Below are 144,179 nucleotides of genomic sequence, written 5' to 3' on the forward strand. Positions count from 1 at the left end.
ATCTGGAGAGGGAGACAACTAGGCTTAGGAGATAGCTGAGGGATACTGAGCGGGAGAAAGATCAAGCTATCCAGCGCTACACTGAGCCTGAGACAACATTGAGGGCTGGGAGGTAGGCGACAAAGGACACAGGGGCTGGATACGCCTATGTTTTATGCGCGGGGGAGGAGATAGGTTATTGGTGAGACCTATACTACAGGGGCAGTGCCACCAAAGCAGTGGGCTAGGACCTTCCGTATACCATCACGGACAACGACGGCTACGGGAGGGAGTCACAGGAGACAGGCGTCTAGTGGTGGGGTCATGGGTCCTCCACCACCACTAGATAGAGAGGATAGGAGAGATGATCCTAGGGTGGTTCCTTCCAGGGCTCAGACTCCATCGAGGCCAAGCGGCTCCAAGGGAGCGAGTTCATCATAGCCTTAGAGGGCTCCCTATGTATCAATTTTGTACCATTTTGTATTATGATGTAGACACCTTCGGGTGATTGTAGCCATATGATTTTGACATCATTGTATCATAACACTTATGATTATATATATATGAGATGATTCATCTTTGCGGCAACTATATGCATGTGTACCTATGTGATGTATGTTTATATGATGCTTATGATATGGATGCAAATATGTACATGATGAAATGCAATATTTTTGTTCTTTTATGTTTTTAATATGTTATGCCAATGCAAATGTGAATGTATGAAACGCAAATGAATATGATAATGAAAATGTAAAATGTGCTAATATGTGTTGTGTACAGGATGTGATGCAACTGTGATATCTATATGTATGTATGAAATACTTATATATGGTAATGCAGGTGCAACTACATGAAATGCAAATATTTTTGGTGTGTCATTATACTCAATCGTGTGATAGAAGGCTACACGGACTCAAGAAGGACAATGGAAGTCAATCAAGAATGGGGGATGGAAGACATAAGATATGAAAGTGAAAGAGCTTCGTGTGCGTTATCATCATTGAGCTTTATTATGGCAAAATAGGTTATGACAATCGAGACATGTGTTTGACCCAGAAAGTCATTGTACCTGTTTGCATGGAGATAAGACAGTCACAAACAAGGAATGCCCTAGTTCACACTAGACTCACAGTGTCATCATATCCTTGGACAAGTCATAGCATTACTAAGAGACAATCCATAGACAACAAAAGAAAAATAGGTGACGATACCCCATCCTCACCTTTCTAGTCAAAGACATCATGGAGATATAATCTCTAGTCAGAGACATCTTGGAAAAGCTAAAAGACATGTCACCAGAAAATTAAAATCAAAAGAAAAATAAGACTCAACACCAACATCCGTTGTAGTCCTCAATTTTAGTGACCTAGTTCTAACTAACATGAGAGGGAGAGCCTAACTTAGATACAACTTTACTTCCATCTCTTCTACATACACAAGATACCTCACAACAACTAGACAATAATACTAGGGATAGTCTCCAAAAAGAAATAACTAGAGAAAAATCAAAGTAACTAGAAAGGAATGACTACCTTGAGAAGGAATCATAACATGTACCACAAATAAAATGTTGACTTCAATAAGACAACCAACTAGTGACCCTATTCGCAAATTAAGGAATATATGATACAACAAAAAAGTGACTCCAGTAGTTACAACAAGCATAAAAATATTCCTAAGTGATCCTATTTTACCACAAGAAGATATATTTTAAATTTCACCATTTGAAAAGTTAGAGTTAAGAAAAACATTCAACAATAGTGCAAGGCAAGATTTAATGAACAAATAATCTACCTTAAAGAAAGTCATGAATAAGGTGATCGTGTTGAAAAAATAACACCAATCAAAAATTTAAGTGGTTTGCTCTACAACCATGGTAATGCAACTTGAAGGGGAATTATAGAGTGTTAGGATAGATTAATGGTTGGTATTAGGAGAAGAAATATTTGAAAGAAAAAATAATAATGGATTACTAAATTAAAAAAATCCAATCTGTATGCAATAGATATAGAGGATTAGTTAAAAAATTTGGATAGATAATTAAAGAAGCTAGAAGATAGTTGAAATTTAATTCTTCCACATTATACAAATATTTCATGACGTTTCCACAAATCACTACCATTGAAGGTTGAAATAGGTACCCTTAAGAAACTTCAGAAAACTAGATAATTGGAGACAAGGCAAAAGGTTTTTAGACAAGAAGGAAGATTGCAGAAGCTCAAGAAAAAGCCAATTATTGTTTTCTATCAATGACTAAGTTGAAGACTTATAAAGAAGGTAGTAAAGATTAGAGTTGGGTAGAAGCAATGCAAGAAGAACTAAATCAAATATAGAAGAACTAGACTTGGGAACTAGTACCTAGACCGGTGAACAAGAATGTGATAGGAACTAAATGGGTGTTCAAGAATAAGCTAAATGAGAAAGGACAAGTGATAAGGAATAAAGTGAGACTGGTAAGTAAGGGATATTATCAGGTGGAAGGCATAGATTTTGAAGAAACTTTTTCTCTAGTAGAAAGGATGGAAGCTATATGTATGTTTCTTGCATTTTCTGCTTACAAGAACTTTAGAGTTTATCATGTGGATGTCAAATCAGCAGTTTTGAATGGAGATCTATAACAAGAGCTACATATTGAGAAAGCAAATGGATTCAGACTGACAAAAGAATTAGATATGGTGTGTAGACTAAAGAAACAATTGTATGGACTCAAACAAGCACCTAAAGCTTGGTATGCAAGATTAGACAAGTATTTATTTCAACAAAATTACAAGAAAGGTACAACAACCAAGAATCTTTATTTCAAAATTGACGGAGATAAGTTGTTGATTGTTATAGTTTGTGTTGATGACATTATATTTGGAGGAAATGATAACCTATGTAAAGAGTTTGCTAAAGAGATGGAGAAATAATTTGAGATGTTAATGATTGGTGATTTATCCTTCTTTCTTGGGTTGTGAGTTATTCAATCTGAAGATGTAATTTTTATATCACAAAGCAAGTATGTGAAAGAAATGTTGAAAAAGTTTGGTTTTGATGGTTGGAAAGTGGTTACAACCCCTTTAATTATTGGATGCAAGCTAAGAAAAGATGATGAGTCTTTGGAGGTTGAATAAAAGAAGTAAAAGTTGATGATTAGTATATTGTTGTATCTAACTCCAGACCAAATATCATGCAAGCTATTTTTCTAGTAGCTAGGTTTCAAGAAAATCTGAAGGTGACAAATGAGCAAGCTATGAAAAGAATTTTTCAGATATTTGAAAGGTACTATGGATTTTGGACTTTAGTACAAAAAAAGGTGGATATTTTATGTTGAAAGTGTTGGCATATGGACACTCCAATGAGACATTGTATGTGATTGAAGGTTTTGTCATTGATGGAAACCTTGCAATCCTATGGAACCAGCAAGACATCATACTGGCAAAGCATTATACAGGCAAGACAGTGCACCGGCATCAACAAGATCACTCTACACCGGCATCGACACCGGCACAGAAGAAAAGATGTATACCAGCATAGAGGCCGATAGGATTTTTGATATGTAATATTTTGTTTATTATTGTAAGCCGACTTGGCAAATTGTAAAATGACTCTTGTATATAAAGGAGATCATTGTAGACATTTAGTGAGGTAATGTAGCGAGCATAAAGAAAATTATTAGGTAGACCTAATGTGCGAATTATAGGTCAAGGGTATATGTAAAGAATAGAGTTAGAACCGGTACTGAATTTGGCATTGGAGATTCTATTGTAAAGTAGTACAAGTCATTGGATTAGTATAATCCTCATTGTAAGTCAGTGTGACTTCTCATTGAGTAGTGAGCTCTAGGCAGTTGGCCTTCCTACATGTGCAGGCCCCTATTGTAAGTAATATTCTCTTATTGGCCAGTGAGTGAATATTGTGGGTCACAAATCCCACCGAGGTTTTTCCCACACTGGGTTTCCTTGTTAAACATCTTGTGTTATCGTGTTCTTTTCATGTGGATGTTTCTGATTCTGTTTATTGCATTAATTCTTGCATACCGGTATACTGCTATTTTATGTTCTGCATGTTTCAATTTAAGAAATACTCATTACTGGTTAGATACTGATTCACCCCCCCCCCCCTCTCTCTGTATCTGTGGGAATCCTAACAATTGGTATCAAAGCCTGGTCCTCTATTTTCAGAAGCCTAACAGCTTGAGGAAGATCTTGACACCGGTAAAGATGGAAAATCTGATGAAACAACTTGAAGGAGCTCTTACAGACTATGATGCACAGAAGTTGAAAAATATCAAATTAGAAGATGATTTAAGAGCAGTTCAAGATATCATTTAGGCACTTCAAGAAAATCTTACTGTTGCAAGAAATAAGAGAAGAGAACTTTGTGAAAAATTGCAAAATGAGAATGATGAAAAGGAATCTCTTAATGATATGATAAGCAAGCTGAAACAAGAGATCATGACAACAAAAAATGAAATGCAAGATATGACTATGAGATTTTGTAAAGAGATTGAGGATAGAAAGAAGAATGAAGAAGAATTGACCAGAAGGCTAAGTGATGCAGCAAATGAGAACACAAGACTTAGCTATGAAAATGACATGTTGAAGACAGATTTGATGCATACTCAAAATGACTCAAATGAACTAATGAGACAAAAAGAATCTTGGAAAGGGAATTGGAAACTGCAAATCAACATAAAGAAAAATTCAAGAAAAGCTCAGAAGCACTTGGTACCTTATTGAAGAATCAAAAACCTAAAGGTGACACTTCTGGAATTGGCTTTGAAGTAGGTGAAAGCTCCGGTACTGCAAATACTCAGGATCATAGCAAACTGGTAAGACCACCCAATGCGTATAAATTCAATGGAAAATGCTTTAACTGTAATAAGTATGGTCATAGGGAAAATGAATGTAAATCTAGGAATTATCAAAATATCAATACACCCACCGGTCAATGTTCCAAATGCAACAAAGTTGGTCATAACTCTAAAAACTATAGAATGAATGTGAGATGTTATGTTTGTGGAAGATTTGGACATTTATCTAATCAATGCAGAACACAAACCGGCATAGGTTATGGGAAAGTTATTCAAAAAAATAATGTAACTTGTTATGCATGTAACAAGATTGGGCATATTGCTAAATTTTGTAGAAGTAAAGGTACACCGGTAGACAACAAAAGTGCTACCTTGAAAGGAAGAGAAAAAGTTGAAGAGGTTAAGCAAGAATTCTCAAAGCAATGGATTAGAAAAGCTAATCTAAATATTGGGAATACTCCTCCACCAGTAGAACCAACAAATGCTTCACCGATAGGACAGAGTGATGCTTCACCGGTAGGACAAAGCAGTGCTCCACCAACAGGAAGTTCTTCATCTAATTGAAGAAAATTTCCTTGAGGGTTTGGCAATCTAATGATACATATGCTATTATTCCCTCGGTTAGAGATAAGAAGTTGAAAATTACTCATTACTGGCAAACAATGTTAAGTGAATACTTAACCGGCATGCAATTAATGTGGTAGATGGTGAAAAGACATTATAAAATTTAGTTTTGGCTCCATTTCATTTCACTATGATTTCAAACTTTCAGAGAGCGTGAAGATTCCAAGATAAGGCATTTCGAGCAAGAAGCAAGCACACTCCAAGCAATCATCCATCCAAGACAGAAAAAAAGGTATTTAATCATGGCATCCACCTCTACAATTGAATACATAGCAAACCCTACTGTTGTGGAAGTAATTAAAAGACCTAGGCCCGTATTTCAGTTAGTCCTCGAAATAGCAAAGAAGGATGATACCTTAGGTGCATTTTCTCAAATCCCTAAAGGTGTTGTATATGTTGAAGACCCTAGAATGTACATCCACTATAACATTGAAGAGTTAGGAGACGAGCAAATCAAAACCATGTATAAAACCAAGATATGTGATGATACCGGCAATGTTAAAACTGAAGACAAGATTATTGAAACCCTAGGATTCACAGAAATCCTTGGCATCCCTGAATTTCCTAAGGATGTGATTAGGATAGTGTTAAGAAGAGTTCATGGAGAATTTTTTTGGTTAGATGCAATTCATAAGATCACCAAGGAAGCGGTAGAGGTTGTCACAGGGTTACCAGCCACCAGTAAAAGACCAGACAAAAACAAGAAGGTTTCAAATGATTTAGTCATAGACCTAACAGGTGCAACATTTGATAAGAGATCTCGAAGGGTTAACGATGTAAAGGATACAAATGTGAGATTCATAAGCATGATATTAGGTTACAAAGCTACTCATGCTAATAGACTTAACTTAGTTTCAAGTTTATGCATTAAGAGTGCTTATGATATGATAACAGACAATACAAAAATTGACATTTGTGAATGGTTAAAGGATGAACTAATAGACAACCTTGGAAAGATAAAGAAGGATAAGAAAGGAACTTTCAGATTTGGAAATCTGTTAGTATGCCTAATGCTTCATATAACAAAATAGGTTCCCAGTATAGGATATAAAGAACTAGGATATGACATACTGGTAGGAAAGCAATTGACAGAACTGTTTAATTCCATGGGTGAGAACAAGGAAAACAACATTCATGACTTTTTCCAAGCACTGAAGACAAAAATGAAGAAAAGGATAAGGTTATCTCAGAAAATTTTAGATATGCTTTGTTATTAAGAAAGATGAAATATAGATGGAAGTAGTCATCCCAAAGACAATCTGGGTAACCGAAATGGGTTATGAGACAGATGACCACATTGTTGAAACTTATGCCAAAGCACTTCTGGAAGCCCCAAAGAACCTAAGGAAGAAGTATTTGGTAGTGCTGAAACCATAGAAAGCCAAATACAGTCCAAGAAAAGAGTGAAGAAGGTAGAGAAATTTGTGAGGAAAGGATCCAGACAAGCAAAGGCTATTAAGGAAGATGTATTAAAGAAAAGTGGCATAACAAAAGATGAGTTGGCAGCCCCACAACCTGAAGCTCATCTATCACCAGTAGGTACTTCTTCGGAAGGTGACATGCCAACAACCTTTAAAAGAGTTGTTAGGAAAAGAGATCCCTCGCCGGAAACCACTCCTTCACCTAGAAGGACAAGGCAGAAGCAACAAGCTGTGAGATCTCCGGTCAGAAAGGTCACACCTAAAAAGAAGCTAACTCCTAAAAAAAAGAAAAAGACAAAAACTGACTTGGCACCTCTAGACATATTGCTAAATGAGATCACAGAGGAAGGAAAACTGAAAAACATAGGGAAAATTTATGACTCTATCTGCTGATGAGAAAGGGCAAGTTGAGGAAAGTCTAATACTGCATATGAATATGTACAAAAAGTTTTTGATGGAAGTAACAAATGAAATTCCTAATGATTTGTACAAAAGACTTGAGGCCAGAAGGCAAGGAGTGATTGAATTAGACAAGAAAATAAAAATAGAAAAACTACTTGTTGTATATCCGATAAACTCTCCAAACGAAATTGATTATCTGATTGCTCAGGCAAACCGGACAATTTTCTCCACTGCACACCGGCATATTTCACTGATGGCAGGAAGAGTTACAGGAGTTACAGAGGAAACAGAAGATGGTTGGGACATATTCCTAGTTGAAAAGGAAAAACAAGAAGAATACAGGAATCCCAAGCCTATTAAGGTATATCAAAAGGATAAGGGCAAAGGGAAAGGCAAAGTTGGTGGCCCTCCAAGCATAAAGGTTAAAGACAACCTACCTCCACCTATGAAAATTACAACCATTGAAGACCAACTGGCAGCAGAAAGCATGGATGTAGAGGATAGCAATCCAAATCCTGAAGTCCTATACACTATAAATGTTGATACCCAAAAGATCAACATAACAGTTGATAAAGATACAACTAAAAAGTCAGATATGGCTAAAGAGCCTCCGATAACAGGAGATATAGAGAAACTGGTAGAGGATACAAGGAAAAAGATGGAATCTGAGGCACAAATAGAGAAACCAACAAAGCTAAAGGCTCCAGAACAGGCTCACAAGGAAACAATGCCACCAGTAAGCAATGAAGCAGGAAAATCAGTGCTAAAAGAAATGCAAACACAAACTGACTTGCCAGAGGTCAATACAAGTATGATTATTTCCACTGGCACTAAGACTCTTGGATCATCATCAACATTCAAGTCAACTAATGTGACTGAGGTATTACTTGAATCCATTAAGAAAATAACTGACTCCAGTTCAGAGGCTTATAAAGCAATAGATGATTCAATACCAATTTTGAAAATAATTGCTCCTGATTGTAATATAGATAATAAAGATTCTTTAGGACAATTTGATACATTATGTAAATACATTTCTAGAAATATTGAGAAAATAAAGGAAGAATCAGTAAAGGACATGGTAAAAAAGGAGAAACAAAAATTCTTTGATGAAGAAATAAAGAAGTGTAACAGAGACTTTGACACACTTCTACCGGAACTATGTAGTTTGTTGAAAGAGTATAAAAATCTGTATAAAGACACATGCAAAACAAACTTCTTGACTGTAGATATTGACAAGAAAATAAGCAAGACACAGGATGAGATAAATAAATTTCTAGACAATTTTGTCAACTCACCAGATTCACTATTTGTTTTTGAAGATAAGTTAGCAAATTTTGAGGAAGAATTGCTTAAACAGGAAAGAGAGAAAGAGAGAATAATAAACAAGGCAAAACACTTGAGAGCTAAACTGAGTCCAAGATTGGACTATCTAGCATCTCTGCAGAAGGAAATCTTAGAGGCATTAGTACAGGGAAGTAAAACATCGACAGAGCAATTGCAGCATCTCACCGGTACTGTGAAGAGGACTGAAACAACAATAAAAGATAGCAAAAAGTTTATGGATAGTATAAACTTAATTTTGGGCGATCTTTTTCAGATAATAACTACCCAACTACAGGGTTGAGGATATGGACAGATGTAACTACAAACTCTACTAACATCTTGACAACCTTTGTCATTGATGCCAAAGGGGGAGTAGTAGGATGAGAAAGTTCAAAGACAGGAATCATATGCTCAGGGGGAGCCCTTCATATTTTTGGTAAATTGTTTTTTGGACTACACATTTTGGACACTTTTTGAAATTTCCCATGAGTGTTGCCATCAATGCCAAAGGGGGAGATTGTTGGCATATGGACACTCCAATGAGACATTGTATGTGATTGAAGGTTTTGTCATTGATGGAAACCTTGCAATCCTATGGCACCGGCAAGACATCATACCGACAAAGCATTACACAGGCAAGACAGTGCACCGGCATCAACAAAATCACTCTACACCGGCACCGGCACCGGCACAGAAGAAAAGATGTATACCGACATAGAGGCCAATAGGATTTTTGATATGTAATATTTTGTTTATTATTGTAAGCCGACTTGGCAAATTGTAAAATGACTCTTGTATATAAAGGAGATCATTGTAGACATTTAGCGAGGTAATGTAGCGAGCATAAAGAAAATTATTAGGCAGACCTAATGTGTGAATTATAGGTCAAGGGTATATGTAAAGAATAGAGTTAGAACCGGTACTGAATCTGGCATTGGAGATGCTATTGTAAAGCAGTACAAGTCATTGGATTAGTATAATCCTCATTGTAAGTCAGTGTGACTTCTCATTGAGTTGTGAGCTCTAGGCAGTTGGCCTTCCTGCATGTGCAAGCCCCTATTGTAAGTAATATTCTCTTATTGGCCAGTGAGTGAATATTGTGGGTCACAAATCCCACTGAGGTTTTTCCTACACCGGGTTTCCTCGTTAAACATCTTGTGTTATGGTGTTCTTTTCATGTGGATGTTTCTGATTCTATTTATTGCATTAATTCTTGCATACCGGTATACTGCTATTTTATGTTCTGCATGTTTCAATTTAAGAAATACTCATTACTGGTTAGATATTGATTCACCCCCCCCCCCTCTCAGTATGTGTGGGAATCCTAACAGAAAGTTTATACTGATGCAGATTGGGCTAGAAGTGTTGATGCCCGAAAGAGGACTAGTGGTGGTGCTTTATTTTTAGGAGACAGATTGGTCTCCTGATTCTGTAAGAACCAGGATTCAGTTTCCCTATCTAATGTTGAAGTAGAGTATATTGCAACATCTTATTGTACTCAAGTAATGCATAGATGAGACAGACTCTTAAAGATATTAAGGTAACATATGATGAATAAATTCCCATTATGTGTGACAATACAAGTGCAATAAACATTTCAAAGAATTCAATTATGCATTCAAGAACAAAACACATTTCAATCAGATATCGCTACTTAAGGGAGAAGTTTGCTAAGAAGGAAATTTGATTGGAATATATTTATTTAACAGAACAAGTTGCAGATATCTTCACTAAGGCATTGGCCAAGGATACATTTGAGTTTCTTCAGGAGAAGCTTGGGGTTATTGCCCCTCCTTCTAGCTAAGTGCATTATGGAGGTGCATCTTTCCAAGGGGAGCTTTCATGCCTATTTATTTTCCTAGATTGATGTTGTGGCTACTCTAAGGGGGAGTAGTGGAGTGTGTAGTAGTGTCATGGCCTTTGTCGTTGATGGAAAAGGGGGAGATATTAAATAGTTTTGGGGAAAGATTGAGCAGTTTTGGGGAAAGATTGTTAGACCAGTTTTTGTAGTGTTTAAGATAGAGCAGTATTGTTTTGCAAGTTGGTCGAGTGTTGAGTCTAGTCAAGTGTTGCCATCAATGACAAAGGGGCAGATTGTTGGAAGTATGTGTTGTTGTGTTTGTCATTGATGTCAAACTTGTTGTTCCAGATAGTTTTTGGTCCAGAATGTCTATGGTGCAAAGATATCTTTCTATGTTGGTGTTGCAGTTATTCTATTGGTTATTTTGAAAGTGTTTGGGTTTGAAAAGTGTTGTTGTTGTTGTTTAATGTTGTTATCTTCTTTGGTTATGTTTTTGGTATCATGGATGGGTGTGTTTTGTGGTCCAAAATTATATTTGTGATCTTTGAAAGTTGTGGTATATTTCATAGTAGGTTGTGATATTCTATGTTCGACCTATCTTTGGGTGTGGATATGATTTGTGGGAGGCTATTTGATATGTTATGGGTCTCATCGTAACGTGTGGAGATCCAGAGTAGTGAAATTTGCATTGAAGAATATAGTTTGACCATATGGATGCGTTGCATGTTAGTACTTATGTTTTGTTGATTGCAGATCATTGGATTGATCTTTGAGGGATGTGTTTTTGTCCCCTCTTTCTCCTAGACTGGATTAACGTGTTTGTTTTTGTTCTGAAATGTATATTTTGATTCAGTTTGACTTGGTTCAATATTTGATAATCTATCTTGTATATAAAGGATGTATGTGATTAAGTTGTGGTAGAACATGGGATGAGAATGTGTGGAAGAAAGAGAAAGTATGTGATGTGAAGATAGTCAGAGAAATTTCATGAAGAGCAGAGAAGAAGAGTTGTGATTGAATGATTTGCGAGTTGTTTAAGACTGTGGAAGAGGTATGAGACAAAGTGTTAACAACTAAGATTAGAGTTGTGTGAATTAATGTTGATCATTTGATGCAAAGTTCAAGGACAACTTCATGATTAGGAGATCCTTCTTTTCAAATCATTTTTGTATCTTGCCATGTTGTAGTTAGCTTCAGGTTTGCAAGTCCTCTTTTTGTATCTTGCCCCAAGAGTAGTTAACCTTGGTTTCCAAGTTCAGAGCAGTGAGCTCATTCATTGTAATCTGATATACATAGTGGATATATTTTGTGGGCAAGTGCTCACCATGGTTTTTCCCTGTAGAAAGTCTTCGTGTGTGTGTGTGTGTGTGTGTGTACAAAACATTTTTTGCAGGTTGTAGATACCAGGCATTGACTCTACTTGGTTCCACAAGTTTGAGCATGCCTTTAAATCCCAATGGTGGTACAGGAGATAGTACGAGGCCCAACATCTATCTAGCCCTAGTCATTGTCCTAACCAAGGTATAATTATCTAGTCTTTATTTTTGTCCTATCAAATTTGTCATATAGACAATATCTGATCACCTTGTTGTCAGTGAAAAGTCTTGTTTTGATATTGGTATCATTTTATGATTTACTTGTGTGTGGGAATTCATGTTAAATCTAAATTATTGACATTAATTATAGCCTAAGTGTTATAAATTAAACTAATAATTAATGATCAAGTTTATTGTTGCTTTTATTCTGTTTTCAATTTAATGAGTATATTCTTATTATTAGATATTATTTATTAAGTGATTTATTCTTGTGCGTGTTAATATTTTTATTGTGGGAATTATTTTATAGTGAAAATTAGATTTTATTATGGAACTAATTGTTCTATTTTAATTTTAGTTTTGGTGGATAATTATATTTTTAGTTGGAAATAATTATTTATTCTTTGCATGCTTTTTGAGTGAGAGTTAATTATGTTTAGGGTAATTTTAATTGGTGTTTTAATATTTAAATATTATTTTTTAATTATTTTATGAGGATTTTTATTTGGAAATTAATTTAGTATTATTGATCTAATGTTTATAGGTGATATTTTTATGATTTTGTAATTAGGGTTTTGCCTTTTCTTTTGTGCATGATTTTGTAAAGCTTTATTTAGGCTTTCATTGAGTTTTATTTATGATTCTTTATGAGAATTTTATGGGGATGATTTTTTTCGCAAAGTTTGGAGAGAAGAATTATTGTTGCAAATTGTGATGAATTTTGAAGGAGAATTTTGGAGAAGGGTTTGTGGATTTCTTTGTATTGATTAAAGGATTGCTTTCTTAGTTTTCTTGGAGCTTGGATTGGACTTCTTTGGGCTTATTTGTTGAATTTTTTTTGCTGATTTGAAGAAGATTCATGTTCAAAGTTACGTTTGCAAATTCTCTCTTTTTCTCCTATCTTTCTTCACAAGTTTTTAGGTAAGTTTCTATCTCTCAGTTTTGATTTTAGTTTTATTTGCAGTTTTGATTAAAATTTATTATAAGGGAGATTTGGGAATTTTATTTTCATTATGTCTATTGTCTGCAATCAGTTTTCTTATTAATGTTTTGAAAAGATTGCAATATGCTTAATTCGAGTGTGGGGATTGATTGTTTCAACTGATCAGTTTTTCTTTATGCTTGATTCAAAACCTTGTATGAAGCTATATGTATATTTTTTTTGAGTTTTTGGAATTCAATTAGGCTTTTTTCAAATGGATTTTTGTCAGATTTCAGTTTGGAACCTTTATGTTATGTTTATCTATATTTTTCTACATTTCTAAGCAATTGTGCAACTACAAAGCTCAACTGCACTGCTACATAGCTCAATTGCACAACTTTGTAGCTCAATTGTGCAACTTCTAAGCCCAACTATGTAGGTACAATGAGTAATTGTGCAGGTCTTCTAGGTTTGTCCCGGTTTGCAATTTTAGCTCAATTTGGAGTCCTGGTTAGTTCTAGAGGCTATATGTGACTATATACCTTGTAAATTTTGGATTTCCATATCATATTGGACTTAATTTGGCTGAATTGGTGTTCATATACCCTTTCTTGAATTGTCTTTTGAAAAGGAATAGTAATTTTGAGGTTATGATTCAGTTTTAGGACTTGACCTTGTGATTGGTCTTTGTTTGGAAGTCATATTTGCAGATTGTGCAATCTATTCATGTATATGGATTTTTTATGTTCCTATTTGTATATCATAGGATCCATAGAGGATAGTTTATCTAGGTGCATTAAGGGGGAGTGACTCTCTATGGGGGCTAGGGCCCAAAGTGGCAACCAAGATAACCCATAGGAGAGTAGATTAATAAGTGATAACATTAATAAAACTTTGGGTTTGGTATACACACTAATAAGATAATATTTTGTACCCCACTCATGACCTCGTGTGCTCATATAAACAGATGAGGAGATTGAGAAGGCTTGTCCATCTGGACACACGTTTGGAACTTGTATGATTATGTGATACCTTGTCTTCATGAAAGGATTGTACAGTTACACATGAGTCGTAAAATGGGGGCTAGGGTCTGGAGAGTCTGTCAGGATAACCCATGTTGAGGATATGTGATGACACTCTCTCCTTCAAGTATCCTATTGTGCTAGCTTTTATGTGGAAGCCTCTAGAAGATTTTAGTTGTTTCATTACTTTGGAAGTCCTTTTGTTGTTATCTTTACTTTCTTATCTTGTGTAGTGGTGTATTGTGTGTCTTGGTTGTGGTGTATATTCAGTTCTTTTATCTGGGTATGTGCAGGATCATGGTGTGCCAAAACAAGCCCTTAAGTGGCAATGAAATTTCAAAAAATCAGAGTTATGCAATTTGACATGAAAAATTGAATAAGTTATGAAGATTGTTTTTAAAATATGTAAGAAGAGAATCTATAGAAAATTGAATATAGTTTCTAATCCAGTAGTTGTTTTAAAAAAACAAATCCTATTTGATGAAAATTTCAAATTTCAATGCAGTGGTACAAAAATTTCAGGAAAAAGATAAGAAGTGGGTGTATGTCTGACCACCCTAATCACAATAAAATCATAATATTTTTTTATAAGATTTATAATATAAGTATTAGACTCATGTCTCGATGTGACACATATTTTTTTATAATTTTTTATAAAGTAAATAATTATTTATGAATTGTTTACTACAACTTTTCAAAAATTCAGAAACTCCTACGTCTGACCACCTTAACCTGGTCAAAACCTTATGAAATTCAATTTTTTAAATTTTTACCTATACTAGACAAAGCACAGGATGTGATGCATGTTTCAGATTCAAAAAATGTTATGTGGTTTGAAAGTTATGAGTATTTTTCAATCAGTCTATCAATCAGGACTTTTGTCAGAATTCAATTAGAAAATAAATAATAATTATTTATTAAAGTCGAAATAAGACAAGCCTTATATTATTGGAAAGCTGACAACGTCCTTAAAAAACCCTTTTCATTTTGTCAATTTTGGCTATAAAAAAAGTCGTCAGCCACCAATGTAAAGTCTAGAAAATCAAGGAATACTGAAAAACACGTTTTTTCAACTGACCTTCAAGGCTTGTCACTTCCAAGCCAAATCCCAAAGCAAACCCAAACCAAAATATGGAGGGAAAAATTTATGTTTTAAAATCAGATATCCGATAAAAATTGGATATTCGATTAGATTAAATCAGATATCCGATTTTTGAAAAAATAAAAAATATATTTTAATAAATTGGGCATAACTTTTGCGTTTTATATCAAAATTTTGATTTTTTATAGGTGTTGGAAAGGTAATTAAGAGCTCTATGATATGAAATAGGTATATTTTCAATTATTTGTTTTAAAAAATAATTATAATTCATTTGAATTCATCCTTCATTTTTAAAACATAAAAAGCTCATCACTTTTTTCATATGATTTCCCTATTGCATGAATTTTTGTAACAATCATCTCAAAATAAACTAAATAAGTAATTAATTAATAATAGAAAATTTATGAATTTTATTGAGTTCGATAAATTTTGATAAACCATGTTATCTATGTTTGTTCATTTCTCCACCTCTCTCTCCTAAACCTATCACTCCACCTATTTGTTTCTTCCTCCCTCTCTTTTGTCCATATTTATACATCTCTCTCTAGACCTATATCTCTAACTATCAATGAATACCTCATTAAATCTCTCAAGCTCTAAAAGGTGCTTATATTTCTACCTCTTCATAATTTCCTCCTCTATGTCACTCTCTCTTCCCTAAGATCTAGACTAGTCTCTCTGCATTTCCTTTTCATCTCTAGCAACAAAATTAAAAGGGGACAAGGAGAGGGGGAGAGAGGTGAGAAGGAGAGATTAATTGGGAGAAAGAGAGAGTGTGAGAGAGAGAGCTATAGGTAATTAGGTGGAAGGCGAAGAGAGAGAGGGAGGGGGTGATTAGGGTGAAGAGAGAATGAGAGGGAGAGTTTGAGATTGTTAGGGGGTAGGAGGAGAGGGGGAGAGGGGAAAGTATCAACAAAGAGAGAAGAGAGATGGGGACAGAGGTGAAGAGAGACATAGAGAGTAATTAGGGGGTGGGTAGAGGGGAAGAGGGAAGTATCTATAAACCCATAGGAGGAGAGAGGTGATCGAGGGTAATTGAGGAAAAGAAATAATGTGAGAGAGAATATGGTGTCCTAAAGGGTCATATGGTGTCTCATGAATCTTTAGGACACCATATGACACCTTAGGACACCATATGATATTGTTATAAGTCTTATGGTGTCCTAAGGGGACATATGGTGTTCTTTGAGCCTTTAGGACACCATATGGTGTCATTAGGGGCCGTATGGTGTGTTAAGGGGTCATATGGTATCCTATGACCCCTTAGGACACCATATGACCCCTTAGGTATTGTTAGGGGTCATATTATGTCTAAACGGGTCATATGGTGTCATTGGGGGTTGTATGGTGTGCTAAGGGGTCATATTGTGTCCTAAGGGGTCACAAGACATCGTATGACCCCTTAGACACCATATGATCCATTAAGTTTTGTTAGGGCTCATACTATGTCCTAAGAGGTCATATGGTGTCCCATGACCCTTTAAGACACCATATGACCCCTTAGGACATCATATGGTGTCGTTATGGGTCTTATGGTGTCCTAAGGGGTCATATGGTGTTCTATAACCCCTTAGAACACCATATGACCCCTTAGGATATTATATGACCCCTTAGGATACCATATGATACCGTGGGACACCATATGATGTCGCAAGGAGTCATATGGTATCCTAAGGGGTCATATGGTGTCCTATGAACCCTTAGGACACTATATGACCCATTAGGTGTCATCAGTGGTCTTATTGTGTCCTAATGGGTCATATGGTGTCGTATGACCCCTTAGGACACCATATACTTGGGAGACTATATGGTGTTATGGGTCGTATGGTGTCCTATGACACCTTAGGACATCATATGACCCCTTACGATACCATTTGGTGTTGTTATGTGTTGTATGGTGTCCTATGACCCCTTAGGTGTCATTAGGGTTTATTTTATGTCCTAAGGGGTCATATTGTGCCCTAAGGGGTCATACGGTGTCCTATGACCCCTTAGGACACTATATGATGTTGTTAGGGGTCATATTATGTCCTAAGGGGTCATATTGTGTCTTATGACCCCTTAGGACACCACATGGTATCGTTATGGGTTGTATGGTGTTCTAAGGGGTCATATGGTGTTCTATGATCCCTTAGGACACCATTTTTATGTTGTTATGGGTCGTATGGTCTCCTAAGGGGTCATATGGTGTCCTATGACCCATTAGGATACCATATGGTTTCATTATGTGTCGTATGGTTTCCTAAGGGGTCATATGGTGTTCTATGACCCCTTAGGACACCATATGGTCTCATTAAGGGTCGTATGGTGTGCTAAGGGGTCATATGGTGTCCTATGATCCTTTATAACACCATATGGCCCCTTAGGTATTGTTAGGCATCATTTTGTGTTGTTAGGGGTCATATGATGTCCTATGACCCGTTAGGACACAATATGACCCCTTAGGTGTTGTTAGGGGTCATATTGTGTCCTAATAGGTCATATAGTGTCCTATAACCCCTTAAGACACCATATGGTGTCGTTTGGGATTGTATGGTGTGCTAAGGGGTCATATTGTGTCCTAAAGATTGCTAGAACATCATATAACCTCTCAGGACACTATATGACCCCTTAGATATCGTTAGGGGTCATATTGTGTCCTAATGGGTCATATGGTGTCTCATGACACCATATGACCCTGTAGGACACCATATCGTGTCATTATGGGTCTTCTTGTGTTCTAAGGGGTCATATGGTGTTCTAAGGGGTCGCATGGTTTTATATGACCCCTTAGGATACCTTATGACACCTTAGGACACCATATGGTGTTGTAAAGGGCCGTATGGTGTTCTAAGGGGTCATATGGTATTTTATGGGGTCATATGGTTTTGTATGACCCCTTAGGACACTATATAACATCATTAGGGGTCATATTATGTCCTAAGGGGTCATATTGTCTCTTATAACCCCTTAGGACACCACATGGTGTCATTATGGGTTGTATGGTGTTCTAAGGGGTCATATGGTGTTCTGTGACCCTCTAAGACATCATATTATGTTGTTATGGGTCGTATGGTCTCCTAAGGGGTCATATAGTGTCCTATGACCCCTTAAGATAAAATATGGTGCCATTATGTGTCATATGGTGTCCTAAGGGTTCATATGGTATTATATGACCCATTAGGACACCATATGATCCCTTAGGACACCATATGGTGTTGTTAGGGGTCGTATGGAGTGCTAAGGGGTCATATGGTGTCCTATGACCCCTTAGCACACAATATGACCCCATAGTACACCATACAGTGTCCTTAGGGGTCATATGGTGTCCTATGACCCCTTAGTACATAATATGACCCCTTAGGTGTTGTTAGGAGTCATATTATGTCCTAATGGGTTATATGGTGTCCTACAACCCCTTAGGACACCATATGGTGTCGTTAGGGATTGTATGGTGTGCTAAGGGGTCATATTGTGTTCTAAAGGTTCCTAGGACATCATATAACCCCTTAGGACACCATATGACCCCTTAGGTATCGTTAAGGGTCATATTGTGTCCTAAAGAGTCATATGGTGTCTCATGACACCATATGACCCCTTAGGACACCATATCATGTGGTTATGGGTCTTCTTGTGTTCTAAGGGGTCATATGGTGTTATATGACCTGTTAGGATACCATATGACCCCTTAGAAAACCATATGGTGTCATAAAGGGTGGTATGGTGTTGCAAGGGGTTGTATGGTGTCCTAAGGAGTCATATGGTGTCCTATGACCCCTTAGGACACTATATGATGTTGTTAGGGGTCATATTATGTCCTGAGGGGTAATATTGTGTCTTATGACCCCTTAAGACACCACATGATGTCGTTATGGGTCGTATGGTGTTCTAAGGGGTCATATGGTGTTCTATTACCCTCTAAGACACAATATTATGTTTTTATGGGTTGTATAGTCCTCTAAGGGGTCATATAGTGTCCTATGACCCCTTAGGACACTATATAGTGTCATTATGCATTGTATGGTGTCCTAAGGGGTCTTATGGTGTTCTATGACCCCTTAGGACACCATATGACTCCTTAGGACACCATATGGTGTCATTAGGGGTCATATGGTGTGCTAAGGGGTCAAATGGTGTCCTATGACCCCTTAAGACACCACATGGTGTCGTTATGGGTCGCATGGTGTTCTAAGGGGTCATATGGTGTTCTATGAGCCTCTAAGACACCATATTATGTTGTTATGGGTTGTATGGTCCTCTAAGGGGTCATATGGTGTCCTATGACCCCTTATGACACCATATAGTGTCATTATGCATCGTATGGTGTCCTAAGGGGTCATATGGTGTTCTATGACCCCTTAGGACACCATATGACTCCTTGGGACACCATATGGTGTCATTAGGGGTCATATGGTGTGATAAGGGGTCAAATGGTGTCCTATGACCCCTTAGAACTCCATATGACCCCTTAGGTACCGTTAGGTGTCATTTTGTGTCGTTAGGGGTCATATGGTGTCTTATGACCCCTTAGGACACAATATGACCCCTTAAGATACCATATATTGTTTTTAGGGGTCATATAGTGTCCTATGACCCCTTACGACACAATATGACCCCTTAGGTGTTGTTAGGGGTCATATTGTGTCCTAACGGGTCATATGGTGTCCTACGACCCCTTAGGACACCATATGGTGTCGTTAGGGGTTGTATGGTGTGCTAAGGGGTCATATTGTGTCCTAAAGGTTCCTAGGACATCATATAACGCTTTAGGACACCATATGACCCCTTAGGTATCGTTAGGGGTCATATTGTGTCTTAAGGGGTCATATGGTGTCTCCTGACACCATATGACCCCTTGGCCATTTCATGTTGTTATGGGTCTTCTTTTGTTATAAGGGGTCATATGGTATTATATGACCCCTTACGATATGATATGACCCCTTAGGTGTTGTTAGGGGTCATATTATGTCCTAACGGGTTATATGGTGCCCGACGACCCCTTAAGACACCATATGGTGTCATTAGGGGTTGTATGGTGTGCTAAGGGGTCATATTGTGTCCTAAAGGTTCCTAGGACATCATATAACCACTTAGGACACCATATGACCCCTTCGGTATCGTTAGGGGTCATATTATTTCCTAAGCGGTCATATGGTGTCTCATGACACCATATGACCCCTTAGGACACCATATCATGTTGTTATGGGTCTTCTTGTGTTCTAAGGGGTCATATGGTGTTATATGACCCCTTAGGATACCATATGACCCCTTAGGACACCATATGGTGTCGTAAAGGGTGGTATGATGTCGTATGGTGTCCTAAGGGGTCATATGGTGTCCTATGACCCATTGGGACACTATATGACATCATTAGGGGTCATATTATGTCCTAAGGGGTAATATTGTGTCTTATGACCCCTTAAGACACTAGATGGCATCGTTATGGGTCGTATGGTGTTCTAAGGGGTTATATGGTGTTATATGACCCTCTAGGACACCATATTATGTTGTTATGGGTCATATGGTCTCCTCAGGGGTCATATGTGTCCTATGACCCCTTAGAACACCATATAGTATTAGTATGCATCATATGGTGTCCTAAGGGGTCATATGGTGTTCTATGACCCCTTAGGAAACCATATGGTGTCATTAGGGGTCGTATGGTGTGCTAAGGGGTCATATGGTGTCCTATGACCCCTTAGAACACCATATGACCCCTTAGGTATCATTAGGTGTCATTTTGTGTCATTACAAGTCATATGGTCTCCTATGAACCCTTAAGATACAATATGACCCCTTAAGACACTATATAGTGTTGTTAGGGGTCATATGGTGTCCTATGACCCCTTACAACACACTATGACCCCTTAGGTGTTGTTAGGGGTCATATTGTGTCCTAACGGGTCATATGGTGTCCTACGACCCCTTAGGATACCATATGGTGTCATTAGGGGTTGTATAGTGTGCTAAGGGGTCATATTATGTCCTAAAGGTTCCTAGGACATCATATAACCCCTTAGGACACCATATGACCCCTTAGGTATCATTAGGGGTCATATTGTGTCCTAAGGGGTCATATGGTGTCTCCTAACACCATATGACCCCTAAGGACACCATATCGTGTCATTATGGGTCTTCTTGTGTTATAAGGGGTCATATGGTGTTATATGACCCCTTAGGACACCATATGGTGTCGTAAGGGATCGTATGGCATTATAAGGGGTCATATGGTGTCCTATGACCCCTTATGACACTATATGACCCCTTAGGTGTTGTCATGGGTTGTATTGTGTCCTAATTGGTCATATGACGTTCTTTGACCCCTTAAGACACCATATGACCCCTTGGGACACTATATGGTGCTATGGGTCGTATGGTGTCCTAAGGGGTCATATGGTGTCCTATGACCCCTTAAGACACCATATGACCCTTTAGGATGCCACATTGTGTCATTAGGGGTTGTATGGTGTCCTAAGGGGTCATTTGGTTTCTTATGACCCCTTAGGACACCATATGGTGTCATTAGGGGTCTTATTGTATCTTAAGGGGTCATATGGTGTTTTATTATCCCTTATGACACCATATGACCCCGAGACCATATGGTGTCGTTAGGGGTCATATTGTGTCCTAAGGGGTCATATGATGTTCTATGACCCCTTAGGACATGATATAACCCCTTAGGAGACCATATATATTAATTTTCAAATAAGGAGAGATATAAGGGTGAAGAGAGATGAAGAACTAAAGAGAGGGAAAATAACTAAAGGACAAGAACATAAATAGAGATATAGATATTAAGGAGTATGAAGTGAGAAGGAGAAAAATTAAAGGACAAGTATGGATAGAAAGAGTTAGACATGTCTAGATATTGAAAAGGAGAGAGGAAGATAGAGATAAAAAATGAAGATAAAGGGAGAGGGAGGTGAATAGATATAGAAAAAGAGAGAGGTAAAGACAAAGATAAATATATGAAGAGATGGAGAAAAATGGATAGAGGGGGGTAAAGAGAGATAAAAAAAAAAGGAAGAGACAGAGAGATATAAAGGAAGAGAAATATCGATAGATAGAGATATATAGATAGTGCAAGAGAGTGAGAAAGAGAGATAGAGATTATACATAGGGATAGATAGAGAGGGAGAGAGAAAAAGAGGAAGATATAGAGATATATAAAGGCACTATAGAGAAGGATGTGGGGAGAGAGAAAAATATATATAAAGATGGAGTAAATAAAGAGATAAAAGTAGAGATAGGGAAAGATACTTCAAGAGGGCAATAGAGGAAGAGACAAAGAAGTAGATTAATCATGTATAGAGGAATATATATAAAGATAGAGGAATATATAAAAATAGAGATTGATAGGGAAAGAGATGGAGATGTGAAGATGGAGATAGAGATAGATATGGATAGAACATGATAGAGAGAGTAAGAAAAATGGAGGGAGAGATGGAGTGAATAAGTGAGATTTAGAGATAATGAGATATAAATATACATGAAGATAGATCTATAGGGATATAGAAAGAGAGGGGACAAGATAGGGAGAGAAAGGAGGTGATAGAGACAAGTAATATATAAGTATAGGTAGGATAAGGTAAAGGAGGGAGATAAATAGAGAGAAGAGAGATTATTAGTGAGAAATATAGAAATAAGGAGTGACAATGATGGAGTGGGAGAGGGAGAGATATGCATAGAAAGATGGAGATATATGCAGAGATGCATGTAACTTGGGAATTTATTTATCTACATGGAATGAGAAAATAAGTGACATAAGTAGAGAAGAAAGAGATATATAAAATATATTATATAAGTATAGATAGACAAGTGATAGATAAAGGAGGTGATAGGAAAACAAAATGAGACTTTGTATGCAAAATTTGTGAGTATTTAAAGTTTTAAAATTGAATGACTAACTTAAAATGATTATAATTAATTTTTGGTATATAATATCATCAAAATAACTCATCCATTTGATAGGTCTATGAATTACCTTTCCAATGCCTGTAAAAAATCAAAATTTTGATAAAAAACACAAAAGTTATGCCCATTTTACTAAACTATATTTTTTATGTTGAGAAAATCGGATATCCGATTTGAAAAGTATGATATCACAATAGTGACATCACAATCAGATATCTGATATCTGATAATATCGGATATCCGATATTATTGGATATCCGATTTGGCCCCATTGCCATTTTTTGGCCCCCCATGATCTTGCACATACCCATCCCTAGCCTTTTTTCTTGTTGTTTGGGGCCTTGCGTCTATCTCTAGCATGAGGGGTGGACCTCTAGATTCCACATAGCCGAGTGGTAGTGTTTACCATCCATTGAGATTTTGGAGTTCTTGTTCGTGTGCAACTAGATGGATCTTACCTCAAGTATTATAGTGTTTTCACAGTTAGATGCAGATTGTTCTACCATTGTAATGTATTTGTTATTTATATTCCAGAATTGATGTAAAAAAATATGTAATTATATATTTTTACTTGTAATTGAAAGGATATTTGTAATTAGATACTCCAAGTGGGAAGGATTGGAATAGGACATGATAAATGAATTTGTATTAATGGACAACTTGTAAGTGAATGTACTCATGTGGATTATATGTATGTTTTTATTCTTGATGAAGCTTATCATAGGAATATTTCATTTGGTGCTTTCAAATGAACTTGGCATAGGCCTTTATATGATGAGCTAAACGATTAATGATTAGGATTTTATTTGATTAAGTTAAGTCAATGTATCTATTAGATGTTTATGTGTTTTGGAATAATGTAATGGAATAGAGTTATCTTAATGTGATTGACTTAGTGATGTTTAATACATGTTGGTAAGTGTTTTTAAGTAGCGACGCTAGGGATCCCATAGAGAATTATTATGAGATGTGATTAATGTTGGCAAATGCACACTCCAATGAGAAATTGTAGGTGATTGAAGGTTTTGTCATTGATGGTAACCTTGCAATCATATGACACCGACAAGACAAAGATACCGACACCAACACCGATAAACTCTACACTGGCATACAGAACACCGGTAGTGAAAGGAAGGATACCGACACCTTGGCCGACTTCAATTTTGTTTAAAATGTATTTTGTAAATTAATTATAAAATCATTGTAAGCTGACATGGCGAGTTGTAATATGACTCATATATGTATGAGATCATTGTAGATCATTTTGTAAGTGATAAGGAGATAGGATGCAAAATATACAAACCTAATATGCGAAATATTGGTTAAGGGTTTATGTTGTAGCAAGTTTAAACCGGTACTGAATCTGGCATAGCAGATGCTGATCTGAAGTAGTATAAGACATTGGATTAGTATAATCCATTTTTGTAAGTCAGTGAGACTTCTTTTCTAATTGAGCAGTGAACTCTAGGCACTTGGCCTTCCTACATGTGCAGACCCCTATTGTAAGAGTAATATTCCCTTATTGGCCAGTAAGCGAATATTGTGGGTCACAAATCCCACCGAAGTTTTTCCCACACCGGGTTTCCTTGTTAAAATACTATGTTATGATGTGCTTCTCATGTTGTTGTTATTGCTCTTATGTACTGCATTATTTCTGGTTTACCGGTACTCAATTTTAATATGTTTTTCATGTTTTAAATCAAGTAATTTGATATACCGGTTAGATAGATACTGATTTACGCCCCCCCCCCCCCCCCCCCCCCTCTCAGTATCTTTGGGAATCCTAACAATTGGTATCAGAGCTTGGTCCTCTATTCTTAGAAGACTAACAGCTTGAGGAAGATCTTGTCACCAGTAGAGATGGAAAACTTGAGAAAGCAATTGGAAACAACTCTTACAGACTATGATGCAGAAAAAGTGAAGAATATCAAACTTGAAGATGATCTGAAAGCTGCTCGGGATATTATTCAAGCACTTCAAGAGAATTTTACTATTGCAAGGAACAAGAGGAGATAACTTTGTGAAAAGTTGCAGAATGAGGAAAATGAAAAGGAAACTCTTAATGATTTGGTAAACAAGCTAAGACAAGAAATCAGTACAACAAAGAATGAGATGCAGGATATGACTATGAGATTCTATAAAGAAATTGAAGACAGAAAGAAGAATGAAGAAGACTTGGTTAGAAGACTAAATGATGTTGGAAATGAAAACACAAGACTCAGTCATGAAAATGATATGTTGAAGACAGATCTAATGCACACACAAAATGACAGAACTGAACTCATGAGACAGAAAGGAATCTTGGAGAATGAACTGACTGCTGCAAATCAACACAAGGAGAAATTCAAGAAAAAATCAAAAGAACTTGGTGACATGCTGAAGAATCAAAAACCTAATGGTGATACAAATGGCCTTGGCTTTGAAGTTGGTGAAAGCTCCGGTACTACAAACAATCATGATCATAGCAAACCGGTAAGACAACTTACTGCTTACAAATTTAATGGCAAATGCTTTAACTATAACAAGTATTGTCATAGAGAAAATCAGTGTAGATCTAGAAATCATCAGAACACTAATACACCCACCGGTCAATGTTCTAAATGCAACAAAGCTGGTCATAATTCAGAGAATTGCAGAATGAATGTAAGATGTTATATTTGTGGAAGATTTGGACACTTATCTAATCAATGCAAAACACATACCGGCATAGGATATGGGAAAGCTATTCAGAAGAACAATGTGACTTGTTATGCCTGTAACAAAATTGGACATATTGCAAAAAAATTTAGAAGTAAGGCATCACTGACAAATAACAAAGGTCCTATTTTGAAAGGTAAAGAAAGGGTTGAAGAGGTAAAGCAAGAATTCTCAAAACAATGGATCAGAAAGTCAGATCTGAATGTTGATGGGAATACTCCTCCACCAATAAAACAGAGTAACACTCCACCGGCAGGAGACTCTTCATCTAACTGAAGAAAAATCCTTTGGGGGTTTAGCAACAAAAGGAAAAACATGTTATTATTCCCTCGGTTGATGGTGAGAAGTTGAAATTACTTCTAGATCGGCAAATGAGTTAAGTTATGACTTAACTGACAAGCATTAAATATGTTAGTTGGAGAAAATAACATTATAAAGCAAATGTTTTGGCTCGTTTTTCATTCACCAAGCATTCAAATCTTCGAGAGCGCAAAAATTCTCGAGCAAAGGCATTCTAAGCGAAGAAGTGAAGCAATCCATCAAAGCATTCATCCCTAAGGCAAATTGAGGTATTTATAGTTATGGCATCTTCATCCACTCCTAAATTTATTGCAAACCCTACTATTGTTGAGGTTATTAAGTGCCCTAGACCCATTTTCAAACTGGTTCTCGAAATTGCAAAGAAAGATGATAACATAGGTGCATTTTCTCAGATTCCTAAGGGAGTAGTATATGTTGAAGACCCTAGGATGTATATACATTGTCATATTGAGGAATTAGGTGAAGATGAGATTAAAAATATGTATGGACTGTGATTTGTGATGAATCTGGAAATGTCAAACCTGAACATAAGATAGTGGAAACCCTAGGTTTCACTGAAATACTTAGTATCCCAGATTTTGCCAAGGATATCATAAGGATTGTGTTAAGAAGAGTACATGGTGAATTTTTCTGGTTGGATTCAATCCATAAAATCACAAAAGAAACGGTAAAAGTTGTAACAAGGTTACCCTCCACGAGTAACAAACCTGACAAAACAAAGAAGGTCCCAAATGACACAGTGATAAACCTAACCGGTGCAACATTTGATAAAAGATCTTTAAGGGTAAACGATGTAAAAGACATTAATGTCATATTTATCAGTATGATCTTAGGTTATAAGGCTACACATGCAAATAGGTTAAATTCAGTTTCTAGCCTATGTATCAAAAGTGCCTATGATATGGTCAATGATAATGCAAGAATAGATATATGTGAATGGCTTAAAGATGAGTTGATAGACAATTTGGGAAAGATTAAAAGAGATAAGAAAGGAACATTCAGATTTGGAAACTTACTTGTTTGTTTGATGTTGTACATAACCAAACAAGTACTTGGTATTGGTGCTAGAGAGTTTGGCTTTGACATACCGGTAGGAAAACAACTATTAGATTTACTAAACATTATAGGAGAGAACAGGGAGAAAAACCTAAAAGAGTATTTTCAAGCATTAAAGGCTCGAATGAAAGCTAGAGTAAGATTGTCACAAGCTATTATGGATAAGTATCAGAAAGAAATCTATTTTGTGATCAAGAAAGATGAAATCTGGATGGAGGCAGTTATCCTAAGAACTATTTGGGTAAATGAAAAGGGCTATGAAACAAATGACAACATCACAGAAACTTATGCAAAAGCCCTCCTTGAAGCTCCAAAGGAACCAGAAGAGAAAGTGTTTGGTAGTGCTTAAACAATAGAAAGTACTATTCAATCTAGGAAAAGGGTTAAGAAAGTTGAAGCAACTATAAGAAAAGGAACCCGACAGGCAAAGGCAATCAAGGAAGATGTTTTGAGGTAAACTGGCATAAATGAAAGTGAGTTGGAAGCACTGCAACCGGAAACTCATCTTTCACCAGTTGGAACTTCTTCTGAGAGTGATATACCGGCAGTATTTAAAAGGGTTGAAAGGAAAAGAAAACCCTCACCGGTACCCTCTCCTACACCAAAAAGAACTAGACAAAAACAACAAGCAGTAAGGCCTCCAACAAAGAAAATGACTCCTAAGAAGAAGAAGGTGAAACAGACTATTGCTCCTCTAGACAAACTTCTTGGCGAAATTATAGAGGATGGTAAGCTAAAGAACATAAAGAAAATATACAATACACTATTAGCTGATGATAAGGAAAGCATAGAGAATAGTGTAATTCTACAATTAGATATATACAATAAATTTTTGATGCAAATTGTTGATGAAATTCCAAATGATCTGTATAGGAGACTTGAAGCTAGAAGATTAGCCATTGTTGAGCTGGATAAGAAAATTATGATTGAAAAATTACTTGCAGTGCATCTAGTTAACTCACCTGATGAAATAGACAAATTAATCAGTGAGGCTAAATGGACAGCATTCTCCACTACTCAGCGGCATGTGGCGCTAATGGCTGGTAGAGTAAATGAAGTATCTAAGGAAATAATAGATGCATGGGATTTATTCTTTGTGGAAAAAGAAAAAGAGGAAGAATTACTTAGGCCAAAAACTATTAAAGTATACCAAAAGGACAGAGATAAGGGGAAAGGTAAGGTAGGTGGACCACCAAGCCTAAAAATAATTGACAATTTGCCCCCACCTCTTTCAGATACTCCACCGGTAGACACTACTGACAGACAACCGGCCACAGAGAGTATGGAAACTCCGGTAGAGGATACAAATCCTGATTCTGAATTTTGTATATGGTAAATGTAGACACACAAGAAGTAAATATTGTGGTTGACAGAGAAACCACTAAGGATAAGGAGAAAAATGTGACTATTGAGTCACTAGCTGCAGAGGTTGAGATGAACATAGAAAATCCTACACAGGCAAAGCAACTGACAGAGGATACCATTGAGAAACTGGTAGATACAACAGAAAAACCATCTGAAGAACCAGCAAAAGAGAGTTCAGAGGTACAAACTGAGATTACATTTGAGAAACCGACAGTTAAAAGCTCAGAGAAACCTTGTGAGACACAGATAGAAAAACCAAAATAGGTACAGGTTGAAGCACAGGTTCAAACAGAGACAGTGCCACCAGTCAAAACTGAAAAGCAAAAACCTTTGTTTGCGAAAATGCAAACACAGACTGACCTACCAGAGGTCGAATCAAGTAAGTTTATTACCACAACCGGTAGCTTGGCTATTATAAAGACTGTTGGACAAACATCTGGTACATCTATGGCAGAATTCAGACCTTCAAATGTAACAAAGGTCATGTTAGATTCAATAAAGAAGATCATAGAATGCAATGCACAAGCCTATAAGGCTATTGATGATACAATTCCAATTCTTAAATTGATTGCACCAAAGTGCACAGTTGATAAGAAGGATTCTTTAGGACAACTAGACACATTGTCTAAGTTCATAACTGGTAACTTATTGACTATTAATCAAATAAATGAGGATACATTTAAGGAAAGGATGATAAAGGAAAAAGAGAAATTCTTTGAGGATATTGTAAATAAGAACAAGGAGAAAATGGATACCCTTTTATCGGAACTTGGAGAAATATTTCTTAACTCCAAGAAACTGTACAGGGACACTTGTAAAACAAATATTTTAACAGAAGACCTTGACAAGGAGATCAGCAAAGCACAAGATAAGATAAACAATATTGCTGACAATCCGATAGGTGCATCGGATCCATACTATTTGGAATTCAATTTTGAATTACGAAAAATATTAAATAGAATCTATTTAATCAAAACATTAAGTCACAATTTAAAAGATCCAATTCGAACAAATTGGATAAAATTGAATAATGTAACGCAAGATACAATTACCCAGCATTCATCAAGTTGGAGAAAATGTCAGAAAGAATGGTTCAATCGCTCTATTTTTCGAACTGTTGAAAATCAAAATCGGAATTTGAACGCTTTTGTGTTGTCCATTCAGATCGAAATATTTCAAAAAAGATTAGAATATGTTTTGTCCATTTCCAAACAAAACAATTTAAAAAATAGAGTGTTCGATCCAATTGAATTATGGACTACTCAACATTGGGGTTGGTTTGGAAATCCCAATAAAAATTTTGATAATAAAATTTATAAGATTATCTTGGACGAGATTAATATCAATCCAATTGAAAATGAAAAAAAATCTAAATCAATTCCTAATCTTGAATCCTTGATCGATGAACAAACAATATCACCATTAGGTTTGAATGAGAAACCGATAATTGAATCGATTATTGATGTATTCGATAATGGAAAAAATTACATGGAATTATTGAATAACGCGGGTCTTTCGGTAATATTCGATGATCGAGACAATTGGTTGAATCCTTTAAAACTCTCTAATCAAAATTCATTGAGAGCTTCTTTTTACAAAGCAAATACATTTGAATTTTTAGATTATTTACACTGTCCTCCTTTAAATTATAAAAAAAGATTAACTTCTTACATGGAGAGGATTCATATCAAAAATAAGAATGTAACATATGGACAATTATTAATTTTAGTTCCCAATTTAGTTCTGATTCATAACAATCTGTTTTCTTTGTGTATTGGTGAGATGAGAGCTGTGTACTCAGAGAAAGAAACTATCTCACTCATAAAGTCACAAGTAAATCGATTATTGGATCAATATTTACGTGACCAAGCGCTAATCCATGATTTTCATAAATCATCTAATTTACTTAATAAATTGAACTCTATTATTCATAGTAATATAGATTTTTTATCGATTGAAGATATTTATAAAACTCCTTTAATAAGCCCACAAATTGTCAATTTTGACAAAAACTCTTGCTATCCTTTTTTAAATAGTTCAAATTCAGAAGAAAACACCTGTAACCAATATTTTAAAAACTCACTTGGTCAGATAAAGATGAGTGAATTGGCATCGAAGTAATCTTCTAATAAAAAGCAGCAAAGATTGGCATTTCTGCTAAAAACAATGAATTTAATTCGGAGTTCATTAGGCCTATTCTATGAGTTAGGCCTAGCTGAATAAATTCAGCTAAATATCGAAAGTAAAGAAGTCTCGGTTGTTCTCTTTTTTCAAAATATTCATGAAAGAAACCAATAGGGGGAGTTAAGTTCGATTCAAAGTAAGAGATTTGTTCTTGTACTAAAAACAATCTATTTTCTCTCAAAAGGAAATCATCCACTTCAAATTCGTACAAAATTGTTTTTACAATTGAGTGAAATTGACTAGAGTCTTTTAAATGCCATTTAATAATTTTGACATACCAAATTTTCAATAGTAGCAATAATCCTATATCATCAGGATCTGATTCCATCTCGATATAGTCCAAAAATGTAAGCCAAGAACCATACCAATTTAAATTAGAAAAATTTCTAAGCATTCTAAAAGATCTAATCATTTCTTCTACTCCGTTAAAGCAGGAGTAATTATACTGCAAAACTTTGATGAGATAGAAGTTCCTATAAAACTGAACCAACAATAAGGGAATTATGCAAGAAATATAAAAGAAAAATCCAATGAAGATACAAAGAAAAATATCATATTCCCGAACATTGAGTATATATTTCCATGTATCAAATGATATTGACGTATCCTTTCCCTCAACTACTGTTTTATTTATTGATTTCAATAAATTGGAAACATCCAAATGGGATAACAAAAGATTCAATTTCGGGAGAATTTTCTCTCTAAATTCCCACTTTAAAAGTCTCCAAAATTGATGATAAAGTGCCCACAAAATATCCAAATTGTGATCCGAATTTTGCCTAATATTGTGCAGGATTGATACCAACTAATCACTACTATTTATTGGTATTTCCGGAAAAGTAGCTAAAAACATATTTTTAGTATATTTCCAACCTGTGGAAGTAAAAAGCCATAACCATGCCCTATATGTTTGAAACAGACCCCATTTCTCAAAAAGAATATTTATTTGAGGGGTCTTAAAAGAAACTAAGAACTTTAGTTCTGAAAAGAAAAACTTTATTTTTTCTTTATTGAAAAAGTCGCCTATGGTTTTGTCTTCCATTATGTGGTTCAAACTTTCTGTTGAACTATATTTTTCTTTTTCTGCAAATTGATTCATTCGCAAAGATATTGTGAACAGTAGATCATCTTGGTAAGAAGTTTGAATAAGATCTATGTTGGAACTAAAAATTCATTTCGAGAGTTAGAGAAGAAGATTGCAAAGCAAGAAGAGAAAATCAAGAAGTTAGAAAATGACAAACAGGGAATAAAGGATAAAGCAAAGGACTTGAAATGCAGACTTAGTCCAAGACTAGAATACCTTATTTCTTTGAGAAAAGAAATATCTAAGGCTCTGGTTCCCAGACCAAAGACACCGGAAGAGAAAATGCACATACTCACTGGTACAGTGCAAAGAACACAAGAGACAATAAAAGACAGCAAAACATTCAGTAATGGTATAAATTTGATTTTGACATATATCTTTTAGATTGTAACCCACCGGTTACAAGAATCCAGGCAGGACTCCACTGACACCGAATGACAACCTTTGTCATTGATGTCAAAGGGGGAGTAGTGGGATGAGAAAAATGGTCAGAAGAAAGGACATCATCTGCTCAGGGGGAGCATACATTTTTTTGGCACACAATTTTGGTAAGACAATTTTGGCAGACTATTTTTGGATATCACTTTGGACACTTTTGATTTTTCTCATGAGTGTTGCCATCAATGCCAAAGGGGGAGATTGTTGGCAAATGCACACTCCAATGAGAAATTGTAGGTGATTGAAGGTTTTGTCATTGATGGCAACCTTGCAATCATATGACACCGGCAAGACAAAGATACCAACATTGGAACCGACAGACTCTACACCGGCATACAGAACACCGATAGTGAAAGGAAGGATACCGGCACCTTGGCCGACTTCAATTTTGTTTAAAATGTATTTTGTAAATTAATTGTAAAATCATTGTAAGCCGACATGGCGAGTTGTAATATGACTCATATATATATGAGATCATTGTAGATCATTTTGTAAGTGATAAGGAGATAGGATGCGAAATATACAGACATAATATGCGAAATATTGGTTAAGGGTTTATGTTGTAGCAGAGCTCAAACTGGTACTGAATCTGGCATAGCAGATGCTGATCTGAAGCAGTACAAGACATTGGATTAGTATAATCCATTTTTGTAAGTTAGTGGGACTTCTTTTGTAATTGAGCAGTGAGCTCTAGGCACTTGGCCTTCCTGCATGTGCAGGGCCCTATTGTAAGAGTAATATTCCCTTATTGGTCAGTAAGCGAATATTGTGGGTCACAAATCCCACTGAGGTTTTTCCCACATCGGGTTTCCTCGTTAAAATACTATGTTATGGTGTGCTTCTCATGTTGTTGTTATTGTTCTTATTTACTGCATTATTTATGGTTTATCGGTACTCAGTTTTAATATGTTTTTCATCTTTTAAATCAAGTAATTTGATATACCGGTTAGATACTGATTCACGCCCCCCTCTCAGTATCTTTGGGAATCCTAACAATTAAGTCTTTTGCTAAACATTGCTATGATTCATCTATGTTATGCAATAAATTTACTTAGTGTTGTATTGAGTTAAAAGATGGTTGATGTATTATGCTTCCTTTTTAAAAAAATTATTTGCTATATGTTTTGGTTTATTAGTTGTAATTCTTCTAGGGTTCCCTAGGAGTGTGTTAAAAATCAAGATAGTTAGCTAATCAATCAAGTTAGTTGACTAATCAATCAAGCTAGCTGATTGGTCAATTAGCTTACTTGACTAATCAATTGATTGAATCAACTAATCTATCAAACTAATTAGCTCTAAACTAAGTCTCTTGTCCACAAGATTTAGATTTGATTGAATCAATCTTTTTCATTCATGTTTTTACCTTAAAATCTATGAACTTATCAACTCTTCCATATTTTTGGCTGGAGAGAGAGGGGGTTATAGGGGAAAAAAAATGTACTCTATGAACTTTTGAATCACATTGTCATCACATTGCTAGAAGTATTGCACGTCTTACTAAGCTATCATAATCCACTAATGAAGCACGGAAAAATCAAAATCAAGATCCATCAAAGGTTTATAATGATTTTAAGATAAAAGTTTAATATTATGTTAATTTAATTATTTTTATTTTTATTTTTGATAAAAGTGGATAGAACCACTGAACTATATTAAGTTTTAAAAGTTTTTTTACAGTGTCTGATTCAAAAAGCACTGAAGGGAAAGAACCAGCAAGAAAACCCTTTAGTATTGCTTAAGTAACACAAGCCTATTCTACCCAATACCAAATGCCCATTGGCATAGTACATCAAAAAACCCAACCCAATTTCATAAACCGCATTAATGTTTTTTTAAATTTTATTTCGAATTCATGCATACAATAACAACAGATTCTCCAGTATATCAAGAAATAAATTCATTTATATTAATAGAATCAACAACTTCAATCTCTATTAAACGTTCATATTTTGTTAAATTTAAATGTGGATACAACAAATTCAACATATTATGTTAACTTGGGAGCATCCATATGAATAGTTAAGGACTCATAAACATATGCTATCCTAACCAAAGATCTTAACAGAATCCCAAAAAATTTAGAAAGATTTCATATTAAAGAATCTAGTATTAGCGAAATGTAACAATGGAATCCCTTTTTGAATAGAGAGTTGTCTTGACGTCAAGACAATGAATTAGGTCCGAAAAGGATGTTGGTAGAGAAGTAATTACAATCACAATAAGTCTATTGTGATAACACCCAATAATGTGCAATACCTTTTGAAGGATAATAGGTTATGAAGATATCTAGGATGCATCTCTACCTGTTTGGAGGATATATGAAGTGAACAAATGCATCTCTACCGGTTTTGCATGATGTCTCACGCAATTTTTTTTCCATTGACAGTAAACGTGTAGGTGCCATAAAAATTTAATTGCCCACGCACAATATTCATCAAACAAGTCTTCTAAAATATCGTTATGTTCTCTAAAGTCATTTATATTTGCAAGATGGAAGAATTAAATCCTTGCAAAAAAATGGTGATGATTGTTGACTCCTAGAAACTGCAGCAAGCAGAAGACATGGGTTTTCTCATGAGGAACTCTTGTTATTTCACCAAATGCAACAAAGAGGCATTCAAGTCAATCAGCTCATATTTGTCATTGTAGTTCGAGCCTATGTCAAAATGGGAATTATGAAATAGGGTATGAACATCCATCAAAGAATGATAGAAGGGGGATTTTTTCACAGATAATGTAATTGGAATTGCTCTAGTAGAAATGTATGCAAAATTTGGAAGCACAAACAAGGCTCGTAAGTGTTAGACAAGATGGATCAAAGAGATTTGCTCTCATGGAATGCAATGATTGCAAGATATGCACATAATGTAATTGCTAAAAAAGATTTAGAGACTTTCAAGAAAATGCAATTGGCAGGCATAACTCCAAGTTCCACCACCTTTTCCAGCGTTCTCCCTGTTGTGCCAAAATGGGAGCTTTGGAATAGGGCACGACTATCCATCAAAGCATAAAGGAGAGAAGAATTTTATCAGGTGTTGTAGTTGTGCCTTCCCAATATGCATGCACACAAAGTGTGGAAGCATTGATAAGGCACATGAACTGTTTGACAAAATGCCTCAAAATGTGATTTTATGGAATGTCATGATTGTAGGATATGCACCAAAATGGTTTTGGTGAAAAGGCTCTAGAAACTTTCAATAAAATGACATTGACAAGGCCAAATTCCACAACCTGTGCCAACATCCATTGTGCATGTGCCAGAATGGGAGCTTTAGAATAGGGTATTCACATCCATAGAAGTACAAAGGAAAGAGAAATATTGTCAATGTTGCAACTAGCCTGCTTGACATGTATGCAAAATGTGGGAGCATTGACAAGGCAAGTGAATTGTTCCAAAGAATGGTTTTAAAAGAAATGTGGTCGTATGGAATGCCACGATTGAAGGATACATAAAGGATGGATCTGTTGAAAAGGCTTTAGAAACTTTCAAGCAAATGTAATTGGTAGGTGTGAAGTCAAATTCTACAACCTTTGTCAACATCCTTTCTCCCTGTGCCAAAAAAATTCCTGCATTTTTTTCTAATAATATTATTTTTTTAAGAATGACACGATATTTTTTAAGTTCCATGGGCTTTGGAATTAAAATACAATTTTATGGATATAAGAAAAATCAAAATTGATAAAATATTTGCTTGTCAAAAAAAAAAAAAGTAGACAACTTCTACAAATTGTTGCATAGCCATACCAGACTAGAACAAACATTTCATGAATCCCTTCGTGAAAGAAGAGAGAGCAAAAATTAACACATCTGCAACAATTGACAAAAAAACATTTTTTATTGATTGATTAAAACAATTACATTGCCTCTCATTTCTACAGATTTTAACATTATCTATGACATAGAGGACAAAACAAAATGGAACTCTATACATAACAGATTAGAAATGTGGAGGACATATCAGCGTGTTTTGAGTAAATGTGAAAAACAAACTCGAACGGATCTTTGCAGATTTTTAAGGAAACGTGAGAAGACACACTTAACGGCTACATTGAACTGTGGTCCAATTTTATCTCACTGTCTACGTGGAGTGGGAGAAATTAATTCTTCCCAACACTCCTCTTTAATTTCAACCACATATGCTTTAGCATTGATCATTTTCTAATTTTTCTGTTGGTTATCTGCATCACAAGTGGTTTCAAATGACCACAAATTTCACATATAAGTGGTTGTAGATGACCATAAAACTTGATAGACAAGTGGTTTTAAAGGACCAAAAAATCTTTATCTGCATCACAAGTGGTTTCAATTGACCACAAAATTCACATATAAGTGGTTGTAGATGACCATAAAACTTGATAGACAAGTGGTTTTAGAGGACCAAAAAAATCTTTATCTGCATCGCAAGTGGTTTCAATTGACCACAAAATTCACATATAAGTGATTGTAGATGACCATAAAACTTGATAGACAAGTGGTTTTAGAGGACCAAAAAAATCTTTATCTACATCACAAGTGGTTTCAATTCACCACAAAATTCACATATAAGTGATTGTAGATGACCATAAAACTTAATAGACAAATAGTTTTAGAGGACCAAAAAACTAACATGATGGAGAAACATATTTACAATAGACACTTTCAGAAAAAGAAACTTTCATCACCTAAACTATGGTGGCGACTTAACTTCTTTTTCCTAATTGCAATGGCGTCAACCTATGACCTTCTGGTGGTTTTTGTTACAGCAACACAAGCTAGAGATATCTCCTTTTAAACTCCATTTTCAACCTTTGTTATTTTGGTTGTGTTTCAGACATGTGAGATGACCTGTATAGTCAGTGCTCTTTACTCTTGGTTGCAGCCTCTAACAACTTTGACAAAAAGAGTATCAATCATTATTAGCTTTGATAGCTACCAAATCCTTTGAAACTAGACTTTGATAATATTTTTGCCCCTTCTTTATCTTAATCTTGCATCAGCTACAACTTCCTTGTGGCTATGATTTCCTCCAAATTTTTGAAAACTGGAGAGCTGCTCCTTTGGCAATAACTAATATTCTCTTTCTAGTAGCTACTGCTACAACAATTTCTTAACATTACCCACAATCTAATTTGGGTCTTTTACTTTAGCAACAAATTTCTTCTAATCTTTAAGCTCTTCAGACTCTTTTTCAATCTTTAATTTACTCTCTAATCTCTTCTAAACCTTATGCAATGACTAGTAATGCAGGATCCTTCTTCTTAAGCTATAACTTCACCTTCACTTTTGCATTTTTCCTTACACATCTTTCTTGGCCTTACAATCACTCATTATTACAAAGATACATGATTTGAAGGGATTTTAGGGCTTTCGAGGCCATGGGCTTGATCCCCCTTGATTACACCAACTTAAAAAATCTCCTTTGTTAACTGGCTCTAATACTAATTTCAAAGAAGAGAGCACAAATTAACATATCTACAACAACAAACCAAAAACATTTTTTATTGATTGATTAAAAAAATTACACTGCCTCTCATTTATACAGAGTTTAAAGCTAGGACAAAACAAAATAGAACACTATAACATAAAACACTGGAAATGTGGAGGACAAATCAACGTGTTTTGAGTAAATGTGAAAAATAAATTTGAACGGATCTTGCACATTTTCAAGGAAATTTGGGAAGACACGCTTAATAGCTACATTGAACTGCAGTTCAATTTTGTAATTGCCCACTTAGCTTAACCAAAAAATTGCACTAAATTTTTTCTTCCTTATTTACTTATTCTTACTTGTGTTTGATTCAATCGCATACTCAGGTATTTCTATCCAAACGGGATAGGCATCCATCCAATCGATATAAGCATCTAACCATACGAGTCTGACATATGTCCATACGGGACAAGGGGTTTCATCTATCCCATTCAAGATAGGCATCTACCTAAACGAGGTAGGTATCTATTAATAAAGAATAGGAAATGCTTTGGCCAGAGACTTTAGACTCATAAGGACCATTTGAGTCTTGCATCACTTTCTGAAGACTACACTTGCCTACTAGGAGTGCACTGAGGTCATCGATGTTAGGAATATATAAAAATAATTATATAGACAAGCTTGACTTCGGCCTCAGAATCGGCCTACAACCTCGAGAAGTCAAGCGAATCCATACAGGATTCATTTTGAGTATGCATTGAATTAATTTTAATCTTTCAATTAGTATTATCTAGACCCCTCTGATTGAAGGACTAAGGAGCTTAGAAAACCAACAACTCACCCTTAACCAAATCCTAATCCCCATCCCTGAATGCTTGAATACTAGGGACAAGTTCATCCCTAGACTGCCTACATACCCGTTTCGACACGAGATCAAGGCATAAAGTATGCAGTTCTAGTTTCTAACTATGGTTTAATGTAATCTATTTGGTGGGTACGCAAACCTTTCTAGAGTCAATGTCCCAGACAGTTTCTCTACAGTTGTTGCCCACGATGGTAGCTCTATAGCAAAAAGGCTCAAGGTGGCCTTCTACATGTGGCCTAAACAAATAAGTTCTATTTCCTATTATTTACGTTGCCCTTGGTTCGTTATCATTCGTAGAATTTCATCAAGATATATAATACCCAAAATCATCACACACACCCAAACCCTAATGGAATTTTCCAAGATTTAACTAAGCAAATGTTAGTTCATTTAAAATTTATCTTTTTAGATTATCGATCCAAGGGGTTTTACCCGCCCCTTAGATTTTATCTTCCAAATGACCCTTATTTCTCTCTAGTGATTTATAGGGACAATGTCACATACATCATTGTTGCATCTTTATTAGGTGTTAAGTGCAGTAGTTCAACACAACATTACCCATAAACGTGACCCAAAGGCACCATAGATACCAAAGGTTGCTAAGGTTTTTGGTTTCATCTCCTTTTTTTTAGTTGTTTAACTAAGAATTTAACTATAAATTCATGAATCTTAAGTAAAGTAATATACTAATACAACTATGAAAATGAAACTATTATATGCAAGGAATTATTGCTTGAATTTTAACTAAGATTTTAATTTTACGTAATTGAAATGAACATTTACTTAAGAATTATAATAAACAAATCAATTCCTTAAAGGAAAACTATAACAATGATTAAAACTTGAACTAAATACATGAAAGTACTAATTGCTTGAAAACTATGATACTTGAAAGAGTTAGCTTATGAAAATGATTTGAGTTACTTGTAAGATACTAATTGCTTTGAAACAAAAACTATTACACTTTTAAACATGAAACTTAACACTTGAAAGGTACTAAATTTCTTGAAAGAAAATTAAATTATCAAATAACAAGACTTCAGAAATGAATTTAATACTTACTTGTTTGAAGGAGAAAAACTATTTAACAATAAGCTTGAAAAAAACCACATTATTTTTAAAGATTAATCGTTTGAAAATAATATTAGAAGAGAATCTAAATACTTGCTAGTTAAGAAATATAAATAATAATAAGGCTCCTAATAATAATTCTAATCAAACTACTTTTAGTTGCTTTTGGACTAATGCCAAATCATTTGCAAAATTATAGAGAGATAAACTAACTATTCCTTCCACTTGAAGTAACGTTAACTTTATCTTTAGATTTTTCCTACAAATGATAACCTTATCAATTTCAAATTCTTAGAAGAGAACTCATGTTTTCTCATAAAATTTACTTCAATTAAAATTATTATTTAATTTTTTAACTAAGTGATCATGAGATATGTTTCTCGAAAATTGATTTGCTTAATTAAGATAAGAATCCAATAATATAGAACAACAAATTCTAACTTTATTCAACTTCCAAACTAAGTTTCATTACACATTTAAAACCTAAAGATGAGTACTTAATTTGAGAACCGCAAGATAAGTTAAGTTAATAATCTCACGTAAAAAGATTTCTGTTTTTTGCTTCATTTCCATTAGCTAAAACTATTTTGATTTTCATGAATTGGAATTATGGATATTTGTTTTCTCATTAGTTTTCAAATATTTGGTTTAAAATAATCTTTCTTTGCATTCTAATTAATACTAATGTTCTTACAAAATAGATTAAACCATTAAAATTATGAAAATTTAACTATGCAATTAATCTCCAAATTTAAACGTTAATTAAATTCATCTATACTAATTACCTTGCAATATAAATGTAACTCCTCCCTTTACTAGTCTTATGTGCCTTAAAGCTAGAGGATACAACTATACATTTTTAGCTATTAATAGATTGAGAGAATATCTTATCATATAAATCTTTTGTTCTTTAAAATACACAATTTTCTTGAATAAATTTTAAAGAGTTGTCTTTAAAGAAGAATAGACTATAATATTCCTTATAGTATTATTTGTCATGTGTTTGTCTATGTTATCAACTTTCAATCTTTCATTGAGGATAAATTTTATTAGTTGTCTCAAATAGAAATCAAAATAATTTAAATTCTAAATGTAATAAATAATTTATGTTACTCAATAGAATTAAATTTTAAATCTTCTTTATAATGTATAAAAATTTCTCTTGATATAAACAAAGAATATTTTTTTTGATCGGTAAAGGCAGAGCCAGATTATATTAAGAATATATAGAATTTACAGAGCAATAGTTTTAGCAGAGTCCAAAAGTGCATCCAATTCCTTCTTTTAGAAAATAAGGAATACAAGCAAACACTCCATATGAAAGTCTGAGAAAACCCTTAAAAACAAGAGATTAAAGTCTAAATGACAGAAGCTTATTGCCCTATTAACAGAGATTATAATGGAGTAAACAAAACAATGCTCGAGAGACATAAAAAAAACATAAGGTAGCTAGAGGGGCCTAGCTTGCAATTTCTTGTTGAGCTTTAGATGACAGGTGCTCCTTCCTCGCTCGTCCATGGCCTCTGCTCGGAGGGTGACCTCTACCACGGCCAATTCTAGTCCCACGGCGACCCCTGCTAGCCTGTTCCAAATGAGGGTTTTCATCTTCTGGTTTCAGAGGCAGAATACCATTGAGTCTTGCAAACTGAATAAGGTCCTCCTCCCTTCCTAGGTCATCTAGATTCTCTCCCAAAAACCGCCATTTGAGATAGCCAAGACCAACACCCGCAAAAGCTCTATGCCTATCCAGGTCTTTCCCTTTCAGGTCAAGCAGGAAGGGATAATAATTAATCAATTCTCCATGAGCGTTGGAGAGGATTCTATCCCCTGGCCGAGGGGCCCCAGAGTCATGAATTGCTTTGTTTAGAATTTCCTGGAGCTCTTGAGTGACCTCCTCTGGGAAGAGCTTCTTGGTGAGGGACCAGACTGCCTGCTTGGCGAGTTTTAGGTCTAGCAGGGAGGCAACAAACCTTGAGGAAATGTTGGTGTTGTCCCGAGGATATTCATCTCTGTTAAGGTGACCGCTACCCAAGATCATCTTCATTGCCAAAATGAGGGGGAAATTCGAGAAGAGGAGGAGATGCTTGAGCCTTAAGTCTATAATTTTCCTGAAAGAGACTTGGCGCGTAGACGCCAAGAGAGAGATTGGAGTGTCTGCTCCAAAACAGCAAGTGGGTCTGGGATACACACTCATGATGAAACCAAAAGGAGGGTCAGACTCCATGGAGTGCAATGCAGGCTAATCAACAGAGAAGGAAATGGACTCCGAGATGAAAAGCAGAGAGATGGGAATGAACGCAGGATGCAGAAGACAAATGCGAAAAAGAAAGATGGCACATTGTTTAAAGCCGAGTAATGAGGGTCGGGATTGCAATAAATTTGCCAGCGAAGGTGGAGAAGGATGTTTGTCCTTGTCATGCCAACTCTCCCGGATGGGCCACACAAGCCTTAAATTGATTTGACAATTTGTCAGCTATCTCAAGAGGAGAATCGGAGAAGGCATAGGTCATGACTACGGCTTAGATGACGTGCTTAACTGCGGGCCCACCCTCCCAAGAAAGGTAGGATTAAATTTGAATTGATATGACCGTTAAGCTTAGCTGCCAGGGTTAAGTTTAAAGTTAACCGTATAGCAAAACGATAAGAGACTTCTGCAAGATCCTGAAGAGAATCTCACATCTGGTTGAACCTCAAGGACCCTAGCATGTCAATTGCAATGGTATGAATGAAAAACATAAAGATACTCCCGATCCCAACCATGGAGATAAGATCCTTGAGCAGCTAATTTCGAAAGAGCATCTGCCTCTGAGTTTGCTTCTCTGTAGATATGCTTAGCTTCATAATTGTCGATCGTGTCTAGGCTTGCGATTATGCTTTCTAGAATTCCCCGCAGTCTCCAATTTGGAGTGATTTTCCTCTTGATGGCATTTATTGCAATCTCTGAGTCGCCCTCCACTAAGATGTTATTGAAACCATGGTTGATGCAATCTCTTAGTCCAAGTTGTAGAGCTTTGAACTCGGCTATGTTGTTTGTGTCTGGAGGGATGGGCTTTGCCATTTCCCCAAGGATTGCTCCTGTGTGATCCCTGATTACATATCCTATGCCTGAAGGGCCCGGGTTGCCTCTTGAGGTACCATCAAATTTTAGTTTTATCCAACTAGGCTTTGGAGGAGACCAGATAGCAGTCTTTCTCCTATTGTCTTTTTGCCCAAACGAGGGGGGAATCCTAATCCCATGCCAATTTTTCCTTATGCTTTCATCCCAAGATGAGAAAACTTTCGGCAGACCCAAAGAGAAGGCTAACTTGCAGTTAACTGAATCCACAATAATCGATTCAATTGAGTTCAAGATTGTTCACTAACTTATTTCATCATAAGGGGATTTAATCAATAGTTTAATTTAAGGCAACATAGGTTTACTTAATGAGAAAATAAATACTCCGTTGATTAACCATTTGAACCCTAGGTGTATTTGATCATTTTGCCCCTTGCAATATTTATCCATTTAAACTCAAGAACACTCTTTTCCCATCATTAAGGAGATAATAAACTATTTAGAAATAAAATATATGTTGAAGGGTAAGTCCAAATTGCAACTTAAATTTCCATTTTAAAACTCCAATAAAACACGAGTTAGCTTTATTATACTTCTCCCTAAAAGATTAAATACCACTTTAATTTTTCTTTAATATTTCAATAATCAAATTTACTATACATTAAAGTAAATATATTAATTAAATAAATCCCCTTAAATTATAAATAAATTTTAATAATGTAACAAAAGTTATTTTTAATAATTAACTTATTTAATTTTAATCATCAAAATGTACAATTAATTCTAATAATACAATTAATTTTAATTATTTAAACAAATTTTAAAATATAAATAAATTCAACTTTTCAAATAATCTTAAGTATAAATTATTTTTAATAATATAAAATAAATTTTAGTTGTTAATAAACTTCTAATAATAAATTTTAATTATTTAAATAACCTAAAAATATTAAGAAAACTTTATTAATGCATTAAATTTTATTTAAATTAAACATATATAAAATAATTTTTATTTATTTAATTAAAATTCTACATGCAAATGATACATTATATATTTATATATATGAAACCTTTTAGAATATTAAAAAAAGGTTTCCTATAAAGATGAATTTAAAATAATATGCACATTTGTATATACTTTTTGAAAGATAACTACTAACTTATGATAAAAAAGAAAAGTAAGATATACACATATTTTTTATAAAGCATATATATACATATATATTTATTTTTCTAACAAAATCTGAAAACAAGGAAGAAAATTCTTTTGAGAAAGATGAGAAATGAAACTCCTATGCTATTTAGCCCATCCTCTTTTTAGATTTAAAATGAAATATCTATATCCTCTAGATTTTTCCAAAAAAAATATACAACATGCATGCAAATAAACTCCACCCACTCTTCCAATTTGAAGAAATACAAGTAACTATTAAGCATAAAAACAAGGAGAGGATGGGAACCTATGCCTGCCTGAAGATCAAACTCGTGTAGTTGAATCAAGCACTTGTTTCCAGTTGTCTTCCTTCAACTTCTTCTTGAAACGTGATAAAGATCTTCTCCAAGAATCTCTAAAATCCTATCTAATACTATGAAATATGTTTTCAAAATTTCTCCTACACAACTAACATAATTTAAAACAAACTTCTTAAGAAATACAAAGACTAACTTATCACATCATAACCCATTATCATTATATAGAAATTGGAGAGATATTATTCTTTCAAAAAATAATCTTCCTAAATACTATTATTAGTTTCCACTTCTATTACAATTTTCTTGAATATCCTCCACTTATTTAACTCTATGAACTCTAAGAATAGCTTCCATTTTGAAATTTAAAACATGTAATTTTTTTCCAAATAAATATTGAGATTTTCACTTGTCATATAATATGTCTATAATAGATTTATTCTTTTCTTGTAAAATTTCTCATTTTCGAAAATCTAACATCCATTAAATAGGAATAAAGAGTCATTTTATTTTTGAAAAGTAATTATTATTTTAGAGATTCTTTTCCCAAAATATTTCTATGCAAAACTATTATTGTCATATTCTATTACATATTCCTTATGGCTTGTGATGATGGGGTTAACACTTGTCCATTGATTCCTTAAATTTGAATTCGAAATTTATTTTCCCTTGTGTGCCATGTGTCTAGGCTTTTTACATTTTTGCTACACCATGTGCTCAATTAATTTGTTGAATAAATAACTAATTCATCAATTTTATATATGATAGAAGTAACTAGAAACTAATAGTTTTATGTGTGTATCAACAATTAATATTTTTTTAATTTAATTTTCAACTTTGAATGGGAGAAATTAATTCTTCTCAACACTTCAAAGGGAATAATCCCTCAATTGTAATGTCATTTATTAAGATTCATTTCAACTGAGAATGTCTTGAAGCAAGGAAAAGGTGAATAGTCGAATGATCATGTGCACTTGAAGCCAAATTAATCATTAGATATTTTGAATCAAGCATGCCAAGGGTATATAATGGGATAATCATGTGCATAGTTGGCTGTCAGATTAAAACAACCTTAACTTTAGTTTTTTCTACATTCTTTTCCATACACTGAAATGATCGAAATAACTAAATTTCGACTATCCAATAATTTTGAGCTTAATGATCCGATTCATCTTAATGAAATGAGTGAATCTTTATGGGTTAAGATGGACCATCTTTCGAAAAGTTGATAGGTAGTGTGTGGTAATTAACCATTCTTAAAACAAATTAAAAAAATTGATTACCTTTATTAAAAGTTTGTTATTTTAAAATAAATATCTTTTTAAAAAACTTTATTTATTTAAGTACATTATTGTTTTTTGATAAATAAAGCAGTGTTAACTAGGACGCTGACCCTTTACAAAGCCAACAGGCTAACAGATTCAAACAGACCAAGCAGAGGTGTAAACCCCAAACAAATAAAGCTAGACAGGCCAAACAACCCACCTGTCAAACCATCAACAACCCAACCCAACTCAAGAGGGGGGAGAATCCACAACTTGACGAAGGGGGGGCTAGGGAAGGGGGGTACATTTTCCCTTCCGCCTGCGACAAACAACCATCCAAGAAACACTATCATTAGGAATATTCAAAGACAAATCAAGCAGGGGAGACCCTGCAGAGTCACTGCCAGACTATTGCATTACAACCAGCAGATTGTTGTTGCAGAACAACAACAGACTGTTGCTGAAGAAGAACAAAATTGCCAGGAGAAGAGCGAAGCTAAGGATCAGGAGCAACGGATGTAGGAGCCAAGGGGACGGAAGATTCTACAACAGTAGTAACCTCAGCAAAGGCATCATCAGCAGTAAGGGGCACCTCATCTCAAGAGGATTCAACCAAGACAGAGTCAAAAGCATTAATTGTCAATTGATCTTCAATAGCGTCCTTCCACCAAGTAGCAGTGCCTCTGCGGCGAGAGAGAGAGAGAGAGAGAGAGAGAGAGAGAGAGAGAGAGAGAGAGAGAGAGAGAGAGAGAGAGAGAGAGAGAGATCAGTTTGAAGCTAAGTGCCCCATTGAGAAGCACCTTCTACAACGAAAGGGGAGGCCCTCATAATCCTGTGGTTGAGCTCATGGCCTATCCCCAACCATAAGAACCACATCCCTAGGGAGGGATAGAGATATGTCAACATCAATTAATAGGCAAGCAAAGGTAGAATGACCCATGGAGGTCATGGCATCGTCAACCTTCAAGAAGATGCCAATGGAGTTGCAGATGGCCTCAAAGCAAGAAGGCTCCCAGAAATGGAGGGGGAGATTGGGGAGGCGGACCCAAACTGGACGAATAGATAGAGATTCAGTAAGGGGGTTGAAGGAAGAAGACCAAGGCTTAATAGAGAGAGAGTGATCCCCCAAGACCACAACTTTCCCAAAACCGAATCACGGTCAAGAGTAGAGGTAAAAGAAGCAATGAAAAAGATTTTAGCACAAGGCAAAAGCTCAATGCCATAAGCAATTAATGGCTTCCAAGAATCACTCACCCAATGATGAAGGTCTGGAAGGGAAGGCCAAAACCTAGCAAATCTACAAACCAAAGCACTGTGTTGGTAAAAATTGATATTCTCCACAACCACCTAGCCATAGACCACAACAAGGGAAGTCTTGGCACAAGGAAGAGGACGAACCTCCTTGGAAGGATGGGCAGTAGATCTGGCCACACGAGAAAAGCTACGGTTCCCAGCAAAAGAAGGTCTGGGCAGAACATTAGCACCCGTAGGAGGATCGTCAGGAGCACTACCAATTTGAGGAGAGTCCCTATTAACCTGAGCATCAACAACAACAAGGGCATCCAAATCCAAAACCGGATCAGGGACACCAGCCATGAGGGAACCAACACCACCCACCACCAGGGGAGCATCGCGCATAGAACGCTCAACAGAAAGGGGAGGGGAGGCAACAGTAAAGGGCGCAAATCAGCCCCCACCACTACCCACAGCAGCAATGACATCCCTAGCAGTTGCACCATTCACAACGGCGAGGATACGAGAGCCGTTTGGAAATGCCTGGGCAGGAGACATGTCGTTCAACACTCTTTTCATATAATTTTAAGGTTAATTAAGTAAATTATTGTTAAGTGTAAATTAAAAACAAATAGTTTTTTAGAAATGCATATTTATTATTTATTTAAGTATATTATTACTAGATACAAAATATATCTAATTGGTTCAAATAATTTACATCTTATTACCAGATTTCCTGGATCCACTACATGAATTTTTTTGGCCAAATTTTTAGGTACATTAAAATAATATTTCATATGTTTTAATTTGATAATGTAAAAAAATGATAATAAATCTTTTTTTTTTTAATTTTATATTTGTTAGAAGGTAATTACCATGACAATATATTTTGTCTTTATTATTGAAAGTAGGTAAAAATATTTAACAAATATTTTACTTTTTAAGTAATTTATAAATAGCTCTTGATTGTTTAGGTTAGCATTATGCTCATCTAATTTAATACTATTAAATTTTGATAACATAACAAGATTAAAACAATAATAGAATAATGCCATAATATAATATAAAACATTCTTAATATAGTCATAAAAATTATAAAATAGTAATATAATGTTCAAAATATAAATATTCTAATAATCTAAGTATTAATATTGATAATAATATAATAAGTCAACAATATAATATATTAGTAATTAGAATAATAAAAATTAATAATCTAATCATTTTAACATTAATAATATTAAATTAATATTTTTATAATACAAATAAAATATAAGATTGGATTATTCTTCATATTGGAGATCATTTTATTGAATAAATATTAATGTAAGATAATACAAAATAATAATATTCTAAAAAATAATATCAGTGCAAAAATAATATAATGAATATTAATACAATGTAATATTAATATAATGTAATATACATAAAAATTGTTCTCACTTAAATATTTTTAAAAAAAAAATTACTACTATTTACGTATAATTTATGATTTGTTCACTAAAATTATTCTCAAATAAATATTAAATTTTAGAAGAGTTATAGTATTATTGGAAAAAGAAAATATTGTTTACATAAATTTATAAATTAATAGCTTTACTAAGCCTCTCATTTATTTACTACATTTATATGTACTAGTTTGATTGGGTTCTTGTAAGAATTTAATTAGGGTAAAGGTTAGGTATAAAGTTAAATTGGAGTTAGGGTTAAGGATCAATTAGGATTATAGGTAAAACTTTTCATTTAAGGTTAGGATTAAATTATGATTAGTATTCAAAGAGATTAAGAATACAATTCAATTAAGATTTAAAAAATAGGGTTAGGGTAAAGGTTACGATTAGTGTTCAATTTAGGTTAGGGATTATTATCCTTAGATTTAGGATTCAATTAAGTTTATAATTAACCTTAAATTAGTATTCTAGTTAGGGTTCAAATAAGATTACAGCTTAATTAGGGTTAGGATTCAATTAATCTCTTCTATTACTATTACAAATCTAAATGGCAAGTACTAGCCACTACATGGCACTTGCTTCATGTAGTCTCATTTACTTGAGATCCATTTTTTAGCTTTGCATTTTAGGTAATATTAGCAGTTTACCACATATTTTCTAAATATATAAATTCTAATATATGTTTGCTTGGTTGTATAAATATGCAAAATGCACTTCTTTGAACATTGCAACTTACATTTTTTACCTCCCATATGCTGCCCAAACTGTATCTTGCTATTGGTGTAATAATTGCACCTCCTTTTGGTGCAAGTGCTAGTTCTAATATGACTCGTGGTAGTTTTAGTGATGAAAATGTCCTATGAGCATATTTGATGTTGATAATAACTACAAAGACGAGATTCATTGAACATTAAAGTTAAATAAGGGAATGTTCTTACCAATGATTGTAGTCCATCATTTAATATTTAAAATGGTATATGTATTCATAAATATTATTAAATTTGTGTTATAAAATAGTCTATATGTGTTTTGACATATTATATTTTTTAACGTCTACTGTCAAAACGATATCATTTTTATAAATTCAATTTCAGAATATACATACATACATACATACATACATACATACATACATACATACATACATATATATATATATATATATATATATATATATATATATATATATATATATATATATATATATATATATATATATATATATATATAAAATCCAATATCTTTTTAACTAAGAGCCAAGAACTACATATATCTATTCCATCAAAGTCTAAAATTTCATATCTTATGATGTTTAGAACCCCACACTCAAAAATTCAATTCTTAACAATTTCATTCAAAATGATTCAACTGTTGGAAGATATTAATTTCTACCAACAAACAAAGTAGAATTGTCAACCGGGCATTTAAAATGGAACCTTCTCACCCTGTGTTCAAGATACTTCTCTCACCTAACACCACCAACTTATCATTGACCTTGATTTCTCACATTTGTTTACTAGTTCTTGTAAGGAAAGCTATGGTGCAAAAACGCTCTCCTAATGCCAATTCGCAGAGGATGTAAGCCACAATATCTATCTACTTCCTAAATTGCAAAACCTTGAGATGACTTAAACAGAAGAATAGAGAACATATAAAAACCATGCGCATATACACAGAGATTTTTACCATGGGAAACCCTTTCGGGAAAAAACCGACAAACCAAAAAGCCGAGTGTCTCCTTTGTATTACAGTAAACAATATTACATACAATTGACAATGAACTTTTTGCACAGGCTCGGATTGTATTACAATCAACGTGAATTTCTATCACACTCTAATTCTCAATGAAACTTGTAGCAGTTTATACACACTACAATTCGTTATGAAACCTGATACTGCAACTGTCACTTCACAAACGGTCAACCGTACGGATCAACATTGGCAACTACCGTAGCCACCGTACGGGTCAGCATGGAATTACCACGTACTAAAATGTCATATGAATATGTCTTTGTCTGTATAAGTAGGTCTTTGTTCGTACTAGTAGGTCTTTGTCCGTACTAATATGTCTTTGTCCATACTAGCAGGTCTTTGTTCGTACTAATCTATTCGTACTAATGTGTAACATTCTGTACTTGGCAATGCTTCTCATCAATCTGGCAATAATTTTCGTCGATCTGGCAATGATTTCCGTCGATCTGGCAATGATTTTCGTCGATCTAGCAATGCAACTACTGTACGGTATGGGTTAACTCAGTACGTACGAGGCAACAACTGTACGGTACACATGAGGCAACAACCATATGGTCCGTACGTACTTCAACAATCTCCCACTTGCTAAGGTACGTATTGATATCTGCAGAGTTACTCAACAAGACTAATAAGAGTCAGGGGCTTTAAGCCCAATTGATCTTGCACACCATTTAAATTTAACTGTGCTATCACAGATGAATGCCTTTCAGTTGAACCTATTATCCATTTCAACTCAGCACCATCTACATTTCCGTGTTTCCAAGAACACCTGTAGCTGATCAGCCCATGCCAAAACTTCAAATGCAAAACCACATTATCATGAAGTACCAAACAAATGATCAATGTACTCTAAGCACAGAAACAGAACCAAGATCATTGTCAAAATTCCAACTGCAGAATCAAGAACTCAAACATGACAACCATGATCTAAAACATCTCACCTAAAGAGATAACATGCTCCATATGAACATAAACACATTAAGTCAAAACTCTAAATGCATCTCAAGAGTATATCCTGACATAAAAACATCCTAACTAAGGATTACAACATCTCTACCAAAGACCACTTATGAATCTTCAAGATGTTAACATCTCCAGTTACATGAAGAACTTTCACCAATACATGATGAATCTACATCACTGCCAAAGACCCAAGGTACCCAGTCCTAATGGCATCGTGATTGAACCAGACACCGATAGATGTCTGACTTGCCAAAGCAACTCAAAAGGCATCTCCATCCTCATTGTGAGAGGACCCAGAATCAGAAGAACTCTTATTCTTCTTCTTCTCTCTGCAATCCTTTCGGATATGACTAGTCTGCCCACAACTCTAGCACTTCAATTTGGACTTCTTTCCAGGAGCCTTGGAGCTTTCCGCCGACTTGGATTCTGACTTCTTGTTCTCTTTCTTGCCTCTAACAGCAAGAGCATCCTTGACCATCTCAGAATATTTTCTTCGTTTTTCTTTTGACAGCAATGAAGCAACCACACCTTCCATTGTGAGCTTGGTTGTTGTACTCCCAATGGTCATTACCAGATGATCCCATGAGTCAAGCAAAGAACATAACAAAAGCATACATCTATCCTCGTCATCAATCTGGACTCCTACAGAGGTTAGCTGAGCAATGATCATATTGAAAACATTCAAATGATTTGCAACAGATGTACCCTCGTCCATCTTCAGGGAATATAACTTCTTCCTCAGGAACAACTTGTTTACCAGAGACTTTCCTTGATAAATGTCTCCAAGCTTCTTCCACAGAAGATTAGCAGTCTTCTCCTCATGGACATTCAACATAACAGAGTCTGCCAAACAAAGTCTGATTAACCCTCTACCTTTTCTATCTGCAAGATCCTAGTCTTCTTACCTCATGCTTGAAGGCTTAGCGGTTACAATCACAACACTCCAGAGATCTCTATCAACCAACAAGTCTTCCATCTTGAGTTTCCAAAACTCAAAACTCGCACCATTGAATTTCTCGATCTCCACTCGCCCTGAAGCATTTGTCATCTCAATTTCCAGACACAATCGATAACCACTTTGCAAACTCCCACTGAAAACAAATTAACACAAAAAACCAACCCTACCCGACAAGGATAACAACAACTGGCCAGGCTCTGATAACACTTGTAAGGAAAGCTACGGTGTGGAAATGCTCTCCTAATGCCAATTCGCAGAGGATGTAAGCCACAATATCTATCTACTTCCTAAATTGCAAAATCTCGAGATGACTTAAACAAAAGAATAGAGAACATATAAAAACCATGCACATATACACAGAGATTTTTTACCGTGGGAAACCCTTTCGGGAAAAAACCCACACACCAAAAAGTCGAGCGTCTCCTTTGTATTACAGTAAACAATATTACATACAATTGACAACGGACTTTTTGCATAGGCTCGGATTGTATTACAATCAACCTGAATTTCTATCACACTCTAATTCCCAATGAAACTTGTAGCAGTTTATACACACTACAATCCGTTATGAAATCTGATACTGCAACTGTCACTTCACAAACAGTCAACCGTATGGATCAGCATTGGCAACTACAGTCCGTTATGAAATCTATAGACCTCTATAAATAGAGACAGATGTAATCCGTTAAGACATGCAATCAAATTGTGTTTTTGTGCAGCAACACAATGTAATTTATGTGTGAGTTTTCTCCACTCAATTCATCCCAAAAGAGTGGTATCAAAGCCGAAGGTTTGTCAGTCGACTAGAGGATGTAGAAGAGCCAGGTCCTCTGTCGTGTTTGTTGTGGAATTGAGTATCATATATCTGATTTTAGTGTTGGCTGTGTATATTGCTAGTACTGAAAGCCATTTATAGTTTATTATTGGAAGCTAATTGTAGTTGTGCAGGAGTATAGGAGAGAGGTTGGATTTGTATTGTTTGCTGCTTAGATGGTCAACTATTTGTAATGTGTTGTGTTTGTTGTGAACTGATTAATGAACAAAATGTTGATTTGGTTATGATCTAAACTTTTATCTCTGCTTAGTTTAACTATGGCATTGAGTAAGTTTCTCTAAAAGCCAAAGGATAACAGCCAATAGTGTAGAAAAAAAAATTGCTTAGTGAAGTGTCTAGTCTTTAGTCTCTAAGGAAGAGCCAAAGGTAACAACCATGGAAGAGATTAAGGAGGATGAGAGTCGATACGATGGCAGTGGAGTTTGTTGTTGAGCTCGCAAAAGAGGACAAAGAAAGGCTTTGAAAGATCATTGTGATTGTCATACTAATGGCATTCGAAGTAGGCAAGGGTTCGCTGTCACTGCCAAAACAAAGGACTAAGGAGGTCAAATAGAGAAGAAGTCATTGGTAGAGAGGAGCAGATTCAGCTACTACGGTTTGATGGTAAAAGTTGTTTAAAAAGCTGTTTGAAAAGGTAATTTTGAAGTTTCAGATTACAAATGTTTTTGATTAATAAAGTAATGTTAATTAGGGTGCTGACCCTTAACATAGTCAAAGACTATCAACATTACAAAACAGCAAAGAAGGGTGTTGACCCTTTAAAAATACAACCTAAAGGCAGTAAGAAACAACAAGAGTACAAACCTTGGAGGAACCAAGGTCAAACAGGTGAAAAGAACCTATCAAACCTGCAACAACCCAAAACCCTGCTCAAGGAGGGGGAGAATCATCTAAGCCAAGATAGACTTGGGGGAGGGGGGAAGATTTTCCCTTCCGCCTGCGACGAACCATGGTCCAGGCAATACTATCATTACCATCAAAAGATGGATTGGGTGGAGAGGGCCCTATAGAGTTACAGACAACATCGACAGCAGGTTGTTGTAGCAGAAAGGCAACAGGCTAATACAGCAGAACATCACCAAGCTACTGCAACAAAACAACATCAGGAGCACATTCGATAGGAGTGGATCAATGATGTCTAACAAGAGCAGTAGTCATAGGACTAGAGGAGACCAAGTCAGTAGCACCAAGGGGTTCAACAGGAGCTTCAGCAACAGTAAGAGGCACAACCTCAAACAGGGAGAAGTCATCATCCGCCTAAGAGGAGTCATCAATAACAACAACATTGATCGTCAAGTGATCAGCAGTAGCATCCTTCCACAAAGTAGCAGAACCTTTGTGTCGAGAGCGAACAATCTGAAGCCAAGTGACCCGTAGAGAAGCGCCTTCGATAGTGAAAGGGAAGGCCCTCGTAGTTCAATGATTGACTAGTCCACTTGACCGATCTCCAATCATAATAACCACATCCCTAGGGAGAGGCTTGGAAATGTTAATATCGATTAAAATACGGGCAAAGGTAGAATGACCCATAGAAGACGTGGCATCATCAACCTTAAAAAATCGGCCAATAGAGTTACCAATGGCCTCATAACAGGAGTGCTCCCAAGATGGAGGAAGATAAGGTAGGCAAACCCAAACTAGGCGCACATTAAGTGGTTTGGTGCGGGGGTTAAAGGAAGTTGTCCAGGGTTTGGTAGAGAGAGAGTGATCTCCCCAATCCCACAAATTGCCCAACACCAAATCGCAAACATGGGAAGAAGCAAAAGAAACAATGAAAAAGCCTTTAGCACAAGGGAAAAGCTCAATACTAGAGGCAACCAAAGGTTTCCAAGAGACACATACCTAGCAATGGAGATCCATGAGAGAAGGCTAGAAACCTGTAAATCTGCAAACCAATGTTGTGTGTTGGTAGTAATCAATATTCTCAGCAACTTTCAGACCACAGACCACCACAGGAGAGGTCTTGGCACATGGAAAAGTGTGGATCCCCTTGGCAGGATGAGCAACAGATCTAGCCACACGAGCACAACTGCGCCCACCAGCAGAAGGCTTGGAAACCTTAGAACCCACAACATTGGTATTAGCAGTAGTACCAGACAGAGAAGCTCCAATACCCACAACAACACCCTCAACAGAATGGGAGGGGACACTGCCCACAGCATTAGGGGCATCAAACCCAAGGAGAACCACGACGTCCCCAGCAGTGGTGAGGGCAGTAGTGAGAACAACCACTACAATAAGGTAGCTCAAAGTAGAGCCATTGAAAACACCAACATGGGGGGCACACAAGCCACCCCAATCACCATGCGTGTTGGGGAGGAGGAGAGCAGTGGAACCCAACGTAGAGCTGTTGCAACCAATAACTGGGGCATTATTCAAAATTACTGCATGAGCGGAAGAAGCAACGGGAACAACCATGGTTATTAAGCAACGAGAGTTTGGATTCTTGATGTTGACTGTTGATTTGTTATCAATATTAATGTTTATTCAAATTACATATATTTTTTATTAATAAAGCAGTGTTAACTAGGGCACTAACCCTTAACATAGCCAAAGACTATCAACATTACAAAAATAGTAGACAAGGGCGCTAACCCTTAAAAAACACAGCCTAAAGGCAATAAGAAACAACAAAATAGGGGTACGGACCTCAAAGAAAGAACCTGTCTAACCTTCAACAACCCAAAACCATGCTCGAGGATGGGGAGAATCCTTGAGCCAAGACAAATTTGGGGGAAGGGGGAAGATTTTTCCTTCTGCCTGTGATGAACCACGGTCCAGGCAATACTATCATTACCATCAGATTATAGATGTTATATTTAAAAAGAATATTGTTTATTTCTAAGAGTCAAGAAGTTGTTGAAAGTGTGTTTGAGCTACAACTGTTAAAGGATTTATTATCATAGTGTCAATGATTTGTGAAGCTTGAAGAAAGAATGTGAAGTTTGACTAAAATATGGTAAACTGAAGGCACAACTAAACCCTTCAAGTGAGTTTAAATTGTTTGATTCAATGGTAAAAGGGTAATGAAGGAGAAAAACAGTTTGGAAGAAGAATTAATGCATTTAAAGAAAGAATTGGCTAAATTATAGTAGAAAATAGTTCTCTTTTGAAAGATTTATGCTTGAAGTCGAAGATAAAAATGAGGAGTTAAAAAAAAAGTTAAAGTTGTTTGCTAAGGTTAAGAAAAAGAATGAAGATTTGGAAGAAAACCTTAAGAGATTAGAAGAACAAAATAATTTACAATTGAAGGAAATCAAACAAATTGAAAGATGAGAATGAATGTTTGAAGTCTAAGGCATCAGTATGTGATGTTTCATGTAGTACAAAGAATTTGAATTCGACATCTGATAAGTGTGTTTTTGCTTAAGAAATTTGTGATAAAGATTGTCAAAAAGAAAATGATAATATTATTAAATAGCAATGAAATGAATGTTGGTTTCAAGATCATGAAAAGAATGGGATACAAAGGTAAAGGTTTAGGCAAGCATGAACAAGGAATGAGAAATCCTATTGAACCAACAATGAGGCCCAAAATATGAAGGTCTTGGATATGTTGCAGGGAGGAGAGAATGATATAGGCGTTTCATGTTCAAGCAAATAAGTTCAAGTGATGCAAAACATGCATTGTTCACATTGTAATAGGAAAGGACATACGATAGAGAAATGTTGGAATTTACATCCTTGTACCCTATGTGAGTTGAGAAATCATTGTGAAAAGATGTGTTGTAATAGAGAATCAAATAATGGATATGTACCAAGTTGTATGAAAATGAATTGGGGATGGACCTTTGGATCTAATTGACAGAAAATTACAAGTGTGATCAAAAATCTGTTTAAGCATAAAAGTTCCCATGTGAAAATTGATTGCAATCAAGCAAGGTTCTCAAAAGGTATAACAGATGTTTCAAGACAAAAGAGAGAATTGTCTAGCAAGAAATTTAGGGATAAGTCACAACAACTTCCATATTGAAATTTTAAAAATCAAGATATTGAGAGACTGCCGCAGCAGTGGGAGAAGCCAAATGAATGTCATCATTATTAAGAATTGGATATGAAAATCACAAAAATGGTTTGAAGCTATGAAAGAAAATAATTTGAGGAAGTCTGCAAACTTCGTTAGAGATGGAGAAAAATAATTTGCAATGAATAATGTTTCATTGACATAATTGAATTATTGTAAATGGGTACCCAACATGACTTTAGGCCAGGACCCATCTCTAGTAGATCATGACATGAATATTCAAAGCAATTGATTCGTGGTAGAAATTAACGAGTGTTGTTGAAATATATTAATTTATACCAACAAACAAAGCAGAACTGTCAACCGGGCATTTAAAATGGAACCTTCTCAACTGGCATTTCTGACACTTCTCTCACTTAACACCACCGACTTATCACCGACCCTCATTTCTCACATTTGTTTACTGTTATTGTATTTTGAAAAAATCTATAGACCTCTATAAATAAAGGCAGATGTAATCCGTTTAAGACAGGCAATCAAATTGTGTTTTTGTGCAGCAGCACAATGTAATTTCTGTCACACCATCCACCCCAACATCAACATTATCAACATAACAAAAATCCTATACATATAATTTTTTTAAATAATCCATAATAATTTTCAAGTAATAATAGTTTCACAATATTTTATAAAATTCCCTGAAACAGTAGAGCATCAAACTGCTTTGAATTGCTTGATCTGCTGTTAAAGTGTGGTCCTGAGCTTGCCTTTTATTACCCCTACTTTGATTTATGATGTTTTACAGTCTTCAGCTTTTCGTTCCATATTGTCCCTCATTTAATTGTCCCTCATCATTAAATGAAATTCTTTAATATATTTTTATTGATATTCTTAAAAGAGTGGGATCTCTTAAAATCTATCTTTAATTTATTTTGAAAAAATAAAAAACAAAATTTAATTTAATGAAAAAAACGTCTTAAACATTTTAGTTCAAATAATAGGACAGGCACTAACAGTTCTTACATACCCATCAAATTATTTGGAATTTATTTAACAACGTATCCATGACCATTTTGGCTCCCACCATAACATCAAAACCATCTAAAACTACTGCAATTTGGCATCGATTGTTATGGTATAGAAATACTTTGATCACTGCCACCCTTTTATTATGGAGTGCCGATGCTCCTGCTCAGGTAGACGTGCCAGTGATTTATTTCTGAAAACAATTCATACAATACACCCATGAGTCTCATTATCAAGTGATACTAAAACAATCTAAGTGTGCATTTCAAAGCCAGAATATCAAAAGGGTTTGAAGTAAACAACCGAGTCTATGTTTGCTAAGCTCCAAATAATTAATGAATAGAATAACAATCTGCACTAGATTTGTTAATAATGGAAGAATAGAATCTACCCCTGCCATGGTTGCAGAAAGTTTTGCTGCCAAGGGCTGGTAGCTATTACAGTTGATGGAATCCCACCATTATTGTTGACAATTCTCTCTACATATTTTCCTTCTTCAGAGAGCTGCATCTATAACAATATAGATAGTTACATTCTATAGAATGATAATCTACAATAGATAAATTACATTCTATTGAATGATAATCTTCTATATTAGACAACATAAATTTGTGGACGTACCATTTTGTGCAGTGCATCATTATCTCTTTGTAACTCATCCTCCTGAGTTATTCCAACAGTATGTCAGTTGAGAATCAGATCAGATATAAAAATGTCATTCCTCAAGGAATTCACAATGAAAAAACTAGATAAGGATGTTCATTCAATATTTATACATAAAACCTCAAACTAAAGATTGATTGAATATAGGTCTTACCTTCCTTTGGAGCTCCTCCACAAGTTGGTTCTGCCACAGCATCTAACAACAATCAAATAAACTAAAAAACAAATTCTAAATGCCATAATTGACATGGGTTGTCATATTGCAAAAACAACCTTAGTTCTTATGTTTACCACCAAATTCAATTCCATTTTACACTAATACACCGGGCTATAAGTGCTGAAGACCATGGTAGGCATATGAAAACTCCAAAAATGTTTTTGAATCAAAAAGATTCGAAATGCAACTACTTAAAAAAATTACCTTTCTCACTCTTATTCTATTCACTCCTAGTTGAACCTGGTACTCCAATTGTTCCAAGTCAGTGAAAGACAAAGAAGACAGTTCCTGCCCCATTAAAGCCCTAACATGAAAAGTAGAATGAAATTATTTCTTCCTGAAAGTTAAATCAAATAAGATATAAAGACGCTGAGAAAAAATGTTAGGCATGTAGCCAATGTAAGCTTACCTAACTATTTTCTCCTTGGACTGTATTTTTTGCATCAATCCTACGACCTCTTCTGATTTGTGTTGTGACTGCACAATGGTAACAGAATTAAGCATGATCTCCCATTAAACTATAACAGTAAGCTGGCTAAGAATGATTTCCTATACTTGGTTTTATAGACGCACATAATTATTTGTTGGACCAATTTGCATTCGATTTTATAAAGAGGCTATATAAAATAATACAATTATGAGCTTGGTTTAGGGGTCAAAGGTGAGAAAAATTATTAAAAAAATAAAAATAAAAATTGGTTAAATATTTTTTCAATACATCACTCTCCAACGTATCAACATATCAGGAATAGATGTAAATTTCTAACAGACGTGTTAAAGGTCTAATAAAAGAGAAATCATTGAGGAAAAGCATCTCCAATAATACTTATCAATTCGGTGAAGGATTTTCTTCTGAGTAATTCGATCTAAGATGTTTAAAGTTAAAACAACGATGTAATTGAGGAGATTGGGCAAGGGAGGAGGGCTAAGCCAATTTTTTGGTTAGTTCTACAAAATTTCATCGTGAAAACATGAGATGAGATTGATTTTAATATCAGTAAAGCCAAAGCTGTACATATGAATCATCAAAAGTGGGTTCGCTTATTCTAGAATATAGTAAGTAGTTTTTTATTTATTTTGACGATGTTATAACTCAATTGACACTTTAGTTCAATCAATTTTATTTCAAAGATTTTTTGTATATAGAAATATGCTTTCAAAGACACTTTCTATTTATTCCTATGATGTAAAATTGGGCATGCTGTCAGAGAAGCATTGGATAGTCACATCTGAGTTAAAGATAAACTAGTCATCAAGAGGGCCGATAGTTTTTAGTTCAACACTAGAGCAATCCAGCAGAAAAGGGGAGGTTTAGGTTCAACACTTAAAGTGGTCCATGAAAAAGCTTAACTTGGTATTAGGACTTAAATTAGCAAACCCAGGCCAAATTAGAATCCCCGAACATCTAGAGTATAGCTCATAAAAATAAGCCACACACGAACCAAAGACCAATCATCAAAAGAGCTGATAGCTCAGTGGTGGAACATCCCAACAGCGCTATAAATGTTTTCAAATTTCTGATTAATAAGATCAGCGAAGAAATATTTTTTCCAATCAAAAGCCATAAGCAAAAATAATAAGCAAAAATAATTCCTGCAATAATAAATTATACAACACTAAAACTTAAACTGGTTTGTAATGTCTTGTAGGGCAAATAATTCTAGGTTAAATTCCTTTGAATCGGCAGCTAAGATACTATTTGACATATAAATATTAATCAGCGTGTTGCATTGCATGTGGGTTCTTTGAATGCCTCCTTTTCCTACGTAAGGTGATCTCTAATTCCAATCTCCCCCTTATCTCAAATTCCAAATGTCGGATTCTCTTTTGAGAGAGCTTTTATGGTGATAAAGGGGGGTTGTAATCACAGAAGAAGAATATTACACTAATCTCCAGTAATTCCTATGCTAGAATGGTTTATTGTATTCTTTTAGTTTAAAAACAAGTTCTTTATAATTATCAAGAGATTTTTGGATTCGATTGTGTCAAAGATTTTTGCATCTAGGTGTGTCAAAGATTTTTGTAATGAAACCAGAGTGCGGAAAATTCTTTTTACAGTGTTAAATTTAAAGAGGAGAGAAGCAGATATGACTTTCAATTTCAATTACAGTCATTAAGATGCAACAACAAGAATTACACAAGCACAAAGAGAGCACAAAATATATGTGAGAAAACTCTTATAGGTAAAAAACCCACCACCAAAGCCAATCTCCTATATTACAGTAAAATGTCAATTACATACAAGATACAGATTAAGCTCTCAAGTGTCTATCCATAGTCTCTGTTCTGACAACATTCAACCTACAGACAGAATTCGACCCACACTCCTCACAAGCAATAGGAACAATGTTCTGCAATTTAGCATCCAACAGAACCATCCAGACGACCTACTTCCAACTACTCGACCAACTTCTGGACCAATCTCTACAACCATTTCAACAGATGATTTGTATCTCTGCTCAGAAACAATTCGTTTCAATTTCCTCATGGCTCCAACCGTCGGACACTTCATACCTGCAAATTGTCTCTGTGACTCCTATAACTCTTTCATCGAAATGTAATGTTAACACGGAAAACCTCTTTGTCGCCAAGACTTGGCAATGTCATATCGATATTGGATATTGTCTTTTCGGCAAGAAGAGTTACTTCGGCTAGCGGCTACAAACATCTCACCGAACTCTTAAGTCACACCGAAAAGATTGATCATCGCCAAGACATCGGTAACGTCACAGTGAAACCAACTTATTGCCCAGACAATGCGACTTCGGCCACCGGCTAGAAGAGTCTTACAGAAAGCACATGTTACATCGAAAGCCGCTCTTCACCCAAACCAATAGAAGCTACACCAACATAGTCTCTTTCGCCAAGACTACTCGAAAGTCATATCGACACCTAGCTTATCGCCCAGAGAAGTGACTTCGGCTATCGGCTTGAAGTATCTGACCGAACTCTCACGGCGGCACGCTGAAATCCCTGATATCGCCAAGACCGAACAAAGCTATACCAAAGAGAGACTTCATCTACCAACTTGAAAGGCCTTATCGACATCACATGTTACACCAAAATCCTAGCTGGTCGCCAAGACTCAACACTTGTCTTACCAATATCGGTAAGAAACATAACTTCTGCACGCCGCTTGAAGAGTCCTGCTGAACTCCGAAGTCATACCGAAATCACTACTATGCTCGAGTTCGCTAAGACACCGAACGGAGTCACACAGAAATGCTCACTGGAGGAACAAAATGCCATCTGACCGAGATTTAAGCCAGTGAGTTTGAGACACCAATTCTCAACAATTTTATGGTTTCTGTTCAAAGAAGAAAAATGTTGGTTTTTAGGTTTCTGTGCTTAAAAAAACTATTGCATTTCAAGTCTTTGTGCAAAAGAAATCATGCAATTTAGGTTTATGTGGAAAAGAAATTCTTGTTTTTCAGGTTTGTGATAGGTGCTACTTTTTAAGTTCTTTACACCATGTGTGATTTTGGGTCTTTTGCAAAAAAAAAATCTATTAGCTAAAGTAATTCAAGCATTTCTTGGCAGATTTTCCAAACACTCAACAAGCAGTAGACTTTGTTCGGGAAAATGGAGTTATGTTCTTTGCCCGCACGGTGGAATCCTCCAATAGACAAAACAAGGCCTTCAAAAGAAAACCGGAGAACTTCGCAATCTGAACAGAACCAATGGGAGAGGGGCAGGGCCTTTAATTGGACACAGGATTGGTGTCATTCTTATTGTGTTAAATTGGTTCGTGGTATAGCTTATACTGCTTCTTGTATTGATTTTCAGCTCAGTCGTCTGTGTGTGACTATCCAAGAAAAATTGTTTTAATCTACATGTAAATTTATTTCCTTTAACTTTCTGTTTAAGTTTCCTTTCCAACTTTCCTTTCCTATTTCCTGTCCTGTTTCCAGAATATTATGTTGTTTTTTTTCATTCATATAGATTCTCATTGTTTGTAACTTTGTCTAACTCATTCCTTGCACTGTCCAATCATCTCACAGCTCTAATATGTATGTTTGTTTTCCATACATTAGAAATCATTTAAATAAAGTACTACTTCTTTTTTAAGCTTTCTATCCTGCCTTAATATAGACTCCCCTTCTGTTGATTATGCCACGATGACATGAAACTCCATTCAGCTTTCTTCATTTTGAGGGCTTTCATGTCATTTTGAAATCAAATGTTAGCATCTGTATGAACTCCTATTCATTAAGTCTATTACTTCTCTGATGATTTTTTTCCAGAATAGACTTCCTCTGTAGCTTCTTTTATGTTTGTTTTCCCTAGGATTTTCTTTCATGATTGAGAATTGAACTTCAATTATATAACTCTTGTTCCTTGCTTAAAACTTTGCAATATTTATAATTCTTCCAAGTGTCAATCTCTTAGCAAGAGTACTTAAAAAACTTTGATTTTGTTTGCAAGCAACTTTTAGCACGAAGCCTTGTCCTCCAAGTGGCAGTTGAGCAAGGCATTTTTCATTTCAATTGTGTTATTTATCCTGTGATAATGACTTCCATTCAGTTTTCTGCATTTTCTGAGGTGCTGTATGCCTGTCAAATAATGAAACCACCCACCTAAACATTTTGTTAATGCCAAAGTAGTACAACAATTGAAACATACAGCTATTACGATCTATTTTTTGAAACTGACAGGGACTTGAGCTAAAATGGAATCCTGGTTTAAGTTTTCTAAGGAAATACTGTAGAGCATTGTAGAAATCCTATCCTTTTCTTGGAAGCTCAATCGCAACAACTCAAGTCTAAATCTTACATTATGGTAGTGAAGATGAAGAATTCAACTCGTCTTCTAAACTTTCCCACATTATGTTTTTATAGGGTAAGCTATTGTATTAATTCTTCTTTCCATTTTGGGTTTTACATACGTCCATTCTCTACACTCCATAAATTCTAGCACATAAAGGTATCACTATTTAAAGTAGAATTACGTTCTTTTATGCATAGTAGAATAACTCAATTATAATATTTCTCAACTCTAGCATGTCATGATTCATGTTGATAAACTAGTAACCAGATGCCTATCTTAATGAAAAGTAATCAGTATACTCCACTGTTGCACCATTTACGATTTATGTTGTGAATGAGATATATGACATTTTATTAGTACTGAATAATTGTGTAAAATCAGATTCAAAGCATCGTAGGAATGTATTTGAGAACGGAAACATTTCAAATTAAGTGGATTATGGTAAAGATGGCATCACTTGGATATATGTTAGATGAAATAGCATATAGCATCCAATCGGCCTGCAAAAGCACACACTGGAATATCCAAGTTAATTTTGGATCAGGCAAATATCGAAGTATGTTTTCCTCGTCAATTGCACAAGGATGTTGTGACGATTTTTTAATTGTCTACCTGCTCTTTCTTCCATATTTGAAAATTGAGACAATGTAAGTGGACTTTGGAGAATAGCATTTGGCAAATTTTGCCCAAAACACATAGATTTCAAAGGATGCAATGCTCTCAAATAAGTTTGGATAACCATCCCTTCTGCAACATTGTATGGATCCTTTAGTTGTCTATATCATATGAAATCTTACATTTATGATTAGGTTGCCGCCTTGCTATAGCGAATGGATGGTACAAAACCATGGGATCAATTTATATTAAAAAATGGTTTAGGAATGTAATCTCAAATAGGTTCCAATAGTTTAGTGACCCATTAGGTAATTCCAGATACCATCCATAGGCAGCTTCATCCAAATGTATGGAAACAAATGAGAACCACATCCTCATGTTCAATTTGCGCTCATAGAATGATATCTTTGAAAGCTCCAACGTGTTGTTCAGCTCTCCTCATTCCTCCCTGTACGTACTTGAGCAAAACTTTTATAGATTCTTGGGTAAGTCAGTAATATCCCCAGCCAAATTAGACGGCAATTATCCCCTCCTAACCATTTATCTTGATGGGTGGAAATAAGTCACATCCGAATTAAAGATGGGTTAGTCTTATAGAGGTTAGTAGGTTAGTGGTAGAGCACTCCAGCAACAAATGGAAGGTCTTAGGTTCAAGTCTTAACTGATCCATACAAGCTCAACATAGTATCAAAGTCAGACCAGACTAAGAGCCCCAAACTCAACAATGATGAGATAGTGGTTTGAGCGATTGTTGGTTGATAATATGGTATGATTATTGATTGAGTTGTGGACTTAAATGTCAATCTGATTACAGAATTTAATGATTGTTGGACTGATTTGCAGATCAATAATTAGATTTTGAGTTGTAGAGGGAGACAATAAATCTTGAGAATTCAGTGGAGGTGCTCAGTACCTCGGATGTCTATTTGAGAATAGGAATAGGTTGCATGCAAATTTGGATTTTCTTTAATCAGCATTGTTCTTCTATTATTGGGAAGTTCTTCTAGTTTTGAGTTTTCTTGGATTGATTTAGATCTCGATGTAAATCATTTTATAGGCCCTCATTGTTGGTGTTAGATGGAGATGGATACAAATACACAAATATTTCGAAAATATCAAATAAAGAATTTTATCAAACTGTTCAAGTGCGACAGAACTCTTTCCATTCATTCATCAATTGATTACAAATTGATATAGCTTGAATGCTACAGCATTCAAAAGTAGACTAGTAATTGATTGAAAGATTGATCATTGCAAAGAATTTCAAATGATTTAAATGAATACCTTGAATTTGAATTGGCTTCCTCATGGTGAGTCAAGGTCTAGAGTCTAGACCCTTCCGCACTATTCCTTTGAAAGGCACACCTAAACTAATACAACGCGTAAAGAGAATTTTCCAAGGTTTATTTCCCTCAAGAGCTCTATTAATCCATTTGGCACAAAGGAAATGCCTTGTCAATGAATTGAAAGCAACCTAGAACCACTGTCATGGGGAAGACAATATTCTCAAACATCATGATGAATTCATGGTTCTTATCACTCGAGGCCCAAAGAAGCCTCTACATTTTTTTTATTTTTAAAGAGGATTTGGAGGTTGGCCAAAACAAGAACAGTAAACATGAGTGGAAACAAATTTGAAATTCATCAACCAAAGAAAGAGGCTTAGTAATTCATCTCAATTCTAGTAACAAAATTTGCTTGCCAAAAGGTAATAGGAGAAGTTTGAAAAGCAAAGGGAATGTCAAGAAAATGAGAAATTCCCCATGATTGATCTATACTAGTCAAAACTATCTGCCTAGTCTACCTTAGTAAGACAGGATTGCCAATAGTATACTTAGTCTACCTTAGTAAGACAGGATTGCCAATAGTATACCTAGTCTTTTGTCGATGCATACTCAAGCTAGAGTTGTCTAACATTGTCTTCATTTGCAATAAGAATGAGGACTGAATCATTGACAAAATGACCATTGAGTAATTAGTTGGGAGAATTAAGAAGTATAATCCCCTTAACAAGGGTCTAAGAACCTACATAGACTAATAAATAGCAAAATCAACATAAAGAGTTAGAGCAAGAGGGAAAACTTGATGGATGGCCAAATTTTCAATTTTTAATCATTAATAGTAATTAAGATTGAGACATCAACAAATAATTTATAAGCATGGACTGAACCGAGGTGATTGAAGCATAGCAAGAATGAAAAAGCTGCTCAATGCAACCATAAGCCTTGACAAAATCAATTTTTATAAAAATGGCATTTTGAGAGCATTGAGCTCATTACATCCCTTCCCAAACAATAACTATATTGTCTAAGATAAATATAGCTTTAATGAACCCAATATTTTCAAGGACGAGTGGAGGTAGAAGAGGCCTAAGCTTAAGAATCAGCTTTGGAAATAATATTATATGAGTTGTTCAACAAAGTGAAAGGCCGTGAATTGCAGATTTCTTCAAGGTCTCTTGCTTCAAGCATTTTTTTATATTCCCTTTATTAATTAAATTTCTTAGGGATTTAAAATAAAAGATCTCAAAATAGACCTTCTGAAGATCAACAACCACAATTGTCCCTAAAAAGCTTTATAGAATTCACAAGTAACTTCATCAAAACTAAGAGACATCGCAAAAATGGCCTTTCACAAATTTTCTTTGGTGTAAAGCTAACCATAGAGAAGGCATTGTGAGTTAGAAGCTTGGCAAATATCCACATTTATGAACTGCTACAAAGCTATAGACAAAGTGCACTCTTGAGCAGACAAAATTTGTTCATAATGTCAAGCAAAGGCTTGAAGAATGTCAAGAATCTTGTTAAGGAGTGGTTTCCCTTACTTATTAAGTAAAAGCCCATGAAGCCTAGAAGAACTATTTTGAAACCTTGTCTCCAGTCTTAAGACAACTGACATGTGAGAATATACAACTTGCTCCTAATGGAAAAGTTGAACCATTCTAAGTTGAGTGATCAAATCAAATGGTTGTGCTTTCAGAGCAATGATGGCTTGGAGGAGCTCTAAGGTGGTGGCCTATATGACTAGCAACAGAAATATCCTAATACCCATAGATGCAAAGAAATTGGGAAGTACGGGTGATGGTAGCATTCCACCAAGCTATCCATCTAGTCTCTTATATGGGATATGGCTCATCATTATAAAAATGTCCAATGTGAGAAAACATGTCCTTGTGATTGAGAAATAATTTAGCTCATGGCCTTAGATTCAAAAAATTGCCACACACTATAGAACTAAATTGGACAGTGGCCTGGAAGGACATCTAACAAAAGCTCCACTAACTTAGCGAATCACAATTCGCAAAAGAGAAAAAAGATTTTTCTGATATCAATTGTATGAGCAAGATTCTTGTCCACTCAATCAAGCCATACTATAAGACCACCCCATGAGTAACATGTCATAAGATATTGGAAATAACTAAGATTGGGATTAAAAATCATAATTTATCACAAATGAAGAACCTCGCCTCTTTGCCAATTGTCTACCACATAGACAAGGACCAACATTTATTATAGGCTTTTTCAATCCTTTTAAGATCCTTGTATAGAATCCAAGTGGCGGAAATAATTGAATTGACAATCATCTCCAAAGGGTATATATCTCGACATCATTCAAAGCATAAAAATTAATAACTCCGAAAATATGATTATGAAAATTTAAAAGAGCCCAAAATACTCAATTAGTTGGGTTACATACCTAATCGATTATGTTAATTCCATGTAGGAAATAGAAAGATGACAGCATAACCTTGACTTGCTTCATGATTTCTAGACAAAATAACTCAAATGGCAAATGACACAAGAAGTTGTCAAAAGGGAAAAAATCAGTAATTTTAACCTTTTGTAGCTAGAGAATGCCCAAACCTAGAAATTATAACTGAGGCTCTCAAATGAAATGAGTTCTAAGGATGTCTTTGTTAAATCTCGAACATTCTGAGAGATACAATTCATAAACAAGCATCGAGAATCATCTCCTAATTATCAATTACTCCCTATTCAAAATGCCCCAGCACGATAATGGGACCTCTACTAACATAGCTGGAGGAAGGGAAGCATGTTTAGCAGTATTACGTAGTGGCTGCGATAACAATGACACTGTTAGAAAGGATCTCACATATTTTTCTTTAGAAGTATCTTGAATAAGAGATTTAATAGCTTTTCAAAACTCTAGAAGCTTTAAAGTAATTTTTGAACCTAGTCCCTAGATCTTAAAGAAGGTTTGAGGGGAGGGGCATTATTATTAATTTATTTGCACTTGCAATTAACTATATGTTACCCTTCCTTTTTTTGCAAGAGGCTTCGAGTTAGTGATATTTTGAGAGGAGGGTCTTAGATAGGAAGAAACCAAAAGGCAATCTTAAATCTTATGTTTGAAGAGCTAGCATTGATAGCAAGTGTTAGAAAATTCAGTAAAGGATGCATTGAGTGTATTTCATTTATCCAATCTAGATATCCATGATTTATTTTAAATATTTTGAAAGTCCCCCTCGATGCAAACCCAATGCTAAGGATGAGTCAAATAGAACAAAAACCACAACACCTAAGGAATAAGCTATTTGAATTAAAAATTATATTGTGGGAAGGATAACCCAAAGAACTCAACCCAAATAGGGACCCGATGAGTCTTTTCATTGGAGGAAACAAAGTCCTATGTCTAGGATTAAAAAACCAACAAAAATGAATGAACAAGCTAAGGGAAACCATTAAGAATCACCTTAGCATTTTGATTTCAACAAATAAAAAGTAAAATAGACAAATCTTTTTAGTAAGGTTTTGCATAGCATCAAGGCAAATCCCATTGAGACCCAAGCTTGATTGACCCATTCCATGAGCATACTTTTATGGAGGACCCTTCCTACAAAATACACTATCAAAGTAAAAAAAACTAACCATCAACATGTGTTATCAAATTCAATATGGGAAGAATAATATCTAGGGGTGTACCCCATGAAACACCTTGGGAACAAACTTCTAAGAATGCTTGAGCAAGGGTGTTATTGATATCCATTGTTGATCCTTCAACTCCAATAACACAAACTGCAAAGATATGAAAGGATGAGGCCATTTAAAAGGGGCAAGATCACTCACAAATCTGGTACCTTAAAGAGTGCCTAAATAAATGTAAAAAGAAAGCTGAATGACCATTCACATGGACTCTAGAAAATCCAAAAATATCTAGCAACACACAATCCAGCGATGGTCAAACTATCAAAATTGATCCAAATCCAACAATTCTAAGGATATATTCTCATAAAAAATAAACATTTTTCATATTTTTTGATCCACCATCATTTCAAAAACTCATAAATTCCTTGAATTTCTAGGTTCTATTGTCAATGAGTTGCTCATTGATTAAAATACTTTGTAGTTGTCTCTTTCTTCAAGCTTTAATATTCTTCGTATAGCTAAAACTCAGGGTTTGTGAAGTAGCAAACGCTTTACTTATCCTCCTTGTTTGTATCCTTTGTGTAGGTAACAACTTATTGATCTTAAATTGAGAGATTGTCAAAAGAAAATGACATTTTTAAGCTTCTTTGTTTATAGTTGAGCATCTTCAACTCTTCGTGTAGGTAACAACTTATTGATCTTAAATTGAGAGATTGTCAAAAGAAAATGACATTTTTAAGCTTCTTTGTTTATAGTTGAGCATCTTCAGCTCTTTATGTTGATTTCAACACATGGATCAAACCCCTAAAAATATAAGAGAAAATAAAACATCATGTTCTTTTAAGTTCAAATCACAACATTGAGCATATTTTAGATCATTGAAAAGAAAATAATAACCTTCTCCATGGAGTCAATGGAGTCATGAACTCAAGAAAAATAGATCTCGAAAAATAGTATTGAAATTTCCTTGAGTTGATAAGAAATCTATCAAAAAATTGTTACCTGGGGACGCATCCCTATTTCCAAGGCATCCTATGGACGAGGGGATGAGTTAGTGATGTCCCCTAGCCATCCAAAGTTTCACCTAGCAACTAGGAAAGTTCCAAAAAAATGTGGGGACGGCGGAAACATGTAGAGGAGTCGACCCATCCCCCTTTTTCAAGCTTGATTTTAATTTTATTTTTTTAATTTGTTTTTGTGGGCCCTCACACCTCAAGTCACCCTAAATGGGAAAAATAGCCTCTTTTCAATGCATTTGAGTTCATTTTGTGTTAATTGTTTATCAAAAAAGATTTCAGAAATAGGGTACAAAGTTGAAGGAGAAACAAAATATTAAAGCGAGGTTGAAGGAGGTGTAGAGAGGTTGAATCCAAGGTATAATTTATATTTGATAGTGGGGGAACAATTTATTGGAAACGGTAAGTCATTCTATCTTTCTATTTATTTACTTCAGAATTTAAAGTAAGAAATGTCTGATTTTTTTTTTCATCTTAAAATTTTAATAAATCTCACAAAACCAACATGAGCAGTACTAAGAATGATAGTAGTGAGAAACTCAGAAAAATGCTAGAGTTTCAGCCTCATCAAAGTGTGGAAATGTAGGGGAATGAGGTGAACAACCATCAAATCCATTTTAGTGTCTTCAAAAGTCTTGAAAAAATATGCAAAGGGCACTCTTAATCTAAAAAAAAAAATCTCTTCTACAACTTGTGGCAGCTATAGATATACCAAAAGTAAAAATTCAAGGGGGAGTAGGGTGTGATTGTGTCTCATTTGCAAGGCAACTTTTAGAGGGAGCTACAAAACGGAACAGTCTCATTTCTTGGGTGTTACATACCATGGAGTTAAAGTTTGTCTAGATATAAAGGAAGATGATAACTTAGAGGCTCATAGATTGCACATGGAGGTACAAATGAGGTCTCAAGGTGTGACAATATCAACGCATTCTTTTGCAAGTAGACAATCATCTATGCCTTTGACATCCACACCTGGTAATGCTACTAGTGATACTGCCACAAGAGGAAAGAAAAAGATTAGTGGTGTTGAGAGGCTAAGGATAGTTGTGCAAGTATGTTTAATGCACAAGCACAGGATGCAACAAAATCTTCCATTGACAAATATTTTTATGCCCGTGTCATCCCATTTCATGTGGCTCATTCCTCTTATATTAAATAAATGGTCAAATATTTCGCCTCTATTGGTCCCTCTTTTGTATACCCCAGAAATCATAGACTACACACTACACTCCTAGATAAAGAATATTCTAAGGTTAATTTGCAAATGGAGGATATGAGGCAAATATGGATCAGGATAGGTTATTCTATTATGATAGATGGGTGGATCGATGTAACACATTGGCCACTCATCAAAATCATAGTCGCATGCCTAGCTGACTCTTATTTTGTTACAGTCATGGATTATTCAAGGAGGTATAAGGATTCAAACTTTCAAATTAGCATTTTGAGAGAGGCCATAGAGGAGGTTGAGACCTCAAATGATGTATAGGTGGTCATGGATTCAATGCTTATGTACAAATTGGCTAGCATGATGGTGAGGGGTACTTACAAGCACATCTTTTGGACCCCATGTTGTGTTCATGCATTAACAATGTATCAAAATAAATAGGGAAAATAGATTGGGTGAAGCAAGTTGTGGCAAAAGCTAGAGATATTCAAATTTTCATTTACAAGCACGACACCTATGGAAAGAAGGGCCATCAAACAAAAGATCCTTGATGATGATTGGTTTCCATTGTGAGGCAAGAAATTTCTGTTTTTATAATTAAATTACTTATTTTATTAAATATTAATATTAAATATTAAATTATTGATTTTCATGTTAAAATTTTTTACTTTAATATTTTAATTTTATTGTTCAATGTTTCAACTTGTGAGGTTTATAGCCTATCAATTAATTATTTTTAACTTTTTGTTTGCATTTTGCATATATGTTTTCTCTTTCATCTCACCTATTGTAGAAGTCATTACATATGCTGATATAGACTCTCCCAATCTTGGAGAAATATATGAGACATTTGATGGCATTCTTGAAAAGATAAAGCAAATATTTTCGTCCAAGGATCTTACTTTAGGATTATGAGTAACATATTAATCCCATTGTGATGCAGAGGTGGAACACAATGAACATCCCACTTTATACGTGATAGTCTTTTCTCTAAATCCCAAATGGTATGCACAAAAAGGTTTTAAGGTTGCCTCCATTTGATAATGAAGATGTGAAAGAAAGGCTAATGAAGGCCTTTCAAAATATATATTCAGATGAGGAGTCTTCATTACTTCACACACAATGGCTTGCATTCACAAATATTTATGGTCCAAAATTCAGTAAACTAAAGGCAAAGATATATATAGAGCTTCATTAGCTAAAACTGGCCTTATTGGATGATGGACATGGCATGGGAAGGATACACCATATTTGAAGATTCTTGTCATTTTCCTCCTTTCACAAGTTTGCAATTCCTCTGTTGCAGAGAGGAATTGGTCCACATGTGGCTTTATCCACTCCATCAAGAGGAATAGACTTACCTCTAGATGATCAGAGCAACTAGTGGTTATGCATAGTGCTCTTCAAATTTAGGATTGTCAAACTCTAGAGTATCAACAAACTCCAGCTTTACTGTGGGATGCTAGTCTTCAAAATGTCACCTAGGTTGATGTGGAGGATGCACAAAAGGGGGCCGATATTTCATGGGATGAGGCAGACCCTCACAAGGGAAATGACTCAAAGGAGGACTCTAATTTTGACGAAACTCTAATAGATGCGGATTGAGGGCAGCAATGTACTTTCTTTCTTTGTATTTTCATATCATAATTAAAAGTGAAACTTGTAGCCTTTGTGCACTTTATTGTAACTTGTATGTTATTTTTAATATTGCATGCATATTGACAATGAATTCTAAAAGGAATTTGAACTAAGCTTTGAATTTTGCTAATTTATTTGACTTTGACTCTCATGTGAAATCTTAATTTAACAAATGTTATATTTTAAGGTTCGATAATGTATATATGCATGCTTTAACAATGTTATCATATGAATATTATAATTTTTTTTATATATTTTAAATTTTCCCTCTTTTTATATAGTTGTCTCATTTGTCGTCCCTACCATCCCAAAAAATGGCTCAAAAAATCAGGTACTCCAAAACACATCCCCCCATCCCCTATCGTCCATGTCCGAGAAACTCAGGGTAACATAGTTTTAAAACACTATAGTAAGAAAATTGCTCATGCAAGCTAACACAAGAGAAAACTTGTCACATACATGCAGTCAATCTTTCACACCTACAAGAGAACTTCTAACCTCTAATGATATTTATAATTGCAAGGGAATTTTAGAAATCCAACTTAATTGTGAAAGTGTAAGCGAACTTGAAGTTCTGAAGTAATTTTGGAATCGCAAGGGATTTTCAATTTTATGGCATAATTTTATAAATGTGAGAGAACTTTAACCATGTTCAAAATCGCAAGCTCAAAAGCCTACCAAAGACTCACAACTTGCAAGCACAACAACCCAACAAAGGCACACATCCTCTGATCACATTAGTCCAATGAAGGCATATGGATCGTGAGCACAATGAACTAGTGAGTGTTTGAACCTTGGTAGCTGCCACAACATTGTTTTACTTGAAAATTTCACTTCAACCTTATCAGCTACAATCTACGTTGAATTCATGATAATGTGAATTTTTCAAGAATTTATAAGTCACCTCTTTTGAAAAGTTAAGTGCATTAAGAGAAGGATAATTAAGTGGTGAATTCTCTTAAAGGTATATTGTTGTCCTTGCTCCAATTATATCTGCAGTCGCATACCAAATACTAGAATATTTAGCTATGAAATTGTGAGTTGGTTTGAATTCTTATAGTTGTATGCTTCTAATTAAGACAAATAAATTGACAATGGAACTAAAATGTTAAATATTCTTCGTTTATATACTAAGTTGCAGGGTTCGCCCCCTAGGCCCCTAGTATCAGTCTGGTCCCATCCTAGTCCAGTCCGCCAATGGTTCCGGCTAGGGTTCATGATTGCGAGGGTTGGTTCAGACCAGGGCGAACCCAAGTTGAACCCGAGTGAACACAGGTCGAACCCGAGCATCCAACAACCCAAAATACAATTTCTTTTTGCAAAATTTCATAAATTTTTCAAATCTGCCACTTAAGAAATAAAAATTTAAAACCCCAAAAGTGAGTTTTAAAACATAAAGTTGGATCATTTCTCCTCATTTGTGTTGCAAACATCAGTTTTTTGCTAGGAGGTTGAAGAAAGTTTGGCTTCCAACATCAAACAAGAGTAGTTGAAGAAAGGTTTTTTAAGCTTCAACAAGTGTTGCAGCATCATTTCCACACATTTGCAAGCTCCCATTGGATGAAAGAGGTAGGTTTTTGAACATTTTTTTCAACTATTTTTGTTTTCAAATTGTCAAACATGAAACATTATTTGTTTTTCATTATTTTATTTTTATTTTTAAACGTGTTCATATTATTTCTTGCCATAGGAACTAGAATGGCATCTACCTCTTCCTCCATAGGCACAGATAAACAAAAAAAATAAAGCAATGATCCAAATTCTCCCCTATGGAAGTATGTTGACATTATACGAATGCTTCCAGAAGGTGGGATTTTCGTTGGAAATTCCAAGGATGTGGTAAAGAACATAATATTTCATATTTTCAGGTGGTAAGTCATTTGTGTGGAATACCAAGAAGAGCCATCAAAAAATGCCCTGGAAAAGATGGTGTGCCTATACCAAATGAAACGGTGTTGAAATATATTAGGGAGTGTGAAGGAACAGAAGAGAGAGAATCCTGTAGATTAAATCAAACCGATCTAGAAAAAAACAAAGGGAATGAAACCCCCATCTAATACCAATGTTGTAGTATAAAACCACACCTTGTTTTCCACAGTTGAGCCTAAAAGTGAAGCACCCGTTACACTCAAAAGATCAAAGGGACCTTTATAAACCGTATTTCAAAATGAGAGTTGAGACATTGCCAACCAAGATGTAGCAAGATGCATATATGCAAATGGGTTGGATTTCAATGCTATTTGCGCCCCATATTGGTAAAAGATGTTGAAAAATGTTAAAGAAACTCTAAGAAGGTATAAGGACCTAGATTATGAGAAGGTACATAGAACCTTATTGGAAAGAGAGGTGAAGAGGATTGAAGATGCATTGAAGCCCATAAGGGATTCATGGGCTGAAACAAGTGTATCAATTGTTTCAAATGGGTGGAAAGATTCTAAAAGTCGTCCCTTGATCAATGTCATAGCAATGTCCTCTAAATGGGCAATGTTTTTGAAAGTTGTGGATTGTGAGGGTCAAGTAAAAGATGACCAATTTATTGCAAATATTCTCATCTTTGCCATTGATACAGTGGGACCCCACAATGTTATTCAACTAATAATGAACAATGCAAAAAATTATAAAGCTGTTAGTTTGTTGGTTGAGGAACGCTATCATCACATCTTTTGGACACCTTGTGCGATCCATTCACTCAATCTTATGCTACAAAATATTGGGAATAAAATTGATTGGATCAAACAAGTGTATGCAAAGGTTAAGGGCATCCAAATTTGTTCATCACAAACCACCACATGTCTCAAGGGATTTTTAGATCCTTTTTGAGTTTGGAGCTATTGAACGTAAGTGAAATAGTAATTTAATTTTACATTTTCTGATTTTTAAAATTGTTATTTTTAATGTTCATAATTTCATTGCGTACAAGCTATATAATGTGTATTCTTTTTTAAAGCTTGGCTTTATTTTTTAATCATTTTGGCATTAATTTGTGTTATATGTTGTTGAGATCCGTTTTGCATCAAACACAATCGTCTTAGAGATGGCTTGTGAAAGTTAAAGTGGCACTTTGCAATATGGTGATCAACCACAATTGTACCATATGGAAGTAGAGTAGCACTGAGAGGGCAGCAAAAATTAGGGTCAAGACATTGGATGACTCATGGTGCTATCTTGTGACATATCTCCTTCGTTTCACTAAGCCCATTATGAGCATGATTCGCTACACTAACATGGATAGGCCTTGCATTTGTGAACTCAATGCTTGAAAAAATGAAGTGCATTATAAATGCAAGAGAGCAAGACCCTGAGGAGAAATTATTCAAACAAGTGGAAGCAATTGTTGAAGAAAGGTGGAATAAGATGACCATTCCTTTGTATCTTCTTGCCTATGCCTTGACACCAAAGCACTATAGCAATCAATTTCTTGATCAACCAGGAAGGCATGCACCATGGAGAGATTTAGAAGTCTCTAATGGGTACAAGGCAATGGGTAAGTGCACCAATATGGTGAACAAAAAGGGGGGTATAAATGGCCACCTTTTTTTTGAAAACAGGTAAACCTGAACTTCAAAGTGATATTTGAAGGTCATGCACTTAAAATTAGGAGTTGAGCAAAGAATAAGAATTGTAGTACTCTGAATCTAGTTTCTAAACTACTAAAGTTTTTTAAATTGGATAAGATTAAGAAGGTCAAACCTCTCACACACGAAAAACTATTCCTAATTTTTTCAGAAAAATATAACATGGTTATTTTCGTGCGCTGCACAAAATATACAGTTAGATTTAGTATTTTGCCACACTCTTTGGTAGGATGATAGGTAAGAGTGATATCTAGAAGTTGTGTATTTTTTTGTAATTTTTGTTGATTTTTATTTATGAGTTTTTGAAGTGGTCGCATCGTGAAAATTTGGTACTTGTTTGTGCGTTGGGCATAACTTGCATCAAAATAATCGAAAATGCTAACTTCTTTTTTTCTTAAATGTATAGAATCTAGTGTAGAACAATAATATGTAATTTATTCTGAATTTGGTCAAGTATATCAAAAGTTATTGAAAAAATGTCTATGAGAATTGTCAAGGCATTGGTAAAGAAAATTAAAGTTTACTATCTAATGTTGTCCAAAAATAGAAAAATTTATATTGTTAGAAAGCTGAGAAGATGTCTGACATTATGGTGGTAATTTTAGAGATACCCACTTGATCATTTGTAAACCTGATGACGATGAAGTCGAGAAATCATGTTGGAAGATGAAAAAACGTGTAAAGGGACAAAAATGGAGGGAAAATGGGCTTGCAAGCCTTAAGGTCGTTTTCCAACCCTCTTACCAAGCTAAAACCCGCACGGGTTCTGATGTGAAAAATAACCCGCTCAGGTTTTGAAAAACAAAAAGTACCATTCATAGTTCTACATAACCTGTAGGGGTTATGTAGAACCAAAACCATCATTTTGAGTTTCACAAAACCCGTACGAGTTATGAAGACATCAAAATGTATGCTTGTAAACTTAACATTTACTACACATATGTATAGATATACATATATTATATGTGTTTAAGTATGTATATATGCATATCTATAGTTATATATACATATATCTATATAGATATATGTATATATGTTTGTATACATGCATCTCTCTCTTCTTTTCCTCTCTCTCGTCTTCCTTCCCCCATCATCGTCTCTGTCTATTCTAAGCCCTAATTATCCTCCTTGAGTTATATCTCATCTCTCTCCCCCTCACACTTCTCTCTCTGCCGAGTCTCTCACCCTCTTCTCCTTCTCATTCTCTATCTACCTCATGTCTCTCACCCTCTCCTCATTCTCCTACTCTCTCTCTCTCTCTCTCTCCCCTTCTCCCTCTATTTATCCTATTCTCCCCATCTCCACCCTCTCTCTCCCTTTCCTTTTCCCAATCTCCTTCTATCTCTCTCTCTCTCTCTCTCTCTCTCTCTCTCTCTCTCTCTCTCTCAATCCTATTCTCACCCTCTCTCCCTTCCCTCTATCTCTCTCCCCACTTCCTCTTTGGTTCCTAGTTCTACATAACCCGTACGGGTTATGCAGAAGTAGGCCAAAACTTCTAGTTTTGCATAACCCGTACGCATTTTGAGGAACTTTTTTATTATTATTTTTTTTTGGCTAGGATTGGTTTTACCAAGCCTGGCATGTTTTTGAATTTCATAGAACACGCACGGGTTATGAAAAATTCGCATGTGGCCACTTTTCTGTTCGCCATCTTGGTGCACTTACCCTAGCATTCCTTAGACTCTAACCTGATGATGATTTGCGAGATATTATTACAAATGAGTTCATAGAATTTGCAAATGAAAATGGTCTGAGTGTTGATGCTCTTCGTCATAGATTCAAGAAGGATGCTCATAGTTGGTGGTACTTCCATGGCACATGCTTCCAAAACCTACAACCCTTCACTATCAAAGTTTTATCACAAGTAAGTTTGGCATTGGTTCGGGTTCGAGTGAACCCTGGCTGGACCAGGCACGAACCCAACATGAACCAGGACCCACGCAGACCTAGTTCGTGTTAGGGGCCTCAAACAGGCAAATCCTACAACTTAGATAAATCGTCTAAATTTCATAAAATTATATGTATGAAAATTGCATAAAACATATTAAGAAAAAAATCACACATAAATAGAAATTTGTTTCAATTAGATAGGACTAGAGGAGCAATTATAATCTATAAAGGTGTCTGCAAGATAAAAGTTATTGATACAATGAATATGAATGTATCCATCACTTCCACAACAATCTAATTTTTCAAAGGTCTCACAATGACTAATTCTATATTATTTTATAATTAAAACATTTACTTGGGTTGTGAGTATAAAACAACCCATTTATATCAATAAAATTTAAGTGTGCAAACTACCATTCTTGAGGGAGAAAATATAGAAAGAAAAAAACAACTATATATTTCTAGATTATAGGAAAGAGGTCATACCTCATGTGGTGATTTATTACAACCTTCAATAGATTCATAATACATTCGAATAATTTCATCAAGGTCCCTGCCACACAATTCCATTATCATGATTTTTATTGTAATATGTATAATATAATTAATAAATCAATCTATCATAGTTAAAAAAAAAATCAATCTATAAAAAAAATTGTTAATTAGATATTTTTAAAATATTAAGTAAATTATTTATTTATTTAAAATTAAAGCTTCATAACTAAATTATTAATATATTTTAGGTAGTCAACTTATAATTATCAATAACTAAAATTTAAGAAAAAGAGTATCTATATAACAAGTATGCTTAATACATGTTAAAAAAAATGACATTTAAGATTATAATATATTGTATGTAAAATTTAATATATTATAAATAACAATTTAAAAAATTAGTAATTATAGTTAAATAGAATAAAATTATATTTTAATTGTTTATATATATATGATCATCTCTAGCAAAAAAATGTGTGCAGTCTATATTCTTTTAATACAAAATTAAAAATTTATTAAAAATATTAAGTAAATTATTTATTTATTTATTTAAAATTAAAATTTTATAACTAAATCATTAATATATTTTAAGGAGCCAACTTATAAGTATTAATTAAGAAAACAATTATCTATATAACAAGCATGTTTAATACATGTTAATAAAATAAATTTGACATTTAAGATTATAATATATTGTAGGTAAAATTTAATATATAAATAACAATTTAAAGAATTAAAAATTATAGTTAAATAGAATAAAATTATATTTTATTTAAAAATATATATAGAAAAGAAATCAGCTCTATCAAAGAGATGTGTGCAATTTCAATAAAAAAATAAAAAAAATATTAAAAATAATTTATTTAGTAAGATTTGAAGAGTAGCTATTTAGTAGTTCATGTCTTTTTTAAAGTTGAAATGAATAATCAAATAAATATAAATTAATTAAAGAACTTGAAATACCTCACAAACTAAATTCATAATTTAACTTATAAAAATATCATTAAAAATTTTAAATCCTAATATAAATTAGATTCTTGAAATTAATAATAACCTAATCCATCAAATCACTTTCCAAAATATCTCAAAATCAAATTCCACTCAAAAAGTTCTAAAAAATGTATAAATATCATAGAGAAAAATAATTCAAAATCATATGTAATGCTCAAAATTGAATGATTTGAGTTACTCCCTAATTCAAAATATCTCCTTAAATTGAGAATTAAGGATTTTAACTTTCTTGGAGCTTTTTTGGTTTTTTACTTTATGTATATTGTATAGAAATGTAATGGTGATATTTGTTAGGATTAAGCTATCATTTATCTTGCAATCTTATGTATTACACATGTATCTGCAACACTCAAAGTATATTTAGATGGTTAGAGTGTAATTAGAAATTATTTTGTGATTTAAATTATCTTAAAATTTTAATATTAGTTGTTTATGCTTTCATGAAGGAGGTGGAGTTGGCAATGGTGGTTACACGGCTAGATTTAGCAAATCTCTCAAATTAGATGTGAAAATTTAGTAAACATCTTGAATTTGGTTGGTTGGTCCCATATGTGTTGGGTGATGATTTTGGACACCCACCTTGAGATCTGGTCCATTATGGAGTTGTGAGTCAAAGATGTTGTTCATAGTTTGGATGCCTATCTTGAGATACAAGTCATTATGGAGGAGAACTACAAGTCAAAGATTTTGTCCATAGTTTGGATGCCTCCCTTGGGATATAGGTCATTATGAAGAAGTTACAAGTCAAAGATGTTGTCTAGTATTGCTAAGGAGGTTACTTTTTCTATTCATGGCTCATTGAGAGTTATATAATTTACTATTCTCAAAAGAACCTCTTCATTTTGGATGTGATTTTTTCACATTAACTATGATTTTATCATGCATTATCTTTGGAAACCATTTACAATTTTCTTCTCCCATTTCTCTATAAATTGGAGACATGATATAATAGTTTCATTAAATTATTTACAAGTACGCATGTGCTGCCCAAGTGCACAATTAGAGAGTCGATTGTTGGTGTGTGAATGTATCTCTCCTTTGAAGATTAATATATACGTGTCCTCTTTCTCACATAGATTTTTTTCTTGAAAGTATTTCTCCACATAAAACCTGTTTTATATATGGTTTGTTGATTTATCTCTTTTGTTGTTTTTCAATTATATAATTTTAATCATATGAATTTTTTTGTTAAATAAATAATTTTAAATTTACATACATTTCTAGAAGATTTAATTACCATTGCTTCACTCTGTATATCAACATTTAGTATCAGTGCTAATGGCTTTGCAAAAAAAGAGATGCCTTCTTATCGTTTTCCTAAAATTTAAAAGTTCACTAAAAAATGAACTAGGAAAAGGGGCGGTAAAGTACCAAGATCCATAACATAGGACCTAGTCTCGAAATTAACATATGACGACAATTAAGTTGCAAGTTGAATCATTAAATTATAGAGTAGGGATAGGGCCCAAATAGGCTTAAAATGATTTAGGAGAAAGAACACTAAAGTAGGGGACCAAATAGAGTGTAAAATTGTAAAGGGATGCAATTTACTACACTACAGTGAGGATAATGACAAATGATTTTTTTTAATAAATGTTGGTTTTAAAATAATAAAACCAATTGGATATGAAGGAAAAGGTTTGAAAAAATATTGGCAAGAAATTTAAGAGCCAATTGAACCAAGTGTTGGTGTAAATTATGTCTCATAATTACACTTTACTTAAGTTGACTTAGGATAATGCATTGCATCGCATCAGAGTTTGCATACCAAAAACTTAGGGAAGTGTGCACATAGGGATGATGCATGTAGGAGAAATTCCACGTTTTGTGGTCTTATCTTATTGTTACATTCCACCTTCAATGGGTGATCCACCTCTTGTAGAATATTTTATTATTTCTCCTACCTACACTCACTTACCCTTGTTTCTCATTGAGCCACATGTCATGTTTGCGTGCTCACATATCTATATGGCCTTGCCTTTATAAGCAGGCTCATCTTACATTGTATGTAATGATCTAATCGATCTTATTTTGCATCTTGATTAGACTACAGTTTATTCTTATCAATGTTTTGTCTCTCTTATTGTGTTATTCATTGAGCTCTTGATCTTGGCTATATTTGACAAATTCTTACACCAATAATGAAGGCCTTAGATATGTTTGTGGAAAAGGAAATAAAATTGATGTTACGTTCAAATAAATCAACTTGATAAATACAATGTATACAATATTCTCATTTACTTAGGTAAGGACATAAAATGAAAACATGTCAAGAGATCTTCATCCTTGTATTGTTTGTGAATTGAAGAATCATTCTCCAAAATTATGTTGGATTAGAAAGTGGAATAAAAAACCTTTGAAAGATAGTATACATATGGATTATGGATGAATTAGTGTACTTAATTGGGAAAAGCTCACAACTATGTTCAAAATATTGTATAAAAAAAATCCCATGTTAAACAAAATAACAATCACGCAAAGTCAAATATAATTCGATAAACCATATAACTTAGTCTACACTTTTTTAACTACTATAAGGGCTAATTGACTTCCATCCATATTGAGGAGTGAGATTTGAAGTTGAAGCACTCTTATTACGTCAAAGGTGTCTCCTACTATGAAATGCACAGCCTAACTTTTGAAATCTATGGTGAAAAATGAATAAAAACAATGCAAGACAATCAGGAATATATTATTCGTTGATCGCTTTGCCACTAACTTTCACCGTTTTTGTTTTATGCCTCTTTTTTGCTTTCTCTTTTCTCTGACAGCCATGTTTTTCATTGGTTGTTTTTTATTTGCTGCTTCCTTGTACCAACGTAGGGAGTTTCGTCCCGCCACAACTTTTCTGGTGTCGACTTGGACTTGTGCTGGCTCCAGTCATGGCGTAAATATCCATGGATAAATCTGTGATCATTCTTCTTACACATCGCAAAGCAAAAGATATTCAGCCCAAAGCATGCTAATTCAGGAGATCACATTATATTGAGGTTTAGTTATTTTTGGCGTCCGCTTACTCCTTAACTGTTTTGGAAAAGTGTTTTCGCGTCCAGTTGCAACGCATGATGTTATTCTGAGTGATTGTATTTATTGGGGTCTAGCTTTACTCATTGCATTGGAAGCATGTGCTTCGCCAGTTTGGATAACTCTCAACTAATGCTTACACCATGCTTTCTTCGAGACAACTTATTGCATGCTTTCTAAGTTTAATAATCGATTTAATTAGCTTTAATTAAATAAAATAACCTTGCTTAAAGGTGGGGATCTTTAAGTTAAAAAATACTTACCTTAGTTTTTAAGTTTTTTATTTTATGTTTTATATTAGAATTTAGATTTAATAAAAAAATCATTTTGAATTTAATTATATAATTATAATTTTAATAAATAATTAAATGTTTAAAAAAAAAAAAAATAAGTTATAATTATTTGTATTTCTAATTAAATAATGATTTTAATAATAATTTTAAAATAATATTATAAGAATTACATTTAAAATTAATGAATTATTTGTAATTTTAATTAAATAATATTATAAGAATTAGATTTAAAATTAATTTTAATACTAAAGTTAAATATTAAATTAATACTAAAGTAAAATTTAGTGGTTTACCACTTTTATCAAAAAAAATATATTATATAAATATGATTAAAATAATAATATATTCAAATTATAACTAAGAGTAAGTTTACTATTATATTTTAATATTAAAATTTAAATTATATAGATTAAGTTATAATTATAAATGTAGATTTTTTAATTTAATTATAATTATACATTAATAATTTAAGTAACATTTTATTTTGTAAATTAGAGATAAAATTACATTCCAATTAGAATTAAAATTAAAATTTTATAGATTATTTAAATTATATAATTATTTGATTCTAAGGTTTCAATATATGTAAACTATTATTCTAACTTATCAATTGTTATTTCAAAATTCAAAATAATTATATGAAATATACAAATGTGTGAAGAAATATCTATTAATATCTTAATAAATTATATAACAATTGTAATCCTTTTTGATAATTATTTTAATTCTACAATTATTTCAAATATTTTAATTAAATAATTTTTAATTCATGTTAGGTAATTATATTTTTACCCTCCCCCCCCCCCCCCCCTCTCTCTCTCTCTCTCCCTCTCCCTCCTTCCCTCTCTCCCTCTCTCTACCTTCCCTCCCCCCTCTTCTCTCCCTCTCTCCCTCCCTCTACCTCTCCCTTCCCCCCATGTTCTCTCCCTCCTTCTCTCTCTCCCCTCTCCTCTCCCCTCTTCTCTCCCTCTCTCCCTCCCTCTACCTCTCCCTTCCCCCCATGTTCTATCCCTCTCTCCCTCTCTCTCGATATTTCTTCTTCTATCTCTCCCTCTATATGTATCTCATTATCTCTCCATCTCTATCTACCCTTATATCTCTCCTTCTTTAAATCCCTATTTCTATATTCCCATCTCTCTATCCATATTCCTCTAACTAACGCTCTCTCCATCTCTTTTTTTCTCTTTTACTCTCTCTCTCTCTCATATATATTTACCTTTCTCCATTCTTTACTTTTCCTCTTTCAAACATCTTCCTATCTCTCCCTCTCGCCCTCTTTCTCTTTCTACCTTCATCTTTATTTCGAACTCTTTATATATTTTTATATTTATCTCTCTTTAACTTCATCTCTCTCTTTGTTTCATTAGATTCCTTTAACTCAACTCTTTCTCCATATCTATCTATCTACATTTATTTTTATCTATTTCCCCCTCTCTCACACACTACATCTCTCCTACTCTATATCTCTATATTTCTATTTATAACTCACTTGAAGGTGTCTCCTATTAGAAAATAGACAAGCTAATTTGTTGCATCAATGGTTGAACTTTCTCTAAACGAGATGCAAGACGATTGGGAGAATCGTGTGCATACATTGCATTTTTATATTTTTCGTGCACCGTCATTTGCATTCTCCTTGGAATGTACTGCTAGTGTTTGCTCACTTTTTGTGGGGCCCACCTATGAACCAATATTCTTTTTCATCTATGTTTGTGCCCCGTCCATGTCACATTCATCTGAACGGTCAGCTTTGCCTTTTTTTGGCAAATTCTTTCCATCCACAAACCATAGCTTGGGGAAATGTGACACATAAAATATAATTCATATTTCTTTAGGAAAACATAATGCAACTGGGTGAAAAGTGACATTAAACTTTAATATTTCTCTACTCTTACTCTATGCAGTGGACAAAACATTTGGGCATCCTTGATTTCCAAAAAAAATTATGTAACATATTTCTTGTATGTTATTTGTTCAAAATATAGATAATATTGAATATAGAGTAGATTATATCTATATTTAACAATTAGTCATATTTTATAAAATATATATATATATATATATATATATATATATATATATTTAAGTGATATTATAAATTATTTTATTTATTATATTGTGAGTACAATAATCATCATGGATATAATTCTAATATTATGTATATATATTATTAAAGTATATATTTATTTTATATATGATTAATATTATACTTGTATTTTTTTATTTACGTAAGTGCTATCAGTTGTGGGGATAGCGCCCTATATTAGTAAAAGAAAATAAATACTTAGTTATGCTATCACATATCCAATAAAAAAATCTCTTCAACTAAGGAGAGTGCAAAGCTACCGCTAGAACCCAACTACAAAAACCCTGGCAAATATTATACTTGTATTTATTATTTTATATTATATAATATATATTATTTAGTTTACTCTGATATACATTAAATTGTGATATTTTTTCAAGTTGATTCATCTATAATTAAATCTTGAAGAATTAATATGAGAGGGATCAATCATATAACAATGAATATAATTAAATTATAGATTCAATCTATAAAACAAGTATGTAATTAAATGACTCTGTGGGATATCTTTTTCTATTATTCTTTCATCAATGTCATTCATGTAGTCTATCCATTTTGATGGATGAAGATGAATAGAGGAGTCAAGGTGAAAAAATCATTTTGTCATTTGTTAAAAAGACCAACAATAAAGAGCAACCATCTCCATCTCCATATTCATCTCTATCTCTCTGTCTATATATCTCTCTCCCTTATCTTTATCTCCTTACCTTTTCCCTCATCCTTGTCTCTATCTTCTCTATATTTCCCACCATATTTACCTCTCTTTCTCTCCCTCTTTTTATCCCTATCTCTTCCCCCCCCTCTCTATCTTTGTATCTCACATACACTCTCATTGTTTTTCTCTTCCTATCTTTATCTCTATATATATCCCTCTTTCAGTTACACACACTCCCTATCTCTATCTCTATCTAAATCTCTATCTCACCTCTCTCTCAATCTATCCCTTACTTGTTTCTATCACCTCCTTTATATCTCACTCTTATCCTCCCTCTCTATATATGTATCTCTACCTCTCTCTCTCTATATATGTCTTCTTATATCTTTATCTTACTATATCTCTATCTACACCTTTCTCATTGTCCCTCTCTTTCTATGTACATTTCTCCCTCTCCCTTCATCCCACCTTCCATCTCTCCCTCTTTATACATTTATCTCTCTTGTTCACCCTAACTCATTATCTATATCCCTATTTCTCTTATTTATTATATCACTTTACATCTCTCTCCCTCTCTCATACACACCCAATCTACCTATCCCAAGTTATATTTATATCTCTTTATATTTTCTTCTTTCTATCCCTATCTCTCCCTCTTTCTATCCATATCTCTCCTTCTCCCTCCCTATCACTCCCTCTTTGTATCTCTCTTCTTCACCTTTATCTCAAACTATCTCTCCCTATCTCTCCCCATGACTACTTTCCTCACTCCCTCCATACCCCATATCTATATCTCTGCCTCTACTTCTCTCTCCCTTTCTCTTCATGTATATTTTTGTCTCTCCCTCTTTTTCTCTCCCACTTTCTATCTCCATTATTTATCCTTCCCCCTATCATATCCATTTCTATTTATTATGATATCTATCTCTATCTCTATTTCTATATATCCCTCCCTCCCTATCTCTATATATGTTTCTCTTGATCTCTTTATCTCTCTATGTTTCTATCACTCCATCCCATTGTCTACATCTCTATCCATTAACCTCTATACATCTCTCTTCCCCTCTATCTCCCCCTCTTAGTTTCTATATACTTATCTCTTAGTTCTATCTATCTATCTCTCCTGTATCTTTATATCTCCCCATCTTCTTCTCTTTGTATCCATCTCATTTATCTTCATCTCCAACTCCAACTCCATCTCTATATCTATCTTTATCTCTACCAATATTGATATCTCTATCTCCCCATCCCCTCCCTCTATCTCTCCCTCTTTCTATCTATATCTAGATCTTTCTCTCCCTCTATTCTAACAGAGCCTAATTAGATACTTATTTAAAGGCTTTGTTTTGGTCATGTTGGGAAGGATGCATATTTTATTTAAATTTGTCACTTTTCCAATGGTACATTTGTTGAACAAACATCATTTGATAATTGACCTACCACTTCATCCCATGTACCATAAAAATGTTGACCTTCTAAACCTTTTCGACGTACCTATTGCACACCAAGGTGCAATTGCTAGTATACAATATATGCAACATTGATCATAAAGATTATTGCTAAATGGTTGTAACGTTGATCACAAAGATCATTGTTGAGCCTAATTTTTTTTAGTATTGATCGCAAAGATAATTATTGAACGGTTATAAAATTGATTGTAATGATCATTGTTAAACCAAAGAAGCTATTACACTAATAGTAAATATCATTACTAAATGGTTATAATATTGATTGCAAAGATCATTGTTGAACCTAAAAAGATATAACATTAATTGCAAAGATCATTGAAATTGTAAAATTGCTCATAGAGATAGTTAATCTTAGTTATGAAGGTTTTGATCACAGCGATAATTTTTTATATTCATAGCAGCGGTCGTTTCTAAATCTATGAAAGTTTTCATCACAAAGATCATTATTGAAATTGATTGCAGCGATCGTTGCCAAATATATGAAGGTTTAGATCACAAACATTATTGGAAATGCTTCACCTTCTTTATTGATATAACTATGAAAGACATCTTATTATGAGAAATAATGGACAAAAGTAATAAAGGATAAGTCATTATACTTTTGAGAAGGCTTGGTGTTAAATATTCTTCATTTGTACATGGGTAGCTAATAAACATATTTATAGGTGGACCTCATCATCTAATTAAGTTGTATGATTAAATAAAGTATAGGAGTTGAGGAAAAATCAACTCTACAGCTCCCAAGGATCACCTACATGCAAACCTATCACAGAAGGAGAGAAACAAAAAAGCTATAGAGGCCAGAATTCAAAGATCTAGAAAAGAGGAGTCATATTGATTGTGCAACAAGAATGCAATTCAATAATTACAATTTATTATGAAATTACAAAGAGATAATCCTTATAAAAGGATGCTTGAAACCCTAAAGGTGAAAACCCTAAAAAATTATAAGATTCCTAAGTTTAGCTTAAGTATAGAGTATAATAGACTAATAATTAAATAAATAATTATTAGCTAATAAAAGATAACTCTAACACCCCCCCTTAAGATGAACTTACGGAGTAGCTAAAAAACAACTAAGGACTAAAAAACCATGTAAACAAAAAAACATGAAAGTAACAATGGGTCCCGACAACTAGGTCTGATGAGGTACCCAAGTACAAAAGAGTCTCTGTAAGGCGGAGAAATAGAGAAAACCACATGGGAAAAAAACTCTACTCCAAAAAGAGATGAAGACTAGTGAAAGTTTGCAGAAGCCTCCAAACAAGAGAATGTCCCAGAAAATAGGAACAAAGGAAGCTCATGAAGAACACCACTGAAGCATGAAATAGCTGCAAACACTGTCGAAGAGTAACTGCTAATCTGAAGAACCTCCACTAAAATAGAACATGACCGGGTAGAGAAGACTATATTCTGCATGAGTGCCCTCAAATGACACTACTCAAATCAGATTGAAAACAAAGGCAAACAACTGAACTCGAAGATACATATGACATAAAACACCAAAGCCTGAAGAGCTGACCAATCGAACCAAGGAAGCATTAAAACCAACTAGAGAAACCCCCCCATAATGTTGAAAAGGGAAAGGGACGGGTACACTAAAAAGAACGGCCAACAAGAACTGTATGATGAAGAACCAAGTACATCGAAGGTGCAGAGAAAGTACATAGTGTTGTGGAAGGAACACTCACTTAACACACATCATGAGGCGAATGTCGTGGAAGAAACACTCACGTGATAAAGGTAGATGGCAAACAAAGGCAAACATTAACCCCCCCATGGCACTTTATAATGGAGTGCATGTACAATAAGGCACAAGATGTGCAAGATCCCAAGTATACAATGCATATTGGCACTTTATCTCACTATGTTTGCATAAAGAAGATGCTTACAAAAAAAAGTAGACAATGATCAGAAGAGACAATAGGATGGAAACACAGAAAGAAACAACCAAAGACAAGACATCCTACTCAAAAAAAGAGATCGCATGACCTGAAACATCCAAGATATTCACTAAAGTGTTGAAAAACAAAAAACTAAATAAAATGTACCTAGATCATAATTTGGAAAGAAAACTCATATGACTGGAAAGTACACAGAACAAGCTTTCCAACGATATAAAGTTTTTGAAAAATGGAGTTTGGATGCTCAAGTTATGTCTTCCGAAGTGCAAAAAAGAACCTCTAACTTTGACAGCTAAAAACACCATAAAAAAAGAAAAATATAAAATTCAAACCTTCAGATCTGGATAGAGCTCGGAAAGAGTTTTCCGACGATATAAAGTTTGTTGAAAAACGCCTCTGTGAGCCCAAGATATGGCCAAAAGATCGAAGTTGCTTCGGATGGGCCCATAAGGGGCCTGAAGATTGCCTACACAATGCTAACATCATCTAACTGCGAGCATGAATTTGACAGTCGTATGGCCGTCACCGCCAAAAAACTAATCTGCTTAGAAAAACTCGTCGAAAAAAGAAATGGTGCCTGCAAAAAAATCTGATCGCAAGAAAAGACAAGGGAGGGTCAGAAACAGGTCGACGGCTCCTGGGCGGCATGGGAGTGGTGCAGGGGTGGCGAAGGCGAAGGGCGGTGGGCGGAAACCTGCCAGCGAGCAGTCAGGCGGTGTGTTGACCACCTGCGGTGGGAGCCGACGATGACCGCCTGGGAGACCGACGATAACCGCCAAAGTGGCTTTGATGGTTAATTGACCGCCTATGGTCTGCGTTAACCCCGTCAGCCTGGGCAAGCCGTTAAACTACCCAAAAATATATTTTATTATTTTTTAAAATCGCTCTGCATCCATATAGAGGGTTGTACAGTGCAAAAACTAGAAAAAAATTTGCCTCTAAATACAATTTCACCAAAATATATCGAATTTTATACCAAAATTTGTGGAATCGGCCTCTTGAATCCAACCGTAAGGTCCCTTTGGCACCAAAATATACCAAAAAATCAGCTACCCCCAAAAATGGAAAAAAGCAACTACACAAACACCCGAATACACAGATCTGAAGAATAAGGCCCAAAATCTCTCATGAAGAGAATAGTGGCATGCAAATCTAGAGCTCTCGTATCATATAGGAGTTGAAGAAAAATTAGCTCTATCGCTCCCAAGTATCACCTGCATGCAAACCTGTCACTGAAGGAGAGAAGCAAAAAAGCTATGGAGGCCAGAATTCAAAGATCCAGAAAAGAGGAGTCATATTGATTGTGCAACAAGAATGCAATTCAATAATTACAATTTGCTATGAAATTACAAAGAGAGAATCCCTTATAAAAGGATACTCGAAACCCTAAAGGTGAAAACCCTAAAGAATTATCAAATTCATAAGTTTAGCTTAAGCATAGAGTATAATAGACTAATAATTAAACAAATAATTATTAACTAATAAAAGATAACTCTAACATAAATTTTATTGGGGTTGTTAAAAATATTAATTATATTTAATCACACCTATTATATAAAGTCATGTCTAATGCATGAGGCAGATCTCTCAAGCATGATACCTACTTAAGAATCTTTGATCCATCTATTTATAAGATAAACAAGAATCAATTTATGCTCCCCAAATTTAAAGAAATATTTAACTAGTGCATTTACTCATGCAAACACTCATAGTCAATTAGCTTATCTTTTGTATAAGACATTTTCCAAAGGGATGCCCCTATAATGTAATTAATTAATAGGGTTTTAGTTCTTTATTGACTCCTTTTAATAGTGCATCCTTGCATTTATTCAATGACTGTTGATGTGTCAAAAGCACACCAATGTGGTGAATAATAGCTCTCTTGAAAATGATTAGAGATACTCCAAGACTCAAGACACCTATATACAGATTAATAAACTTTCTAAAAAAAATAGGACTAATACTCATAATTAGAATGGATATTTCCTTCTTTTAAGTTCACTAAATTCTTTGAAGTTTAAACCGAGAAAAATTATTTATATGCATAATTGATGTTTTTCGATCATTCATTATATTACCTTATGGATGCAGAGCCCCAAGGAACAAAAGATTCAAATACAAACTCAATCCACTAGACCCTCAACTAAGGTCTCAACATTCACATGGATTCTTGGACAACCCTGACAGCAACATGAAAGAACTCCTCTACACTCCGCTTTTTCTCAATGGGAACCCACTATACACCCATGAACAACTCATGGAGACTATACAACTTCTCACATCAAGTTTATTCTTGACACCAACTCTCTTGTAGCCACTTATGGCTAACTTGGTTTATAACACATGCACCTTTGCAAAATAGGTATGGACCCTATAGAAAATTTTGTCTTACCCTAAGAACATTGATTACAACCAAAACAACACCCTTTTGTTTGTACATATGCAATCAAGATGATTGCCCTCAACAAGACGCCTACTCCTAGTAGCCTTGTTTTGAAATTTTAATACAAAACTCGAAAATCCTCCTAATGATACCACAGACTTGACACTTTTTGATGCCTCCAATGATGACACAAAACTCTTCCAAAACTTAGTACCCAGCTCTTGCATTAACTGGTTCAAACACTGCTGCTACAGGAGGGCTAAAGGCCTTTTAGGCCACTTTTACAAAGAAACCACACTCCAAAGGTCTGATCCAAAGACACCAATGAATGGGAAGGGTCTACACACATTCCAAACATAAAATCCACAATCATATAGGGTCCAATGCACTTAGTTTTATCCCTGCACAATTTTTAGCAGTCAAAACAAGATAGTCACATGAGGATGCCTAGCCTAGGGCTTGATTCCAAACTCCACCAATTCAACGGCCCAATTAAAAACCTCAAGAATCTTAAAGTACATTGTCTCCCCCTCCCATTCCTCAGAATTTGAGCCAATTTGGTCGAAGGAATGTGGGGTTAAAAAGACATTTCCTTAGAAACCCTGGTTTTGGAGGGTTTTCAGACCGTCTGTTACAAAAATGCAGATATCTTCCTTATTACTAAGTCTTTTCCTGCCAAATCAAAGCCAAATGAACATTAAAACATGCCTATTCAGATCAATGACTTAGGCTACACATGGAGTGCATACAACGTCTGTGCAAGACACTATTACAGCAAATTTCTGGAAATTTTCGAGTGTTTATTGAATCTGATCACACTATTTTACATCCAAACTTCATCATCATCATTCTTTCTCGACCTCCAAAGCTTTAAACAAGGTTTCTCCAACCTCCTCAATCAATTCCAACTACAATTTGAATTAGGTAGAAGTTGGAGGGAGATTAGTTACAAATTGACAACAAAAGTTGTCAGCAAATTTGATAACTTTGCACAAACTTGACAACTTATGACTTGCATATGTAACCTATTAAGACACAACATAAACCTTACAAATAGGCCACATAGAAGCCAAAATACATTGCTTGCCTCATTTAGGCATTTTGGATGTTATCTAACCATGGTTGACCAAATAGGTCCTAAGAAGCTCATACTACAAGAAATGGCATCAAAGTCTTACATGGCTAATCAAAACAACTCAAATGGTCTTGAAAGACCTTATTACAACTCAAAAACATTAAAGGAACCTATAAACACTTCTAAGACCCTTCATTGCTCAAATGGTCTTCAAATCCTGAAAGGTGCTCCTGCACCATACTCCCGAGGGGCATAGAAAACTCAAGTCTCTTGAGGAATGAGGTCTGCAACAAAATGTCCATGATTTTGAATTTCATCTTTTGTCATCCACATCGCATCTTCATCGGGTAAACCACTCCACTTGACAAGATACTCCTTATAAGTCTTCTTTCTAGTCTTCTTGACTACCTTGGTGTCCATGATGCTCTCCAACTTCAATGGTGGGCTAGATGGTAGATCCTTGACCCAACCTTCATCTCCTTCTAATTGCAAACATGCAACATCACCTTTGTAAGGAAAAAAATTTGAAACATTTAAAATGGGTGACATTCCTAAGCCTTGAGGAAGTTCAATCTCATAGGCATTAGGACCAAACTTATGCACAATCCTACAAGGACCAATCTTCTTCATGAGTGGCTTGGTTGGCTACCCCTTAGGAATTCTCTCTTTCTTCAAGTGTGCCATCACCAAATCTCCCACCTTGTACTGCACATCCCTCTTCTTTTCATTGGCCTTCTCTTTGTACTTCTCAGTGTTCTTTTGGAGAGTTTCTCTTACTCTATCATGAATGTCCTTCATACCCACTGCAAAGTCTTCTCCCTGAGCACTCCTCCTCTCCAATCCTTGTAGATCTCTTAGTTCTATAATGCCTCTTGGATGAATCCCATATACAACCTCAAAAGGACTTCTGCCTGTGCTTCTATTGACAGAATTATTATAAGCAAATTCAACTTGAGGGATGATCATATCCCAAGACTCTCCATGTTTCTTTGTGAGACATCTAAGCAAATTTCCCAATGATCTATTCACTACCTCAGTTTGGCCATCAGTCCGAGGGTGATAGGCTAGTGTGAAGGACAATTGAGTGCCCAACTTCTTCCATAATGTACACCAAAACTGTCCCACAAACTTAAAGAGTCCCTGGCAATCATAATGTTTAGAGGCAAACCATGTATTTTAACAATTTTTTTGAAGAATAAGCCAACAATGTGGGAAGCATCATTAGTACATTTACATGGCAAAAAGTGAGCCATCTTACTAAATCTGTCTACTACAACAAAAATGTTGCCAAAACCTCTTTGAGTCCTAGGAAGACCCAAGACAAAATCCATGTTGATACTCTCCCATGGCCTATTAGGAATAGGGAGTGGTTCACATAACCCTGCATTTGATGATGTTCCCTTAGCCCTTTGGCATATGCTGCAACTTTCAACAAACTTCCTGACATCTGATTGCAACTTTGGCAAAAAATAATACCTCTTCACCTGTTCCAAGGTTTTATCAAGCCCAAAGTGACCTCCCAAGCTGCCACAATGTTTCTCCTTGATAATGTTCTCCCTCATGGAGCATCTAGGGATACACAACTGACTCCCTTTGAGCAACAACCCCTGCTGCAACAAAAACTTAGAAAATCATAATGGTAAGAATTTGAAAAATTGAGTGTAAACCTCATATATCTCAGTGAAATATTCATCATCCTTGTACATTTGTTTGAGAGAATCAATTCCCACACTTTGCAACTGAATTTCTTGTACCATGCACACCCTTCTCCTCAATGCATCTGCCACTTTATTGGCCTGCCCTTTCTAATGTTTGATGGTAAATGTGTAGACTTGAAGATGTTCAACCCAATTCATATGCTTGTGACTAAGTTTCTCCTATCCATTCAGAAAACTAAGAGCATGATTGCCAATATAAACAATGAATTCTTTAGGTAAAAGATAATACTGCCACTTCTTCAAGGCTTGTACCGTTGCATACAGCTCTAAATCATATGTAGAATACTTCCTTTTAGCATCATTGAGTTTCTCACTAAAGAAAGCCATCGGTTTTCCCTCTTCACTCAAGACAACTCCTATGGCAAGATTACTAGCATCGCACTCCATTGTGAACAAATTGTTAAAATCAAGCAAAACAAGAATAGGCTGTTGTGCTACTCTCTTTTTCAAATACTCAAAAGATTCATTTGCTTCGTTTGTCCAAGAAAACTTACATTTTTGACCTCCCTTGATTGTGTCTAGGATAGGTGCACATATATGACTGAAATTTTTTATCAACTTTCTCTAAAATGTTGCCAATCCATGGAAACTCCTCACATCACCTACTCTCTTGGGTGTTGGCCATGAAAAGATAACCTCCACCTTTTCTGGATCCATCTTCAAATCCCCCTTGGAGATTACAAAACCAAGGTAGATAAGCTCCTCCTTCATGAAGACACTCTTATCCATGTTGATCATCAACTTTTCATCATGCAACTTCTTCAAAACCAAGTTCAAGTGCTCCAAATGCTCCTCCTTTGTCTTGCTAAACACAAGAATATCATCAAGATAAACAACAACAAATTTACCAATGAAGTCTTTCAATACCTCATTCATGAGGCACATAAAGGTGTTTGGGGCATTGATAGCCCAAAAGGCATCACCATCCACTCATAGAGACCTTCATTTATTTTGAAGGTTGTCTTCCAATCATCACCCTGCCTTATTCTGATTTGATGATACCCACTCTTGAGATCAATTTTGGAATAGCAGCAAGCCCCTCCCAAACAGTCCATTAAGTCTTCAATTCTAGGCATAGGAAACCTATATCTTATGGTAATCTTATTGATGGCCCTAGAATCAGTACATAGTCTCTATTTACCATCCTTTTTAGGTGCTAGGACTGTTGGGACAGCACACGGACCGAGACTCTTTCTCACCAACCCCTTATCCAACAATTCTTGCACTTTCCTGGCAATCTCCTCATTCTGAGATGGAGTCATCTTATAGGCTAGTTTGTTTGACAAAGTAGAACCTGGTATGAAGTCAATTTGATGGGTTATGTCCTTAATGGGTGGTAAAGTGTTAGGCATTTCGTCCACCATTATGCTCTTATAAATGTCCGACAATTGTTGCACCTCCTTGGGAATTTCTTCCTTGGCGTAGCTAGGCATATTAGGATTGTTTTGGGGCTTCAAAATTAGAGCATACCCAAGGGTTCCTTCCTCCTTTAGGATGTCTAGAAACTCTTTCCCACTCACTAACATGACACTTGACCCAATGTTCTTATCTACACCCTCATCCGGTAAAGGATCCATCTTGAATTTTCTCCCATTTTTTGTTATGAGAAAAGAGTTTGTTTTCCCATCATGGTAGGATTGTACATCATACTGCCATGGATGTCCTAACAACAGATGGCAAGCATCCATGGGGATCACATCACACAATATTTTGTCCTTGTACTCTTCTATCTCAAATTCTACCCAAGATTGTTCATCTACTAAGACCTATTGCCCTTTATTCAACCATGACACCTTATAAGGGCTAGCATGAGGTAACCCTTTTTAACTTTAATTTGTCTACCATCTCTGTGGAAACCAAATATTCAGTAGAACCTAAATCAACTATTACCTTACATAGCTTACCATAGGCCTTGCACATGGTTCTGAATAACGTCTTCCTCTGAGGGGGTTCTTTCACTTGAGGCACCTTCAACATCCAAAATGCCTAAATGACCATGATTTGAAGACCATTTAAGAAATGAAGACTCTTAGAAGTGTTTGTAGGTTCCTTGAATGTTTTTGAGTTGTATAAGGTCTTTCAAGACCATTTGAGTTGTTTTGATTAGCCATGTAAGGCTTCGATGCCATTTCTTGTAGTATGATCTTCTTAGGACCTATTTGGTCAACCATGGTCAAATAACATTCAAAATGCCTAAATGAGGCAAGCAATATATTTTGGCTTCTATGTGGCCTATTTGTAAGGTTTATGATGTGTCCTAATAGGTTACATAGGCAAAAGTCATAAGTTGTCAAGTTTGTGCAAAGTTGTCAAATTTGATGACAACTTTTGTTGTCAATTTGTTGTCACTTTGTAACTAGTCTCCCTCCAATGGCTACCTAATTCAAAGCGTAGTTGGAATTGGTTGAGGAGGTTGGGGAAACCTTGTTTAAAGCCTTGGAAGTAGAGAAGAATGATGATGATGAAGTTTGGATGTAAAATTGTGATCAGATTCAATAAACACTCAGAAATTTATTGTAACAGTGCCTTGTATGGACTCCATGTGCAGCCTAAGTAATTGATCTGAATAGGATATTAGTTAATGTTCATTTGGCTTTGATTTGGCAGGGAAAGACTTTGTAATAAGGAAGATATCTGCATTTTTGTAACAGACGGTCTGAAAACCCTCCAAAACCAGGGTTTCTAAGGAAATGTCTTTTTAACCCCACATTTCTCCATCCAAATTGGCTCAAATTCTAAGGAATGGGAGAGGAGACAATGTACTTTAAGATTCTTGAGGTTTCTGAGTGGGCCGTTGAACTGGTTGAATTTGGAATCAAACCCTAGGCTAGGCATCCTCATTTGACTAGCTTGTTTTGACTACTAAAAATTGTGCAGGGATAAAACTAAGTGCATTGAACCCTATATGACTGTGGATTTGATGTTTGGAATGTGTGTAGACCCTTCCCATTCATTGGTGTCTTTGGATCAGACCTTTGGAGTGTGGTTTCTTTGTAAAAGTGGCCTAAAAGGTCTTTTAGCCCTCTTGTAGCAGTAGTGTTTGAACCAGTTAATGCAAGAGTTGGGTACTAAGTTTTGGAAGAGTTTTGTGTCATCATTGGAGGCATCAAAAACTGTCAAGAGTTTGTGGTATCATTAGGAGGATTTCAGAGTTCTACCTTAAAAGTTCAAAACAAGGCTACGAGGAGTAGGTGTCTTGTTGAAGGCAATCATCTTGATTGCATCTGTACAAACAAAAGGGTGTTGTTTTGGTTGTAATCAATGTTCTTAGGGTTAGACAAAAGGTTATATAGGGTCCATACCTGTTCTGCAAAGGTCTATGTGTTATAAACCAAGTTATCTATAGGTGGCTACAAGAGAGAGGGTGTCAAGAATAGACTTGATATTAGAAGTTGTATCTCCATGAGTTGTTCATGGGTATAGTGTGGTCCCATTGAGCAAAAGGGCAGTGTAGAGGAGTCCTTTCATGTTGTTGTCAGTGTTGTCCAAGAATCCATGTGAATGTTGAGACCTTAGTTGAGGGTCTAGTGGATTGAGTTTGTGTGACAAACCTTTGTTCCTTGGGGTTCTGCATCACTTACATCATCATGTACGCACATATATCTATTTAAAATTTTGAGATAAATATAGAATGGAGATTAATCATACATGATAAAGATTTAATTTAAAGTAAATATGGTTACATCATCTAAAGATTTAAGATAAGATTAAATATGTAACTAAATAGGTATAAACATTGCATAACACCTACCATTTGATCTAAATACATAAAAAAGACATTACTCCAAATACCCAAGCCACGCATATAAATACAAATTGACATTACTATGATAGAGTCTACCCAAGACTTCTTTAATTTCAATTTTATTAGGCAAATATCATTCAAAGAAATTCATGATCTTATGAAATCTACAATCTAGTCCGCCATAATAAATATATACATATTGAGAGGCATATCTAACAAGGCTTTAGTGACTTCATCACAACACCTTATGCTACTCCTAAAACTACAAAATTGAAATGGAGGAAATTAAATTCCTAGAATAATCAATGCAACCTAGAAAATGTCAATCCTTCATGACATTAGAACATGAATAGACCTAGTTAATGTCCCTAAGAAAGAGCTAGGCATTGGGATTTCATTTCTTTGTTGAAAAAGCTAACAATGGCAAAATGACTAACTCTAACAAAATGCAACAAATATAACATGAAACACAAAAATACTAAAATAAATATGGATTGTAAACACAAAGAAGAAATTGGGCTGACTATGTTAGACAAAAGCATTGGGCACCTCTCGAAGGTGATGGATACTTGGGAGATGACCAAAAACAAGATCAAGAAGCTCTATGCACCTATCTTCGAAAATGTGGGTCAAACTGGTAGGATAGGGATGTTGGGTGCCCTAATCTAATGGTTTTCATCATTTCAAAACCTAAGATGATCCATCGATGTATGCTCTATTTGTTTATATTGTCTCGCAATCATATATGCACCTACTCACAAAAAAACAAAGAAAAAAGGTTGTGTTGTATAGGGGATTGCCTAAGTCAAGATTTTTGTTGGAGTTCCCAACTCCACAACAGTGATGATGAAAAAGAGATCATATCTCCGCAGACACAGAGGCTAAACAAATGATAAATGTTGAAATGACAAGACTACCTTAGGCATGAAACCCACTCAAGGAGCTCCACATAAAGATGGTGATGAAATCTCTTTTGGAAGTCCTACAAGTTATGATATTGCTATCTGGATTCAACTGTGTAGTTTTTGAGTAAAACTCATTGACCCATGTTTCATGAGTAGTGTTTCACAAGAACTCATCTCTCATGAGAATGAATGGTCCACTTAACACTCATTGCATCTAGATGATGCTCATAGAGGTGAAGCATTGGGCCTTCCCGAAATTACAAGACATATAACTTCTACAAACTTCACCAACTCACATACTCATCACCAATACTATTATAAACCAACTCCTCTAAAATTCCCAAATTTTGTCACTACCAACAAAAACTTAAACATAAATTCAAATTAATCTCATTATTATGTAGTCTATAAGCTTGTTGTGAAAAATATTATGCAACATTATAATAAACCCTTATATTTTTAATAACGAACTGCTGAACAAGAACTATGACTAGCTAGTCCATTCTTTCGAACCACTCTTTTCTCACGTTGTCTTCAAAATATGTAGTCCAATAAAATTATATAATGAAAGGTGAAAACTTACATGATATAATGAAAAACCCTCGTTACGCCTTCTTCTGCTGCTGTTTCACTCAAAAACTCAAGAAATGTCATTAAAACTAGAGGAAATCTGCACTTTTGACTCCTGATTTTTCTTTTCAGAAGAAATTAACATACCCAGCAATGTTTATAAGCTTCCAGCAAAAGCTTTGAACAACTTACATTATATTTTGATTGCCCAAATTGACTTTATATGCGGGACAATGGTTATAAACGCCCAGCACAAATTTTTAAACGCCCTTTCTTCTAGATCCGTGTCCAGCTTTTGTATCAAACTGCTCACGAATCGCTACGAATTTCTTCAAAATTGTTCTTGTTTTGTTGCCTATTTCATCTCCTTCCCAGAACATTTTTGAAGTTTTAAATTTTGTTAAGAAAAGAAAAATTTATCACCATTTTACCGTGGCCGCAATCTTGCAATTTCAATAGAAATCCAAATGCCTAGATGCCATGGTTTCTCCTTGTTCTTCATGCTCCATAATGGCACAGGCATAGATACATCAATGTGCTCTAATACCATGTTGACAAAGGTAAATGCTTTCTTGTTTAACAACAAACTCATTCATACAAATGAGAAATGCAGTTGCAATTTGTCAAACTGCATAACCACAAGTATACCAAACTAAGCGGTAGTTGAAACAATGTAATAGTAAATCTATGCTAGCATTTGTTAACAAAATTAAAGTTACAAACATATAAGGAAGATAAATTCTTTTAAAATTAAAAATGAAGATTTCAATTTAAAATATAAATTGAAGTTTAAAACACTATCAAAAACTATCTTTATAGTCCTCTCTCTCAGCTTTTTTTTATTTTTTTTCCAATATGCTGATTTCCAAACTGTGGAGCATTTGGATCGTTTTCTGGAAAGTTATCATTATCGGTTTCCGAGACGGTTTTCTGTTACCAGTTGCCTGGACCTATTTGCATTGGTGATCTACTGGATCCCTTCTGTAGCTTGCGGAGTCCTGAGCGTTGATTCTAATGTTCCTTAGCATGTGGCTGACCTTTCCCCGTGATCTACACTTCATCCTTTGGATTTTCCAAAGAAATTTCTTTGGCGGAGGCCGACCTTTGTTGGTTTTACAAGTTAGGTCTTGTTCTTTGGGTTTTGATCCCTTTTTGGGCCGACCGGGTCCTCTTAGATCATATAAAAAATCATTGTAATAGAGCATTAGAATGTAATCAAGAAGTTAGACTGAGCATAGAAGATAGATCTTAAGGTTTGAGGTCCTGGTTGTGACTCGTTCTGTATTTTGAGCATGTTTTAGCAGGCCTGTGAGCCAGTTTCTGTAACCTGATTATTACCGATTGGTTGTAATAAGTTCTCATGATATAATTCAATCTGTTTTCCAATGCCTCCATCATGTCCCTATGTTTCCGTTGTGTTTACTCTAGCTAACCGGTCTGGACTAATCTCTTTGAGGTCCCTCCTAGCCGGTGACTGCACCAGATTCTAATTATGCTCGACTTATAACTATCTAAATCATTGATGTGAAAAAAAATAAGTAATGCTTTGCACTATTAGAAGTTTATTTGCAAACCTTGTGACACTTGATCACACAAATCTCTTTCCCCTTAACGCAATCTCTCAACAAGATGGGACCCCAAGGTGATTATAAATCTATTTTATAATGTTCCTTGCATCTTCCATAATCAATCTCACCTTATTTATTTTGTGTATGTCCTCTAAAATACAAATGTCAATACAATGTCACAAAGGAAATCCAAAAGAGTGATGGATGTCTCTCTTAAAGTAATAACTAGCACATATGTTATTGCATTGTCAATTTGATAATTGCACCACATTTTGTATACCCACCTCTAATTAAACATCCTTCAAAATTAAGCTCAAATCTTTTGCATTCTTTATTTTGTTAGAGCCATCAACTATCTTCAAGAAAACCATCTCACAATTTGAAGCTGCCTCCCATTTGAAAGAATGTTACGTCCATTTTTTTTTGTCATTGTCTCTTTCATTCTTTCAAATCTGATTTTCTGTTTGCAACATCCCTGAGAAAATTTTCCCACTTAACTCTATTGGAGAGGGCACCTTGTGCCCTTTCTCCTCCTACTGACTCTCTTTATCACATTTAAGGGAATATTACTGTAAAAATATAAATTTGTAGATCATGCACCTTATCTATTTCCTAATGAACCTCCTTGTTCTATAATGCACCTTGCAATGAATGTCGCATTCCAACTACATTCTCAAAACAAGTCTTATGATTAGGGTCTCATATATATGGACCACAACTAGAGCTCACAATGCCTACCATATCTACTTTTATTTGTGTTGGCATGTCAAGATTAATGCTTGCTGCTATGGTGACTTATGTCCTCATCCTCTCTAGTTTTTCTCATCCAACAACGCAAGGGCCATCTACATCTCTCTTTTTGCTTCTTATATGGCTTGTTCAAATGTTTTGGTGGTGCAATATAGAATGCATACAATATGGTACTTAAAGGTCAATGAAGTTGATCCCTCTATCAAGCTTCTTTGAGTACAAGAGGAAATTCACACTCCCTGATACTGGTCCCATTTCAACATATTCAAGCAGGGTTGTGACTTCCAAAATGACGACTTGTACTAGCTACTGTTAAGCCTGATGTGAAGCCAAATGGAAGCTCTCATGGAGTTTGTATGTATCTCCTTTCATAAGACTCAAAATTCTAGATAAACCAAGACTCCTATGGCGTCAGCTGTACTTTCACCTTTTAAGAAATGCAACTATCACCATGCATCACTGTAGAATAATATTTCTTCACTGTTTACCGCATGTGCCAGCTTCCACCAAAATATAGCCCCAGTTTTCGACTGCCAAGAAATTGTGTTTCGAACTTGCACCACATACCAATTCTGCTATGCACTCTTTCACGTGAAAATGTTGTAAATTCTCACATGATTTATAAGCTAAAGTAAAAAGCTTTGACCATTGAACCAGTGGTTCCTTAAGATAGGGGTATTTCTAGATTCAATCCAGATCAGTATAGTGTTACATACCTGCTTTGATCAACCTTTTATAGTTTCAGAGACCCACTAAATCCATCAACTAGAGATTGATCTCTTTATGTTATAGAGCATCTTACAAATCTAGATGGCCGACCTGCTATCATGGAGTGACATATTTTTGTTCAAATAGTTGAGGAAACTATGACAGTAAAGGCGAGAAGTTAAAGTTGGTGAATGAGACTAATTTGTGCATGTCATCGAAGCTACGCGCTCCAAACGGAAGAGATGTCTTGAAGCATAATAATGAAGGCAAAGAGGTAGGAAACAACCATGAAATGGGACAGATAAGTATTCACTAATAAACTCCACAACACCAACCAGTCAACTTAGCAACAAAGCAGTTTTGTGTTTCTTCTTGTGATCTACTATCTGTGGATTGGGATTGGGAATTTTTTTTTCGAGTCTATTCTTGATAACTTCTTTAACTCCTCATCATGATTCGGACTCATAATTTTCTTTTAGTCGGCTTAAGTTCCAGTCTCACAGATTTTGTTTATCTTAAGTTTCCTTTTTATGGTTTTTCAGAGGCTACGGTTTGGTTCCTTCACACATTAACACAAGAATAGCGGAGACAGTTTTTCCTCTCAGGTTTTTGTTTTCTTCCATTCTCTTTCCCAAATCTAAATCGGAGTAAGAAAATTTCTCAGCTATGAAACATATCGAGCTAATACAATGCAGCGTGTAAAATAGAAAGCTACTACAATGAAAGTTAACAGGCATGAGAGTTAGAAGCAGATGGTGTACCTGGGACTGGAGAAATGAGAGAGCTTGGCAGTATGAGAAAAGATAAGGAGGCCCACTTGGGCACCGCACAACACGGAAAGTTTAGATTTTAAAACAGAGGATAAATAGAGACAAGACAATAAACAAAGGAAAAACAGAGCACTAATTTACACACATAAAGAATTCTTTATTCAATTCAATGCAGCCTCTACAACCGTATATATCATCAACATGCACTTCATGAATTACATGCACAACATGTTTTATTTGCACGAACAGAAAAAACTTCAACTAAACATGAATGCAAATACTAATTCAGAACAACTAGTTTTCATGCAAAAATTAAAATTAGTCTAAACAAGCTAGGTATGCCCTGATCGATGATCGGTGGATGGTTGTGCATGATCAGTGGATGGCTGAGTTGAAGCATTGCGGTGCATGGTGGTGTTTTACGATGGAACTCCCAGTAAACCTATAACGGTGGTACTGGGAGCTCAACATCACCTATCTACATACTCTCCCTTGATGCTAAGATTCACAATATAATCTCAAAGCTTTGACAAACTAGATCTTTGCAACTCGATGTGGCAAAGTCTAAACCCTTGCTACTCATTGTGCAACACCAATCATAGCAAGCAGTCATCTGCTACTTGACTCGAACATCGAAACTATGTCCAATCACTTCTTTTGTTCACATGCGAACATTTAGGCTTATACAACCTTCAGAACATACTCATTAACTTTTGCCAACAAGATCCATCGATCCAACCATAATCAATCCACATACAACCTTTCTTAGATTGTTCATTCATCTCTTTGTTCCAACATGACTTTTCACAATGATTCTTCAACCCACAAATTGAACAAGGGTGAAGATCCCAACACTTATCTTCTTTATGCCCTTCTCTATGACAATGTGAGAACTTGATTCTTTCAGCTAATTTGCATGAGCTTGTAACACTAGCAACATCAAATCTCTTTTTCTTACAATATCCGGAAGGTCTCATAACCGGCCTAATGGGCTTTCTTATTCCTTGCTCATGCTTTCCAAGTCCTCTTCGTTTATAACTCATTTTCTGCATCATCTTCCAACCAACATTATTTTTAGAACAACCTTTGTCTTTAACATCGCAACTTGCATCTGTACATGCAAACACATCCTTACTTTCAACTTCACCATCTTCACCTGAAGAAACTTTCAGTAAATCATGCATATCAGCCGATTGATCAAGGGGATGAAACAAATCTTTTGTGCCACATGATACATCACAAACTAATGGCTTTGCTTTCAAACACTCATTTTCTTTTTTCAACACTGCTAATTGTTTCTCAAAATCTTCATCAAACAATTTTAACTTTTCTTTTAATTCTCCATTTTTCTGTTTAACTTTTTCCAATTCTTTTTGAAGAATATCATTATCACATGAACTTTCATAAATATCTTTTCCTACCTGTCTATCAAATCTGAATTACATTTCTTTATCTTTATCAATTCATCCTTCAAAATATCTTTCTCAAACATTAAACTAGAATTTTCTTTCTTTATTTTTTTACCAATCTTTCCCATTGACAAAAAGTTGATTGTACCTGACACTGCTTGTAGATCTTTCTGTTTGGCGGCTTCTTCAACAATTCTGAACACTTCCTTTACTACTGCCGAAACCAAAACCTATCTCTGGCGACTATCTTCTCACTCTCAACTATAGCTTCCCTTTTTCTACTACCTTCACAGATTATTAGCAACCTCTTATCTTGGTGACTTTGTCTTATTCCTCCGATGTCTTTTCAGCAAAGCAGACTTTGAACAACAAATTTTTTTGACTTCTATAATGTTCTTTTTTTATGCGGTACTCACCTTTTGTTTTGACAGATAAAACACAACAAACTGCGATTTTGACAGCATCAAACGTGTGGGTGGAAATAAAAAACTTCAGCTCCCTCTCCTTCAACAATCTCTGTTTTAGCAGCACGCACACCATCCAAACAGGCGACTCCAATCTTGGATGGTTGCAAACTCTTTACACAATCTTCTGCCTTTTGCAGCAACAATCAACAACTTCAAAAAGAACACAGGGATCTACCAATCTCTGCCCACTTGGGCTCTTTTCATAAACCTTCTTCTACCCAAGACCTCTCACCCGCTCTAATGCCAAAACAGAGGATAAATAGAGACAAGACAATAAACAAAAGAAAAACAGAGCACTAATTTACACACAAAGAATTCTTTACTCAATTCAATCAGAACCTATTACATTGTGTAGTCTCTATTAATCCTTACAGTTAAAGCAGTATTAATCCTTACAGTTAAAGCAGTTTTATAGAAGTTGCAGCCTCTACAACCGTATATATCATCAACATGCACTTCATCCATTACATGCACTATATTTAGCTAACTGCATACACAACATGTTTTATTTGCAAGAACAGAAAAAACCTCAACTAAACATGTGAATGCAAATACTAGTTCGGAACAACTAGTTCTCATTGAAAAACTAAAATTAGCCTAAACAAGCTAGCTATGCCTTGATCGGTGATCGGTGATCGGTGGATGGTTGTGCATGACCGGTGGATGGCTGAGTTGAAACATTGCGGTGCATGGTGGTGTTTTACGGTGGAACTGGGAGCTCAGCATCACTTATCTACAGAAAGCTCCCGTGCCTTCTTCATCAGGCCGGCTCGCCTTTTGCAAAACGTTTTCTGTCATCAATCTTTTTCACTTCGATCCTTCCTCGACTCATTTTTTTCCCTTTCCAGCAGAGATGATGCTCAGCGAAAGAGAGAAACGTACCCAAATCAAATGGACCTAAGGCCCCAGTACAGCCACATTGAAACGATTAAATGAGGCCTTCCACAGTAATGTATATCCAAGCCGATGATAATAAGATTCACATCTGTTAGACTCCCTTTCTTTGCTACTAAACGAACGCGCATCTTGAAGTTGATGATAAAATTCTTTAGAGCCAAGTGAAATGCATCCTGAGACACTAAAAATCTGCTAATCGTCTAATAATACGTAGAATCCAATGCGTTAATGTATAGCATATTTTTGTTTGCAACTTAAAACTCTGGGGCCTCGCATTCTCTAAATAAGTCAATTTCATGCAGTTATATCATAAAGTTAAACAACAAATGGTTTTGATTAATAGTAGTAATTCTTGGTGTCTTAGTCTTCCATGTGTCCCCATTTTCATTAATGTTTTCCTTGTCTTATTTATCTCTGACTCTAGTACAGGCTAGTTGTCCCAGGTGTTAGAAGTAATAAATTAATTGTTTTCCTGGCTGTCGGCACAGACAAGGAGAACCCCTCATGCCGTCTTTTACAGATTTCAGCCGGCCACATGATTCATGCCACACTTTCTCATCTGTCCACAATAAATCCTTCAGCTAACTCCTTGCAACAGTATAAAAAACATTTATTATTTATTTTCCTATAATTTCAATGGATCAGACATGCATTCAGCAGAGTTCATTTTATGAGTTTCTCCTCTGTACCAGATTTCTTTCACCGGGTGAGTGTATTTGACAACATTCTGAAGAATCTCTGATCTCTTTTCCATTGTTTGTTCCAAACCCTTCGGAACTCCAATCACTCCCCTTTCCAAAAAGTTGTCATTCTCCTTATATTTCAATTTGGGAACCATCTTTCAATTATATTTGAATGGTGTTGCTTCCGTCATATTAATGCATAATAATTTTTTAAATTGACGTGCATGTCTTGTATAGATGGATGCCTGCAACATTTGTGTAAATGGTGGTATAATAATTTTTAAAATTGGCATGCACCCAAAAGAAACTATACTAAATTGTACAAATGATCCATACAACAGAGTTGAGGAAACTACATCAGCACCTAAAGGTGAGAAGTTGATGAAAGTGACTAACTTGTGCTTGTCATCCAAGCTACACGCTCAAAATGGAAGAGATACCTCGAAGCAAAATAATGGAGGTAAAGACGTAGGATACAACCATGGAAAGGGACGGATAAATTTTCTGTAATAAACTCCACAACAACAACCAGTCAACGTAATAACTAAAATGTACTGCGCTAAGCAGCCACTCAATGTATAGGTTGTCAAATCAGATGTGTGCTATAAATTGTCCTTTCACCATTTCCTCACTATTGTTGACAAACTCTGTCGTTCTTTATTAAACCCACTCTCTTAAATCAAAAAGTCATGGGGAGAATCAAATGCCTTCCATAGGTGAGCACCTAATCAATCTATAATTAAGTGTCACTTTTATCTGCACAAAATATTCTCTTCTTATTTTGTATTGGCTGTCAAAACAGATCTTTCATACAGCGTGTTAGTGACAGGTTAGTCAATTGTAACTGTTAAATACAAAATCGACGGTGTAAAATATTGACAGGTTAGTCAATTGCAACTGTTAAATACAAAATCGACGGTGTAAAATATTGCAACCGTTAAATACAAAATACAAAATATTGCAACCATTAAATACAAAATACAAAATATTGCAACCGTTAAATACAAAATCGACGGTGTAATATGTACGATTAAAATGCATGTTAGTCAATCCTACTGTCATTATGAAACCAGAATAGACCCATCCCTTTACATTTATATCTAAACATCTAAACTTGAAATAATGGATACTTCTGAAAAGAAGTAGATTAAATTGATTAACAAAACATTTCTACCTTCACAAACTCGGCAAATGTCATAAATTAACAGAGAAGTGTAAGAAAGCGCGCAGTCTATCGCACTGAAGAAATACGGAAATGAATTGAATGTAGACTAATAATTCAATTAATATGGAGGGTCTTGTGGGCCACCCTGATTTGATGGTTTGGTAAGAATTTAAATTTCACAAATATTTAGTCTTCAGTTCCACTGACACGACTACGTATTCTTTTATCAAAGGATAATTTTTAATGTGTTTCTATCTTTAACCAAAAAAAAATTGGGTTTTCATAGGGTAAGTTATGGTTCTTTTATAAGTTCAAAGCTTATAAGAAGTAAGGTTTGTATAACCTCAAATTATAGATCATCTGTAATTCATATACAAACCATCTCGTAACATAAACTATAAAGAAAATCTCTCTCTTTGTTTTTCAAAAATGAGAAAAGCAGAGGGAGGCTTTGTCTGGCATTTTATTTTCCTTCATTCTCCTTCCCAAAACTAAACCGTCATAAGAAAATCTCTAATCTATGGAACACACCCAGCTAATATAATACAGCAAGCCAATAGAGTGAAAAGTATTTGGGTAAGAGAGTTAGAAGCAGATGGTAATGGTGTACCTGGGGCTGGAGAAACGAAAGAGCTTGCCAGTTTGAGAAAAGATAACGAGACCCACTTGGGCGTCACACAACACGGAAAGCTCCCGCGCCTTCTTTATCAGGCTAGCTCGCCTTTTGCAAAATGTGATTACCCTATTCTTTTTGTCATCAATCTTTTTCACTTCGATCCTTCCTCGACCCATTTTTAACTTGGATGCTTAGCGAAAGACAGAAACCTACCCAAATAAACATAAGGAGCTCAAGAACAGGACCATTGAAATAGCGTATTTGCAGTTTTAAGAAGTAGGAAAGGACGATAAGGCAGTGGGTAGGTGCTCTTTCACAATGGAATTCAATCCTCCTCATAATCACGTCACCAATAAAATCTAACACTTCTACAAGAGGACATAAATAGTCATAAATAGATACAAACTAGCACCTTGTATTTAGGGGAGGTTCAAGGGATAAGTCGATAGCATATCAAAAGTAAAAATTAAATATTAAATGTATCAAATTTTCAGGGAATGTGATTATTTGTTTGAAACTTCTAGATTTAAATGTGTAAGTCAATTTTTTCAATGGAACATTATTTCTCTTTTCAAGTTTATTCATCTTGATAATGGTTCATGGAACATGATTTGAATTGTTGATGAAAAAATTGATAATCTACATCAACATTGAAAATATAACATAATTAATGTAGATATATAATTTTATAATATGATAATAGTTAGAAAATTTAATGATTGTTAAAATGTTAAATTAAAATATTATATATAATAATGGTAGATAGGTTTATGTTTTCTTGAGCAACACTGAAGGGTTTTCTTACTGGTTCTTTCCCTTCAATGCTCTTTGAACCAGACACATGTAAAAATATATATAATCAATATAATTTTAGTGGTTTCATCCACTTTTATCAAAAAAAATAAAATAAATAGTATATTATATTTAAAAATAAAAAAAATTATGAATAAAATAGTATATGTTTTTTAATTATTATTTTTTCTTTAAAAATTTAGATTCAATGAGCTAAATTCTAAGATTCAAATAAAAAAAGGTAATTTGTCCCCTTAAAAAACTTTAAGCTTAAATTAAAACTACTTTTGATAGATTTTGAACTATTAAAATATCCTCTTGTTAAAAAAATATTTAAAAGAAAAACAATGAACAGTCAATATTAATTCCATTGTTTTTAAATGCAAAAAGATTATTTCTAGCACAATTTTTTTCAGGAGTGAGACAACTTTTCTCGGAAAAAGTAGTATGACAAGTCCACAATAAACAAAGTCTATCAGCTAAAGAAAAATCAAACATAAATGAATACAATTGACAGATCAAACCATGACAATTCGATGAGGACATAAATAGTTTAAAAAATAATAATTTAATTTATTTGAGTATAATTGGTGAGGGTGAATGATATGTTTCTTAATTACACAACGCATCTACATTCAAAGTTAGAGGGGTGTGATGTAATGGATGAGTTCAATTTTGTACGCAAACAACTTTGACGAAATGGATACCCTCTTAATCCTTGACTCTCTCTCGCAAAAATAAATAATAAAAAAATTTGAATGAGAACATAATTAACAAATTTAAATGAGAGCATAATCAGCAAACAACAAAACCTGATCTGGATTCCATAAGCATACACAAAATCATTCATACATAAAACTTTAATGAACCAAGTCTGGTATAATTTTGGATAAATAAAAAAAATCAAATACAAATGGACCAATACTTAAAACAAGGGCCAGTGGATAATTAGCTGACAGATTTACTCTTGCCAAAGAATAAAAAGTGTTTTACTAATGCATAAAGCAGCCGTTTTTTAGGCTGCGTAGACATGGCCAATTGAGTACAACCACATTGAAACTATCCTAAATTAAAATCATGAGTAAATTAGACCTTCCACACATAAGTAATATCCAACCATTAATGCGTAGAATCCAGAGAGACAAAGTATTGCATTTATTTTGGAACTCAAAAAATTTGAGGCCTCACATCCTCTAAATAGGGGAAGAGCACCAGCAGTCGTTATAGCTCCAATAACCAAACACTCCTTGCACACCCAAAGCCCCAATTACTAACTTTAAAGAAACAAAAAAAAGAACCCTAAAAGCCCATTACTAAATTTCACATGTACTAATAGGCATCCATTTTTTTAGCATTTTTGGACCATAATTGGCTCATTTGTGCACCTTTATTGGTACCCATAACGCTTGACTACTAGGGCATTTGTGCATTAAGTATTGGCAATTTCAAGTGCACAGTTATTGAGGCATATTTAAGCAAGTATCAGGCGACTCTTTGAAATGTGTACTTTTTTACCCTTGAACATATAATGGATCCCACAGCATGCAAATTGTTACTACCTAGAAGCCACAACAATAGCTATAAGAAGTTGAGTCTCATGCAAAGACAAGCACAAACAAATTGTCAAAATTTGATATATTGTTTAAAATTTAAGGGTGCATGAAGTTAACTATAACGACCACTAATATGCTTCCCCTAAGTCAATTTCCTAGTGTTGAACATAAATTAAAGTCAAACAACAATTGATTTCAACTAAAATTAGTAATTCTTGATCTATTAGCCATCCATGCTTCATTGTCTAGGCCATTAAATGCAATATCTTCCCATTTTCCTTAGTGATCTCCTTTATCTTTGACTCTACTACAAGCAGCTTGTCCTAGATGGCGTGAATATTTGACAATATTCTCAAAACACTCTTGTACTCTTTCCATTGCTTGCTCCAACTCCTTCGGAACTCCAATCTCTCCCCTTTCCACCAAGTTGCCTTCTCCTTACATTTGAATTTGGGAACTATCTTTCAATTATATTTGAATGGTGTTGCTTCCACCATATTATGGTGTAATAATTTTAAAAATTGGCAACATGTCTTGTATAGATAGATGTTGCAACATTTGTGTAGGTGGTATATAGCCATTGTTAGAAAAATGTGATAATGTTGGCAAATGAAAATTGCCTGTACTATTCATAAGATATCAAGCATTTGAGGGGAAAGTGAATATGATAAAACCCACCAACCAATGAGAGGACCCTTCTAGTATTCATTAGCAAGTTGCTAATATCAAAGAAAAATAAATAGCCAACTCTAGGCAAGGAAGCTTCCCAAATTCCAGATAGCTAGGAGTATCATGCCCATGAGAAGGAGTAGAAGGAAAGCGAGAAGGTTGAGACCAACTAGGAGCCTCATGGTCCTTGAAGCCTTCAAACTGGGATCCTCATATCTCTTTTGGTAGATAGTCTCAGGGCATGCATATGCCCATGGCAAGAGCTAAAATTTTGGAAATCATACAGAGGGCTTCACCCCAGTGATCTAAAATCTCTCAAGTAGATGTGCAAATTCAAGTGTAACCTTTGTGATTTTGTACCTAGTTAGGCATAAGCACATTAGAGTGCAAATCATAATTTTAATGTATATAGAAAAGTGAATCTCAATCAAACAACCTAAAGAGAGATAAAGTTTCATCTTTCCAAATAGTACAAAGAAATTCTACCTTGAAAGGATGCCAAATTTAGATAATTTTAAATGGGTGACAAGGCCGATTTCTTAGAAATTTCATATGCCATGAGAGGGGAAGGGATCAAGCCTAAAAGGGCCTAAAGAAATAATGCATCCAAATACAAGCTTTTTAAGCTTTGGAGCATAACTAAAAATATGCTTTGAGTCTTGAACTACTGACAAAAAGGATGGCAAGGTTGGGAACTCCTATATGAGACAAGAGAGAGCCAATAGTAAATAATGCACACACGAAATGAACCAACTTGGGCTCGAGAATAGTTATCCAAACAATCTAGAACTGTTGATCATGCCAAGTGATAGGAGAAGACTAGAGACATGCTAATAGAGATTTATCTAATCCAATATTGGCAGAGGAGGCATAAGCCATAAGCAGCAGTGTTTGCAATTACAAAATGATGTTTTAGGATATGATTTGAACACTTTCCACTGAGTCTTAAAGGACCTAACCCTAATTTTTTGAACCATATGGGAGGGATGATATGAATAACAATCTAGAAGGTATCTTGATCTTAATTGGATAGAAAGAGTTTTGATTTGGACTCAAGTCATGATAAGAAACTCTTGGTATCTATATCAAGGCAATTTGATAGAATTTTATTTCCTCTAGATTTAAGAATTTCAAATCATGAACCCAAGGGGCTTTGAAAAGAAGATGGTTTTGACTAGATAGAACCAAAGACCACCAAACAAGTTGATAGTTAATCGAAAGGCTATTCCTCATTGCCAAGCCCTAAGATGTTAGCGCTTGATGAGCTTCCAAGCATTCTAAATGCTTTTGATAACAAGTGTGCCTTGTAACAAATTCACTCATGGTGAGAAGAAGGGGTGTAGAACCCAAATCCTTTCCAAGTTAGTTATCAAATAGACACTCTTGACAAAATACAAAGTCTAAAGAGAAATTTCCAAACATCGTTCCCTTCCAAAGTCCTAACAAACCATCTAACCGAAAAAAAATGCCTGATGACGGATTGAGAGTAATCGTAAACTACCAATACCATCAAGGAGACAACAAAATTTCCAAGCAACATGATGAAATCCTTTATTCCCATCAATAGAGGCCCAAATTATTGGATTCATGGCAATTTTTTACAATTAGTCTTTCGCATGATACACCACCCACAAATGCTCGACGTGCTATTATCTATACGTTAGAGCATATTTCAATGCTGGGAAGCTCTCATTTCAATCCATGACCATTGAACCAGTGGCTCCTTAAGATGGGTTTTTCTTGTAGATTCAATCCAGTTCAGTATGACTGTTACATAGCTGCCTTGTCCAACCTTTTACAATTTCAGAGATCTACTAAATCCATCAACTAGAGATTGATATCTTTATGTTATAGAGCATCTTACAATCTAAATGACCGACCTGTTACCGTGGGCTGTCATTTATTTTTGTTCAACGAGTTTAGGAAACTACAACAGTATAGGAGAGAAGTTAAAGTTGATGAACGAGACTAATTCGTGCATGTCATCCAAGCTACACACTCAAAACGGAAGAGATTATCTTTAAGCAAAATAATGGAGGTAAAGACTTAGGATACAATCATGGAAAAGAACGGATAAGTTTGTTATAATAACCTCCACAACACCAACCAGTCAACGTAGTTACCAAAATATAATGTGCTCACCATCTTTTCACCGTACAGGCTGTAAAATCAGATTTGAGTAATAAATTGTCCTTTTACCTTTTCCTCACTATTGTTGAGAAACTCCATTGTTCTTTATTAAACCTCTCTCTCTCTCTCTTAAATAAGAGATGGGGGGAATCAAATGCCTTCCATAGGTGAGTACCTAATCAATCTGTAATAAGTGCCACTTTTATCTGCACAAAATATTCTCTTCCCACTTTCCATTTATAACTATACTTGAAATACTGGATACTTCTTTAAAAAAGTAGATTAACAATTAGACCTTGAGAAACTCCGCAAATGCCATAAATTAACAGAGAAAAGTAAGAAAGAGCGCAGTCTATCGTACTGAAGAAATACGGAAATGAATTGAATGTAGACTAATAATTCAACTAATATGATGGGTCTTGTAGAACATCCCGATTTGATGTTTTGGTAAGAATTTATATTTCACAAATATTTAGTTAGAGATGTGTCTATTCTGGTGTTAAAACTTTCAATTTGTATTTCGTGTTAATGACAATTTAAAAAATCGTGATTGTTCTTTTCAAAATCAATGGTATATAACGATCAATAATCTGTATGTTATTGACTCTGTACTGCAGTTTTGGAGCCAGAATAGCTGTGGGCTTTAGTCTTCAATTCCACTCACACAACTAGGCACATAGTTTATCACAGAATTATTCTTTAATATGTTTTTATTTCAATTTGTTTTTTCTCTAAGATGCTATTTAGGTTGTCTTTTTGTACATTTAGGTACATTACATAAAGGACTGTTTTATTTATGAAAATATTTAGATCAAATATAGAGATATTTTAAAAGTAGAGTCTCTAAACACTTTGTTTGAAAAGGAAAGAATTGTGAAGATAACTGATTACCCTGTCAAAATTCACAACAAGATAAACTTGATCAGCAATGATTAGGACCACTTCTTGTTTGCTTCCAGATTTTGTTAGTTGACCGTTCATCTCAATTTTGGATTCCGCAGTTTGGTCTAATGAACGTCAATGATTTCATTACTTCACACCAGGGTTTTCTCACATTTGTGTTTCCTTCCATTCTCCTTCCTAAATCTAAACTGTCATAAGAAAATCTCTAACCTATGAAACATACCCAGCTAATACAATACAAGAAGCCAATAGAGTGAAAACTGTTCGGGTAAGAAAGTTAGAAGCAGATGGTAATGGTGTACCTGGGGCTGGAGAAACGAGAGAGCTTTCCGGTTTGAGAAAAGATAACGAGACCCACTTGGGCGTCACACAACACAGACAGTTCCTGCGCTTTCTTCATCAGCCCAGCTCGCCTTTTACAAAAAGTCACGACTCTACTCTTCTTGTCCTCAATTTTCTTCACTTCGATCCTTCCTCGCCCCATTCTTTCCTTTTCCAGCGGAGGGGATAGTTTGCCAAAGAAAGAAGGCTGCCCAGAAACACTGAACACGAGCATGGAAATATTCTGTATTTGCACGAGGAAGGACGGCAAGGCAGTGTAGTGAGTAGGTGTTAAATTACACTGGAATTCAATCCTCTTCATAATCATTTCCCAACAAAACATGACAATTCAACGAGGAGGACATAAATAGCCATAAATAGATACGAATGACTAATCAAACCATGAGAATTCGACGGGGAGAACATAAATATTAATCAATGTTGGGTTTCAAACGTGTAAGCTGCAGATTGCACCCGTCTATAAAGCCGGGGGTTAAAGAATTGCATAAAACAATAACTTCTTCCCTGCTACAAAAGGCAAAGATAAGGAAAAAAAACGTTGATGAAGCTTGTCACAAATTTCGTTTTGTTCGACATTCCTCGACATACTAAATGTAGACATCACATTTTCCTCCTAGATAGAATTCTCGTCTCCAAGGCATTGCCCATGTTATAGGGTGTTGTAATAGGGCCGCGACTATTCTGTCTCCAAAACAGATCTTTCGTACAGCGTGTTAGTGAGAGGTTAGTCAATTGCGACCCTTAAATGCAAAATCTACGGTGTAAAACGCGCGACTAACACGCGTGTTAGTCCCTCCGTACTGCCTTTTTGGAGCCAGAATAGACGCGTCCTTGTAATAGCATCATGTGTCACTTTAAGTGATGTGACATGAGTTTAAATTTCCCCTAAGATATTTTTGATAGCCGAATGCTTATACATTTATTATTTGGAGATGTAAAATGGTCATAAAGGCAACCATCTATTATATGTCCAACCTATTGTCATCCTATCACATCTATGGAAAATAATAAAATATCAACCAACCTTTAATGATTGCAGTAGAGGGAAGTGTTCCTATGCATTGCATGGTCTCATCATTCTATTGTCACAAAGTGTTTGTGTGATCAGTGGCTATCTAGCATTATATTTAGCACCGGTTATGAAGGATTTTTTAAAAAAAAGTCTAAGTGTCTCTTTTGTAGCCCGTGCTAAATATAATACTGGGCCTCTTTAATATCTTTCACGGCAAGATATGAATTGTTGTTCTTACTTAATCTATTTATGAGGTGAGATGTGTTAAAAATATTAAGGGGTTAAGAAGCAAGCATCCTTAGTCTTTGTGTCGTATATGTTTCTACATATAGAAGTGTGAAATCTTTGTTTCAAGATAAACTAGCATGTAGGTACTTGGTTGAGAAGCAAGCATCCTTAGTATATGTGTGATATATGTTTCTACTTATAGAGGTTTGAAATCTTTGTTTCAAGATAAACTACATGTAAGTACTTGGTGACAATCAAATATGAGTTTCATATGACTTAGGTATGGTTTATATCAAGGTTCATTTTATCACCATTTCTCATTTGTTATCTCGACAAAAATAGCTCAAGAACACCCCTGGGATTAGTAGAACCTAAACCAAAAGGACTTTCCCATCCTTATCAATTGGTCAATTAATATCCCAACCTTATTATAAGTTGCAAGTTATTTGCCCTAAGCTTGATACCCCTAATACCTAAGAGTGTCTTCTCCTTAGGGATTTGAGGATCCATAGTGTTGGTGTTTCCAACTAATGTACCCATGTATCCTTTGTGAGTAGCCAACTTCAATCTTCAAGGGCATAGATCAGAGGCCAACTAATAGGATAGTGGCTAGGGATAAGGGGCCAGTCATATCCTCTGCACTTTAGGCTCTATTAAACCAAGGTGGACAAACCTTCTAGCAATACTTTATAATCCTAATTCCTTTTCCTAAGTATTGCAATAGATATGTTCTCAATATTTGGGATGATCACCTAAATATTTAACTCAAATGGATACTAATTCATCCCTGATTAGTACACTCTGAAATACCTTGAGAACAACTAATTCTAACACTTAAAATAAGAACAAAAATTAAAACAAAGGTAATTTATGTAATTTTAAAACATGCCAAGGTCAATAACACAGGGAACTTGATCAGTGCCTATCCATTGGGCTAGATGAACCATTATTATAATTTAGCATATGGAGTGACTGCAACATCCTTAATTAGAGACACCTTCTATTATATGATCAATACCTAATATCAATCATAATATAAAAAATGAGTCAACAAGTTGTGCCTAGTAGCCAATAAGATCTCTACAAAATCTCTATGACTGATTCAAGCATTTTAATCTTCTACTTTAGAAGAAGCAGAAATCACACACATATCAGCAACACGGTGCAGAGACAAAATCAAAAGAATCATTGATCATTGATTTTATAAGATTTTGGAGCATACATATTGGAAACGACTTGAGAATCATTGAGTTTGATTCTAAGATGCTCCTGAAAATCGCATGGACTTCATATGTCAATTGTAAATTTATAAAGAAAAGTGAAATAGGACATAAGAACTGAACAAGTTCCTGAATTATAGACCAATGGACAAGGTATGCAAATTCACCTTGGTGAAATTCTCTAAGGACTTATAAGACTCGAAAGACTCTACAAATATATTTTCCAGAGAGGAAAAATAAGACCTTGATTATCTTTTTATATGAATAAGGTTGTAACAAGCTCTGGGCCTTTTACAATATTTTAAGGCAGTAGGTGACTGCCTGACACGGAAAAGGACAAAAACCTTTTTATATGTCCTGACAAAGATAGACATTCATTTTTCTCCCTGCAGGTGATAATTGTTGTAGATGATCTGGAGCTCTCCTTTTTTCGTGCAAGCTCACTTAGCAAGCTGGAAGATTTGATAACCTTGCAGGCCTATTAAATTCACCATGACAGAGAGCAACTTACTACATCTTTGGAAAGATATACATCAAGTAAACAAACCTTTAAACCAAAATTCTCTCTATAGGACCATAAACTGACCACCTAACAGAATCAAATCTTCTTTACATCCAAATTTATCGAAGGAATGAGAAAAACATAAAGAATCAAAAAGGGAGGGAAATAACGGTTAGTTCTTAATTCAAAAATTTAGAAGAGAGGAGGAGAATCAGAAAACTCCCAGTTCGTTTTCTTTAATTTGTTGGATCAGCCTGATGTGTTTCTGATAGTTTTCATCATCAATTATTGTCCTTGCAACCTCTACTCTTGTCGTTCCATTATCAAACTTTGATAATGCATCCAGGTAGGTTCTTAGCTTCTTCATGGTCTATGTTTCATCAACAAATATGTCTAATAGCATTGGATCCAAAATTGTCTTAATTTCTGACTTTGGCCTTAGGACTCTTTTTCCTTCTAGATCACTCTTCTCTTTGTAAAATAGAGTAGGCATATGGTAAGTCACCAAACACTGAAAAACAAACAATTCTGACTTAATTCTTTATATGTACATCTAATGAGTGATGAAGACCCGAATTAGTACATTTAAATTTGACCTCATGTCAAATATTAACTCATGTAGATACAGTGGTAGAGGTCTAAAAATAGTGACCTCAATTGCAATGACCATCTTCTGCGAGAATGAGATAGAGCAAGCTACAAATTTCTACCACTTGAGATGAATTTGATAAAACCCCAATAGCTCCTCGTGCTCATCCCAGGCAACATCAGCATGATCCATAATAGCATGAAGCACCACAACATGATCCATAATAGCATCAAATTTTGATTCCAATAAATCTTTTGTCATCTCAGTGACAATATTCTTCTCTATCCTTGGCCACAATTTCTCTTACACCTTGTCTATAATTATTGGAAATTGTCATGAGTAGGTCAATGTTTACAAAGACATTAGAAACAACTAGTCTTCCCATATTTAAATTCCAAATACTACACTGGAACACATTCCTTCTTTTTGTTGTAGCACCTCCTCCAAAGGTTGAAACCCTAGGGTTTCATTATAGGGTCCCTACACATAGTTTTATAGTCGATGATAAATTCATTTGGTTTGGCACCAACCTTGGCCCTCTCTTGAGTGTCAATCAATCTAGGAAGCTGAAAGATTATTTCATCTAAGAACTTCCTCTTACCCTGGCTAGATGATTCAGCCATTTCCTATTCTATGATTTTGATAGATAAGAATCAACTGACTGTTACCAGGGTTTCAAATTTTAGTTTACAAAGAAGACCTTTAGGAATGCTCAACTATACATAGTCATTCTGAAAAGAAGTAAAATTCAAAGCATAGTAGACATGAAGAAGATTGGGAGTAAGTAAGATTTCCTACTAACAAAACATAGAGTAAAACCCTAGTGTACAAAAATTGGCATCACAGAGATAACAAAGGGCATAGGAAAGTATTAAAGAATGCTTACTAGAATAAAAAGAACAGTTTGATCAAGAACTTGGCTTAAAATGGTGGATTTGAGTCATTAATTGTAGGCACATAACTTGGTTGGCGTGAACTAGCCGTTATTTTTCATATTTGAACGTTACAATAGCAACAACTATTACCCCTTTTTAGGTGGTTACCAATGAGGAAAGAACATGTCGACATGTGATTCCCCTTTACGTGCTTACAAACCTATCACAACCAATCACCTTCACTAAGTTGTGCAACATCACAACAATCATGACTGTGGATCGTGTTCGTTGTATCCTCACATTAAACTCCACCGCTTAATGGGCTTCAGAGTTGCGGACTTAACTTTTACGAGCAATTTAGGAGGGGAATAATCCTTATGAGGGAGATACATTTTAGGAGAAGAATGAACAAAATTCTCCAAAGATTCATCTTTAGGAGGGAAATCTTTGATAGAAGTGTCCATATTCCCTTTTTGTACTTGTGTAAGGGAAAAAGTGAGACTAAGCAAACAAGTCCCAATCCCACTCTCATGTACACACTGTGGAATACGAAAGAGCCTAGGGAGGTAACACACTTTGGCTACTTCTTGTGAGGAAGAGAGAGCCAAGGATTACCTCTTAGGATTTCTATTCTTTTGCTGCAAATGAGGGGAAGAAGTGATGCAAGAGTGCAGTTTTGAATGATTCAACCTAGACTACAAGTATGCATAAACAATCCTAATCTAAAGATGCAGAACTGAGAATAACCGATATGTTGTTGAAAAGTACATATTAAGAGGAAAATTCAGAGGTGCGCCTATGTCAGAAATCTTAGCAAAAATGTTTGGGACCAGGGTGTTGCGCCACTATCTTGATTCTGCAGGCCTGAAGTTGTACCTGTGAAACTGGAAACTGAGATCTAAAATCTGTTACTCTGCCAAACCTTGTTGAAAATAGGGAGGACCGAGGCGCCACGCCCCTGTCCTAGGGGATTTTGGTGAATTCTAGCCCTCGAAACAGTCCCTATGCACTCTGTCGGTCTCGAAACTTCCAGCGACGCTCGGATCCGAACCTACACCTATAGTTGAAAAATAGGGTTTTGGGTGGCTATGTATGGTTTTGCCTTAGTCAAACCCCGTTTTGGTGATTTCCACCTCAATGCACAGACGATTTGTAAAGTAAAATAGTGTGTTCAAGAACCTTGTGTGTGTGCAAGATCCTAGGATGAGAGTAAACAATCTAGAGCAACCCTAAGAGTAAACCCTAATTGCTTGTAATTGACAAAGTAAATTCTCTAAATCAATGATGCAAAAGTGATATAAAGCATGAATTTAAATCAAATTAATGTAATGAAGCTCATACAAAGACATAGAAACAACATGAAATCATACCCAACCCCAAGGGAGAGGTACAAACCAATCTTCAATCGGTGATCTCCTATTGTTTTCCCATATCTTCAAAAGCCCCCAATTTATGAAAGAATGCTTGATAGGTGTTGTTGAATTTTGTTGAAGACTCCAAAGATCTACTCTTTCGCTACATAGAAGGCTCCTTGTAATCACTCCAAAAGTTTTTTCAAGATTCGATTCCTTAGACCTTCAAATGAAAAAAGAGAGCTCTTATGTATGAAACCCTAGATCTTAATTTCATCTTTAGGCTGACCTAGGATTTGAATTTATTTTGGGGTTAAGTATTATAATATCATATAATTATGGTCCCGAAATTTTGAGAAAAATGTCAGGGACTATGTGCAAAGTGCACATGGTCCGACCAACTTTTCACCAAATTTTTGTGGTCGTTAGATGTGATGATATTAGAGCGGATCCCAAAGTTATAGTTGATTCCGAGATGTTTTAACATTCGAAATCGAGTCTTAAAGATCAAAATAGGACATAATTAGGGTTTATGATTAAATGATTACTTGGATGAATAAAATGAAAAGGGGCACTTAGGATAAAGGGCCCAACTTTATAACATGTGAAGAGGTGAAATATGAATTTATATTTAATTAAATTAATTAATTAAATACTTAAAGGAGATGAGAAATGCAAGATGCAAAACACACTAAGGTGGGTGCTAAACCAAGCGTGGAATTGTACCACCCTAGCAAAGGTGTACAATTTACGACGCTACATTTAGCCCCCACTTTAGTGGTCATATGACACTATGTGTATATGCAAGATAAATTACATAAAAAATAAACATCATTTGAAAAAGGATATATCCATAAGTTGTCGGACAAAGTCCCCAACGGTATCTGTAGTACACAATTAGGAACCACAGCCTACAAAACCACATGTTAGATCACAAAATCACCTAATTCTTACCAAGGAAAGTGATGAAATTTGTGGGTAGCTATATGCCCCCTATTTTGGCTTGCGTATTAGTGAGGTGAAATAGGGTATCATGTTTCTTGCAGTGAATTATGATGAGAATATTGATAAAAAATGTTCTCAACAAGGCTTGATTGTACTTCCAAGTGCTTTATGGAATGAATGTAGAGAAAGAGAGAAAATTCACAATTCCAACACCACCGACAACACAAAAATCACATGTCCTTAGCTCAAGTTATGATAGATTGAGTAAAAAGGGTGAAATTAGGGTTTATAACTTAAAATCATAAAAATGAAAAAGTGCATACCTCATAAATATGAAAGTGACACTCCCATTTGTCACTTTTTGAATTTTGTCATTATTCACTACAGAGGAGCCCACTTATCAATCATCATGCCTCGACATTGACCCAATTGACCTACACGGATGGAGATCTTGCGCCGAGTCATTTTGACCGGTGGACCGCTCGACAAGGTGAATTGACTTTCCATTGACTCTTGTTTAACTTCATTGATTGCATTAATTTTCAATATTGATGATGTCATCGCCTAGATCCTGCATGTGCCCCCTGTTCGAGCCCTAGGGCGCCTTGGTCCTCCCTGTTTACCCTGGTCCCAAGAGGGTGCCCTAGTCCTCCCAAGGTGCCCTGGTCCCAAGGGAGCGCCCTGGTTCCAGAGGGGCGCCCTGGTTCTTCCAGGGAACCATGGTCCCAGCTTGGAGCGGCCAAGACTCGCATGGGATAATGTAAAGACGTAAATTAATCTATAAGACATAATCCTCTTTATTCATAAATAAACTTATAGGTCAATTAAGAAGTATATTTCACATATAATATAAAACAAGTTTAATAAATTGATAAAACAATCATAGGTATCAAAGAGTTAAATACAATTTTCATATAAAATGGAAGGTACAAATTTCTCATTACATATCATTATACCCTACTCAGGCTTTCATATTGCCTTAAATAATATACAATCATAAAGAAAGTGAGATACATCCGTTGATCTCCAATCTGAGTCGCTTCCTTTCAGTCCATCGAATGAAGACGAGAATAAGATTCAAGCGCTTTTTCCGCCCAACCTTGAAGCTTACACTTCCCCAAAATTCTTAGTCAATCAAGAATACCCGACCTTGCACAAATTGTTTTAACCAAAGAATTCGAAAGACAAGAGGGAATCTACTGCGTGCCTAGATGATACAAGCATTTTCATTTTTTTAATTCTTTTAAAAAACAAGCATTATCATGCAAGGATATGGTAGAGAGCATAAAATAAGGAATTCCATCTATTTCTATGGATAATTCAATTCATTACTCGGCCGAGTATAATTCCATGCATAGCAAAAATAAATAGTTGGAAAAAGCAACTATTCTCTCTAAGATTCCATATTCAGCACCCATCCCAAAAGGAAACTTTCTATACACCAGCCTATCTAGAGCTTGGTTCCCACAAACAAGAATACAATCTTTTGACTAATTGATATAACATCTTCCCTATCACTTTCATAAATTAAACACTATTTCGTTACTTTTACCTAAATAAATACAATCTTTCATAATTTGAAAAGCAAATATAATTTCATCAAAAATATTCGAATAAATACAAAGTAAGAAGAAGGTGTAACACATGTATGTATCTTACATATAAATTGAATAAAATGAGTACACATTCTTTTATTCAATTATCAAAACATTTAAATAGTGTAATCATTAACATGCATTCCATTTCTTATGGTTTAGAAATCTAAGTTTTATATCGTCTAAGCTCTCTTCTTTCCATGTGTCTTGATTCATTTACCTCTTTTCTCAAAACATCATATTATTTTGTTTAATACTAATATGTGATTTTTCATGATTTAAATACTCACCTCACTAATTTTACTAATTTATCATAACAACAATCTAACATGATGAAAATTCATAAAGTGCCTATCTATATGGCCTTTTTTTAATGAGACACCTGATAACCATCTTTTCTCTTCATGCAAGGATCTATTTTGAAAGTGTAAGTCTTTTCTTATGATATTAAAATAAACTTCACTATTTAATAAGTCATAATCTTAATATTTCATCTTCTTCGCAGTTCAATTTTAGAGTTTCTCTCTCTATCCTCTTACTCTGTTTCTAGAGGATTGGGTGATCTAATTTCTAAGAGTTTCACTAAGTTTTATCAACAGACTTTCATAAAATATATCATTATTGCATCTATATTTGCATGATCGTAATTTAAACAATTATAAATCGATTTATATTGCGACTCTAACTCTTCCATTAGAATATTTAATAAATCTAAAACTAGATCATTCTTTATCTCTTAAATATCTTCAACAAAGCATACTAGATTTGAACCTACCTCAAGAAACGTGATCCATGGCTATTACGATCCCTGATAAATTCAAATTGTCTACAATATGTTTGGATTCCAATGCTTTCCTCCTCGACGCTCTTCTATCTCACAAGCTCTCTATTCCCAGTCCTTATCCTTTCTATATTCTGAGAATTTCTCTAATAATAATAAAGCAACTAACACTCATCCAAGAGCCTAACCTCTAAGTTCGACACTAAATCGGAGATGATCATCGTCGATCTTTTACAACTCGGTCGTAAACACATCAAAATATCCACTATTCTATTCTCTCTAATCTCTTGTCGCTCTTCTACGTTCTTGCTCTCCTCTATCTTGCTCCCCTCTAATTTCCTATCTTTTTCTTTATTTCTCTCTGCTCCAACTTGCTATTTTCTATCTTCCTCTATATCTTTTCTCTGCCTCCTCTCTATCAAGCCTATGTTTCTATTTATACTAATATCGTGCTATGTTTTCTGCTATTATTTTGGTTTAGACATTATCATGGGTTTGAGACCTTAGCTACATTATTGACAGGTCTCTCACTCCTCTTCCCCACGTTCACTCCTTCCTAAGAGACTCCCCAGTCCATCTACCTCTTATTTAACTACCTTGTCGACATGTCTAGGGTGCTTGGATCCCTATTGTTGTTTTCTGCAGCTGAGTTGACCTCCTCCAGTCTTGGATCGTTGAGGAGATTGTTTGATTTATCAGTTATCTCCGTGGGAACTGCATTCTTTCCTACTACCACCGTGAAATGGGGAGAAGTCAACAGTTTTCAAATTGCCATGGCACTACATGCCAAGTCTCTTTTTGCCCCCAATGGTCATGAGCCACCGCATGGAGGGGTTAACTACAGTTTTACTAAGTCGACTATCGACTTCTATATGCAAATGGTTAGTTACGTAAATAGTGATCTCTCAAGTCTTAATGGCTTCTACGTGGTAGACTATGACTACGTGGGTTTGACTACGACCCCGACATTAAACCCTATCACCGCATGACTTTGTTAGACATGGCTGCAACGAGGTCGGTGTATTAATTTATTAGACATGGGAGAAAGTGTTGTTTTTTTGCAACGTGGTTTGCTTTTATTAAAAGGTGGGAGAAGTGGTCAATGGTAATACTGACCCCTCCCTTTAATTAAGGGGGGTGGTCGATATTACTATCGACCACCCTAGTTAACATTATTTTGCATTAAACCGCCACCTTCCCTTTCCATCATTAGGTTTTCAATTAAGTTGCCTTCCAATGGTTATTTTTATTTTATTTTATTTATATTTACATATATAAATAATGACTTCATTTATATATATTAAATATTAAAATCGTTAACAAATTATTTATTAAACCGTTACTATGATTATATATGTATATGATATCGATTTTCATAAAATAATTTAGTTATGCAAATTTATCTACATATTCGATATTCACATACATACTTATAAGTCTATAATTGAATCATTATTATAACTCTAATACATATATAATACATATACATATTTAATCTCAAACGATTATGTATAGATAAAATAAAATTCGTGATGTAATTAAATTCCACAATCATAGGATATTTATATAATAACTATATAGATGTATATATGTACATGATTGAATCAATTTCTCATATACATATATATATATGTATGATTTACAAAAGTGAACTCATAAGTACGATTTTTTTATACATTTATACACATCTGAACAAAAAGAACATATAAACCTAGGGTCAATATTCGTTTTTGAATCATTTACACATTTCATCTCTTTTAACAATAAAACATAATATTTCACAATCACTCATACAACTTAGATTTAATTCAATCACCACTCAAATCATGCAATAAATGCACATGTATAAATATATAAATCAATCTACTACTCATTCCAAGTTCATCATTCTAATGAAAACAAGCATTCAAATAAGGTCATTTAAATCGTCCAACATTACAAGATGCAATTTATAAATCCTAATGTGGTGTGTGAGAGATTTCCTTAGTCTACCGAAGTCATAAGTTAAAAACAACTCTACCTGAGTCATGTTCTCGCCTTCAACTTCGTTCACCTGTCCCTGCATCACTTGCACTTAATGATTCATCAACATTGACGATCCCCAATTAAAATAATACTAGATATCGAATTACATATTGCATGAATAAAATGCATACATCATTTCTTATTATTTGTATACAACTGAATTATCATCAAAATGAATGCTCATATATGTTTCAATTTCAATTCATAAATAAAAACCTACATTATATCTCTTACTAACACATTATCAAAAATACGGATCGTGACAGATAAGGCGTCAAACAAATAGGATAGAATGATGATGTTTTCTATTAGATGATGATGATCAATTGAGCGATTACCGATGATTTGATGTTTCAATTTACAGATTTTTCCCTATATTCACGAGCATATTGTCGGTCACACCTTTTGGAGCCTGCGAAGTCAAATTCCACGGCTCTCACTAGAGGATAAAGAGTTACTTCACATTGTAGGGTTGTGGTATGTGATGACCATGCCCACCATCAAGTTCCATTTGGCAATGTTGATGGCACCAATGGAGAGATGGGACGTGGATACCTCCACATTTCTGCTACCCATGGGGGAGATGACAGTCACACTTGAGGATGTATATTGCATTCTTCGTCTTCCCATTAGGGGAGAAACATTGAGATATCGAGCCAACTGCACCACTACCACTTATAGGAGGGAGCAGGTCTACTGCATCAGGAGAGAGAGATGCCCGATGAGATGAGGGGCCACATTATGATTAGTTGGCTCCTACATCCCACCGATGAGATTTTTCTAGTGAGACGGGTTATAATTGTGACCATTGCATTAGTCATGTGCCCTAATGGGCATGACACACATATGCATGGTGGTCTCACTTACGCAGTTAGAGACATGGAGAGACATCAAAGGGTATTCTCCTAGGGGCGAAGCATGTTAGCCCACCTCTACCATGACCTAAGAGTGTACGTGTTCGGGCAGGGATGTAGCCTGATGACCTGCACGCTGCTACAAATATGGATATTCAAGCACATTACGTGCACTAGACCCGTTGGGGTACCCATTGACTTGGTTCTGGAGTAGCCTAGAGTATTTGCATATCCACTTACTCGTGAGTGGTGATTCAGGGATCTGCTGCATTGGAGGATGACTTTTGATAGATTGACAATGGAGGCCATCAGATGGAGACCCTACCTTAGGATGTTCACGTGGGTGGTGATATAGAGGCAATTGCTCTGCATGCAGCAGAACCGTCTACTAGATGGACAATACAACCACCTCGTGGTCCCATTCTACTTCGACCGAGTTTGGTGATAGTTTGGGTTTGCGCAATGTGTTCTGACAGACATGCCTATCTATATCTGGCACTCACGTGTGACTACTAGGTCAGGAGCCATTCTGAGGTCGACCAGTGATGAGATTGATATCACAGATTCAGATGGGTCGGATCGAGACATTGTGACTGATTATAGAGATGATGTGGGAACACATTAGCGATACATCACATGGTGGGGTAGGTCATACCCTAGAGCCATCTTTCCAGAAGAGTATTATAGAGGTAACCCCAAACCATGGAGACACACAGGTGACGAGGAGGATCCCAACACATCTGAGGATCCTGGTGAGGAGGACACAGATGATCAGGATGATGATACAGGGCAGAAGGAGGTTGGCAGTGTAGGAGAGAGAGAAGGATGGTGATGATGAGGAGTATGGAGAGCAGGAGGATGAGGACAAGGACAAGGAGGGAGAGGATGAGGAGGATGAGGAGAGAAAGGATGAGGAGGATGAGGTGGGCAAGGAGGTCGAGGAGGAAGAGTCAGATGGAGTTCCTCATCACCCTGGGAATGACACCATAGCCCTAGATCCATCGAGAATACCATCGCGAGTGGAGGACCCTATAAGGGGTCCTGATTGTAGTCCCTACCATCCTATGCCCACTATGCAGAGACACTACGAGTGCAAATAGCCTAGCCGGTCCTAGTCATAGGAGGTCCCTTTCTCTGACCCCTATTGGTGAGAGGGAGATCCAGGTAAATTATTTTGTGATTATTTAATTTATGCATCTTAATATTTTAGATTTGATGATATAGAATGTTACTAATGAAAATCTCCTTCTATCTCTACAGTTGGCACCCAGGGGTGGTGTTCCCTGATCCAGAACGCAGTGTTACAGATAGTGCATAGACCACAGGGGAGTGTTGGGCGACATGAGGAACTATTCACCCCCATTCAGATCAAGATGGAGGTCTGGAGAGAGAGAGAGAGGAAGAGTACTCTGTTAGAGAGACTACAATGGACAGAGCGAGATCTAGTAGCGTCTCAGGAAGAGGCAGCCACATATCATAGGATCATGATGGAAAGGGATTGCAGGAGCTCCTCGTGGAGTCACTCATGCTCCACATCACAATTACACCCATGGGTCCACCCACACGACTAGATTAGGAGGGTACATCTAGTCACCATCCTCCATCTACTAGTTCTAGGGATAAGAGATGATCATGATATGATATTTTTGATGTACAGTGATATACATGTTATGACATTTATCAGTCTATTTTGTCTCAAACATGTTATTTTAATTCATGAAACAATGTATGCTTTGTTTTAATTAAAAGTAACATATTTGGTAATGAACATGTATTGCTAATTTAATTTCAATGTGATTGATTTCTCAATGCTTCATGATTAAATTGATACATGTGTGATTTAATTAAATAACTAAGTATTTAATTAAATGTTGCTTTGGTGATATAGAAGGAAAAATGTGTTAAGCTTAAGAATTATATGACTAATGTGATTTAATTAACTCTAATTAAACACAACATTATATAACCCTACTTAACACATAAGAAATTGTATAACATGCTAGCACATATAAAATGTAAATCTATTACAATTTACATAGATGAATCCAAGACAAACAATAGAGTGAAGAAACATGCTTGTCAAGAATGAAGTAGTGTAGACTAAACAATACAATATCATTTAATACCACATGCTTTAATGAAGATATGCTAACATATTATTCAATTTTGAAGAAAGAAAAGACAGAAGAAGAGAGAGAGAGAATAAACTAGACGAAAAAAGATAGAAAAAGAAACTAGGCATAGTATCTACGAAGGTGCATAGCATTTATGGGTTCCTTGAGAGGTGCACCTTCCACATTTGCTATCATGTAAGCACCTTATCCATAGACTTAAAGAACAATTTATGGTCAAAGCCAATTAGGGCTGAATTTTCCTTTCTCCTTGGGTAAGGCATTCACATTGCGTTGATTCTCATAAAGTACCAGATAACCTATTGAGAAGGAACGCTGATTGAATTTATCATTGTAGCTTCATTGTAGAGTTTTAGGATAGGCTTGAATATGCTCAAGAGCATTTATGCGATGTTCATCAAGCATCTTAAGTTGTTGGAGCTTTTTTTCTTTATAAGAATCATCATCCATTATACTCTTAAGAGAAACTCTTAAAGATGGAATTTCCAACTCCAAAGGCATAATGGCATCGACACCATAAACAAGATTATAAGGAGTACAACCCATAGTGTTAAACACTGAATACCACTGAGAGGGGGGGTGAATCAGTGGTTTCAAACTTTTTTCTCTATCTGATCTAACTTCAGAATATTAGTTATTCACTTAACCACTAACCAGTCACATCAGTGATACAAGAAGAAAGGCCTAAGAGGTCATTCACACAAAAGTAACTCACAACACCAGATTTATGAGGAAAATCCAATATGGGAAAAACCTCGGTGAGAAAAGATGTTGGAGACTACTACTCCAATCCAACCTCACAGGTAAAATATTGACTTACAAAGATTTAGGGCACCAACCCAAGGAGCACCTACCCAAGGAGCACCAACCCCTGCACCAAGCTTCAACTTGGCAATGTATATTAAAATACTATTTTAATACAATTAAGGCTTCTTATTGCAAATGAATTCCGTAACTTTTTGATCAAATAACTCTTTGTCAATTGACAGTCTTCTCTTCTCCACTGAATCTCACACTGATTCTTAGCCTCTGTCACCTTTATCTCCCTTTCTCACATAGTCTCTCAACACACTGTTACACACTTGGATGATGTCTGCTCTACCACACCTTGCCAGTTAGGCACAATTGCACAACTATAGTTCTGCCGGTAGAATCCTCTCACCAGTATGCTAGCTCATACACACTACAACTTTCTTATAACTCTTTCTATGGCTATTAATCATTTTCCTTACTCATTATCTCTTCACTACTCCTTTTTTCTTCACAGCATCAACCCCTGCATTCTGTCTTGAGCTCTCATTTCTTATTTCGTGATTTCCTGCTAGAATGCAATTCAAACTTCGAAGCGGTTGGGGTTTCCTCTTTCCGACAAGATCTTCAATTTGATCCAATCTAGTATGTCTTGGATCAGACACTTGTCCTTCAAAGATGTATTTGTACACGGTTTGCATTATCCAATGCATATTTGCTAAAAATAGCAATCTCGAACAAGATCTCCTGCCTTGAAATCCGTCGACCCATAAAGACACTTCAGTTGTTTCCTTTTTTAGGATTTCCTAAATCGGATTTTTTTGGTATTGATTCAGGTGCCAACTACTCCCTAATCTTCCTCTGTCATTCCTTCTTTCTCGAGCCGCAATCGGTTAGACACAATGTTGTGATTTGTGGCACCTTCATTAATGGTGATTATTTGTTTCATCAACCCTGTCAATGAGGCTTCACCAACCTCAACATGTTTGTCACCTCTGCTCCACATGGCATCATGACGATCAGGACATGGACCACTAACACACAGTAGGTCCGGAAAACACATACCGGTACATCCCTTTGCTGGTCAAGGTTTCTTCTTCTGTTAACCGGTAGAGCACACTATACCGGTAGCACATCTTCACCTCAGTGGTTTGACTTGAAACTTTCACATTCTGCCTCTTCATCATAAACAAGCAGCCAACCTTTAGACCGGTTTGTACTTTACTGGTAGATCTTCATTCTTTATGCTCACCCTTATCTGATTATCCATCATGCCGGTTGACATTAATGACAACTTAGTGCCAAAATGCCAACACATAGAAATACAAACGCTCGTCCGGTAAGCCCAAAGAGTGTAGATAAACTGATTATTCCAATCCTTACCATGCTTGTTCACAGTCTTATGAAGGATTTGCTCCATTATCCTATTTGAAGATTCAACTTGACTATTTGTTTGAGGATAGTATGGTGTAGAAAATTTATGCTGAATATGATATTTCTCGAGAAACTTCTTCACATCTTTGTTTTTGAATGATGTTTCATTATCTGAAACCAAAGTGAAAGGTATTCCAAATTGGGAAATGATATTTTCAAAAATAAATTGATAAATTACTTTGGCAGTAGTAGATCAAAGAGGAATTGCTTCTACCCACTTCGTAAAGTAATCAGTTGCAGTGATGATGAAAGTATTTTCTTGAGATGAAGGAGGAGATATTTTACCAATGAGATCCAAACGCCATGTAGAAAAGGGCCAAGACGCTACTTGAGATCGAAGTTTTTGGGCAGGAGCATGGATCAAATTACTATGTTGCTGAAACTGATGACATTTTTTAGCAAATGCAAAGGAATCCTTTTCCATGGTCTGCCAATAATATCCCAATCAGAGCAATCTCTAAACTAAACATCTACCTCCAAAATGCCCCTCGCAAGCACCTGAATGTGCTTCCTCAAGGGCAACAGGGATTTCAGCTTTGTTAAGACTGACAAGATAGGATAGAGTGACATAGTCACTGGATAAAGAAAACTGACATGGGAGATGCAGGCTAGGGCTAGGGCTAGGGCTAGGGCAGTCTATAAGATAGACCAGGAGGGGAAAACATCCTCATTGTCATCCACACACCTAAGAGATCACAGTGCAGAGAGAGCAGAGAGTAGTCAACAACAATGGCATTAGTGCACAGATTTGATCGCATTCACCGATATCAGAGGCCAGTAGATGCAGGAGAGCCGGTAAGTACCACAAAACCTCCTTGTACTTTGTCAAATAAAATGTTGCCATAAATGTATGCTAGGTAGTGTAATAAATACATTTTAGATATGTCAAGCAGGGGGCAAAAAAAGCTAAGGTGTATCTATGTTGGTACCAGGTATGTCTGGGTAGGCTAGGTGCGTTTGTGTTTGTGCCAGGCGCGTCTATGAATGCAAAGGAGTTTGTGTCAAATGCGAGCACGTCTGTGTCAAATGCGAGCGCATCTGTGTTGTGTAGGTACATTTGTGTTGTATGGGCACGCTTGTGCAGAGCAGAGGCACTGTTGGCATATGCACACTCCAATGAGACATTGTATGTGATTGAAGGTTTTGTCATTGATGGCAACCTTGCAATCCTATGGCACCGACAAGACATTATACCGACAAAGTATTACATCGGTAAGATAGTGCACCGCCATCAGCAGATCACACTCTACACCGGCACTCAGGACACTGGCATCGGCACAGAAGAAAACAAGTATACTGGCACAGAGGCCGACAGGATTTTTGTTATATAATATTTTGTTTATTATTGTAAGCCAACTTGGCAAATTGTAAAATGACTCTTATATAAAGGAGATCGTTGTAGGCATTTGTAGGAGTGATGTAGAAGCAAAAAAGAAAAATATTAGGCAGACCTAATGTGCGAAATATAGGTCAAGGGTATATGTAAAGAACAGAGTAGGAACCGGTACTGAATCTAGCATTGAAGATGCTATTGTAAAGTAGTACAAGTCATTAGATTAGTATAATCCTTATTGTAAGTCAGTGTGACTTCCCATTGAGCAGTGAGCTTTAGGCAGTTGGCCTTCCTGCATGTGCAGGCCCCTATTGTAAGTAATATTCTCTTATTGGCCAGTGAGTGAATATTGTGGGTCACAAATCCCATCGAGGTTTTTTCCACATCGGGTTTCTTCGTTAAACATCTTGTGTTATGGTGTACTTTTCATGTGGATGTTCTTGATTCTGTTTATTGCATTATTTCTTGCATACCGGTACACTATTATATTATTTTCTACATGTTTTAACTTAAGAAATTCTTATTACCGGTTAGATACTAATTCACCCCCCCCCCCCCCCCCCTCTCAGTATCTTTGGGATCCCTAACAATTAGTATCAGAGCCTGGTCCTCTATTTTCAGAAGCCTAACAACTTGAGGAAGATCTTGACACCGGTAAAGATGGAAAATCTGATGAAGCAACTTGAAGGAGCTCTTACAAACTATGATGCAGAGAAATTGAAAAATATCAAATTAGAAGATGATTTAAGGGCAACTCAGGATATCATTCAGACACTTCAAGAAAATTTTACTGTTGCAAGAAATAAGAGAAGAGAACTTTGTGAAAAATTGCAAAATGAAAATGATGAAAAGGAATCACTTAATGATATGATAAGCAAGTTGAAATAAGAGATCATGACAACAAAAAATGAAATACAGGATATGACTATGAGATTTTGCAAACAGCTTGAGGATAGGAGGAAGAATGAAGAATAATTGACCAGAAGACTAAGTGATGCAACAAATGAGAACACAAGACTTAGCTATGAAAATGACATGTTGAAGACAGATCTGATGCATACTCAGAATGACTCAAATGAACTGATGAGACAAAAAGAAATTTTGGAAAGAGAACCGGAAACTGCAAATCAACACAAAGAAAAATTCAAGAAAAGCTCAGAGGAACTTGGTACCTTGCTGAAGAATCAAAAACCTAAAGGTGACACTTCTGGAATTGGCTTTGAAGTTGGTGAAAGCTCTGGTACTGCAAATACTCAGGATCACAACAAACCGGTAATACAACCTAAAGCTTATAAATTCAATGGAAAATGCTTTAACTGTAATAAGTATGGTCATAGAGCAAATGAATGTAGATCTAGGAATTATCAGAATATCAATACACCCACTGGTCAATGTTCAAAATGCAATAAAGTTGGTCACAACTCTGAAAACTGCATAATGAATGTGAGATGTTATGTTTGTGGAAGATTTGGACATTTATCAAATCAATGCAAAACACAAACCGACATAGGTTATGGGAAAGATATTCAAAAGAATAATGTAACTTGTTATGCATGTAACAAGATTGGGCATATTGCTAAATTTTGTAGAAGTAAAGGAACGCCGGTAGACAACAAAAGTGCTAGCTTGAAAGGTAAAGAAAAAGTTGAGGAGGTTAAGCAAGAATTCTCAAAACAATGGATTAGAAAAGCTAATCTAAATATTGGGAATACCTCTCCATCGGTAGAAACAACCAATGCTTCACCGGTAGGACAAAGTGACACTTCACCGGCAGGATAGAGCAGTGCTCCACCGGCAGGATAGAGCAGTGCTCCACCGGCAGGAAGTTCTTCATCTAATTGAAGAAAATTTCTTTGAGGGTTTGGCAATCTAATGACACATGTGCTAATTATTCCCTCGGTTAGAGATAAGAAGTTGAAAATTACTTATTACTGGCAGACAATGTTAAGTGAATACTTAACTGGCATGCAATAAATGTGGTAGATGGCGAAAAGACATTATAAAAGTAAGGTTTTGGCTCCATTTCATTTCACCGTGATTTCAAATTTTCAGAGAGCGCGAAGATTCTGAGCTAAGGCATTTCAAGCAAGAAGCAAGCACACTCCAAGCAATCATCCACCCAAGGCAGTAAAAGGTATATAATCATGGCATCCACCTCTACAATTGAATACATAGCAAACCCTACTGTTGTTGAAGTAATTAAAAGACCTAGGCCCGTATTTCAGTTAGTTCCCGAGATAGCAAAGAAGGATGATACCTTAGGTGCTTTTTCCCAAATCCCTAAGGGAGTTGTATATGCTGAAGACCCCAAAATGTACATCCACTGCAACATTGAAGAGTTAGGAGATGAGGAAATCAAAACCATGTATAAAACCGTGATATGTGATGATACCGGCAATGTTAAAAATGAACACAAGATTATTGAAACCCTAGGATTTACAGAAATCCCTAGCATTCCTGAATTTCCTAAGGATGTGATTAGGATAGTTTTAAGCAGAGTGCATGGAGAATTTTTCTAGTTAGATGCAATCCATAAGATCACCAAGGAAGTTGTGAAAGTTGTCACAGGGTTACCGACCACCGATAAGAGACCAGATAAAACCAAGAAGGTTCCCAATGACCTAGTTACAAAACTAACTGGTGCAACATTCGACAAGAGGTCTCTAAGGGTTAATGATGTAAAAGATATCAATGTGAGATTCATCAGTATGATATTAGGTTATAAAGCCACTCATGCTAATAGACTTAACTCAGTTTCAAGTTTATGCATTAAGAGTGCTTATGATATGGTAATAGATAATGCAAAAATTGACATATGTGAATGGCTAAAGGATGAACTAATTGACAACCTTGGAAAAATCAAGAAGGACAAGAAAGGAACTTTCAGATTTGGAAATCTGTTAGTATGCCTAATGCTACACATAACAAAATAGGTTCCCGATATAGGTTACAAAGAACTTGGCTATGACATACCGGTAGGAAAACAATTAACTGAACTGTTCAATAACATGGGTGAGAACAAGGAGAACAATATTCATGACTTTTTCCAAGCATTAAAGACCAAAATGAAGAAAAGAATAAGGTTATCTTAAAAAATAGTAGACAAATACAAAGATGATATATGCTTTGTTATTAAGAAAGATGAAATCTGGATGGAAGTGGTCATCCCAAGAACAATTTGGGTAACCGAGATGGGCTATGAAACAGATTACCACATAGTTGAAATATATGCTAAAGCACTTCTGGAAGCCCCAAATGAACCTAAGGAAGAAGTATTTGGTAGTGTTGAGACTATAGAAAGCCAAATACAATCAAAGAAAAGAGTAAAGAAGGTTGAGGCATTTGTAAGGAAAGGATCCAGGCAAGCACAAGCCATTAAGGAAGATGTATTAAAGAAAACCGGCATAACAGAAGATGAGTTGGCAGCTCCACAACCTGAAACTCACCTATCATCGATAGGTACTTCTTCAGAAGGTGACATGCCAGCAACTTTTAAAAGAGTTGTAAGAAAAAGAGATCCTTCACCGGCAACCATTCCTTCACCTAGAAGAACAAGGCAAAAGCAACAAGCAGTAAGATCTCCAGTTAGAAAGGCCACACCAAAGAAAAATCTGACACCTAAGAAGAAGAAAAGGACAAACAGAGACTTGGTACCTCTTGATATACTGTTAAATGAAATCACAGAGGAAGGAAAACTGAAGAACATAGAGAAAATTTATGACACTCTAACTGCTGATGAGAAAGAGCAAGTTGAGAACAGTGTTATATTGCATATGGACATGTACAAGAAATTTTTGATGGAAGTAGCAAATGAAATTCCTAATGATTTATTCAAAAGACTTGAGGCCAGAAGGCAAGCAGTGATAGAATTAGATGAGAAAATAAAAATAGAGAAGCTACTTGCTGTATATCTGGTAAACGCTCCAAAAGAAATTGATGATTTGATTGCTCAAGCAAATTGGTCAGTATTCTCTACTGCACACCGGCATATTTCACTAATGGCAGGAAGAGTTAATGAAGTAATAGAGGAAACAGAAGATGGATGGGATATATTCCTGGTTGACAAAGAAAAACAAGAAGAGTACAGTAAACCTAAACCTATAAAGGTATATCAGAAAGATAGAGACAAGGGGAAAGGCAAAGTTGGTGGACCACCAAGCATCAAAGTTAAAGACAACCTACCCCCACCGGTGAAATAACAACTACTGAAGATCAACCGGCAGCAGAAAGTATGGATGTAGAAGATAACAATCCTAATTCTGAAGTCCTATATACTGTGAATGTTGATACCCAGAAGATCAACATAATAGTAGACAAAGATACAACTAATAAGTCAGATATCGCAAATGAGCCTCCGGTAGCAGGGGAAACAGAAAAAATGGCAGATGATATAGAGAGAAAGGTAGAAACTTAGTCATAGACTGAGACAAAACAACAAACAGAGAAACCAACAGAGCTAAAGGCTCCGGAACAAGTACATAAGGAAACAGTGCCACCGGTAAGTAGTGAAGTAGTTAAACCAGTGCTTAAAGAAATGCAAACACAAACTGACCTACCAGAGGTCAATACAAGCATGGTTACTACCACTGGTACTCAGATTGTTGGATCATCATCAACATTCAAGTCAAAAAATGTGACTGAGGTATTACTTGATTCTATCAAGAAAATAACTGATTGTAGCTCACAGGCTTAAAAAGCAATTGATGATTCTATACCAATTTTGAAGGTAATAGCTCCCAACTGTAATATAGATAATAAATATTCTTTAGGACAATTGGATACATTGTGTAAATATATCTCAGAAAACATTGAGAAAATAAAGGAAAAGTCAGTAAAGGATAAGGTAGAGATTGAAAAACAAAAATTCTTTGATGAGGAAATAAAGAAGTGTAACAGAGATTTTGACACACTTCTACCGAAACTATGTAGTTTATTGAAAGAATACAAAAATTTGTATAAAGATACATGTAAAACAAACTTTTTGACTGTAGATATTGACAAGAAAATAAGCAAGGCACAGGATGAGATAAATAAACTTGCAGACAACTTTGTCAACTCACCGGATTCACTATCAGTTTTTGAAGAGAAGATAGCAAATTTTGAGGAAGAATTACTCAAATTGGAAAGGGAGAAAGAAAGAATAATAAATAAGGCAAAACATTTGAGATCTAAACTAAGTCCAAGATTGGACTATTTAGCATTTCTGCGGAAGGAAATTTTTGAGGCACTAACACAGGGAAGCAAAACACCGGCAGAGCATTTGCAGCATCTCACCGGTACAATGAAGAGAACTGAGACAACAATAAAAGATAGTAAGAAGTTTATGGATAGTATAAACTTAATTTTGGGAGATCTTTTTCAGATTATAACCACCCAGCTACAAGGTTGAGTCTATGGATAGATGAAACTACAAACTCTACTGACATCTTGACAACCTTTGTCATTGATGCCAAAGGGGGAGTAGTGGGATGAGAAAATTCAAAACACAGGAATCATATGCTCAGGGGGAGCTCTCACACTTTTGGTAAACATTTTTGGACTACACATTTTTGGATACTTTTTGAAATTTCTCATGAGTGTTGCCATCAATGCCAAAGGGGGAGATTGTTGGCATATGCACACTCCAATGAGACATTGTATGTGATTGAAGGTTTTGTCATTGATGGCAACCTTGCAATCCTATGGCACTGGCAAGACATTATACCAGCAAAGTATTACACATGAAAGATAGTGCATCGGCATTAGCAGATCACACTCTACACCGACACTTAGGACACCGGCACTGGCATAGAAGAAAACAAGTATACTGGCACAGAGGCCAACAAGATTTTTGTTATATAATATTTTGTTTATTATTGTAAGCCGACTTGGCAAATTGTAAAATGACTCTTATATAAAGGAGATCATAGTAGGCATTTGTAGGAGTGATGTAGAAGCAAAAAAGAAAAATATTAGGCAGACCTAATGTGCGAAATATAGGTCAAGGGTATATGTAAAGAACAAAGCAGGAACCGGTACTGAATCTGGCATTGAAGATGCTATTGTAAAGCAGTACAAGTCATTGGATTAGTATAATCCTTATTGTAAGTCAGTGTGACTTCCCATTGAGCAGTGAGCTCTAGGGAGTTGGTCTTCCTGCATGTGCAGGCCCCTATTGTAAGTAATATTCTCTTATTGGCCAGTGAGTGAATATTGTGGGTCACAAATCCCACTGAGGTTTTTCCCACACCAGGTTTCCTCGTTAAACATCTTGTGTTATGGTGTACTTTTCATGTGGATGTTCTTGATTCTGTTTATTGCATTATTTCTTGCATACCGGTACACTGTTATATTATGTTCTGCATGTTTTAACTTAAGAAATTCTTATTACCAGTTAGATACTGATTCACCCCCCCTCTCAGTATTTGTGGGATCCCTAACAGGCACGTCTATGTATGTCAGGCGTGTCTGTGCAGAGAAGACGCATATGTGCAGTATGTAAGCGTGTTTATGTCATAAAGGTGCATTTATGTCTTTTAGGCCAAATCAACATTTCTGTGATGAACATACGTGTCGATTGGATAAGCTGTTGAGAGGATACACTCAAGCAGATCCTCTAGGGAAGACTAGAATAGCAGATAGGGCTAGGATTGACAATTCTGTGATAGAACATATGTTGCTAATTAGGAAACTACTCAAGAGGATACACTCAAGTAGGGGCCCTAGGATAGGATAGATCAATGCACTTTGTGATGAATAGGGAATGCCAAAACATAGTACTTTGTGGTGAACAGGGAGTACTAAAATGAGCAGCACTTTGTGATGAACAGGGAGTACAAAAGTAAGCAGTACTTTGTGATGAACAAGGAGTGCAAACACGTAGTACTTTGTGATGAACAGGGAGTACCACTAGGATAAAAAGCAACACTTTGTGATGAACAGGGAGTGTTACTAGGATACAATGCCATAAGCACTAGGATAAAAAGAAGCATTTTGTGATGAATAGGGAATGCCACTATGATTGACATAATTGATTCGCTTGACTGCAGGAGTACCTACCTATGCTGGAGTCATGGGAGAGATTCCCATCGACTCAGAGTTTGCAAGTAGAGCTGATAGTCGAGGAGAGAGTAGCGGTTTGGGCTATGGGCCTGCGACATATTTTGTATGTGCCTGAGTTTCGAGCGAACATGGGGTTGTTGACTACATTAGCCGAGAGATGGCATTTAGAGACTTGTAGTTTTCATTTGCTGATGGGTGAGATGACAGACACCTTAGAGGATGTTCACAGGATTCTGAGGATACCGATGGATGGGGAGTTAGTTCCTTATGATCGAGATGGAGACAGGGATGCGCTGAGATGAGCGTTTCAGGATCCAGGACTAGAGATGAGGGCATGACATGTGGCTTGGGATACCATGACACAGATAGGATTAGCGCTACTAGCAGTATTGGCAGGAGTGATTAGTGGGTTCCTCTGCTTGGACAAGGTGACACGAGGATTGGTAGTGGGATGGGGTGGTACACTGGAGACATTGGTGACATAACACACCAGATTTGCATGGGGACCATGTTTGTTGGCACATTTGTATTATGAGCTTCATTAGTTTGTATACCACGGATCGGCAAGATTGGGCTGTGGAGTTACACTATTGTAGGTGTGGGCATATGAGCATCTACGGGTGATACGACCGATTCATTTTCGAGGCAGGGGCCATGGGCATAGTTTTGTGCATCTATATGATATGATTATGTCTCAGCCATAGATTGGGAGACTAGAGTACTGACGTAGGGTCATTAATGAGATTGACACTGTAATATGGAGGTCGTACCGAGAGTGTGAGGAGTGGGAGGATTACACAGTGAAGCTGCCAAATATATTTTGGAGCAGGTATCTGATTGGGCGGACACCATATGTTCTTGAGAGGCAGTTGGTGGATAGGGTGGGCAGGTAGTTCAACAGGATACAATGGATGCCATGAGGTTCCAGATTGTATGCTCGGACAGTGAGAGATCAGGCGCACTTCGGGCCATTGTTGTCATATGATCGGGCAGTGATGCAGTTGGTAGAGATGATTCCCTTGCCTCGGGATATGTGGCTAGAGATAGAGGATGCAGGGATGGATGCATAGTATACTGCATATTGGACAGAGCATCCATTTCCATGATTGACGGATCCAGGAGAGTTGATAGATGGAGACGACGAAGGTGATGGGGATGATGATGGAGATGGCAGAGGTAGAGGCCGATGGAGTAGGCGGGGTATACTAGGAGAGAGGAGAGTGGCTCCAAGGAGGGAGGGTGGAGAGGAGAGGCAGGCTCAGCAGGTTCACATGGTGAGGGGTAGAGGCGGATTGCCTTTATAGGTGCCCGTAGCACAGGGTCCCAGACAGGTACAGGGATAGGGATAGGGGCAACCACAAGAGAAGCCACAGGGTGAGGGAGGAGAGGAGGAGGATGAGTTGCTAGAGTTGAGGGAGATCTACCAGGGACAGGCAGATGAGATCCAGGATCTCAAGCAGGAGAGGGATAGGCTCAAGAGATAGCTGAGGAATACTGAGCGGGAGAGGGATCGAGCTATCCAACGTTATACAGAGGTTGAGACAACACTTAGGGTAGGGAGACAGGCAGCAGAGGACATAGGAGCTAGATACGCCTATGTTCTGTGAGCTGGGGAGGAGATAGGTTACTGGAGAGACCTATACTATGGAGTGGTGCCACTAGAGCAATGGGCTAGGAGCTTCCGTAGACCATCGCGGATAGTGACAACCACTAGAGGGAGGGACATGAGATAGGCATCGAGCGATGGGTTCATGGGTCCTCCACCACCACTAGACAGAGGGGACATGAGAGATTATCCTGGGGCAGGTCCTTCCAGGGCTCAAACTCCATCGAGGCCAGGCGGCTCTGAGGGAGGGAGTTCATCATAGCCTTAGAGGGCTCCCTATGTATCAGTATTGTACCATTTTGTATGATGATGTAGACACCTCTGGGTGATTGTAGCCATATGATTTTGACATTATTGTATCATGACACTTATGATTATATATGTATATATGAGATTCATCCTTGCGGAAGCTATATGCATGTGTACCTATGTGATGAGATGTTTCATGATGTATGTTTATGTGATGGTTATGATATGGATGCAAATATGTATATAATGAAATGCAATATTTTTTATTTTTTATGTTTTTATATGTTATGCCAATGCAAATGTGAATGTATGAAATGCAGATGAATATGATAATGCAAATAACTATTTACATGATAAAAATGTAAAATGTGCTAATATGTGTTGTGTGCAGGATGTGATGCAATTGTGATATCTATATGCATGTATGATATGCTTATATGTGGTAATCTAGGTGCAACTACATGAAATGCAAATATTTTTGGCATGTCATTATACTCAGTCATGTGATAGTAGGCTACACGGACTCAAGAAGGATGATGGAAGTCAATCAAGAAAGGGGGATGGAAGATAGAAGATATGAAAGTGAAAAGAGCTTCTTGTGCATTATCATCATTGAGCTTTATTATGGCAAGTAGGTTATGACAATCGAGGCATATGTTCGACCTAGAAAGTCATTGTACCCATTTGCATGGAGATCAGACAATTACAAAGAAGGAATGCCCCAGTTCATACTAGACTCACAATGTCCTCATATTCTTGGACAAGTCATAGCATTACTAAGAGATAATCCACAGATAGCAAAAGAAAAATAGGTGACGATACCCCATCCTCGCCTTTCTAGTCAACGACATCCTAGAGATAAAATCTCTAGTTAGAGACATCCCGGAAAAGCTAAAAGACATGTCACCAAAAAAATAAAGTAAAAAGAAAACCAAGACTCAACACCAACATCCACTGTAGTCCTCAAATTTAGTGTCTTGTCACTTGTATAAGTCTATTTGATTGTGGTCACAATGTTTACTTTCACAAAAGAATAGATAGCATTGAACCATAATGTTGTCTGAGTCTGTTGAAAGATTTGATTTGTTGAAGCCCATTGTTGTTGCTGTGTCTGATCTAAAACTGACTGTATCCATGAAACTGATACTCTATTGCGGAAAAGGCGAAAGTTTATTACGGATTGTGATGCAAGTGTTTCTTTATTATGGATTGTGCGTGGATAGACTGAAGAAAACTATACTCCTCAGAACAGGAGATGCTCTCAGTTCCACACCCATCACTAGACGTAGGATTTGCCTTAGCCACAGATAAGAGCTGATTTATTATGGACGGAAAGGGTGAAAAGGAATTTTATTACGAATGGCTAACCAATCTTAGGTAGATCAATAATAAGCCATGATGGGAATGGATAAGTTTATTATGAATGGATAGGTTGTGAGTGTGTGCAAAGTGAAATGAGGAAGGTGAATCCTGATGGAGGGAGAATCAATGTCTCTACACATGGCACCGGTGACTTCATTTTCACCATGGTACTTTCTGAGGGCACCACCGAAGTGGTTTTCACCATTGGACGAAATGGTTTTTTTTTTTGTGTGTCACAAGGAACCTGTTTGCCAGGTTTTCACCAAGTAACGATTTTTTTATGTTTATGATTTTTTTTGTATTTTGAATTTTTTTGCTTTTGTTTTGTATTTTTTAATTAGGATACTCTGAAGAACTATGTGTAAAACTTGCAAAGGTGCATGTTTTTGATAGGATCCTCCAAAGGTTCACCCTCTATGGTTAAGAGCTGATATGCACCGAATCCATAGGCTACTATGATGATGTAAGGACCAAGCCAATTTGGTTTGAACTTGCCCTTCTTCTCTCTGTCTTGCTGATTTTTAGGATTTTCTCTGAGAACTAAGTCACTTACCTCAAATGTGCGAGGCTTGACTTTATGATTGTAGTTGCGACTCATTCATTGTTGATAAGCCTTGAGATGATTAAAAGAAGTTTGACTTCATTCATCCAATAGTTCAAGTTCCTGTAAGCGAGAGACCCTGTAGTCTTCACCACTGATAATGTTTTGCAAAGTGACTCGTAAAGAGGGTAACTCAACCTCAATAGGCAAGATAGCTTCAGTGCCATAGACAAGTGAATAAGGTGTGGCTCCTGCATGTGTGCGACTGCTTGTGCGATAAGCCCAAAGTGCTGGATTAAGTTGGATATGCCAGTTGCAGCCAGCGTCATCGACTGTCTTTTTTAGGATTTTAAGAATGGTTTTATTAGACGCCTCAGCTTGACCATTGCCTTGGGTGTAATAAGGTGTGGAGAAATGATGGGTAATATGGAAGCGATCACAAAGTTCGCGAACATCTTAATTTTTGAAGGGACGCCCATTATCGGTGATGATGGAAATAGGAATACAGTATTGTCAAATGATGTAGTTGAGAATGAATGTAGCAATCTGTTTTCTAGTGACTTATGTAAGAGGCATGGCTTCGAACCATTTTGTGAAATACTATGTGGCGGTGATGATGAATTTGTGGCCATTGGAGGAAGGAGGGTGAATCTTGCCTATGAGATTGAGTCACCATTGACAAAAGGGATAAGGAGTCACAATTGGTTGAAGTTCTTGTGCTGACGCATGAATGAGGTCTCCATGAAGTTGACACTGCTTACATTTCTAGACAAACTGATATGAGTCTTTTTCCATATTGGGCCAGTAATATCCAGTCCTGATGAGCTTCTTGGCTAAGGTAGGACCACTAGAATGTGGACCACATATCCCTTCATGAACTTCATGTAACACAATTTGAGCTTCTTCACTTTCCAAACATCTAAGAAGAGTGCCATCTAGACCTCGACGGTGTAGGATATCGGCTAGAATGACTTATCGAGAGGATTGGCGAATGAAAGTGCGACGTTGGTTGTTGGATAAGTCAGGAGGCAGGGTATGATTATGAAGGTATGTGAAAATAGAACCATATAACTGGTAATCAGGACCAACGACACATATCATCTCAGTAGTAGTGATCTCATACGAGGGAACCAGAAGGTTATTCACCAAGAACTCATAGCGAGTTTCATTCTATAGTAGATCGATTAGTGAAGCAATAGTAGCCATAGCATCTACGGCTTGATTCTACTCTCTTGGTATCTGCTGAAAGTCTAACTTCGTGAAATACTGTTTCAGTC

At 35.6% G+C, this 144,179-nt stretch overlaps 1 protein-coding gene across 6 annotated transcripts; it reads right to left on the bottom strand.

The window, feature by feature from the left end:
- Positions 1 to 57,165: 57,165 nt before the first annotated feature.
- Positions 57,166 to 114,756, bottom strand: LOC131873664 (MADS-box transcription factor 23-like). 6 transcript variants are annotated; one of them, XM_059216755.1, is made up of 8 exons: positions 114,437 to 114,756; positions 78,208 to 78,274; positions 58,576 to 58,643; positions 58,371 to 58,470; positions 58,104 to 58,145; positions 57,908 to 57,949; positions 57,678 to 57,790; positions 57,166 to 57,479 (listed from the first exon to the last, which is right to left on the bottom strand). In XM_059216755.1, the coding sequence occupies exons 1-8, from the start codon at positions 114,688 to 114,690 to the stop codon at positions 57,413 to 57,415; spliced, it is 753 nt and encodes a 250-aa protein (XP_059072738.1). In that variant the 5' UTR covers positions 114,691 to 114,756; the 3' UTR covers positions 57,166 to 57,412. The 6 variants fall into 6 exon arrangements, with proteins under 6 accessions (XP_059072738.1, XP_059072736.1, XP_059072740.1 ...); XM_059216753.1 differs by having other exon boundaries at positions 57,678 to 57,796; positions 114,437 to 114,754; XM_059216757.1 differs by having other exon boundaries at positions 58,104 to 58,133; positions 114,437 to 114,753.
- Between the last annotated feature and the right edge of the window lie 29,423 nt (positions 114,757 to 144,179).

This window comes from Cryptomeria japonica, chromosome 2 (assembly GCF_030272615.1).
Source record: "Cryptomeria japonica chromosome 2, Sugi_1.0, whole genome shotgun sequence".
Classification (NCBI taxonomy): Eukaryota; Viridiplantae; Streptophyta; class Pinopsida; order Cupressales; family Cupressaceae; genus Cryptomeria; species Cryptomeria japonica.

Coding starts and splice junctions, on each gene's coding strand:
- LOC131873664 (XM_059216753.1), bottom strand. CDS start 114,690: ATGCTCGTGTTCAGTGTTTCTGGGCAGCCTTCTTTCTTTGGCAAACTA. Junction 58,471..58,575: donor TCCAAGGAGAAAATAGTTAG/GTAAGCTTACAT, acceptor TTTTCATGTTAG/GGCTTTAATGGGGCAGGAAC. Junction 57,950..58,103: donor TGGAGGAGCTCCAAAGGAAG/GTAAGACCTATA, acceptor GGAATAACTCAG/GAGGATGAGTTACAAAGAGA.